Genomic DNA, 144,179 nt, shown 5'->3' on the forward strand with positions numbered 1-144,179 from the left:
CTCTCTCTCTCTTTCTCCTTCTACACCTTTCCCCCACTCATGCTCTTTCTGTCTCTAAAAAAAAATTAGAAAAAAAAAAGATTTAAACATTTTTATAAACATTTCAAATATACGAGTCAGTGTCCTGAGTAAGAGGTAAACATCCTCTGATTTTTCTGTGTGTCTTCAGCAGAATCAAAGTTCTCAACTACTTTAAAACATGTAGGACATCTAAGTACATATACCTTTTTTTTTTAATTTTTTTTTTAACGTTTATTCTGGAGACAGAGAGAGACAGAGCATGAACAGGGGAGGGGCAGAGAGAGAGGGAGACACAGAATCGGAAGCAGGCTCCAGGCTCTGAGACATCAGCCCAGAGCCTGACGCGGGGCTCAAACTCACAGACCGCGAGATCGTGACCCGGGCTGAAGTCGGACGCTCAACCGACTGAGCCACCCAGGCGCCCTAAGTACATATACCTTTAACTGTATTCCTTGAAATCTCATGGCCATAACTGGTATTTAGTCACTTACCAATGTACCAATCTATCTGCATATTACATGGGATTACAGATCGTAAAAAAGGAATAAAGTATACTTAAATTTCCATCGACCCCCTCCCCAGTCCCACACACAGAGACCCTATACATTTTGGAAAAACGGGAGATCCACAGATCAACAGGAAGAGAGAATAAAACATTGCAATTAGGAGAAACAATGTCTGAGGCATGAAGGTCACTGGTGGTCAGGGATACCACCTGGGTTACTTTAGTGAGGCCTGAAGATAGCAGCAATAGCTATAGTAATTAATAATGGCAATTGCATGCTGGAGGTGTCCAAAGAAAATAGTACAGCAAGGAGGCGTGGAGCTGCAGACGGTTGCTGAGAGAAGAGAAGCAACAAGGATTAGGATACGACCACTTGATACATAGGACTTTTGGAGGGAGAATGGAACGGAGCCTTTCCTAGAACATACTCTCGTATGTTAGTGGGGTCAAAAGATATAAAGCTTTTATGTGCTTTGAATTTAAGTCATAAGTCTGATTGGTTTTTCTTATATCTTCAAACAATCCTATTTCTTGAAATTATGCTAAAACCAGATCAGTGAAATCTAAATAAGGACAATCTAAATTTATAAATCAAATAGGCAATTCATAAATATGTTCACAAAATGTGTGCAGTATACAAGGCATAATTCTAGGTGCTATGGGAAATTCAAAGAAGAAATAACAACTAGCATTTGCTGAACACCTATTTTGTGTCAAGTTCTGTCTCTCTTTCTTTTTGGTGGTGGTGGTAGTGGTGGGGATATGTGAGTAAGTGAAGACATACATAGAGAAGTAAAGTAGAGAAAACGCTTGAGCTCAGTGATGCAGGTTTTGTGTTCATTGCCCTGATGCCACACTAAGCTCTCTCTTTGACTACATACCATTTATATCCATATCAAAAGATATCATAAACCACATTTATAAGGAAAAGTTTCTCCTCAACTAAGTTTATTCTATCCTGAAAATAGGGATGACTATACAATGAGTGATTTCCTTAAAGCATTTTTTCACATCCTGTTGAAAAGCAAATATCATATTAGTGGTAACAGAATATAATGTATTCACATCTGTAAGACAGGTAGGAGAAGACAGATATAAAGTATGGACATAGTCAAGGGAGAAAGGAATTAAAAACAGGAGGTGGGGCTGGTAGACTCAGCCATAAATATGGATCCTCAGTTCACTTGAACAACACTAATTACCCAATTTTACTACTCTCTTGTCTTTAATATATACATAACATTAAAATTAATCACAATAACAGTAAATCTTTCAAGCTATTTAAGTTATGTTTTGGTTTGCTATTACTATGTTGCAAATTACCACAAACTTAGCTTAAAACAACACTCATTCATTACCTTGTATTTTGGTAGTTCATTCTAAGTTCAGCTGGGGTCTGTGCTCAAGGTAAAAATCAAACTATTGGCAGGCAGGGCTCTTACCTAGAAGTTTCTAGAAAGAATCTGCCAGCAAGTCCATTCAAGTTTTTGACAGAATCAAGTTCCTTGCAGCGGTAGGACTGAGATCTTGCTGGCTGTCAGGGGCCTCTCTCTGTTCCTTATTGCGACTTGTGTGTTTTCTCATGTGACTTTCTCCATCTTCTAACAAGCAAGGGTACATAGAGTCCTTCTTAAATTTCCTGTCTGTCTGACATTTCCTTTTGCCACCAGCCAAAGAAAGCTCTCTGTTTTTCTGGATTCATGTGAATAAATAGGGATCACATAGATAATTCAGGACGATCTCCCGACTTTAAGGTCAATTATGCCATATAACACAACAATCATGCTCAGGTTCTAGGAATTATGATATCTTCACAAGGACATTCAAAATTCTGACTACCACAGTTATAAAATTGCATTCCAAGAAGTACAAAACACAATGACCAAGCAATACTGATTTATTTTTCCCTACTTAAAAAAAAAAAAAAAGGAACTTGAATCATGTGGTAGAATACAGGGGCTATCCATGTAGTTGTTGTTTTCTTCAGAAATGAAGAATGAAGACGTAATTGTGATTGTCTTGCTCTGGAACATCTTATGGCTGCCTTTGTGGGAGCATTACCAAGATCAATGACTCTTTCCTTCATGTCTTCCACATTCAGATTCATAATCCTTCTAAATTGCCACGATTTCTAATATGCTGCTTGGGTACATGGATTTAAACTTCCACATTTAATGGACTTAAGAGATCAATATAGAGATGTCCTGTGCTCATGGAGGGTTCATTTTACCCTGTAATTGCAGTTCTTTACTGAAATTGAGAGGCAGTCAGAAGGCTTTTGAAAATGAACTTACTAAAGGGACTCAGCCCAGTCCCTATGCCATACATTTCAAAATGTGATCTTCATACCCCTAGGAAAAAAACCTTTAAGAGATACAAAATGACGATAGGAACTTATGTTTTTAAAAAATAAAGTTTGCCAAGTGGACTCTTTAAAAATATGTTTATAGGGGCACCTAGGTGACTCAGTTGGTTGAGCGTCCACCTCTTGATTTTGGCTCAGGTCATGATCCCAGGATTGTGGGATCAACCCCATGTCTGGTTCTGCACTGAGTGTGGAGCCTGCTTAGGATTCTCTCACTCTCCGTCTATCCCTCTCCCCTGCTCAGGCATTCTCTCTCTTTCTCTTTCTCTCTCTCTCTCTCAAAATAAATAAATAAACATTTAAGTTTTTAAAAAGATAAAAATAAGGGGCTCCTGGGTGGCTCGGTTGGTTAAGCAGCCAATTTCGGCTCAGGTCATGATCTCACGGCTCATGAGTTCAAGCCCCGCATTGGGCTCTCTGCTGACAGCTCAGAGCCTGGAGCCTGCTTCAAATACTGTGTCTCCTCTCTCTCTGCCCCTCCCCTGCTTGTGCTCTGTCTTCTTTCTGTCAAAAACGTTAAGAAAAAAGAAATAAAAATAAAAACAGGTTTTTCATACATTCTTCCAGTGTTTTTATCTACCACTTAGAAAAATGCCTTGAGAAGGTACCATCATAAGACATAAAACTTCTCTTCCACTTTATATATCATTAATGTAACATATGCTCAAAGGAACACCACAGAACCTCCACTATGCAGCATTTCGGGTAGCTTAACAGAAACACAGAGCACATCTAGACACAAAATTGTGTGTGTGTCTATTCACATATATATGTTTGTATGTATATATTATATATACATTATTGTAACCATCACATTTTCTAATTTACCTTCCTAAACTTGCACTCAGAAATATTTAGGCAACCAATTATAGGTTCCCAAAAGATATTTAATTTTTCTGCCTGTGTATTTTAAAAATTCATTGTTTGGGGCACCTGGGTGGCTCAGTCGGTTGAACGTCCGACTTCAGCTCAGGTCACGATCTCGCGGTCGGTGAGTTCGAGCCCCGCGACGGGCTCTGGGCTGATGGCTCAGAGCCTGGAGCCTGTTTCCCATTCTGTGTCTCCCTCTCTCTCTCTGCCCCTCCTCCGTTCATGCTCTGTCTCTCTCTGTCTCAAAAATAAATAAAACGTTAAAAAAATAAAATAGATAAAAATTCATTGTTTGTAAACACGTGGCAATAGATATGGTAAATGGCATGTGCCTATCTCAAACAGATTATTACAAAATGACATGTTGTCAAAATAATTACATATTATTAAAAGTAATTTTCTGAAAGATAAAGATGTTACCTATAATTCCACTTCCACAACGTTTGCACGTTATCTTTTATCTATGTGTACTAGTATATAGAGTATAAGTTCATTTTTTTCAAATATTGTTCAAATAACATTATACTAATAGAGACAGCTCTTGTGTTTTCATAATTTCCAAAGATTACATGATTTTCATTAGTTCCCTCAGCGATGCCTTTTTCATTAGATATTTAGGTAATTTCCAGTTTGGGTGCATTTAGTGTGTGTGTGTGTGTGTGTGTGTGTGTGTGTGTGTTTCTTGTCTGCAACAGAAATAGAAAATAATTAAATTACAGCAAACTGAAAGAATTTCTTATACGTAACCTTGCCAAGTACATGCTTAGAATTGATATTTTCTATATTTCATATGTGTCTGTTTTACCTTTTTGGTTCTTCTCCTGTTTCTCTCTACTAGATCATTGGCCCAGCTGATTTTAGTAAACGCTTCTCACTTCTCGGACAGAGAAAAGCACACAGTTACTCGGACAGTGTTTCCCAAAGTGTTGTGCACGCACTCAGGTACTTGCTGAAATAGAAGAAACCCTGGCCCCACCACAGATCCATTCAATCAGAATCTCTATGGTGGTGGTGGGGGCTTCATAAGGAATATTTATTTTAAAACATTTCCCCAGGATTTCTCCCCTTTGCATGTTAGGAAAGCATTTTTTTCCACTTTGCTTCTTCTATCCATTCTAATTTATTGATAGAGTTTTTTTAGGAATTAATTTTAAAAAACAAACTAATCAAAGATTATTATCTATTGTTCGCTGCAGGGTACATTTTGTAAAATGATCTTTTATAAAATTGCTGTCTATATTTAGAACTATTATTTATAAAATCATTACACTGAAACCAGTCCACATTTTCCCTCTAATGCTGAGTTTGCTTGATAATTTTCTTTGTTTTTAAGTGCAAAACTGACTCACAAGGGGGCTTTTCTCAATGTCTCAACATCTGCTATAGTTGAATCTAGAATAGCATTTGAGATTCATTTGATTTCAAATTTATTAAGTTGTGCTACCTTCCACAACAGCATCTACAATCCTGTTTTTTTATTTGTTTCAAAAAGCCTACCTCTAAAAAAATACAAGGCACTTACAGTTTGTCTTAAAGGGGCCATCTCCACTAAACAGTTGTGCTAATCCAGACTCCTCCTCAGTGGAGAACTTAACTGCTGGAGCTAAAATTGTACAGTGAATGGGTTCAGGAAGCTTCCACAATCTCACTCAAGAACTCAAGGTTACTGCTTCATACTCCTAACATCACAATTATAACAATAAAAAGTAATAATACAAATACATATTTTGTCAGTCTAATTGCTTTTCAAATATTAACTCATAAGACTCAAAACAATGTTATGATAAATACTATTAACCTCATCATCCCCATGATTCAGGTGATGATAGTGAAATGCAGAAAGGTTAACTAAATTGCTCAAGGTCCCAGAGCTACTAGGCTTCATAGACGGGGTTTGATCTCTGCAGGAGATCTGCAGGGTTTGACCTCTGCTAGTCAGTTCCCTTAACCATTAGGATATGCAACAAATTCCTGCAAGAACTGGGTTCTGGTGGTGATTATAAATCTTTCCTGAGCCAGTATGTTTTCCTAAACATGATATGGGATTTTCTTAAATATTAAAATGCTTTGTTATTTATTCCACCTTCATTCCAAAAGTTAGTTGAATTTTGAAATTTAATGGAAACCAACAACAGTTGTATTCTGCTACCTTTGTCATTTGCAGGCAGTAATTAAAAAGAGATACTTAATTTACATTTTTGTTGATTTGCAATTCACATATAATTGTATGATCCTGGAGATAAGAACTATGAGTTATGCATTTTAACCTGTCACACAGTGACTAACCCAGTGTTTTGTTCATAGTAAGCGTTCAGGAAAAAATTTCACTCAGGAAAAAGTTACTAATTTTATCAAAATTTAGAATTTAGAGACATACACTCTAAAAGGCACATTTTGTGATTCTGGTCAAATAACTTAAAATTATATTCTTCCTATTAACAATTTTTATTTCAATTAAATTTTCTACGTCAAAGTAACTTGCACAAGGTTAAGCATTTACTGCAAAGAAAACATTTATACTATTATTGATGTCACATTTACTACACATATTCAATTAAAATTTTGTGAAAACTTTTCCTTTGTACAGAAAAAGGAATCTGTTTACTATAAAAATCTGTGCAAAATATAAAAGAATAAACAGAGAGGAATTATCCATAAAATAGCTATTCAAATTTAAATATCTTCAACACATCAGATTACTCATTTACATTCAAATTCTATAAGTCCAGCCTATTTATTTTAATACTTCTGTGGATAATCTCATTTTGTTTCATTTTCCTAAAGCAATGAGAATTGTAACAGTTTTTTTCAGAATTCTCTGAGGTTTTTTTTGTTCGTTTAGTTTTTCTGTCCTAATATCTCAATTATTCTTGGGTTTATAAGAAGTGTGTATGCTCTGTTGACAGCAGCAAAGCCAAATATAAATGTGCTAGTTATTTATTCATTTATGTTACATTATTTGAAATGAAAAAAAAACCTATTTTACTCATAACAACCAAAATACAGACGGTGTATGCTTATTCCAAATGAGAATGAATGTAAAAAATATAACATATAATAAATGTTATACTTATTACATATTTATAGTATATAAGTTTGCTACATAGTTAATGCATGATCTATAGTGAGTTGTAATATATATAAGATCTACTAAGATATAACCAAATTTACCACAGGTAAAATTTTGAATAAATGAGGAGACTAAATATAATAAATGCCATTTTTCTTCAAACTAATCTATAGTGTTTAGGTAGTCTCAGTGCTTTGCTTACTTGTTTATATTGTTTTATTTGACAGAGTAATTAAAAAATACCTCTGGGGATAATAAAAGGTGATAATCTCAAAGAAAATTCTGAAAAGATTTGAAAAGAGTAATAAAGAATTTGAAAGAAAATTTATTTTAAAGGTATAATGATTAAACTATGACACTGCAACAGAAATAGAACATACATGAAATGAAGAAAATGCAGCATCAATAAACACATTCCATCATATTAAAAATTCATATTTTATTTTCAAACTACCATTTCTGAAATATATATGGAAATAATTTTTGCTGTTTAATATTCCCAACTTCTAGTTATATTCCTTTTCTTTTTTCTTTTATTTTCCAGAATTTAACTGAATTTTTCCTATGCCTAATATATGATTTTTTTTATAACTTCATTTGTCCTGGAAACAGATTGTATTATCAGTAAGGTAAAACATCAAAATACAATAAATGCATATTTTCAGTTACTTTAACTTCCATTTTGCTCTTTGTCTTAATGTTTGAATTTCTGAGCTGGTAAAGCTAAGAGAATTTCATTAAAGTCGCAAATACATATTTATGTATTTTGGTGCCATGCTGTTCAGTACAAAATGATTTCTAACATTTATGTCTTTACCGTGAATTGTGTTTCTCAGAGATCTAAATCCCTTAGTCCCGTGCAGGTTGTTTTTAGTTGTTTGCTTGATTATTTTTCACTCTATGAATAGGAAGTTTAAGTCACCTTATATGACACTTGGTCATACGTTCAGGAGAATATGAAATAAGATTCCAGATGGCCTTTGACTAAATGTCCATTTTGGACAAAAGTAGGAGGTATGCTGCGTCCATTCACTCACGTTCACATTCATCTCCCCCCCTTGTCTCTCACACAATAGGGCAGCCTAGCAGAAAGAAGGGTCCTTGTCATGTTTTCCCTACTCAGGCTAATGTTTAAATAGTTTGTCAAAGATCTCTGATGGTCACTATATTTTTGATGCTCCTGATTGTATGTTTTTGCTCAAAGTTGAAGAGTGGTCTTGGTGTGGGAGGAAATATATTTTTGAATGTTAACTGAGCAGGAATTTAGTTGTGAGATTTTTATTCTCTAGTTGAGTTAATTTTCTTTTGGGTTATAATAGAGATTCTGACCTTTGCAGAAGGAACTATTATATATGTTGTAATGGAAATACTTGAAGATTTTTTGCCAAGTTTTTCTATGATTTCTGTTCCACATGCTTCCTTGTTTCCTTCGTTTCTATGGCAAACATGTTGCATTAGTGATAAATTGGGAAAGACCATATCAGAATTTGAAACTGGATTCTATTTTGAAATGAAAATACTTAACATTATTTTTCATATTATTACAAACATTAAAAGTGAAATTATTAACTATATTTTTATAAGAAAAAATATAATGTAATTAATTTCTCCCTTCCTCTATTTAATATTTCTGGAATAACAATGAATTTAGAAATTTGTAACCAAATGCTTATTGTTATTAAAATTTTAACTTTATGCATCTGCCACAATATTTTTGGTATTTGCATCGTTACTTTTGTGTTTAACTAGTTTCATGGCTCATCACTAGTCTTCCTACTTCGATTTCTCCAGACTTGGGAGTAAGATGTTTAGGTCAGACAGATACAGAATGGTAGTATGTGTGCTCTAATTACTGATGGTGTGACCTTCACTCTCTGAGATTAAATTCCTTTTCTTATAAAATGAGATTAAAAATAATTACCTCCTGGGTTGTTTTAAGATTACATTAGACAGTGAATCTAAAACATTCATCATACGCCTGAGACATAATCAATGGCACTTAACAAATGGTAGCTATTATAATTGTTTTTTATTTATACTCCTCTTTCTTTCTTTTGATTAAATATGTAAGTCATTTTTGCAAAGTTTCTAAGGCAAAGAGTCTCCAAAAATATTTCCTTTTATTGCCTTTGCCAATGCGTGATAACTTCTTGATATAGTTACTGATTTCCTATTGCTGTCATCACAAATTACCACAGATTTAGGGGTTTAAAACAACACAGATTTGTTAACTTACATTTTGTAGGTTAGAAGTCTGACACAGGTCTCAGTAGACTAAAATCAAAGTGTCTACAGGACTGTGCTCCTTTCTGGAGGCTCTAAGGAAGAATGTTTCCTTGAATTTTGCTGTTTGTAAAGGATAGCCACATCCCTGACTTGCAACCCCTTCCTCCATCTTCAAAGCCAGCAGTGACACATTTTTCTGACTTTTCTTCTGTTATAGCATCGCTCTCTGTCTCTGACTATAACCTAGAAAAGTTGTCTACTTTTAAAAACTCATGTGATTATATTGGTCCCATCTGAATAATCCATGTTAATCCCCTCCCAATATTAAAATCCATTATCTTAATCACATCTGCAAAGTCCCTTTTGTCATGTAAAGTAACATATTCACAGATTTCAGGGATCCATAATATGGACATCTTTGGGCCACCATTTTTCTGCTTTCAAAATAGTACTACTTACTCATAATATTTTATGTTCATAATTTTATAGCAGTATCTTTCATATCGTATCCTTACAGAGATGTTTGAGGTTAGTTTTTTTTGGTATTTGCAGTTACATTGATGATGATGAGGATGTTTTTCTTGTTTGTGTAGAAACATTTGGCTTTTCATGACATTTAGAACATTAAAAAATATTGCTTATGCATTATTTGTATTCTTTCCTTTCTAGTTCTTAATGTATAAATTGAATTCCTCATATCTGTGAAACTATGCATCCTTTTTGCTATAAATATTTGAATTTTTGCATTCTTTTCACATGATTCTCACTAACTTCTTTTCTCCATCATTCTTTTAAACACAGAGCTGGTAAAGGGACTGCATATGTCCTAGAAACTTACCCAGACCTGTCCACACAAGAAATTCCAGAAAAACTTGAAGCATAGTTTGAAGAGTGCTCAGGCATTGAGTATCCTGTTGACTCCACAAACCCCATCCTCCATGGGAAGAGGAGACACACAGTGGAGCTCCCTACAGTGTGGTAACTACTGTAATGGGCTCTATCACCCATATCTAAGCAAGCAGGTAGGATTTTCAAGCAATGAGAAAATAAATGATTTTGAGAACCAGGAGGTGACAGAGTGAATACTTGAGATAACTAATTGGTTCTCCCTTTCATTGGATGCTCAATTTTCAGTATCAGGAAGAAATGAAGTGTATGTCTTCATGGGAATAGGATTGGCAATTCCGAATAATTGGTGTCTTCAGTCTGACTTGTTCCCTGAAACTGCCTGCTACTCTTAAGTTTTGCAAGGTATGGAATTCAGATCCTTAGGTCCATGAAAAATAGAATGCCATTCTACCAGGTAAATGGGGACTAGGGTGAAAGGGGATGTAAGACAAGGGTTGATTGCATTTTCTCTAACAGTTGAGTAAGTAGCTGTCAAACAACAGTAATGGTTCTGTGTAAACCTGGAATCTATGCACCATTAGCCTTCCCTGCAATACTATAAACATAACCATTCCACTTGGTGTTATTCCTTCTCTGTTAAGTTTGATCCGGGAGCACAGAGAGGCAGCAAGCAGTCCTAGGTTACTAATTCCATATTGCCTCTAAATAGTATTAAATTCTAAGTATTTAAAAGTAGCCAGAAACCAAGATGATGTTCAACTAGTACTAGTTTGGTAAGGCATGAAGTTTTGTCCAACCTAGCACATTTGTTGGGCAATACGTCTCTAGGAATGCCAAATTTGTGTTTATTTATTGCTGCTGCAGATAGAACTCCATATAGAATGTAACAACTTATTAGCTTTTCCCCTTGATAGAGTTGTTTGGTTGATTTTTTTTTCTTATGCCTTGTGGGTAGACTATTAAATATTCCACTTTGGGCAACATGCGATCCTAATATGCCTCTTCAGAACAGTAAATTAGAAGTAGAAAGGGGCAGGTTGGTATATTTAGAACATTTAAAAATTCAATGAGCCAACAGGTCCTAGATAGCTCATCTTCCTTTAGGAATTATTTTGGCTAAACATAAAGACGACTAATAGCCTTGGGTGGTGGTGGTAATTACCCAGGGGGTAAATCCCACTTGCTACAAGACTACATTATTAACTTGATAAATTACAGCATTGCAAAAATAAAGTGGCTTACTATCATGTTAGCCTCGGGGGCCTCTAAAAGTTATAGCTTGACTTCTGATTTCAAAGTTCAATGATTCACAAAATTCTTGAGGCCAGAAGTTAAAACTTCAGAAGAAAAATCATTTCTAAAATGTTCATCAGGTTGTGTTTTCAATGATTTATCATTGTTTACACACATATTGGATCAGTTTATTTGTTATCCACAATTTGTCAGATCAATTTCTGAAACACAAATGCACTTGTTTTTAATAATGTAGCTGGCTTTGTATCAATGGCTGCCTTATTTTATTGTTGGGCACAGTAATCAATACTACATACTTTTATTTGAGCAGAGTAGAGAAAGCTCTCTACTGAAAAGTACCTTTCTCACTTGTTGCTAAAGTGATGAAATTCTACTGCTTAAGACTAATTTTGTTGGGTAGAGCAGTGCCCTTTCTAGTTATATTTCTTCAAATGAAAGTTTGCCTTACAGGCAAAGACATCAGGTCACTAACACTTTAGTGTTATGTGTTTCTCTCTTTTCTCCTCATGTTGGTAACAGAGCACTCAACATCATCAGAATCCTAAGCATGAACTTGAGGGAAAAGAAACTTAAAAACAAAAGCAAAAGCAAAGCAAAACAAAACAAAACAAAACAAAACCCTGAAAGGTAAGTGATAGGAAATTTTTAAAGAGGTTAAGTAGTTCCTTGAATATCTTTAAAGGTACATCTTCTGCAGCTATCAATGACACTAGGTCTCCTTAATCTCTCCTGCTGAAGAGTGGGTCACAACTCTTCCTAGAATTCCCCATAGCCCTGTTGATTGTAAGCTGTAACATTTCACCAAAATGTTACTTACCACTCTCACTTTATAGAGGAGTTAAGCACAGAAGCTAACCTCATAACCCTTATGGCTAGATATTCTGTATGCTCAGTAGCCTGTGGGCCCATCTCATCTTCCTGCATCTTAAAATCTTGAATGTGTTTATATTCTGGAGGTTATAAAATTTTAACATTCCTCTGTGTGACTATCACTGACTAGACAGTGAATGGGTAGAGAAATCTTGGATGTTATCATTTAGCTGAGTTATCAAGACCAGTATATTTGTTAAGCAGTCTTTAAGATAGTACTCTGTATCTTATATCTCTCTCTGTAGCAAAATTGAAATGAATAATTAAAGAAAATTACATATCATTAACACAGCTAACAGAAATGTACTCAGAGTCAAGGCAAATGTTATAGAAACAGAGATCAGGAAAGAAGATAGAAATACTCTGCAACAGTGGGTGTATTTTGCTCTTCTTGATATTGTAGTTTAATCATAGGTTTCTAAAATGAAAAACACACTTCTTTAAAGAGATTATAAAATTTTCATCCACCTAAACTTCAGTTCTCTGGATATGTGGGGACCAATGAAAGTCTGCTATTGTAACATGTGAAATATACAGATCTGTGGTGATTTCCAGTTTCCACCCTGGTATCAATTTTAAAATATCCATAAATAAAACAAGCAACTAAGTAAATATTATTTAAAGAAAGTTTCCCCTGCATTGGTTCTCTTTTGATTCTGTTTATTAAACTTTTGAAACCCTTGCCTTTTTTTTTTCTCCACTGAGCTTCTAACGACATTGTATTTCAGAGATTTCTGATCAGAGATATTTCTACCTGCTTTTAAAGAGTGAAGCAAACAATTCAGTGAATTGTGTAAATGCCTTGTGGCTCTCCTTATTCCTTCAAGTGCTTAAATGAAGCCACAGATGTGGAGCAGGAAGAAATGAATGAACTCATTCATTCTGGGATCAGGGTTCCAGCTGTGTTTGCTGCACTCTTGATATGTGAAGTGCCAATTTGACCTCACCAGTAAGGAGATCAAAGATTACTGATGCCATAAAAATGCATTTTTTTTTTTTTTGCTCAGCCAAAGCGATGCACTAACCCCTCCTTTTGTGATAAGTTTCTTCCTTCCTTGTCACTGATTTGTAATGCTAGCTAGTAGTTTTATATTTGATCGAAGGTCTAGATTTTGGCCAAAATAAAGTACGCATATATGGAATCCTACCTATTTTTTTCCACCTCCCCTTACCTGAATGTTTGGCTCCATCATTTCACATAATAAGTACCACCTACGTGGCTTCTATTATTGTGAGCTTTCTCCAGCATGATGCTACCACTGATTACGTATCCCAGGCCAGAGACTCTAGTGTTATCCTCAGTACTAGCGTTGGACAGTGAACTTCCAATACTAGTGTAACACATTATACCTAAATAAGTTCACACCAATTCTTATTCATTTTGGTAAACTGCTTGTTTTCTGTCCTTAACCTACCATCTCTCCCAGTCCTGCTGAACTCACTCTAATTGGACATTCAATCAAGTTAATTGCAATTATAAAATATCTAGTATTAATAATGTATAAAATAGGATATGCTAGGCTTTACATTTCTAAATGGAAAAAGTGAGACATGGAAAGTAAGTTTAGTAACATACAACATAATTATTGGATATGAAGAAGGAAAAAAAAGAAAGGAAGGAAGGAAGGAAGACTGCCATGCCATAAAAAGTTGGCTCCTGAGACACTTAATTGAAAAACTGGAGCAAATGTATTTTTATTTATTTATTTTTGGACAAATGTATTTTTAATAAAATTTAAACTCTTAAACCTTAGCTAAAAAAAAAAAAAAAGATACAGGGTTTGTTAGAAAAGATCTTTAAAATAGTTTGCTGATTTTCGGGAAAAGCCCATGACTTATTCTAACAGTTTTGTATTTGTTTGACTTAGAACTCTTAGTAATGGGGGCGCCTGGGTGGCTCAGTTAAGCTACTGACTCTTGGTTTTGGCTAAGGTCATGATCTCGTGGTTTTGTGAGTTGGAGCCCCACATCAGGCTCTGCACTGACAGCATGGAGACTGCTTAGGATTCTGTCTCCCTCTCCATCTGCCCCTTCCCACTCGTGCTGCCTCTGTCTCTCTCAAAATGAATAAACTTAAAATTAAAAAAAAAACTTAAAAAAAAAACTCTTCAGTAATGTCACCTTGTATTCCATCCCACAACTGACCACATTAAAGTTTGAAAAAGAGAAAAATAAGATTGAAAGAAAACACTGAGATGAAGAGTAGGCAATGAAAAATATCTACAAATCTATTAAATGGGAAAATATAGAATTTAGGGCCAAAAAGCAAATATTCAAGTCTCAGTGTCTTAGTTACTGATTGTATGATTATCAACTAGAAAAGCAATTTGCTTTGCTGAGCCTCAAATGTTTATCTGTAAAATTAGTATAATAATGAGACATATAACCATTCTTTCATAAATATTTTTTAATGTAAACCCTGTGCTAGGCTCTGTGTTTGGTCACTGGGATACAGAGTAGTCAAAAATGGTCAATTGCTCAGTACTCAAGGAATTTACAATAGAGTAAGGGAATAAATAATCACAATATTCTAATATTGCAATTGAGATATGTGCCAAAATAAAGGGTATGTCATGCTACAAATTTTATAGCAGGGCAATCACTTAGGGAAATCCAGGGCAATGATAGATTGAAGTGAGATTTGAAAGAGTGCAGGAATTAACTATACTTAATCTGTTTTGAAAGCATGTGCATTCCTAACAGAGGGAACATTGTTTTAAAGAATGTATCATGGAAAGGAGCATGTTTGTTCAAGCAATGGGAAATTTTTAAGCATGCTGTAAAAAAAGACGAAAGAGGGAAACAAGAGCCAAATTATCAATGGCCATTTACAATATATGCAGCATGGCTATAATGCCTGAGGTAACGTTAGTCTAAGTGTTTGGAATACATAAACTACTATATAAATGTTTGGTGTTTTTGCAATGCTAATCCAAGAAGTTAGTTTCACTCAAGCAAGAATGAGATTGCAATGTGGGAAAAACAGAAATTAATTTGACATTGATTAGTCTATGAGGCTGTAGATTGGGATAGCGTTCATTATGATATATGTCTTCAGCACATCCAAAACCAGATTTCATAGACATATTGAAAAAATAGACTTTCCCCATTGAAAAGTTCCACAAATGATACCCAAATCTGAGTTTGTACATTATGTTTAATGTACATAAAAGGAAAAGGAAAACAATAAACTCTGAAAAATATATGCAACAATAATAATGGATGTGTAATTTCTACTGTTTATAAAAGATATTTACAAATATTTTTTAAAAGATGGGCTTTCTAATAGAAAAATAGAATAAAAACATGTATAGGTTATCTCAAGAAGAAATATGAATAGCAAGTAATATGGAAAAGATTTGCACCTCACCAATTTTTAAAATAAGAAAATTAAAATATGTAAGGTAATATATGTAAATAACATATTATTAAAATTAGTTTATTGTAGTAATATACATTACATATTACATGTGTAATAATTATATAATATTATATTATATTATATGTTATTTATTATATATTATATATTGCTATATGTATATCATTTTAATTTTATTACCCATGAGTATATATTATATATTGTATATTGTATATCACATATTATAATACAATTAATTTAATGTATACTTTATATTACTTTATATGTATTGATTTTATTTAGTAAGTGATGACAAGATAGATGTGTGAGGGCCTGCTCACATACCCCTAGTACAAGTGTAAATTGCAAAAGTATTTCTTAAAGACAGTTTTGCAATATATATTAAAATAACATATTTCCTTTGTCTCAGAAATCACCCTTTTAGGAATATGTGTAAAGGAAATTATAGACAAGTAAGGAAAAATATATACTGATGCACACACATACATTCATATACAAATGTGTATGGATATATCATATGCATATGTATACATGTATAAAATGTTTATCATGGCAGTTTTTAAAATGCCAAAATCTTGGAAATGAGCTAAATATTCTACAATAAGGGATTGGCTAAATGAGTTGTATATTTGTACATTAGACAACGTGCAATCACTAAAGTTGATGATATGGGTGAACATTCTATGCAGTGCATATTATGGGATATTTCTTGAGTGATGAGGGACTTCTCTAATGTAATTTTGATAAATACTCCACCTTACCTCCCTTCTTGCAGGTTCACAATGCACATCAGCATGTGAACAGCTCCAAATCTCACCTATTTAATATAGTTTTATAAAAGTAATTTGATCATCAAAACCCCTTTATTACATAGCACCTACAGATCGCTGCTGGAGTTATGCCTGTCAGTTGCCACTTGCCTTGCTTTCTCTTTTAACCAAAATATTAAAAATAGATTTTCTCGTAGTTACAAAGAATTTAGAAAGAATTTAAGAATACTGTATAGAGAAATACATTTTGGATATGCAGGATTCATGGAAATATAAAAGTAAAACAGGGGCACCTGGGTGGCTCAGCCGGTTGAGCCTTGAACAACTGACTTTGCATCAGGTAATGATCTCATGGCTCATGAGTTCAATCCCTGCATTGGTCTCTGTGCTGACAGCTCAGAGCCTGGAGTCTGCTTTGCATTCTGTGTCTCCATCTCTCTCTACCCTTCCCCTGATCGTGCTCTGTTTCTGTCTGTCTCTGTCTCTCAAAAATGAACAAAGATTAAAATAAATAAATATTAAAAATTTAAAAAAATAAAACAAATTTGTAAGTATTGGAACAATATTTATGGGTAATATTAGTTCTTTATCCTAACATTCATCCATGGAAAAATAAATAACTTCACCTGTTAAACAGTGGTGAAAAAAATATCTTGAAGGTGTTTCTGAGAATTAAATGAGATAGTCTAAGTGGAACACCATGTGAATCCTGGCATGTAACAGACACTTAAATATTAATTGCCTCTTCTTCAACTGCCCCTATACCACACAGGGAACTTGTATGCTTGACTCAGAAACAGTGCCTTCTCTTGGCTTCTTCAAACAGGTCATTAAACATCCTTTTTTTTTTTTTTTTTTAGTTTCTCCCTTCTTTAAATCAACACTTCCAGGGGCAAACCAACTAATGGGAATAAATCAATGTTTTATTCCATGGGTGAATAGTTGATGTTTCAAGGCTCAAAAGACTAGAAAGTAGTCTACTCTGAAGGAGCACAGGGAAAATATTTTTGCCCTAGTTTGGTTTAATTTTTTTTTTCAACGTTTATTTATTTTTGGGACAGAGAGAGACGGAGCATGAACGGGGGAGGGGCAGAGAGAGAGGGAGACACAGAATGGGAAACAGGTTCCAGGCTCCGAGCCATCAGCCCAGAGCCCGACGCGGGGCTCGAACTCCTGGACCGCGAGATCGTGACCCGGCTAAAGTTGGACGCTTAACCGACTGCGCCACCCAGGCGCCTCACCCTAGTTTGGTTTAAAGGGGATGTTTATTTCTCATTTATCCTCAGTTTCAGAAAAGGGCAAAGTTTTGGTGGAAAGAGTCTTAAACTCATTAGATGAGTAATAACGTGGGTTGAGGATATTTTCACATTAACATTGTTGGAAAATGATTTAACTAGTTTAAACATCTTGTTTTATTAAAGACACCTGGTCAACAGGATAGAAGGAACTTGGCCAATTTCAAGTGTCAAAGAAATGCTTGAAAAAGAGCATTTAAAATTTAAAATTTTAGGATTGCCCGGGTGGCTCAATAGGTTAAACATCCAGTTCTTGACTACGGCTCAGGTCATGATCTCATGGTTTGTGGGTTCAAGCCGCATATCGGGCTCTGCACTGGTGGTGTGGAGCCTGCTTAAGATTCAATCCCTTTCCCTCTCTCTGTCCCTCCCCCACTTATGTGCTCTGTCTCTCTCTCCCTCTCAAAAACAAAATTAAAATTTTAAGTGCTTTATTTTAGAGTTCTTCATTGAAGTCAAGATATCCCTTGAAGAGAAATGTATTTTGAAGTTTAGTAGAAAAGAGACTGAGAAAGATGGCAATCAACCAAAGAAAAATATTGAATATGGACATTAGAGATAAAGGAAAGTGTATAGATGTTGCAATAATAGCTGAGGCAGAAAAAACAGAGAACTCAAAATAATGTGGAAATATTTGAAAGGGAGACCAACTGGTTAGACACTCAGGTCTTGAGTCTAGCTGATATCTTTGTGCCTGATACGCAGCCAGAAAGACCTTAAGAATCCATCATTCTAGCACCTCACTTCCGATCAAGTGTCCCCCGTTTTCCCCAGTAAAGACCCAATTGATTAGGCAGCCACTAGTTTCTGGATGTATGTCAAAAAGATAACCTGTTCAGAACATTCTCTTGCCCAAATGTTCCAGGTGCTCAAAATCCCTCAATGGCTTACCTTTGCCTACAGTATAAATCCAATTATTAAAGGTATCCAAACCCTTCTCAAATGAGATATTATCTTTTTTCATATATTCCATAGAGGGGAAATTTAAACTGATGAAGACAGGAGCGAGTTCAAGAAAATATAAAACCATTGAAAGGCTTCAAAGTGATTGCCTCAGTGCCCTGAGAGCAGTACACATTTGATAAATGTTTGCTAATTGAAGCTAATTGAGCATTATTTCTTAACTTTTTCCTGCCTAAATATTTAGTTGCTACATACGTTTCAGGATACTTTTCTTGCCCGCAGCCTTTGCTGTGAAACGGTCATTTTCTGTACCATGTTACTATTTCCCCACCCCACCAACCACTCCACGTGTGGAACCATCTGTGGAAATTTTTATCCAGAGGGGCCTCTCTGTATACTTTTCTCAAAAATCTAGTCACTGATATTCTAAAAAGGAAGATGTAGTAAACTCTGCCTAGATTGTACAAATTGAAAGGGAATAGGAATAAGGGAGATAAGCGAGTTAGTTCACGTAAAGGAGGAGAAGAAACAAGAAATACTATAGGTTGTGGCTGACTCTTCCTAAAGTCTTTAAAAATATATCAAATGCATTTATTGTTTAGTTAGATTACCTTCTTTCTGCAAAACCATTTTTATAACTCTGAATATAAGAAATTATGTATTCTCTGATTGGTTTGATTATTGTTTTTGTTTTGTTTTCGTTTTTGTTTCTGTTTTTTTTTCTTTTTATTACTTTTTTAGAGCAGTTTTAGGTTTATGACAAACTAAGAAGTACAGAGATTTCCCATATGTCATGTACCCCCATAAACAGCCTATCCCAATGTCAACATCAATCACAAGAGTGGTACATTTTAACAAAGGACAAATCTTACACTAACAGACCATAATCCCACAAAGTCCATAATTTACACTAGAGTTCATTCTTGGTGTTGTGCATTCTATGGGTTTGAAAAAATATACAATGACATATATCCATCATTAAAATATCATACAAAACATTTTCACTACCCTAAATATCCTTTGTGTTCTGCCTGTTCATCTCCCCAACCCCCATATCCAAGGACCTTTCAACTGTCTCCACAGTTTTGTCTTTTCCAGAGAGTCATATAGTTGAAATCATATAAGTATGTAGCCTTTTCAAATTGACTTCTTTCACTTAGTAAAATGTATTTAAATTTCATTCATGTCTTTCTAGGGCTTCATATCTCATTTCTTTTTAGTACTGAATAGTATTGCATTATCTGGATGTACCACAATTTATATATTCATTCACCTACTGAAGGGCATTGTGGTTGCTTACAAGATTTGGTAGTTATGAAAAAAGCTGCTGTAAACACCCATGTGCAGGTTTTTGTATGGATACAAGTGTTCACTTCCCTTGGATAAATACAGTAGAACACAATTTCTAGATTGTATGCTAAGAATATGTTTAGTTTTGTAAGAAACCACCAAACAGTCTTCTAAAGTGGCTGTACCATTTTGCATTCCCACTGGCAATGTGTGAGAGTGTGTTGCCCCACATACTTGCCAGCATTTGATACTATCAGTGTTCCAGACTTTGGCCCTGCTAGTAGATGTGTAATGTTATCTCCTCCTTTGATGACATACTATGTGGAGTATCTTTTCATATGCTTAGCTGCCATTTGTGTTCTTCTTTGGTGAGGTATCTTTAAGGTTTGGGCTCGTGTTTTTCATCAGGTTGTTTATTTTCTTACTGTTGACACTTGTTAAGAACAGAGTGTTCTCAGGGGCATCTGGGTGGCTCAGTCTGTTGAGTGTCTCACTATTGACTTTGGCTCAGGTCATGATCTCACTGTTCATGGAATCGAGCTCCGTGTCAGGGTCCATGCCAAGCTCATGCGCGCATATGCACTCTCTCTCTCTCTTTCTCTCAAAATAAATGAATAAACATTTAAAAAAAATAACAGAGGTCCCTGGATAATTTCAAAAAGGTGTCTTTTTCCCACCCCTTTCTGGAAGCACATAGGTATTTTCCCCCAGTATTTGCCGTGGGAATCCAGTCAAGTTTCTGGGTATAAATCTCACACTGTTGTGGGGTTCCCCCATTACTGGGTCTCCCTAGAATTTTTAACTGTTATAGTGGTCCACACTAAGACTCCAGCAATTTGCCAATTGCAGTTCAGGTCTTCCTCCCCGGCATTGGTTCACAGTGGTTCCACTTCCGAGTCTCCGTTTTGGTAAGCCACCACTCCCTGTATTCACTTGTATTTCTCTCCAGTCATGAGGACTGAGGTTTGCCCTGTGTTTTCCCCTCTCTTATGGATCCAAGAAGACTTGTTGATTTTTTAGTCTGTTCAATGATTTACTCGTTGTTAGGACCGAGTAGTGACCTCTAAACTTTTGTGTGGAACCCCAAACTGGAAAGTTCTTATTACAGTTCTTAAGATTTTAACACTACTGTTGTTATATAACAAAATTGTTGTCCTAGTTCTTAGTTAAGTCACACATCACACACACACACACACACACACACACGCACGCACACGCGCACGCACACACACACACACACACACATACAGAAATACTGAATTTACTTGATTGTGAAGAGGTATGTTTATACTGCTCAACAAGAATCTATAGATCTATAGTAGGGATGGGGTGCTTCATTTCACCTCACACAAATAAGCATGATACACTATGAAATGAGAGTAAGTTGGTCCTCATTGGTAGTGATGGAGAAGGACAGAAAAGAAAGAGCAATTTGAAGAAAGCTCACTGACAGAAGTGGCCTCATTTCTACATGGCCCCTAAAATAGAGGAAGTGAGCCTCTTGGGTGCTGAAGACCCCTGAACCTTAGTTTTCTTTCTCTTTTTCTGTATTTAATCGGCCTTTCTCCTTGAACCATAGACCTCTAATAAGATTATTTTGTCATTCCCCCTCAAATATTCAACATGCATTTCCATGTCTATTCATTTGTTGATGCCTTTTGTTGGTGTAAAGTTTCATTTCCCCTTCTTTCCAGCTATTACTTCAAGAATAAAATAAAGTATCACTTCTCCCAGGAAGCCTTCCTCAACCTCTGAAATCTTAAGTGACCAATCTCTCACTAAAGTCTGGTGGCACTTTTGTATGTACCATGTATGTACACTTTTGCATGTGTTCGGCACTTTATTTCTGCTACTTCAGTCTTGTCTGTGTACATCCATCCATCCATTACCTAATTGTAATTTCTTTTTTAAAAGTGTATTTATTTATTTTGAGAGAGAGAGAGCCAGTGAGGAAGGGGCAGAGAGAGAAGTGGACAGAGGGTCCAAAGTGGGCTCTGTGCTGACAACAGAGAGGCTGATGCGGAGTTTGAACTCACAAACTGCAAGATCATGACCTGAGCTGAAATCAGATGCTTAACTGACAGAGCCACCCAGGCACCCACCTAATTATAATTCCTCAATTGCCAAGTATTAATGTCAACTTCAGTGCTCTCAAACTTCTTGATGCTTCATAAAATTTAGTTGACTATGAAGATGATAAGGAGCGGTAGAAGACAGGAAGTCCTAAGCTTCTTAAGTGACTTTGTGAGAATGTTTCTCAAAGCGGATTTGCAGAGCACCTGAATTAATAACTCTAGAAAAGGTATTAAAGTGCAGATATTTTCCATAGACCTTTTAAAACAATATCTGGAGGAGTAGTGTGGGATCTACATTTTTAACAAGCTCCATATGTACTCACTACTTTACTGACCACTTAACCTACAACTGGAAAAAAGACATAAAGGTTACATATTGAACAAAAAGCAAGATAATAATGGTGAATGCTCATGCATTGTGTTAATGAGGTACAGGAGAACTAAAATTTGGTCATATGGGTCTTCCAGATATCTTACATCACTCTTTGTAGTGTCTTATTTCAACTCTATTAAGAAGCTGAAACGGCATATGCCATACAAAAAATTCAACGCCATAACTTACAATGGAGAGCCTACTGTTTTCAAACAACTTTCTACAAGGTGCTATAGAAGAATTTTGGAAAAGAGAAATAGATTGATTTCCAATATCACTGTGTTTTGTTTGCTAGGGACTTTTCAGAATTATTTCAAAGATTGGAAACATGTGAGAAGTCTACAATTTTTTAGGGAGTATAAGGCTTTAAAACCAACAACAACAAGAATTATTCGATTAGGCTCTTTACCAAACACAGCCCACAGAGCCACATGTTTTCACCTCAGAAACCTCATTTCAATTATTTTGCCTATTATTATGTGGTATTCTCATTCACCAGCTACAGATGAATCAACTGCTACAAGTAGAGATGGTGCTGTATATCAACTGACAAGGAACAAGATAAGGATTAAAATTTAAAAAAATACCCCCTAGCTGGAGAAAGTGGCAGATGATGGGTGCATAACAAAGCCCATTACACCTGGCCATTAAGTTGGACAATTAACCTGTACTGCTTAAATTTTCCATTTTCATATGAACCCAAGTAAACATGCACTGATCTCTCTCTCTAAATTGTCAAAGCAGATGTTGGTATAAAGCTAGCTTGACAGGTATAAAAATATGCTGAATTATCCATTAACTAATTGCAGGAGTTGGCTAGAGCAGAGGTCAGCTCCGAGTGGCCAGTCAGACAGTCACATAAACAGCCTATCATTTTCAAAGAAGAAAACAAAGGATGATATTGTCAACTGATTTAAAGGAAAAGTCCACTTTTCCTTTACACACAAAAACTAAATAAATTTAGTACACACAAAAACTAAATAAATTATAAAATGTAGATAATTTGCCACACTGACAGAAGCAAAATTAAGAGATTTAGTTTCTCACACCCATTTAATTCACTAATGTCCCTACTGAAACAATTAGCAGGGTGACATTTGCTGTAATTGTAATTTTTCCCCCTACATGTGCTTAATTTGCAGGAAGTTTAGCATCTGTGAGGCTGCTCATCTGACAGCCCTAGAGACTAAAGTCTGTTTATTGGCAGAGGAGAATGGCCGAGGCAGCCTTAAAGTCTGAGCTAATATTATCACCTTTGCCATGCTTGTTTTTCCTCAATCTGGAGGCTAGTGAGCTGGGAGAAAGAAGTCTGTGAGAACCATTAGACAATGATTAGTTTCATCTCCTGAAGTACGCATTTTGGGCTGGGCATGATGACATAAAACAAATTTTATATTAATTCCAAGACAAGATACTTTCTCCCAGAAAAGTCTTTTTAAAGATACAATATCCAGAAATCAAGAGTGTGCTTTCATTGCTAGAAAATGTTGAATTACACTTCCCGGGTCATATGACCAAAGTTTCATGATTTTCTGTTCGAAGTTTGCTTTTGCTAGAGAAGCAGTAAAGTTTGTACTGATCAAAGCCCAGGCTGTCATCAGTTCTCATGGTAGAACATTGTTTCCAGCGTTAACTATGATTTTGCCAAACTGTTTTCTGTTTCTGCATCTTACCTCCTTTTTCTCTAAACTAATGGATAATAACTAGTACTTATGTCATAAGATTAATGGGTTAATACACATATAGCACATAAACAGTGCTTGGTACAAGGAAGAAATAAATAGCTATTACTGCTATTTTCATGGGGCAAAAACAGTAGTTATCTTAACAGTTACTTTACCTTAGAATGAGTCTTTATTTTTTGTGACGTACATATGTAATTTCTCCATGGTCATCATGAATATTCAGGGAGAAGTGAATACATTCTTGTTCCTCTCTCTCTCGGTCTCTTTTCCTCATTTAAATCTTAATTAAAAACTATTTTTTTAAATGTCAAATTCTCAAGTTTTGAGTCTCTTTGGCCAACTTGCTTTCTCCTTCTAGGTGTTCATGAAGTACAAACAACTCCTTTATATCACTTTGTGAGTTCATAGAATGAACTCATTTGTGGCTGGGAGTGGTTCCACACGAATATTACTGAAGTTTTTAGGCTATATTTTACATCCACTGGGGCTGTGGACATTTTCTGTGCTTGCTGCTGATTATGCTGGTACCTGCATAGCATTGTTTCCTTTATCTTCACTTAGGCCTTGCTTACAAATGTGTCTGAATAATTGATTTTGGACAGACCCAGCTACATAATTTGTGGGGCCACGTGAAAAATGAGAATGTGGTTTCCTTGTTAAAAATTATTAAGAATTCAGGGGCACCTATGGCTCAGCTGGTTACGCGTCCTTTCAGCCTAGGTCATGATCTCACAGTTTCCGAGTTCGAGCCCTGCGTTGGGCTCTGTGCTGACAGCTAAGAGCCTGGAGGCTGTTTCAGATTCTGTGTCTCCCTCTCTCTGCCCCTCCCCTGTTCATGCTCTGTCTTTCTTTCTCTCTCAAAACTAAATAAAAATTAAAAAAATTTTTTTTTAATTATTAAGAATTCATTATAGCAGAGCTTAAACCAAGTACAGTTTCTTCTGAGTACAAGATCTTATATGACTGCCCAGGTCACATGGTCATGAAGTAGACCTTGATTTGAGATAATAGAACTTTTTATTCAGAATCTAAGCTAATCATCTGTTGGTACTTGCATTAGTGTTTTATCAGTAAAAGTTTTCGTTTTTGTTTTTTCCCGGTATGTGGACATAGACTCTTATTTATAGGTATTTGGACAGCCTTTAACTTGCAAAGTAAATATCCTTATTTTTTATAAGTTCTGATTTTCACTGACTTCCTAGAAGCTTCCCGGAATATTTTAGGACGAGAAAATACAAAAAAAAAAAAAAAAAGGAACATAGATTTCATACCCAAACATGAGCCCTTGATCTCCATTCTGAAAGGGAACTACTGGTTGATTGGTTGGGATAAGGAAAATTTACCAGAAAAAAATAAAAATAAAGAAAAAAAAAGAAACGGAAAACAAGTGATGTGTCTGAAAATCTACAAATTCTCCTCTTATCCAGTCTCCGTTTATATCACAAAAACATTTTTGTCAATTGATTTAATGCTTTCATTACTTAACACCATTTATTAATATGATGTCTTAATTCTTTTGATTCTAATGACAGAATGATCAAAATATTTTTATGTGGCATTTCCTTAATATTTCTGCAATTTTTCTCCTCTTTATTTTTATTGGGGAACTTTTACATAAAAACAGATTTTAAAAAGATAATATCATTCACTGTTTACCATTTTCAGTTGAAATGTTCAGCTTACAACATTATAATCATTTCCAAGAAAGCCAATTGAAAAACTGAAAAGTAGAACATTATGATGTGAAATAAGAAAACTAGAGAAAACTCTAATGGTAACCAAAATATAATACTAATGGACTTAGGTCTCTACATACCAATTCACCGAGCATTAGTCATACAAGTAAACCTATGGTTTTAATCGAAAGACATAGCTGCAACCTTTCTGGTATCACTGGTCTCTGGTATCACAGTAGTTAATTTATGCATATATCACCTTAAAGGTTGTAAAGGACTTTACATACATTTTGCATACATAGACAAAAGAGTCCTGTGAGGGCATAATTATTATGCCCCACTTTGTAGAAGATGAAGCTCTGAGAAGTTCAATGATATTCTCCAATGTCATACAGTTAATAGCAAAATGTCCTTTAAGATCTTGCGGGAATCAAAGAGCAGAAGTGACATAATTGCAGTGGTTTACTGTAAGTTACTTGGAGAGTTGGAGGGAATGCATGACTGGTAAACAAAACATAAAAGAAAGACACCACAAGTCTATTCACTGCTTCATTCGTGTTTGTACCCATTCACACATTTATTCAAACATTCTTTCCTTTAATAACCACAGACCGATGGAAGCCACAACCCATGCAGATGGTTGTCTTTGTCAACTGAGAGTAGTAACATGAATATATTCTTGACTTTTCTTGACAGTTTCGAATTCTGCCAAGGAGGAAAAGTTTTTATTGAGGTGGAAATGGTGGAAATCTTGTGACAAAAAGGAATTGAGCACCAAGCTTTACAGAAAGCAGATTTGAAAGGCTTTAAATATTTTTCCTCAGCCTTGGCTGCAAATTAGACTAATATGAGAATTTTTTAAATAATGTGTTCGTGGAAGCTTTCCTCAGAGGTTCTGCTTTAGTCTAGGGTGAGGCTCAGATGGGTGTGAGTGTATATATGTGCATGTGGTACGTGTTTGTAACTTTGTTTTGCAATAAGAAATTCAAGAAGGATAAACCAGAAACTGCAGAAAATAGTACCTAAGTGGGGAGAGTGGACGAGGGGAGAAGAAATAGGTCTGGGAAACAGGGTATGATCATAAAACAACTTGAGTTTTGAGTTTTGAAACATGTAAATATTTTATATATTTAAAACAATAAAATTACATTTAGAATACTGGGGGAAAAAACGGGGCACCTGGTGGCTCAGTTGATTCAGCATCCGACTCGATCTCAGCTCAGGTTTTAATCAGAGTCATGAATTCAAGCCTCATGTTGGACTCCATGCTGGGTATAAAGCCTACTTAAAAAATTACTGGAAAAAATCAAATATTAAAAGTAAAAGTAAACAAAAACTGGTGAGCACAGAATCTGAACTGTGTGGTTAGTAGGTTATAGAGTTTAAGAACAAAAAGAAATGCAAAGATATTACAACCCAATGTAACCTATGACCCTTGACTACCTCTTGGATAGGAAAAATTTTTTAAAGCTATAAAGGAAATTTGGATGATAAATAAAATAATTGGAATATAAAGTAAATGTCAGATTATACTATTTTATCAATGTTACATTTTTGGATGTGTTAAAGGCACTATGTTATGTAAAAAAATATCCTTGTTAGACACTTGCTGAAATATGTGGAGCTGAAAATACTAAAATTTCTTTTTGTGTTTGTGTGTGTGTATGTGTGTGTGTGTGTGTGTACAGGTTGATGGACACACAAAGAGAAAGAGAATAAATGTGGCAGAGTGTTTAAAATTGTTGAGTCTAGGCAAATGGTACACAAGTGTTCATTTTGCTATCATTTCAATTTTTCTGAAAGTATGAGAATATTCAAAAAGTGTTTTGAAAAATAAGATGAAACTGGTAGAAAAGAGAAAAGAAATTTAAGAAAATTTAAACCATCACACGTAAAATTTACAAATTAAAAACAAAGGGAGTGACCAAAAGTAACTTAAATAAAGGCCCTTAGTAATCAATCTGAAAAGATAAACATCCCCAAAGGAAAATAGCCTGCAAAAAAGAATAGAAATTTAATATAAAGAGCAATGTAATTTCTCATTTAATATAGAGAAATTCAACTTCACTAGTAATAAAAGAAACCGGCAGTTAATGTCATTTAATGCCTATCATTAAAGAGGTTCATTGAAACTGGTTTTCCTATAAAATCTTTCTGGAATAAAACTTGGTAAATACTTGTGTAAACCCTTAATAATACACTTTGTGTTTTGGTTTATACATGAACATGGAAATTTTATTTCCAGAATTAATCATAGGAAATTAAGGATACCTCTAAGAGGTAAGTACAAAGACATTCATGATAGCATTGTGTAAAATGGTGAGAAATTATAAATAGCCTAAGTGGAACAAATAAAGACTTGGTAGTCTGCACAATTGAATATGATATAGACATTAAAAGATATATAGTACAATTTTATTTATTGATATGAAAACAATGTTGCAATATGGAAGAAGAATAAAAGGTTATAAACCAGTTAGTCCAAGTCCCTTTTTATTTAAAAAAGAGAATATGCTCTTAATCCCTTTCAACTGTTTCACCCATTCCCTGTCCCCCTTCCACACACACAATTTTCCTCCCCTCTGGTAATGATCAGTTTATTTTGTATATTCTCTAAGGGTCTATTTTTTTGGTTTGTCTTTGCTGTTGTTGTTGTTCATTTGTTTCGTTTCTTAAATTCCACATATGAGTGAAATTATATGGTATACATCCTTCTTTGACTGACTTATTTCATTTAGCATAATACTCTCTAGACCTATCCATGTTGTTGCAAATGGCAAGATTTCATTTCTTTTTTTATGGCTGAGTAATATTCCATTGCATATATACACCACATTTTCTTTATCCAATCATGTATGGATGGACACTTGGGCTGCTTCTATAATTTGGCTATTGCAAATACTGCTGTAATAAACAGGGGTGCATATATCTTTTCAAATTAGTATTTTCATGATGAGCACTGAGTAATATATAGAATTATTGAATAAGAGTATTGCACACCTGAAACTAATATAAAAAAAAAGAAAAATGAAAGGAAAAAGAAAAAATGTATATGTAATATACATATATGCAAATAAACAAATGGAAGGAAATTTAATAATGTATTATGAATAGCTATCTTTGTAAGAATGTAGGTGGCTTTTTCTCATTTGTGTATTTTTATTTTATAATGATTTTTCAAAAATTAATTCATATTATCTATTTGAAAAAAATATCTTCAAAAAAGAGAAGCTTACAAAATAGTTGAGAGTGCTCTGAAGAGAGTTCTAAAAATAACACAGATTTTAAGGACTTTATTCAAATAAAGTAAAGGAGCATTTCCAAAAGCATCTCTAGATAGTGCTAAGGACAGTGGCAGAGCATCAAGGGCATGATGAGTTTAATGCAAAATAATAACAGTGAAAAGGGATGGTCTGTTGTTGTTGTTTAGAGCAGGGAGAAAGAGGAAGACAAGACAAAGGAACAGAAAAGGAAAAGGAAAGAATAGAAAATAAGAACCGCTTACTGCACTTTCCAATCAATAAAAGTGATCTTTAGACTATTAAGGGAAGAGCAAACTTTGCTAACAATCAATGGCCTCAATATGAAAATAAAAAAAATCATCAGAACCACGTAGACTCTAAACATGTTTGTTACTTGCCTCAGAAACATTATTCCTCAAGGAACTGAATATGACAGTTGATGAAAAACTGAGTCCAGTAAATATACTTTCAAGAAAACAGGAAGTCTTTGTGGAGGCTGCTTTGAGGCAACAGGCTTGAGCCATGGACACCAACGCAAGGCAGAAGGGCCCACACGAACCACGGAGCTGAATACAAAGAGGCTCATTAAGTGACCCACTTGGAAATAGCCATAGGCCCTGACTGACCAATGGGCTACTTACAACCAGGCACCGTTTCAAAGATGATCCCTTACTCTATCACTGTGGCCCCTCACCACCTCCTCACAGTAGACAATCTCTCCTTTGCTGTCCTGCCCCCTGCTTCCTTGCAGTGTGTTCAGTGCACTTCTTTCTCCTTCGTTCTGTCTTGAGTGCATTCTTTCACCACCTGCACTGCTGGTCCCCGCCCAATTGGAACGCCTCACGGTTTTGAAATTTTCAAGGTGTCTCTCACTTTGCCCGTTCACGAAAGTCAGTTCACCAAAACTTGACGTGCAGGATAGTGAACTCATGAAAATCTATTCGACAAATATTTTAACAGTATCTAGAACAATCTGCCAGCTGAATATCCACCTGAGGCAAAGGTGGTGGGCTGGGCTGAAAAGGCAGGAACAGTAGAGGACTGATAGATTCAATGCAAGGGGCAGAGGCAAAGATGGGGCTGAAGCAAGTAGGTACTTGGGCAGAGGTGGTGCTGGTAGCGGTAGGGTCAGGGAAGCTGCGATAGGCTCCATAGTTCTGCGGAAATAGAGAAAACAGGGGAGGCATTGTGGCAAAAGCCAACCTGTGGTAAGTGGGAATCCCAGGGGCCAAGGGCCAAATTTTGTATGAAGATTATTTTTGAGTTAAAATCAATAAAAACCCCCAGCAGATTCAGGAAAGGCTCTTAACCCCCCACCCCACAACTGCCTAAAATAATTTATATAGAGGACATGTTCCAAGAAGACAACTATCACCATAGACACCTACATTATGATATGGTAGACAGAGAGGAACCCAACAAGGCCTATTTGATCGAAATCTTCTATGTCCCATTGTTTCTCAGTGGCCCAGCAAACATTTGTTTACCATTTACTTTTTCATCCTCCTGTAAATTGTTTTCCATCCCTTTGAAGTCTGAGACCCTTACCCACTTCTTTTTAGTTCAGAATGACATATATACCTCATTTTGCCTGACCTGTCTTTGTAACTTGTATTTCTATGTGGATTTCCCATAAGTACAAAATTAAATTTGATTTTCTCCTGTTGATCCTTTCCATGCCAATTTGATTTTTAGTCCTACTAGAAGTACTTGAAGGGCAGGGGAAATTCACCCTCCCAAACAGCCCAAATAAACATAACTCACATTATTACAAGATTACCAATATGTTATGAATTATAGCATATAATATTATAGGTAATTTATAATGTATACTACCTTGAGATTATTCATAGTGAGCATCGGGGTGCCTGGGTGGTTCAGTCAGCTAAGCGTCCGGCTTTGGCTCAGGTCATGATCTCGTGGTCTGTGAGTTCAAGCCCTGCATCGGGCTCTGTGCTGACAGCTCAGAGCCTGGAGCCTGTTTCAGATTCTGTGTCTCCCTCTCTCTCTGACCCTTCCCCGTTCATGCTCTGTCTCTCTGTCTCAAAAATAAATAAACGGTTAAAAAATTTATTCATAGTGAGCATCTATTGAGTGTCCATTTATAGCTGACACCCAAGAAGTGTGTTTTGTTTATAGTATAACTGAATTTTCACAGCAACACTTTGAAGTATGTACAATTATGTTCTTCATTTTACAGATGAAAAATACTAAGTTTATTAGTCTAGTGAGTCCAGACATGAGCATAGATTGAAATGTCTCCAAAAATGGGTGCCCAGTTTCCATACCATTTTAACAATTGGTTTTATACCTTTATACTTTTTAATTTTGAGATATTGGAAATTTATGAAGATAACTGCCATTTTTCAGAGTTTTTAACTGCTTTGGAATTCTCTCTAAAAGGGACATAGGCATTATCTATATGTTTGGCAAAGTTATCTAGACTGTGGGAGAGAGTTCCATATCATTAAAGACTGCAGAGAAAGAAGTATTGCCAGGCTTCTCCCAGGTTCTACATTTCTCCCCTACACCCCGTTGTGGAGGGTAAACCATGACAGAGAACAATAAAGAGCTCACCAGCTCAGTGCTCGGAGATTTACCTTCGACAGCTTTGCCAGGAATTCAGGTTGAGTCTTGTTCTCTGATAGTGATAACTATGCATCAACTTCATCTCTCAGTTTTCTTAACTAGACTGAAAATTTTAGCACATAGACCGTTTTGCTCTTGTTAGCAAAACCAACTGTACTCCAGACTGAATTCTGGTTCCTAAATCTTATCCCAAAAGCAGACACTCCCTAGCAGCCTAGGGACTTCTCAGATTCAAATTTTCATCGACCGTATTTTTAAGTATTATCTGCCCCAGATCATTCAGTACTGTTCATTGACCCTTAATCTGACATTCCAGCACCACAAAGAACATTTTATTGTTGGTCTTATTAGTGTAAGTAAACAACCATGTATAGATTCCCAATTACATGCTAGCTACTGAGATGGTTTCAGGAGAGAATATAAAAATAATGTACTACCAATACTCAGCTGATTGTTTTTTCTTTTTAAAAAATATTTTATTTACTTATATTTATTTATTTATTTATTTATTTTAAATATGAAATTTATTGTCAAATTGGTTTCCATACAACACCCAGTGCTCATTCCAACAGGTGCCCTCCTCAGTGCCCATCACCCACCCTCCCCTCCCTCCCACCCCCCCGTCAACCCTCAGTTTGTTCTCAGTTTTTAAGAGTCTGTTATGTTTTGGCTCCCTCCCTCTCTAATGTTTTTTTTCCTTCCCCTTCAGCTGATTTATAAACTACATTAGCTTACCCTGGGCAGTCTCAAATTCAGGATTATATTCTGAGTATTTTGGTTATATTTACTTACCTTTCCTACTATATAGGAAAGGCCTCATCATATTATTCTAAGGATGATCAATATGCCATTGTTTGAAGGATCAGAATCTAATCCCTAGATACTTTTTAGATTGGTTCAAGCAAGGAACTTCTATTGGACTTCCAGAAAATTGGAACTTGTCAGGAGCCATCAGTTCTTTCTCATAATGGGCCCTGATTTGTCCTCAGGTATTCAGAAACTGTCCCAGTGTTCTTTCAGAGATCCCACTTAATGTGAGGAATTTTTTCATAGGATTTCCAAGGGCCTGAGCCCATCATTTTGAAACCAATTAAAAAAAGCAAGACCCAAATTCTAAGCATACTAAAACAAAATCAACCAACCAAACAGTAAACAAATAAAAATAAACAAACAAAAAAAATCAAAATCCATATTCTTTCTCACACTATATTTTGGCAAAAGCAATCTGAATCATTTGTGAGACTCCCTAAATGCCTCTCTTTCTTACAGATGATGGATATGATAAGGTATTTCAATTTCTTCATTGACTATTAACTTCATACTTTTTAACCTTTTTTGGGGGACGTGCTATAGTTCAAGAGTAATTATCTTTGGTGCATAACGTAAGATGATTTCATTTGTCCTGGCAGTTGACAAATGTTTTATTTCTATTTGCTTAGTTTCTTTATTCTTTTCCTTTTTTTTGTCTATTTACTCCCGCTCCATTGCATAACGTAATTTGATGCTCTGTTCTATTTGTTTTAGCTCACAAAAAGAAATGTGGGGTGGCTTTGTGAAATGAAAACATTATAAATGAAGCTTCCTGGGGAGAAAAGTGAGTTGGAGTCAGGCCCCTGAGTATCAGTCTACTCACAGGCCTGCAAATGACTTTCTTTAGTACATCTGGTTCAACCTGACAGCACATTTCTGGTGTCGCATGTACATTTGGATCCTCTGTAGAAAAACAACTTATATTATGATCTAACATTGTTGTAGGAATCAAACTGATTATAAACCAGTAAACATGCTGATATGAAGGCTACATGATTAATTTTTATCTTGTATATTCTCTCATAAGACAGTCTATCAGGAGATTTTCAGTCAATAGCAATAATTATGCCTCTTTTTCTAATAAAAATATTCAGTGAACCATTACTCTCTCTTGACTAAGAACTGGATAGGCAAAAGAGGAAGTATGTCTTTCAGTAAGTTGTTCTGACCTATAAGCTCAATACTGCCACCATGTATTAAACATTCAGTATCTTTGTTAAAATTAGAAAGTAAGCTTACTTGTACATTTTCTATATTACCTTTATTCACAGGTGATGTTTATAATTTTGACAGCTGACTTGAAGGAAGTGAGGTTTGCTTGATTTGCTCTTTTTTCAAGTGCTGCATTCTCTTTACCATTTCAGCTCAGGGTATATTTACTGGAATCTCATGCTTTGTTATTCAGCGCTAGATAAAAATGAATATTATCATGCAGCCTGAGTAGGAGGGCAGGTGGGGTAAGGGGTATAAGAGAATGCTCAAAGTACTATCCCAAGAGAAATCTTAACAGGGGAAAGTCCTACTTCAGACCTTTTTAACTTAAAATTCTTGGTACGGAGCCAGCGGCACCCTTGGAGAATCCTGCAAACTCTGGGCATTCTGCTGCTCTTATCCACTCAACATGATGTTTCACAGTGGGTAGATTTGAGGGGAAGTTTGCACAGCACTTGAAATAATTACAAGAATAATGATTGGTTTGGACAAAATAATGTATTGCCAAAGAATATTGAATAATGGATGCTATGAGTAATTTCCCGGTTTAAGCTATCTTCCACCCAGTGTCAGAATGATTGCTTTTTTTGTGGTACCTAAACTGCATACGAGCAACTATCCATTTACTTGCAGTGGCATTAAATCCTCTTTCCTACAAACCATAAAAGCTCCATTTTCCCAGCTTGCCAACTTTTATCCTACCCACCAACTATGCAGTCAGAAATAGTAAAAAAAAATGTGGGGCCAACAAACTGCTGAACTGTTCTATCAAACAATATGTTAAGGTCTAGGTCTTTACTGCCTTTTATGAAAAGTTACTACTTTTCTTGTGAGTGTTGATCATCCATAGTTCACACAGATAGCAGTTATGTGACTCTGGGTGCCCTCCATTCACTACCACCTTAAAAGACACACTGATATTTATGAACACATAAAATCACACGTGATCTATTTATCTAACCAGATAAGTTCCATTATAACATCAACTCAATTAACAGCCATGAATCTTTTTCTGAAAAGTTGCCAGAATATAAGCCTTCTCTAACAAACGTGCCAAGGGTAAGTAAGTGGTTGAAATTGCCACAATATATTCAGATTTGACAAGCAAGTGATAATGTCTTGAAATAAAAATTAAACCATGATCAGAATGTTGAAAATGTTTTTCTTTACAGGGAATTGGGAAAGATAGAAAATCATGAATTATTTACTTATTGTCATTCTATAACTTTATATGTGTAAGGCCCACACCTGATTTCACACACTAAAAATTAAAAAAACAAAAAAAAACAAAAAAAAACAAGGGAAAATATCTCATTAATAATTTTTACATTGATTATTTAAAATAATATTTCTGTTATGTTGTATATATTGGATTAAATAAAACATAAAATTAATTATTACTGTTTCATTTTACTTCTTTTAATGTGACACTAAGAAAAATTTAAATTATATATGAGCCTCTCAGATGTATCTTTTTTTTAAATTTTTTTTTACATTTATTTATTTTTGAGAAACCGAATGAGACAAAGCATGAGCAGGGGAGGGGCAGAGAGAGAAGGAGACACAAGAATCTGAAGCAGGCTGCAGGCTCTGAGCAAGCGGTCAGCACAGAGCCTGACGCAGGGCTCGAACCCATGAACTGTGAGATCATGACCTGAGCCGAAATCAGACACTCAACTGACTAAGCCACCCAGGTACCCCTCAGATGTATCTTTAAAAATTTTTTTTTTTAAGTTTATTCATTTATTATTTCTGAAAGAGAGAGAAGAAAGAGCAACCAGGAGCAGGGGAGGGGCAGAGAGAGGGAGACACAGAATCTGAAGCAGGCTCCAGGCTCTGAATTGTCAACACAGAGAACGATGCAGGGCTTGAGCTCACCAACTGCAAATCATGACCTGAGCTGATCAGAGGCTTAACTGACTGAGCCACCCAGGCACCCCTAAAATTATATAGTTTTAATATAGGACACATTCTGACAACATGGGGTGTGCTGTTTACATCATCAATTTAAAAATAATAATAAAGTTGGGGGTGCCTGGGTGGCTCAGTTGGTTAAAAATCCAACTTTGGCTCAGATCATGATCTCAGAGTTTGTGAGTTTGAGCCCTGCATCGGCTCTTGCTGACAGCTTGGAGCCTGGAGCCTGATTCAGATTCCGTGTCCCCCTTTCTCTCTGCCCCTCCCCCACTTGTGCTTTGTGCTCTGTCTCTCTCTCTCTCTCAAAAAATGAATAGACATTAGAATTTTTTAAATAAAAATAAAATAAAATAAATATGTGGATGGTGCAAATTCTCACTCTTGTTTTTTGTGTGTAATATGTTAGGTTTTTATAGGTAATGTTATAAAAATGTATGTGGAAAAGTCCAGAGATAGGAAGCCTTTAGAAAAGCATGTGTGTAATATACTACTATTTATAAGTAACTTTAAAATGGAAATTAAAAGCCTATAATGTAGGCTAATAAATGCTTTTCTTAATAGTTGAAACATGGACTATAGTTTGTAAAAAATAAAGTGTTTACTAAAAACAAAACAAAAAAGAAACAAGGATACATATTAAATAGAACACAGAAAAAGAATCATCATTATATGAGAAAATACTAAATACCAAAAAAAGAAGCCAGTTAACTAAAACTTGTCCTCATCCCCAAAAAAGGAAAATTGTAACAATACATACTGAAACAGTGCTAGTAGTGGATAGGGAAGTTTGGTTTCTACCTTTAACCTTGGGGTTAGGGGTAGGGGTAGGGGTAGGAGTAAGGGTAGGGGTAGTGTCTTTTTCTTGGTTCTACTCAAAGTAGAGCCTGAGACAAAGGCTTGCTTGTCAGTAGTTTGCCTAATTACCTGATCTGAGGGAGGAAGGCATGCAGCACAATGGGAGTAAAAGGGAAGAAAAGAAAAGCCAGTTCAAAAATGTCTTATCAAGTTGAACCTTGATTTTAGGGCCTTTTGTGGAATCTTATGAAATATGTTGCAGAACTGTCTGCAACAAGGTAAAAAGGGGGTGGGGCACATTTCCCATTGTCTGCCAACTCCATGGGTCAGGAATAGATGCACAGGCATTTAACACCATCGGACTTCATTCATCCATACCCTGGTAACATGGGTCTGCCTTGTGCTTGGCCCATACTGTGGTTCAGAAGAACCTGGAGACAAGAAGTGAAAAGTATGCTGAGTCCAAGACATGGGGTGATTCCATCTTCGTGAAGCCCATCAACATCCTTTTGGGACTGGTTGCTGTTGCTGCATCAGTGGCAAATAAAATGAAGCAATACGATTTTGGAATGAGGTGGGAGAAATGTGAAAACATTAAGTACCTACATGTTGCAGTTTTCCCACTCTGAAATGGGAATGATAATAGCACCTTCTACGTGCCATTGTTATGTTATGATTACAAAGTATTTAGCACACTGCTTGGTAGAATGCCCCTTCCCAGTAGGTCTAAATGCTTCGATTACTCAGGATCAGCTACATTATTAACAAATAATCTCAAATTTTAATGATTTAGGAAATAAATGTATGTGTGTATATAGTCCATTGTGCGTTGGCAGGAGGGATCTGATCATTGTGGTCACCCACAAATCAAGGCTGATGGAGTCACAATTGTGATGATAAGATTGATATAAAAAAAAAAGGAGGATGAAGAAGTAGGTAACATTTCAGAAGGACAGAATATAAACTTTTATATTTTACCTATGCAAGAAGCAGCTCAGAGAATGAAATGATATCTGCTTTCCAATGACCTTCTCTATGCTTATGTCCCAAAGACCCTGATTTTCAGTCTTGTCAAGGACATTAAAGACCGTGTAACCAAATTACATTGAATGTAATTGTATTAAAATCAAGATCATCAATGAGGAAAAATAGGGATAAATTACATATTCCACAGGTAGAAACTTGTGGTGGTTATTGAATAATACAAGGGTCAAACTGATGAGAGGTCAGAAAACAAGAAAGAGGTTGCATAGGAAAGAAGGGAAGTGCAGAGTTCCAAGGAGAACACAGCTGGGTCCTTTCTCTGTTATTCGAAAAAGGTAGAACAAACTCCAAGCCTTCTGCTGGCATCTTGTTTTCCAGAGCCCCCTCCTGCTGCGCTAATGAGGTGAAAAGTGACCTGGCTGTTCATTTTCTGGCTCCTTACTCAATAATGGTGCAACATGCTGCAAAGCTGACTGCATACGCTGTGTCAGAGATTAGATCATGCAATGCCTAACAGATGCTCTTAGGGTCTTTGAAATAGCAACTCTAAAGTTTCAAAACTGCATGTGTTTTTCATCTAAGATGCTGAAGGGGTAACAGTGCTCCTGCTAATTTCACACACTTTCGCATATGGTTCCTTCATTACAATGCGTCACAAGCTAGTTGCCTACAAATTACTCTATTTGCCATTCCAATCAATAATTATGAGCTATGAGGAGTCCTTGAGTGTCCAATTTCATTGGGATATATTTTGCACTCTGATCCTCCCGTAAGAAAGTATCTTTTGAATGCATTAATATCAACTTTTAAGGTTAGCCTTGCAAACTCCAGCCTCAAGGTGCTTTTTCTTTTGTTTTGTCACCAGATGAAGAGTGTCTTTTTGATTATGGCACTGAAGTTAATGTGGACAGAACATATGTGTGTCTAAGGGTCTGTGTTCACCTGCACAGGGTAGGGAGGAAGGGAGAGGAATTTACCTGGAAATGAGAACAGCATGCTTTGTAAATTATACTTCAAAAAGAATACAGGGAAATAGGTTAACATAAAACAAATGCCAGATTTGCCTAATCATACAGTAATAGAGCAGCATGAAAACAACCCTGACAAGCTCTCTCTCTTTGGTCAGTAGTGAAAGGGGTCATAGGTTGTTTTTTTTCCTCCCTGCATCAGAAAAGTAATGGCTTAACTAGGACTACTGAAAAAATGTGGTGTAAAGTCTGGGTCATTCAGTTTTCTAAACAAAAGAAAAGATTATCTTTATTGTGACAGAAGTCTTAGCAAGGGGAATACCACTAATCCCTTCAGGTAATGCAACCTCATAAATAGGAATGAAGAGAGTAGAGTCTGGAAAGATATGCCATTTACTAGTGAGAGATTCAGAGCAGCATTCTAGTGTTTACATAGAATAAAATTCTTGAAGAGATGGCATAAATTTAAGTTCAGAGAATAAAAGATTTGGTCTTGAGTGCAATATATATATATATATATATATATATATATACCTTCAGACTTCTTGAATGGGATGTTTTCCCTGCCTGTCCATTGCCATATTAAAAATATTTGAAATATAAACTCTTTCTATCATGTGGGAAAACAATATGAAATTCTTAAAGGGATAAGGTTATTTGGTTGTTTAGAGCCTGGATCTAATGCACCATCAAGTATTTTGTGAAGAAAAGGAAGAGTAAAGAGGGTTTACAGAGGAGGCAAAGGGAAGCAAATATATGAGCTTAGAAGACTTAGTGCTCAGAAAGAAGATTGTTCTCCCAGACCCAAAAGAAATAGCTGGAATGTGATCAAAGGAGAGAAAAGAAGACAAGAAACGAGGAAAAGAAAGGAGAGCAGGGTAGAAATACAAGATTATTTGCAACTTATCTAATGGAATCTTTCTAAACACCATAAACCTTTTACAAAGAAAAAAATTAGAAGGAAATTACTGGGAAGCTATTGTTCTTGTTATTGCAATTATTGACCTTACCTGTACAAGGTCTTCAAGATAGAGTTTGGTCTTGACACAAACATTTATCAAACTGTGGGTCCATAAGATGGAGTAATTATTTCAGGGCTCCCAGTCCTGAGACGTGTCCTCCTTCCCAACTCTTTGGTCACCTACTGGTGTCAGATTCTTTAACTTCCCCATCACATTTGGAAAATTGATAAACAACTTTCATTATAAAAGAATCTTTACTTTGATGCATCTGAATTCCAACGAAAAGACATGATGAAGGGACATCTACTACAAACTGTTATGGACTTGTGATCAACCAGCCTGTGCAAATCAAAGGGAGAAGAGAGAGGAACTAAGAAGCATGTCTTCCTTCTCCAAACCAACACTCACTCAGGAAAAAGATGTTTATTGTATCCCAATTCACACAACCCAAGCTTTACATCAAAGTAGCAATGGACCTCCTGAGGGTCATTGCTGGTTTGCTTTGGAATCAGAAGGGAGCTGAGTCTGCCACAGGATAGCTGACCTCTTACATACCACCCACTACCTAGAACCAAAGAAGACTAGCCAAACTTGATCAGAAGCCAGATTCTTTTAGCCCAATGTTTTGTAGGAGGCATGCCCAAGGGCCCAGTTCCTGTTTAGCTTGTCCCATTTAGATGTATCCCCTCACAACACTTCCAGGAAACCCATACGCCCAAGAAAAATATTTTTAAAAATTCCTGTGCCTACACTTTAGGAATGAGTTGGCAACTAATACACTTTGAGGTTCTCTGAGCTAGTAATGTGGTTAATGAAATACTTTTATACAAACATAAAAAAACCACTGTTGACATGAAAATAAAAATTCCTTTATTCACTTCATGTGACTATTCAGGACACCTGTAAGAAGTGGGATATCAAAAGGAGGACAGGTATTTGCTAGGTCAGAAGCCTGCAAACCTGTTACCTTCCTGGAGAGTATCTGCTTGCCACAGAAGCAAGGTAATAAAGGATTGGTAGGTGGTTAGGCAATTCTAGCCAAGAACCCCAAAGTAATCTGACAAAAATAAGTATGAATGGGTCATATTTTATTTTATGAATTTTGGAGGTTTTTAAAGAATTGAGGACGCATGCTTATTTTTGTAATCTTTTGAATTCAGAGTTTCGGTATTCCTTCTGCCCACATCTGCCCATATCTCCTGACCAGAGAGTTTTGCAGGGCCTTGATTCCAGTGGAGGTGGTGACAGGTCTCATTTCACGAGCAGACCAGGACACCCCTCAATGAAACTTATCACATTCAGGCCAGGGACCAAGCACTGCCCACAGCACACAAGGAGAGCCTCTGCTAGATGACTGGCCTGAAGGATAGAGCAACCAGAACACAACAGCAGAGTGCATGCAGCACACCCTGGAGAATCTCCCTGCAGTGCCAGGTCCAGGCACTAGCTGACCTCTTCTTGGTAAGGCCATTACATTCAGGAGCAGGAGATATAACTAGCTTTTTGATCACAGAAAAGCAGGAGGAGACTTAGACAAAATACAGAGGAATTTTTCCCAAATGAAGAATAAGATAAGGCAATGGCCAAAGATCTAAGAGAAACAGATATAAGTAACATGCCTGATTGAGAATATAAAGCAATGATCATAAGGAAACTCACTGGGCTTGAGAAAAGAATGAAAGACATCAGTGAGACCCTTGCCAACAGAGATAAAATAATTAAAAAAGAATGAAACAGAGATGAAGAGTGCAATAAAAAAGATTAGAAACACAAGTGATGCAATGAACAGCAGGCTAGAAGAAGCAGAGGAATGAATTTATCAAGATGGATAAAAACAAACAAACAAACAAAAACAAGCCAAACAAAAACAAAAACTTCCCTAAGCTGGGGAAGAAAACAGATATCCAGACCCAGGATGCACAGAGAATTCCCATCAAAATCAACAAAGGCAGACCCACATCAAGACATATTGTAATTAAACTGGGGAAATCTAGAGATAAGGAAAACAAAACTTAAAAGCAGCAATACAAAAGAAGACAGTTACTTATAAGGGAAAACCCATAAGGCTAGCAGCAGATTTTTTACCTTCTCCAAGCCAGAAGGTAGTGGCATGATATATTTAAAGTGCTGAATGAGAAAAATCTGCAGGCAAGAATATTCTATCCAGCAAGGTTAACATTTAAAATAGGAGAAATAAAGAGTTTTATAGACAAATAAAAATTAAAAGAGTTCATGAACACTAAACCAGCCCCACAAGAAATATTAAAGGGAACTCTGTGAGTAGAAAAGAAAGACAAAAAGTTACAGTTTGAAGTAGGAAATACAAAAGCAGTACAAATTGATATTTCTATAAAAAGTCAGTTAAGGAACTCACAAAATAAAAGGATGTAAAATATGATAACATATACCTAAAACATGGGGAGGACAGGAGTAAAGAATGGGTTCAAACTTAAGTGATCATCAACTTGACGTAGACTGCTATATGCAGAAGAGCTTATATACAAACCTAAGGTAAATAGCACTAATAATATCCAAAGAGTGAAGAAAAATAAATCCAAATATATATTAAAAACATCAACAAAACATGAAAGAGAAAAAAAGAAGATCAGAGACATCTCCAGAAACAACCATAAAACAAATAATACAATGGCAATAAGTACATATCTATCAATAATTACTTTGATTGTAAATGTACTAAACACTCCAAACAAAAGACATAGGGTATCAGAATGGATAAAAACAAACAAACAAACAAACAAAAAGCAAGCCAAACAAAAGCAAAAACAAAACAAAACAAAACAAAAAAAACAAGACCCATGTGTATGCTGCCTACAAGAGACTCATTTTATTTTTTTTAATTTTAAATGTTTATTTTTGAGAGAGAGAGAGAGAGAGAGTGCACACACATGCACAAGCTGTGGGGAGGAGGAGCAGAGAGAGAGGGAGAGGGAATACCAAGCAGGATCCACACTGTCAGTGCAGAGCTCGCTGCAGGGTTCAACCTCACCAACAGTGTGATCATGACCGGAGCCAGAATCAAGAGTCAGACACTCAACTGACTTAGCCACCCAGGAGCCCCAAAAGACTCATTTTAGACCTAAAGACACCTGCAGATTGAAAGTCAGGAGATGGAGAAATATTTATTATGCAAACAGATGTCAAAAGAAAGCCAGACAAGCAATACTTATATTGGACAGAATAGATGTTAAAACAGAAACTGTAACAAAAGATGAAGAGCACTATATAATAATAAAGAGAACAATCCAACAAGAAGGTATAACAATTGTAAATATGCATCCAACATGGGAACCCTCAAATAAATCATAAATAAATAAATAAAATAATAAACATAAGGAAACTAATCAAAAATAATAAAATAATAGTAGGAGAGTTCAACACCCTACATGCATCAATGGATAGATCATCTATGAAGAAAATCAACAAGGAAACAATGGCTTTGAATGAAACTGGAACACATGGACTTAACAGATATATTCAGAACATTCCATCCCCAAATAGCAGAGTACACATTCTTTTCAAGTGCACATGGAACGTTTTCCAGGATAGATTACATATTAGTCCACAAAACAAGTGGACTAATTCAACAAATTCAAAAAGAGCAAAGTCATATCATGTATCTTTTCTGACCACATGATATAAAACTAGAAATCAACCACAAGAAAAAATCTGGAAACACCACAGATACATGGAGGTTAAATAACAAGCTACTAAACAATGAATAGGCAGACCAGGAAATAAAAGAAGAAATAAAAAAGTACATGGAAACAAGTAAAAATGAAAACACAATGGTCCACAAGCTTTGGGATGCAGCAAATGCGGTTATAAGAGCAAAGTATACAGCAACACAGGCCTACCTTAGAAACAAGGTTATGTTGTTACATAACCTTACATCTAAAGGAGCTAGAAAGAAAAGAACAAATGAAGCCTAAAGCCAACAGAAGGAAGGAAATAATAAATATTAAAGCAGAAATAACATTTAGAAACGAAGAAAAAAACTAACAAAACAAACAGTAGATCAATGGAAACAGAAGCTGGGTCTTTGAAAAAATTAATACAATTGATAAACCTCTAGCCATATTTATCTAAAAGAAAAGAGAAAGGACATAAATAAATAAAATCACAAATGAGAGAGAAGAAATAACTAACATCACAGAATTACAAATAACTATAAGAAAATATTGCAAAAAAAACTATACACCAACAATTGGACGACCTCGAAAAAATGGATAAATTCCTAGAAACATACATTACCAAAACCAAAATAGGAAGAAATAGAAAATTTGAGCAGACCAATAACCAGCAAAGAAATTGAATCAGCAATCAAAAAACTCACAACAAAAGTCCATGGCCAGATGGCTTTATTGGCAAATTCTACCATTTAAAGAAGAGTTAACATCTATTCTTCTCAAACTATTACAAAAAATAGTAATGAAAGGAAAACTTCCAAGTTCATTCTATGAGGCCAACTTTATCCTGATACCAAAACCAGATAAAGACATCACAAAAAAAGAGACCTACAGGCCAAAATCTCTGATGAATATAGATGCAAAAATCCTGAACAAAACACTAGCAAACCTAATCCAACAATACATTTAAAAAAATCATTCACCACAATCAAGTGAGATTTATTCCTGAATTGCCAGTGTGATTTAATATTCACAAGTCAGTCAATGTGATACTTTACAGTAGTAAATGAAAGGATAAGAACAACATGATCATTTCAATAGATGCATAAAAAGCATTTGACAAAGTACAATATCCATTCATGATAAAAAAAAAAAACCCAACAAATTAGTTTTAGAGGGAATATACCTCAGCATAAGAAAGGCCATTTGTGAAAAACCCACAGTTAACATCATCCTAAGTGAGGAACAACTGAGAGCTTTTCCTCTACAGCCAGGAACAACGTAGGGATATCCACTCTCACTCGTGTATTCAACAAAGTACTGGAAGTCCTAGCCACAGCAATCAGACAACAACAACAAAAAAGGCAGCCAAATAAGCAACGTAGAAGTAAAACTTTCACTATGTGCAGATGACATGGTATGAGTTGATAATTATTGAAACTGAGTGATAAATTGATGGCTTTCCTATAATTTGTATATTTTTGAAACTTTACATAATAAAAGAGTAAAAAAAGAATTGGGGAATTGTACATTTTCTAAGTCTGATATTATACAATGTAAAAACAGAATTATCAAATACTAAGGACATAATTGGAACACAAAATTTGGAAGCAAACAATGCTCACAAACAAATGCAGTCCATCATGGCCTTTTCTTAAAAAATGTAAGAACTAGTATGCATTCCTACATATATATCACTATATAGCCAACTAAATCTGAATTGCAATCCAGAACAATATTTTTGGAATATTCCAGACTTTAAGGAATCTAATGATATTGCTATAATAAGACTATCTGTATATGATGTGTACACAGACACACATAGACACGTGCACACGCGTGCACACGCGCACACACACACACACAGCTGAAATCTCATTCGTTTTTTGTCTTAGTTTCATTATCTGCAACTTATCTAATGCAATCATCCTCAACAAAAAAGAAGAAAAAAAGAAGATGACTATCGGAAAACCTCAGTTCTTATTATTGCAGTGATTCAACTCACCTATATAATACTTTTAAGATGGGATTTGATCTTGTCACAGAAACTTACCAAACTGTGGTTCCGCAAGAAGGCACAATCATTTCAGGGGTCGTGAGAAATGCCCTCCTTCCATCTCTGTATTACCCACATGTCTCTTTAAACCACTTATCACATTTGGTAATACGATGAACAGCCTTTCTCAGTACAACAGAATCTTCCCCTTGATTGGTGGGGTTCAGGACATGCTACCCCACAATATGGCACTTTGGCATATTGAATATCTTAAGCTGCAAGAGTCTGAGAGAATGGCAGAAGCTGGAAGGTCTGACTCACCCCCACCCAGCCTTCTTCCCTGAAACTGGCCATAAAACTCTCAAATGGGAAGTGCACTCCCTGTAGGAACATCCTTCTCTCCGTAGACAAAAGGACACTTAGAGGAATCCTAACAAACAGGTCTTGCTAAATCTCCCCCACGTCACCATATTTACCTCATACTCTTTTAACCTGTCACATTCCTCCCCTGTACTCTTCATCAAACCTAGCATGAAATACTCAGGACTGTTTCTTTGGATCTTCATTTTCTTATAAAGGCTCTCTTGTCACATAAAACTTACATTAAATAAATTTGTATGCTTTTGTCCTGTTAGTCTGCTTTGTCAGTCTAGTTTTCAGAACCAGCGGGAGACCCTAAGAGGGTGGAGGAAACCTTTTTTCTCCCCTACAGATGATGTATCTGGCTTTCATGGAGAGGACATGATAAAGGAAAATGTACTGGAAATGTTCTGGTCTAGGCATTAACCACTCCTTTGCAAAGCAAAAGGACTAGAACAAGTAAAGACTAAAGTTTTTTACAGGTATAATATTCTTATTCGTTCCTTTAAATTTATATTTTAACAACTTACTAAACACACTCTACCTTCTCTTTAAAGTGGGAATTCCCATCCTTTGGGGGGAAGATTTTTATTTAAAGTTTATATTCTTCAGTTAAAAATATCACAACAGCATTACTTCTTTGTTTTAAATTTGTATCGAGTTTAGTTTCACTTTACAAAAGGCAATGATGCGCTGTATTAATTGAAGAATTCATAGAAAGAATTCAGGGAGAGTCATAAAGCCTAGAGTAGATTGATGTCATTTAACAAGTTTGGACTGAAAGGTTGGCTATCTAACAAATTGTTGGTTCAAGTTGTTCAACCAGACCAGATATTCAGGAAATTTTTCATCCATTGATACCTAAGTTGAACTCACAAAGTATGTTTCCTGAAAACATGAATTTGTTTATGTAAATGAATATTCTATATGCAAAATGCAGGCAGAAATTTCCATTTAGGCATGAAATTACCTTTTTTATGTGCATAGGAACATTTTGTGAGCACAGACATGGGAACTAAAGTTTGAGCATCTGAAAGCAGTAAAAACCTCACCAACTAGCTAACTGATAAAAAAAAAAACAAAAAACAAAAAAAACCATGCTACAATTTTAGGTGCATGTTCTAAGAAACTTTCAGATTGGTCCTGACTTTAGCTTTAAATGACAAAATCAAGACCTAAATCACTTATGAATGTCTTTAATTCCCCACTTAAATAGTCTCATATCTGTATCAAGCCTGATGTTAGGCAGGACAGGCTTTCCAATCTAGTCTCTTTTTCATTCTTTATGTAACTACAGCTAATATTCTTATTCCCTCCTTTGGTTCATTTGTAAATCATATAGGGTATACTTGGGAATTTAAATGGATCTTATTATTAAGTTTTTCCTTTTTCTGAGCCATAATCAATTTGATTTTGATGATTGAACTAATCTTGTCCAATGATTTTCATTATCTCTTTTGTTAGCTGCTGCACCATCAATAACTTCAGGTGTATCAACCTTTTGCTGGTACATTACGATCTTTCTTACTCAGAGCAATTTTTCTTAAAATAATATCCTTTATTCTAATAAGCACATTGTGTTTTTCAAATGTCTCCAAGTTTAGAAAAACAATGTTTTGCTAAAAAGGAACGAGGTCTATTTTCCACTGCATCTTAATAGATCTATAAGTTCATTTTCTATACATTGCCTAACATATGGTCATGTGCCTGATGAATAGCTAATATTTTACAGGTGACACTGGCTTTGTGAAAACCACATTAAAGAATATATTGCAATATTTGGGCAAAAAAGGATAAGTTTTACCGTTGCCAAAGCTGTGTTCCATTTCTATGCTAGATTACCATTTATGCATTTTATTATGCCTTAAGTAAAACTAAAACTAAAATACCTACATTAACGTTATTCTGAAATTCTCTATCAAAGAAAGAATCAAAACTAGAAGCATGCTCATATAAAAAAATATCAGAAAAATAAATGGAAAAAAACATAGGCTTGGTTTTATTTTTAATTTCTATGACCAAAACTTTTCAGAATTTTTTGGAGGGGGGTGCTGGGAGGAGTAACAAAGATATATAGTTACTTATGAGGACATAGAGCAAATCTGCATATAAAATATGTAGGTTTAATGTCTTAAATGAGCAAGTTTGTAATTTAAAAAATTCTCAAAATACTTCCTATGAACACTAGCTCATCAAAAACATTTTATTTTAGGCATATTTCTGGGAAAATCACAAAGAGATATCATTCTTTTGCAATCAGAAATAATTATGAGAAACCTTTTAATAAATGTATTTTTATAACACCACTGACTACATATAACTATTATTCTTAGAGTTAAAGTAATAGAATTAATCATTCCATGATCATAATACTGATCTTTTTATATAGTAATAAAACACTGATAATCAAATGCAAAGCAAACTAGTAATAGACCCCAGCAAATTATCCGTTATACATACATTTCAAGGCATCATGGCATACTTGCTTTAACTCAAAGGAAAAAAAATTGATAAGATTTTAGTTGTATTCTAATCAGCAGGCCCCTAACTCAAATCAAGTTAACCCTCCTATTCCGGATGCCAGTAGATAATATCCTGGGATTTGCCACAGCCTGGTGAGACTGCAAACCCTATTCATTAGCATGCAGCCCGGTGGAAGAACTCAAAAAGCCTGTGCATAAAGAAGTGGAGGGACTCCTAGTTCTGCATACTGATGCCCTTGGAGGAGTCTGTGAGCCCCAGCTATCCTGGGAGCAGATCAGAAATGCATGACATTCTGAGTCTCATCCTTTATCATTGGACAACATATTTAGTTCCATTGGAAAAATTGACAGAATTTTCCCCAACTTGTGATTTGCCTAATGGTTTACAATCATTTGCCCACATGAAGGAACAATTAAAATAATGTTGGCTTATGTCCAAAAACTTTGCATGAGAAAAAAAGTAACAGGAAGGTGGGGGAAGTGAATTTAAAGTTGTGTCCTTAACTATGAGGAATTAGATGTGTAGTAAAACATGATAAACATTTAGTTATACATGTATTAAAATGCAAACAATTTTCTGGCTGAAAAAGTACTTTCAAGTTTTCCACTTGCATTTCTCTGTACACTTAGATTGGTCAACAAACAAAAATCTTAGCCCTTCCCCTCCATTGCTGACTCACTAAGCATTCCCTTTTTTTTTTTTTATAAAAGGCAAAATCAGCTAGAAGCATTTAGATAAAACTGCCTTTAGAAACCTAAAATCCTCATTAGACAGAAAAAATAGAAAACATTGAGATGAAAGGTTAGCCTTTTTTTTTAACAATATAAGGAGAAATTTTTTTTGCAGATAATTTCTGCTGCATCTTATAAGCATATTTCCTCAGTTTGAACCCAGATGACAGTGGTGACATTTTCCTTACCCTGCTCCGGTTTAAGGAAAACCCCAAAATAGATCAGCACTGAACACAGAGGACTCTGCCAAATTCCAAATCTGCAGCCCCAACAACACTCAAAATATTTTCAACATTTTACGCACAAGTAGCATGGTTACCCACTGCTTTTCAGAGCCATTTTTAAAAGCTTAATAGAGGATTATTTTGGATGAGGTCCTGCTCTAACACATTTCTGCTTCTTAGGCAAAGTCATGCTCAGGGAAGTATTACTTTATACTCTGGAATTAGGCTTAAGAAAGAATTGGGATATGCTTGCCTAATACAATTTACTACATCCTCTGGTATCTGCATTCACTAGAGATCAGGGAAGGGAGGGAGTGAATCAACATTTTGCTCTAGTTTCTATTCAACTCCTGGTTACCCCCGCAAGAGTAATCTAGAACTCTATTTTTCTAACCTTGAATCATTTCACTGCTCATTAGAAAGGTGATAACATTTGGAAGGCAAACATTATTTTCTTCAACAAGTATTTTCTGAATGCTTTGTGAGCAAATGCATTATACTAAGCTTTGTTGTAGGGATTTTACATTTTGTGAAAATATTTAAACTGCTTCCACTTGAAAAACAGCTGAGTGGTTGGAAATAGAGTGAAGCTGGGGGAAACAGGAGGCACTCTTGACCACTATTATTACATGTGCTTTGTATCCTTTTCCTAGAGCCTTTCCTTCTCCTCTCCTTCTCCTTCCCTTGCCCTTCTCTATCTCTCCTCTCCTCCTCCTCTTGTTCCCTTCTTCCATTATAAACTAATAGAAAAGAATTAATTTCCAACACGTTAGGAAAATTTGGCTCAATTGAGTAGCATAGGATTCACTCACGTGAACTTTACTTTTACCAGTTATGTCTTAAATTTTGGCTAAAGCAATAACATTTCAAAATCACAAACTTGTAATTTTGAAATACATGGGTTGTTTAAAGTTTATAATTTCATTGCTTTCCCCCCCAGTTCTCTTACTGAGCAAGCCTGACTTTCAATGCACAGTTACTCTCAGTAGCTTCCTCTTCTATACCTATTAGTTAAGGGGGTTACACTGAGGCCTGCCCATAATATAATTTCTAGATGAATCTTATAATTTCTTCATTGTACTATTCCCTTTAGAAGTCATACCAATTATTTCTGATATTGTCTTTTACTTTTCTTGGCCATCTACCAAATTTTAAGCTCATTGCTAACTAATGTAATTAGTCAACACATGTTTTCTTTATTTTTCTTTCTGCTATCCTATTCTCCATAATGTCAGTTTCAGAGACTACAATCTGACTTTAAAGTTTCTTAACATGCTTCACTCCTATTAATTCCAGCTCCACTATTTTCCTTTTAAGTCATCTTATATCTTTTATCCTGTGTATTGGTCTAGGATTTTTCAGCTACAATTGGCATAAATCCAACTCAAATTTTATTAAAAGAAAATATTGGTTCATGGAATTGTGACGTTATCATGGCTGGATCCTGATCAACCAAGAACCTTAGAAATCTATCTTTTGTTTTCTTTTTCCCAATTTCTTGATTATGCTGTGCTCTGTGCTATTTTCAGGCATGAGCTCCTCATATAATGACAGAGATAATCATTTTTTTAATCTAGCTTTATAGGTCTTTTGTAGAAGATGCCCAAACAGAGATCTGTCATATATCTATCCTCTATATTCACACCAGTCAATGGAAAAAAATCAATTAGTCCTGTGTGTGTCACCAAACAAGACCACCAAACAAGATAAATAATTGAGAATTAGTTGGCCTGAAATAATTCCTTCAAAAAGGAAGGCACAGTATGTTGATGGGTATATTAGTTTTCTATAGCTCCTATGACAAGTATCACAAATTTAGCAGCTTAAAGTAATGTAAAATTATTCTCTTATAGTTTTGGAGGTCAGAAGTCTGAAATGGTTTTACTGGGCTAAAATCAAGGTGTTGGTAAGACAGTATTTCCCCTGGAGGCTCTAGGGGAGAGCTGTTTCCTTGCCTTTTTCCTCCATTCTTTCGCTCCTGGCTCCTTTTTCTATCTTCAAATCCACCAGCACACCATCTTCAGATCTATCTTCTCACTGAACTTTGCCTTCATCATCTCTTTCTCTGACTGATTCCCCCATCTCCTTTTTATATGGAAACCTTTTAATTACAATGGGCTCACCCACATAATCCAAGAAAATCTCCCCATTTCAAGATCCATAACTTAATTACACATGGAATAAATGTCCTTTTTGTTATGTAAAGCAGCATATGTATATGTTCCAGAAATTAGAACATGGGCCATGTTTTAGGACCTTTTTTTTTTTTTTTACCTACTACAATAAGCAAACCTAGAAACACCTTAAGCCTCCTAGCAGAAGAGCAATACTCTTTGAATGGCAGCCTCACAAATGGGGATATGATTGTGTCTCCCTCAAATACATATTTTGAAAGTCTAATCTTCAACTAGATGTATTAGTGAGTGAGCCTTTGAGAGGTGATTAGGTTTAGATGAGGTCAAGAGGATAGACCCCCTATGATGAGATTAGAGTGTCCTTGCCCGGAAAGAAAGGGACTAGGGCTCTTTTAGGCTGTCTCCATGTGAGAACACAGCAAGAAGATAGCTATCTACAACCCAGGAAGTGGGCTTTCACCAAAACCTGACCATGCTGGCATCTTGATTTTGGACTTCCAGCCTCCAGAACTGTGAAAAATAAATGTCTGTTGTTTAATATACCCAGCCTGAGGTATTTGTTACAGGACCCTGAACTGACTAAATTGGAATAGAACACATTCCTAAAGGGGTGCCTGGGTCTACTGTAGGTTAAGCCTCCAACTTTGGCTCAGGTCATGATCTCATGGTTCATGAGATTGAGCCCTTCATTGGACTCTGCACTGACAGTGTGAAGCCTGATTGGGATTCTCTCCCTCCCTCTCTCTCTCTCTCCCCCTCTCTTACTTGTACAGTGCTCTCTCTCTCTCTCTCTCTCAAAACAAATAAATAAACCTTAAAAGAAGAGAACACTTTTCTAAAGGAACAGAAGGATTTCCAGAAGAAACTCAGCCAGCTTCAGATATGTTTTTTATAATATTATTAGCCTTTAGTTGCCTGACATTATCTGGTATACTCAGTAAATAATCTGAAGGTCTCAACATTACTCATAAACTCTCACTCTTAATAGATGACTGTACTTTCTAAATCAAAGCTATATGCTATCAGAGCTTTATCAATATCAGTTGCTCTATTCATTTACCTTTATTTAAAAAAAATTAATGTTTATTTATTTTTGAGAGACAGAGCATGAGTGGAGGATGGGCAGAGAGAGAGGGAGACACAGAATCCTAAACAGGCTCCAGGATCCAAGCTGTCAGCACAGAGTCTGATGTGGGGCTCCACACTCACAAACTCCAAGATCATGCATGACCCGAGCCAAAGTTGGATGTTCAACCTACTGAGCCACCCAGGTGTCCCTCACTTCCAATTTTTTTTTGTTGCTGTCTACATTCATTTCTATTGTATCAACTGAAACTAATAAATAATTAATAAATGATTCCCAAATCTTTATCTCTTTCCCAGATCCCTCTACCATGCTTTACTTTCAATCTTTCTTTGATGGGCATTTTTGCCTGAATGTCTCACTGGGATCCTTAAATCTTCATTTCAACGTCAAATTCATTTTCTTTCTTCTCAACTCTTTCATTCATGGATTTTGCTATTAATGACACCATCCTCATCAAAGTTGGAACCCTGGAGTCATCTTTGTCTTCTCCCCTTTTTGTTTCATTTCTAATCAGTTGCTAAAATTCAATACAGTCTATCTCCTAACTGCATGAATCTGTTTTATTTCTCTTTATCTCTCATTTGAACCACTACAGCAAATTTGTTGCTTCCATGTTGTCTCCCTCAAAGTTTTCCCAATAAATATTTCTAAAATGAGTTTATGATATTTTTTAGCATCTCAAAATTTTTCAAGTGTTCCTCAGTGCATTGAGAATTAAGTAATGATCCTTTGCACTTGCATAATAAGGTTTTATAATTAACAAAGCACTTTGCATCCATTATCATGCTTTTTGTTACAAAAACAGGCTTGTAAAATATTTTAGTTTTTATTATGATCGAGGAAACTGAGATATGCAGAGGTGGAATTTTGTAATAGACTTATTTGGTAAGTAAGTGACATAGATTTATGTCATACCTATTGTACTCAAATCTACTCTTTTTTTTTGAGACAAAGAAACTCTTCTCATTTGGCCATTTAGTGTTTTCTATTGGAAAGACATAAGCACACCCTTTAATAAAATTCTACTACCTAAACCTCTCAATTTTGAGTCATTATAATGTTATTTCTTTGTTAAGTCTCCATCATTTCCCTTTTGTTAACCTATACGTTCCTCTAATTCTTCATGAAATCTAGATATTGATTCAAACTGATCTCTTTCTTGTGCTTTCTTTCTGTGTGTGTGTGTGTGTGTGTGTGTGTGTGTTTGTGTGTGTAGGTGTGTAGGTGTGTATTTTTATTTTGCCCTTAAGCATTTGAAGCAATGATTAGTACAGACAGGACCTTTTGTATGTGAACCACTTAGGACAGAATGTTAAAATATTTTATTCCTTTCTAGAACATGCTTAAAAGAGCATGAGAATTCCTATGTTGGTTTTGACTCCAGCTTTCTGTCTTTAGCAGAAGAAAGATAAGATGTATATTCTGACACTTGTTAAACACAGTAAAGAAAACTTTTTCAGGACTATTTGCAGTAGGTGTTTATCACAATAGGGGAGAGAGAAGGGCCTTAACTCCAAAAACAGAAAGATAGCTGGGGATTAATAGTCAATAAGAAGAATGAGGGGGTCAGTGGATGAAAAAATTGCCAAAAGGAGATGATACAGGTAGGGAGATTATTGCTAAATTGACCTAATAGGAGTCTTGCTGAAGACAGACGAAGATTGTCCAGATATCAAGAGTTGGGGATTTTCAATAAACTGACGTAGCAGGATTTTTGCTACAGCTAGATTAGGCAGACCAGTGACAGGGCCCAAGGATGAGGCAGTATTACAGAATGCTCAGAGGAGGCTGCCTAATGTTGGTCAAGGAGAGAGTCTTCTTCACATTGTAGGAAGCTTAGGAGAGAAACAATGGTTTTCTTCCCCTAAACAGTCATATTTCCCATTATAGATTCATAACTAATAATGTTTGCTGAACGTCTTACAGTCTGTTTATAGTTTTATTTCATCTTATTCTCAGGAGGTGTTAACAGTTTAATGAGAGACTACCTCTCAGAAGTTGTCAAGGGATAGAGATTAGATATCCTAGGCTTGGAAATGTGTTCTATGCATAGTGTCCATACTTTTCTTAATATTAACTACACTCCTTCTCCCAGAGTTTGCCTTTCACAACTGAGAAATAGTCACCTAATTTACCTCCATATTCCCTTTTGCTGCATTGTTTTTGCAACCTTTCTTTGGACTTTTTCTATTTCAATTTTAGCTATATCACACTGTGACAATTAAAGCTGTAAACATTTTTCCAGATGGCAAAGCATCAAAACAGTTTCAAAGTTTGAGATAATATCTTATATGTTCTTTTTAATATGACATATGCTAATGTTTGATATTTTAGTTGTGTTCTTGATCAAGTGAAATTTTAAGCTTTTAAGACTGAGGTGGTAGCTTGCAGCTGATACTTATAATACAGATTATTTTCTCATTCACTGCTTCCCCATACAAAAACTCATCAGCCACTTGTATGTGCACTCAAAATTTGGTGAAAATTTGGTCTAGCCTACTGTAGTAAATTAACACTAATTTTATTTACCCTTATTTTCAGATCACATGTCCTGATATTTTAGTCATCTGAAAGATTTTTGCCTTCTTAAAATTTCAGGGTGGTATAATTGAGAAGTTACTTTTGAACTTCTCTAATTAATACATTGTTTTAATTTAATTTATATTTTAAACCTCAAGCATATAGGGATGAACAGAGGCCAATGTTCATAATATTTAAACTCCATTAAAATAAAATGTTTAAATTTTGCCATTCTTTTAAGGAGTAAAACAGTATAGATTCAGTTCACATCTTTTTGTATTCTTCCTGAAATCTATTCTCCTCATCCCTTTCCCAGAAATAACCACTTTGTTAAAATTGTTTTCCATGGATTGCAGAAAGACAGTCTTGGGAATCTGACAAAATCCAGTTTCTCTGAGCCAGGTGATCATCTCTCTAGACCAGGTTTCTATATTTTTATCTTTACTAAGCTTCCCCATGGTTTTCCAGAAAGACAAATGAGCCTTTTGAAATTACGGACACATAATACTGTTTGATTTTCACGTGTCACATGATTTCACCTCTTGCTTCAGCTTTCACATTATAATTAACCAACCATCTCCAGGGTGTGCATATCTTCAAACAATGAAATGTCATTCTAGTGCAGCCTATGTGACAGCTGAAAGCTTACCTGTAAATTATAATCAAGAGCAGGTCACATGCTGAGAGCAAAAGCTGTGAGTATATTAGGTTGTCACCAGATTTATCCATTTTCATGCTAAATTAACTTCAGCAATAATCATTTAAAATATCAAAAATATCTTTAAAATGTGATTGATCTGACCCCCATCAAGAGTTACAGGTAAGGTAGTGATGAATTTTATAAGAAAAACACATTTAAAATTAAAATAAAAGAAAATGATATATCTTAATCTTTATTAATAGAAAAGATGAAATCTCCAAGTAAAAATAATATTTTCAAATCTTTAGAAATATAAGAATTAAAGTTAATCAATGTTTATTATCTTTTTTCTCTCAATAAAATTAATATTCTCAATAAAAAAAAAACCAGTGAAAATTAGAAATGCCAGGGGAAGACCACAGTTAGCAATTACCTCTATCCAGCCACAAATATCTACAATAGAACAGCTAATATTAGCCACTGCAACTTCTCAGGAACCATTATAAAATGGGATGGGTAATGTAACAGAGGCCAGAAAAACAAATCTGTGCATGCCAGGAGCTTATTATTATTAATTGATGATTATTAACAAATAACTATAACATTATTTTATACTCAAAAAATCAATCTACCAGAGCCCATCTAGAGTTTCTCCACTTTTATATCAACAAACACATATGCAATGTGTAAAATGTAAAATGTGAATATGACATCGAGTAATCCATATCTAATTCTGGCTTTTAAACATCATTTAGTTTTATAAACAAGTTTTCTTTGCAATAAAACTTTTTTTTTAAATTAGAGTGTATCCATTGCAAAGGGAAAACTACAATTTTTAAATTGTCAGGGTCACCCCTATACTCCATTAATGAATTTACAAAGAAAAAATCTTTTCCATCAGGCCTATAAGCTTTCCTTTATAATTTCACTTTTGGCTTCACCTGGGTGATAAGTAAAGTCTAGTAGTTAGCCAGGGGAAGCCAATAGAAGCTACTTACATAAGCTTTTAGGGTCAATGAAGTCCTAATTTGGACATTTTTCAACAAAATCACTCATCACGGTAGAAAAGACACAAGAATGAATAAGGGATATGCTATTCAAAAGTTAGAGAGAAAAAATGTATTTAAAACAAATAATAGCATTCCAATTTGTCAAAGGGCTTTAGCAGAGGAATATACTAAGTATAATGAAAACAAAAAATCTTGATGGTGTCCAGAAATCAGGTATATTTCAGTTTTATTTAATATATATGTGGGACTTTGGAATACAAAAGAAGGATATTCAAATAGAGCTAAAAAGGTTTAATAATCTCTATTAAATGGTGTTACTCATTTTAAGAGAGCTATGCTTTTGATTACATAAAGTCTTTGTAATCTTCTCAACAGCTCTATGAAAGAGTAACACATGTCAGATCATTTTGTTACAATCACCCACCTGAACTGTGGAACATGGTTCTTTTATTTAATCTATTTGAGGTTCCACAAATCTGTTACCTCTATTTTATTTATTGTTAGTAGTAGCCTTCATTTTATAAACTATCAGCATAATGCGAACTAATTTCAAACAGATTGGTGAGTCACTTGTGCATGTTTATTTTTCTAAATAGTGAAAAACATTCTTTTTTTAAAAATTTACTGTTTATTTATTTTTGACGGGGGTGGGGGGGGGAAGGGGCAGAGAGAGAGGGAGACACAGAATCTGAAACAGGCTCCAGGTTCTGAGCTGTAAGCACAGAGCTGGAAGTGGGGCTCGAACTCAGGAGCCAGGAGATCATGACCTGAGCTGAAGTCGGTTGCTCGACTGAGCCACCCAGGTGCCCCAAAGAAATTCTTAATCTACTCACTGTTTATAAAGTTGTAAAATTCTTTTATCTATGAATACCTTGGAAACAGTTGATGTTAATAATAATCAGACACTGGAAGGTAGGACTGAGGCTGAATACTTTTTGGAAATTAATGTGAGATTAAGAAAGTGGAGGGCTAAAAATTATTTATTTATTATCTTAAATAGCTGTCTCTCCTTATAGTTCCATAGACTTGATTTTTTAAATTATTACTCAAGGTTACCTTCCATTCATCATTGATACAAATTTTGTAGTTTTAAGTTGAAATGCAATATTACACATTTGTATCTAGAAAATATTGGACTGTTCTTTATTTTATTTTTATCTTTGATCTTTTTTTGCCAATCCAACAGGTGGTAAGACACATAAAGTAAAAAATACTACATAATGGAAAAGGGAAAACACCAATAAATTCAAATCAGTGAAGCAAGAAAATGGAAGTAGCATGGGGGTGAAGGAGAGGAAGGCAGAGGGGGGTTATTAAGAAAAAAATAGAAAAATTATTTATAAAAGTATTATAATTGATGAATTATGGTTACTTCACAATACATGTAAATTTTGCATCATTATATTTCTAAGAATGTACAATAAAACCTTGGTTTGCAAGCATATTCATTCTGGAAACATGCTTGTAATCCAAAGCACTTGTATATCGAAGCTAATTTCCCCATAAGAAATAATGGAAACTCAGATGATTCATTCCACAACCCAAAAATATTCATATAAAAATTATTATAATACTGTAGTATAATACAAAATAATAAAGAAAATAAAAAATATAAAGAAAAATAAACAAATTAATCTACACTTAGATTTGAAAACCTTCATGGCTGGTGTGAGGGAGACAAGAGAGAGGGGGATTATTGCGTAAGATGACTTACACTATCACTATTGGATGGTGACTATAGTACAATATTAATAAATTCTTGTCATATACTGTATTTAATGGAACTGGCAATAAGGCAGCAGAGGAAAGGGTCTATATCTGCAGGCAGCCTGACCTAGAATGAAGCAAAGCATTCTTAAGCTTACGCTTGTATGGAAAAGCAACGGACTGTCCATAGGTGCTTTGAAGTGACAAAAAATACACTGGTACCAGTTGTTACTTGTATTGTAAGACATTGCTCGTTCATCAAGTTAAAATTTATTAGAAATGTTTGCTCATCTTGCAGAACACTCACAGAACAAATTACTCATAATGCAAGGTTTTACTGTATTCTGAGGATATAATGGGACAAATGTATAAATATATATGAAAAGGATGTTCAAAAAGAAGTATTTTTATTACTGAAATATTGATGCAATCTGAATATAAGATATTAAGATATTGTTTCTAAAAATACATTTCAGTCATAAAAGGGGACAGAGGCAACATTTGAAAAGGAACTTTATCTTATTAACATGGAAAAATATTCATGGCGTATTTCTCAGGGTAAAAAGCAGGTTACAAAGCATAATGTACAGTAGATCTCCGATCTCATAAAAATAATTGTATACATTTATATTACATAGTGTATGCCTAGAAGAACATAAATAAAAATTTTAACAATCTTATCTCTTGTTCATTCAAATATATGAGATTTTCCCTTTTTGTTTTTGCTCACATGAGTTTTCTATTTTATTTTTTGCAATGAACATGTAAAACAAATTGTTCTTAAACCTGTCTTTGGACATTTGGGCTCAGTTAGATGAGTGTCCAACTTTTGATTTTGGCTAAGTCATGATCCCAGTGTCATGGGATGGAGCCTCATGCCGGGCTCCATGCTGAACATGGAGCCTGCTTAAGATTTTCTCTCTCTCTCTCTCTCTCTCTCTGCCCCACTCCCCCACTTGCACACTATCTCTCTAGAATGAAATGAAATGAATAGAATAAAACAAAATAAAATAATAAAATAACCTGTTCTTGATAGCACAGCTGGTGGAAAGAAAATGCTAATGTGGCACTGCGTCTTCTAAGATTTCAAATGAATTACAGATATAAAAATGTTAATGTATTAACTAAATACATCTCTATTAGATGTGCACTAACTAAAGCTGATCTGAACAGATAAAATGAGAAGCAGAGTTGAAAGTCTTAACTTCTTCAAATATGAAATAAATAAGCCACTGTTTCCATCTGTGAATGCAAGATCACACAGATATTGTCTGTGCAGTGATCTCTATAAACATTGGGTTTAGAACCTTATAGAGAAGGTTCCAGAAAAACTAAGGACTGAGGATGCAGTAACGAGTAGGTTCCCTCTCACACTCCTTATCAGTTAACAGCAACTTTCTATAATCTCCACACTGCAACTTCTATTTCTTTTAAAAGAAATTCTCCCTGGTAAGGTGAGAAAATACTGATGCCAGTAAGCTGTTTATTCAGAGGGAGTATCCAGCATTATAACAACTTGTCCCAGATCATGAATATACAGTGCTGTTGGGGTCCAGAATAAGCCAAGTATCAGAAAAATTATTTTGAGCTGAAAACTTTCTGAGAACAGATCCATGAACTCCTTTATCTGTCTAAAAGCAGAGACTCTCCAAAGACCTCAGTTGTCATAAATCCCCTTCCCCGGAGTTTCACAACCAGGGAGGTAGACTCTCACTGCTGGAGAAGTCAGCACCACACCTAAACCGCTAATCGCACAAACCTACCATATCTCCCATCTGTTCTCTTCTCTTTGGGGGCTCTTTTGTCTTTCCTAAAGGTCATTTGTTTTCCCATTAAGTTTCCCAGCTTCCTCATCTCTTGTTAGAAGTCTTTCATTTTCCCAGGAATGCCCTTTGCCTCCTTTCCTACACCCTAATATGTTACATAAACCCTAAACTCTAACCACCTCTTTGAATCACATGTTTCTATGAACTTCCATATGTACATTAATAAAAACACATAATTGAACTTTGGCTTTCATTTTCTTAATCTGTCTTCTGTCAGCTGAATTTGCAGTCACCTAAAAAAATGAACCTAAGAAGATAGGTGTAAAAGTTTTCCTTCCCCAAACTGCTTTTGCTGACATAGACAGAGATGTTTACTTAGAATGGTGCCAGTAAATTTTTAGCATATTTTAAATTTTAATTCCACTGTAGGTAACATACGGTGTTATATTAGTTTCAGATGTACAATATAGTGATTCAACAATTCTATACCTTAGTGCTTATCATGATAAGTGTACTCTTAATCCCCTTCACAATTTCACTCACACACCCCCCCCCACCTCCCCTCTGGTAACCATCAGTTTGTTCTCTATAGTTAAGGGTCTGTTTTTTTGTCTCTTTATTTCTTTGTTCATTTGTTTTATTTCTTGAATTCCACATATGAGTGTAATCATATGGTATTTGTCTTTCTCTGAGTGATTTATTTCATTTATCATTATACATCCTAGATGCATCCAAATTATTACAAATGGCAATATTTCATTCTTTTTATGGATGAATAATATTCCAATATATATATACCACATCTTCTTTATCCATTCATCTATTGATGGGCATTTGGGCTGCTTCCATAGTTTTTCTGTTGTAGATAATGCTGCAATAAACATAAGGGTACCTATATCTTTTCAAATTAATCTTTTCATATTCTTGGGGTAAATACCCAGTAGTGGAATTCATGGATCCCAAAGTGGTTCTATTTTTAATTTTTGGAGAAAACTTCATACTGTTTTCCACAGTGGCTGCACAAGTTTGTATTCTTATCAACAATACAAGCGGGTTCTTTTTTCTCCACACCCTTGCCAACACATTTTTCTTGTTTTTCGTTTATTTTAGCCATTCTGATAGTGTGAATGGATATCTCACTTTGATCTTTTTTTATTTTTATTTTTTTATTTTATTTATTTTTTTATTCTTTATTTTTTGCATATCTATTACAGGTTTTTTTAATTGTGGCTACCATTAGGTTTGTCTATAACATCCTCTGCATATAGCAGTCTGTATTAAGTTGATGTTCATTTAAGTTTGAACCTATTCTTTATTCTTCCTTCTCCTCCCATGTTTTAGGTATATTGTGTCATAATTTAGATTCATTTATTTCATGAATTCCTTTAACTTTTGTTTGGGAAATGTTTTATCATCCTTCATTCTGAATGGTAGCCTTGCTGATAGAGTATTCTTGGCTGCAGATTTTTTTGCTTTTAGCACTTTTAAAATACTCTGCCACTCCCTTCTGGCCTGCAAAAGCTTCCACTGAAAAATCAGCTGATAAACCAATAGGATTTCCCTTGTATGTATCTGTTTTCTTTTCTGTTGTGCCTTTAAAATTCTCTTTATCATTACTTTTTTGTCATTTTAATTACTTTTGTGTCTTGGTGTGGACCTCCTTGGGTTGCTTTACTGGGTTCATACTGGTCTGGATTTCTGTTTCCTTCCCCACATTTGGGAGGTTTTCAGCTATTATTTCTTCAAAGAAATTTTTTGCCCCCTTTTCTTTCTTCTCTTTCTGGGATCCCTATAATGTGAATATTATTATGCTTGACGGTGTCACTGAGTTACCTAAGTCTATTTTTATTTTTTCTCTCTCCTTTTCAGCTTGATTACTTTCAATACTCTGTCCTCCAGGTCACTGATCCATTCTTCTGCTTCCTCTAGTCTACTATTTATTCCACTATTGTATTTTTAGTTTTACTTACTGATTTCTTCATCACTGATTGGTTATTTTTTATTTTCTATCTCTTGTTAAGGGTCTTGCTGAGGTCCTCCACTCTTTTCTCCAGTCTTGAGTATCTTTATGACTATTACATGAAATTCTCTATCAGGCATATTACTTACCTCTGTTTCATTTAGATCTCTTGCTGTGATTTTAATTTTGTTAATTTTAGTACCTATTCTTCTATCTCCTCAATTTCCCAACTCTCTCTGTGTCTGTTTTTATGTGTGAGGAAAGTCAGCTATGTCTCCTGCTCTTGAAAGTAGTGGTCATGTGGTGCTCTGCAGTACACTGCTTCCTGTTCACCAGAGCTTGGCGCATCAGGGGTATCCCCAATATATGTTGCATGTGCTCTACTGTTGTGGCTGAACTATATTTGCCTTAAGTCCAGTCATGTGCAATGGCTTTTTTTGACTGTTGTGGGCAGGGTTTGGTTTCTGTGTTGTTAGTGGGCCAGTTTCAAGCCACCTTACCCTTGATTTGGGTCAGACCAGGCATTTACCAGAGTTGGGCTGAACTACAGGGTGATTTCTCTGTGTTGTCTCCTGAGAAGCTTTCATTGGGGGGTGGGTTCTGCAGTCAGACCAAGTGTCTGCCCTCAGCCCACCACTGGGGCTGCAGTGGGATTGGTGTGTGTGGTTATCTTCCCCTCTTCCCAGGGTAGGATTCACTTTGGAGTGGTGCTAGTCCTTGTCAGGTTCCTTGCACACTGCCAGGCTTATGGTAGGAAAGGTACCAGTAAATTTTGTCAAACTTTTGCAGAGTAAAGACCAAATGCACCCTTTTCTAGTGGATATATTTCACAATTAATACAAGTTGTTGCCATTGAATTTTAACTACAATTGATCTCAACTTAGAGCATAATCTAGTAAATAACATTTACTAAAGAAAGGAAGTAAGCTCGTCTATTCTAGTGAATTCTGCCAACTTTATGTTTAAATCAGATGACAAAAATCAATATCTCTTTTATGAACCTTAAAGTTGTTTTCTCATTAATGAATAAGTAGATGATGTAACATAAATGAATAATGTTAAAACTGAAATATATAGAAAAACATAAAGAAAAATAACAATTACCTACAGTAATTACACTGAAGAAGATGATGATGATCATAACCAATGATGACAAAAACACTGGCAATGGTGCTAATGAGAATAGGAGCTAGTGTATATTGTGTACTTACACAATGTTGGCACTCTGTGTAGTGTTTTATGTATTGATAATGTTCAGCAATTATCCTACTTTCCAAGTGAGAAAACTCAAGTTTAGAGGATTGATTTTTGAATCAGAAGAAGGTAAAAACATTGAAGTAGAGGAATAGAGACCTCCTGGACCAACTATTTTAACAGATGAAGGTACAGAATGCCAGACAGGTTTAAGAATTTAACTATAGTTGGAGCATTAGTTAGCTGCAGAGGTAAGATTATGCGCTTTCAGACTCAATTTTGAGTCCAATGTTTATTCGTATATATAATGTTTTTTTAAAAAGGTACGGTTTAAATCCCTATTTTAATCTCCAAATTATTTTATTATTATAATTTTAAATCAATGAAGCTCTGTACATTTTGCAAAGATTTTCCAGTTTATTTTCAAGAGCAATTGTTAGTGTATCTAAAAGCTATTCTTCACCTGCCTCCATCTTTCCAAGGAAAAAAATTATTCAAAATACATTAATAATAAAAAATATATGGCCTTTTTTTTTTTTTTTTTTTTACAAATTTAGCGTCTTCAGGGGTACCTGGGTGGTTTAGTCAGTTAAGCATCCGACCTTGGCTCAGGTCATAATATCACAATTCCTGAGTTTGATCCCTGCATCAGGCTCTGTGCTGTCAGCTTAGAGCCTGGAAACTGCTTCAGATTCTGTGTCTCCCTCTTTCTCTGTCCTTCCCCCCACTCATGCTCTGTCCCTTTCTCTTTTTCTCAAAAATAAATAAAAGCATTTAAACTATTAAAAAAACAAATTTAGCATCTTCTTTTCTCAGAGTTTTAAACAATTCATTTAAATGGTTTTACATCATCTGCAACAACGTCCAAGGAAATAAAAAGTAATGTGTGTTCAGAAAGTTGTGCTGCCTGTTGAAGTGTGAGAGAGGTGGTCAGGGTAAAGTTAATAAATTTGTTTTTGCTTTTCAATGGAGTATGCCAGGTGCTTAAATTGTTCCATGGTGACCTCCTGTCCTGACACCCCCATCTACTGTGATCCATTTTGTTTAAATGAAAAGACCAACTTTGTAATATAAAACACAGCTGAATCATTGACACTTCAATCAGCCATTATTATGCTGAAATCACAGTAGGATATCCCTTCTACCCAGAATGTACTGACACTAAAGTAGAATTGATTTCAGTCTGAAAATGAAAGGCAAGCACATCAATATTTGTCTATATCTGCATAATAATCTAGCATAGTTTTATTATAACTGTGTTCACCCAAGAGCAGTACTCATCATGAGATAGACCTGAATCTGGCTGTTTCTATTTACAGTTCTAGAAATAAGGGAAAAAAACGAGTTTGACAACTTTATTTATACAGGTTTAATAATTCCTATACTAGAAGAATATGTAGTGCGAAGAATGTCTTAAATTTGCAAATCACTTGGCTTTCTCTGACCTGGAGAGTTATTTATTGGCACAAATATTGAAGTTTACTGAAGGTTATTTTGACTTGTCAGATAGGTACAGACTTTACAGATGGCACAGCTAGAATAGTTCATCAGATAGGGGGTCATCAGTGTCAACGAAGAGAAAATTCACTGAAAATTAAGCGAATAGGCATTTACTTGGGCAATCAGCATTGCAATTTGGGAGACACAGATTCAGGTAGAAACTTGAAGTATGTTCCCAGGAAGACAAACAGGGGGCAGTTATACATGCAAAAGGCTACAAGTGTAGTTCTCATTCAGGTCCTCTATGCAAAACAAGGATTGAAAAGTAGGTAAACTGGGATTGGTTGAGTTAATATACAAGTGAGGGATTGAAACTTGTTATGAATTGCATTGGCTCCTTTGGAAGTGGAGAATGCAGATGATTCAGGTGTGTGGTAAGGAAGCTAATCCAGGCTGAGGGCTTACAGCTGGCTGGAAGGTCTTTTTAAAAGTTCCTGGTTTCTTCGATGAGCATGTGCATAAATTCTTCTTCCCTTATGGCCTCCCATCCCTATTTAAAAAAAAAAAAAAAGAATGGGGGCGCCTGGGTGGCTCAGTCGGTTAAATGTCCGACTTCAGCTCAGGTCACGATCTCGCGGTCCGTGAGTTAGAGCCCCGCGTCAGCTCTGGGCTGATGGCTCGGAGCCTGGAGCCTGCTTCCGATTCTGTGTCTCCCTCTCTCTCTGCCCTTGCCCCGTTCATGCTCTGTCTCTCTCTGTCTCAAAAATAAATAAAACGTTAAAAAAAATTAAAAAACATAATAATGTTTATTTATTTCAGGGACAGAGAGACAGGCACAAGCAGAGGAGGGGTAGAGAGAGCCAGAGACAGAATCTGAAACAGGCTGCAGGCTCTGACCTGTCAGTGTAGAGCCCCACATGGGGCTCAAACCCACAAACCCACAAACCGTGAGATCATGACCTGAGCTGAAGTTGGACACAACCGACTGAGCCACCCAGGCGCCCACTCCTAACCCTATTTTTAAAAAAGCCACTCTTAGCTAGGCTTGTTCACTCCATTTTAGAAATCTCAGGTCCCTTCAGTTAGGTAAAAGGAGATTCCAAACCTATTGCCAATAAAAGAGATGTGGGAACAAATATATATACATGTGTATACAATGTGTGTATATATATATATATATACACACATACCTGTATATATATGTGTGTGTGTGTATATATATATAATTTTTATATGCACACAATACACAGACTATGGCAGTAGAATCAAATTTAGATTTATATATCAGCATGGCTAAGCAAATAAAATATGAAATGAATTACTGTGATTAATTAATTTAATTGCCTATTGTCTGGAATCAAACCCCTGCTTTTCAGAGAGAAAGACCAGGAAAATGAGCAGCTTCCCAGAGTTTAAGTCTTGCATTGTGGCTCTTAACTGAACCAGCAAGATTTGATGTTTTTAAAGCATACTCAATATTCTGTTTGCTTAAATTGAATGCGGAATAAAATCCTAAGCAAGACTACAAGTTTGTGAGGAATGTGTTGGCTTTTGTCCACTAATAAAGTTGAAACAAATCATGTTGTTGCCTAAAATGTTTTCTGGGCCAGATGAAAACAGGGACTCCTACATAAGGCATATGTTCCATTAATTGCAGGAAAAGAAAAAAAATCACAACAATAACAAAAAACAAGCTGTAGTTTAGAGAGAGAACAGTACTCATAGCATAAAAAGGCCAGCATGAGCAAGAAAAATAAAAAAAGACTTACAAATGAGTATATTTACATGCAGAAAAAGAATTTAAATAACCAAAGCAGGTGAGCCCTTTTAACAGAGATCAGCACATTATTTAACAATAGGCATTACATCTAACTCCACAGTTAAATCCATCTTGCAAGGTGAAGTGAAATAAGAGCAGCAACCTGACATTGTCTACAATGGAAAGTACTCCTTATGCAGAGACATCAGATGTCATAAAACTTGAATCTATAACTTAAACACAAGGAGTCTTACTTTGAGAATGTGGATCTTGAAAAATCAATGAAAGATCCATCCAGAGTTCATGAAATTAGCTCAGATTTGCTAACTGTATATGAAGATGATGGGACAGAATTGTTAGATTGGTTTTAATTTTTGCAAAGCCTCAACTTCATCTATAAAACAGCAAAAGATGAACCAGCAGTATCCACGTGTTTGGCATAAATTAGTATATAAAGAGTTTTGGCACTTGGCAATATCTGATCAGAAAATTATATGAAGTCAAGTTACTAAGTATGGTAGAATCTGACTAATAAAGATACATAACAAACGTCCTTTTCATCAATAAAATAACTTAATTTTTTTAATTGAATATGTATTATTCAGAAACTGTAGGCTTTAGTATGCTAATTAAATGACATTGACTCTCCAGCTATTTACATGGCTTTCAGCTCTCCAAAGCCAGTGACCTAGTCAGATTAATGTTGGCCTCAACTTAAAAGTCATCTGTATAAATAAATAATTCACACCCTCTGCATACTTATTGCCTTAGCAGTTTCAGTGCAGAATTCTGCTGGAATTATGAAAAGTTCAGTAGGGATAAAACTGAGAATGCAAATAAAATATATTTTAGACCATAGTCTACATTGGAGCATGAAATTGTAAGGTCAAAGTTGTATTATAATAAAGAGTTACAACCAAAGATAAAGACTTCTTTTAGTTTTATCATCAGCCTAAGACTAAGTGCTTAAAATATATGAATATGGAAATTCAATGTAACAACTGCATCTATATGGCAAAGGTGATTTGGAGAATAGGATATTAAGAAAAAATGCAGGGGCGCCTGGGTGGCGCAGTCGGTTAAGCGTCCGACTTCAGCCAGGTCACGATCTCGCGCTCCGTGAGTTCGAGCCCCGCGTCAGGCTCTGGGCTGATGGCTCGGAGCCTGGAGCCTGTTTCCGGTTCTGTGTCTCCCTCTCTCTCTGCCCCTCCCCCGTTCATGCTCTGTCTCTGTCCCAAAAATAAATAAATGTTGAAAAAAAAAAAAATTAAAAAAAAAAAAAAGAAAAGAAAAGAAAAAATGCAGAATCCTGGATGGAAACTAAAAACATAGTTTGAAATATAAATTTGTGCCATATTTTGTTTTCTTTGTTTTGCATTTTTAGCTCTGTGTTAGAAAATGTATTAATCAAGGAGTGTCTGGGTGGCTCAGTTGGTTAAACGGTTAAGCGTCTGACTCTTGATTTCAGCTCAGGTCATGATTTCACAGGTTCCTGGGTTCGAGTCCTGCTTCAGGCTTTGTACTGACAGTGTGGATCCTGCTTGGGATTCTTTCTCTCTCCCTCTCTCACTGTCCCTCTCCTTGCTCATGCTCTCTCTACCTAAATAAACTTAAAAAACAAATTCTAAAATGGAAAAAGTCATTTAGATAATTTAAGCATTTGTATATGTGTATTTTATATTATCTACACAGATTAATCATTATTTCAAGCTGAGTTTCCTGAAAAAATGTTGGTTAACCATGATTAAGTTTGTTGGTTAACCATGATTTAGTTTGTTGTCATGTTCTATTTTAGTGACTAATTGTATTTTAATTCTCATGGGGACAGAATTTCAAAGCTGGCCAAAGGTCAAGATGCATTTAGCTTGATTCCTATTAAAAAAGCAAACATGGGGCACCTAGTTGGCTCAGTCAGTTAAGCATCTGACTCTTGATTTCATCTCAGATCATGATCTCATGGTTGGCGGGATGAAGCCCTGTGTACAGCTCTGCACTGACAGCATGGAACCTGCTTGGGATTCTCTCTCTCCCTCTCTCTCTGCCCCTCCTCCCACTCTCTCCCTTTCTCTCTTGAAATAAATAAATTAAAAAAAACTTGGGGTGCCTGGGTGGCTCAGTTGGTTAAGCATCTGACTTTGGCTCAGGTCATGATCTTGCAGTTTATGGGTTTGAGCCCTGCATCAGGTTCTGTGCTGATAGCTCAGAGCCTGGAGCCTGCTTCGGATTCTGTGTCTCCCCTTCTCCCTGCCACTCCTTTGCTCATACTCTGTCTCTCTGTGTCTTTGAAAAATAAATAAACACTAATTTTTTTGATTAAAAAAATAGAAAAATCTACACTAACTTAACAGTGTATGCCATTTTGTTCTTTGTGTAGTCCCTAATCTATTCATATGAAGGGAGTCCTAATTGCTTTATCAATTGCTTTAGCAAACTCTCTTATATACATATATTTTACATATACATATACATATACATATACATATACTACATACCATAATATTGAAAGAGGACTTCAGCTACCCCATTTTGACCTCCATCTCTACTTTGTAATTGATTAAATTCTTTCCAGCTTATCTCTTGACTCAGGTAAAAGACCCAGCTGGCAAAGCATCTCATGATGGGAACTGAAATTACTCCCTGCAAGCAATAACCACTGCCCTGATGCCAGCAAGACCCCACATGATTGACATCAACGCAATGATCAACCTGATATTTACTGCCCACATGCACGTACCCACCGACGTTCGTCCCACATTTTCCTTCTATAAACCTGTAAGTATTTTCAGTACTTTGAAACAGTCTTTGAGACATTAGTTGGCTATCTTCCCTTTATTGGTCTCACTGAGATAAATTCCTTTTGTGTTTCACCACCACTCATCTCTCTGCCTCTGGATTTTGTCAGTGGCTGAGCCTGGACTGTTTGGGACCTGGACAGCCAGGTTCTCTTGCACCCCTATATCCCGGTTACAACATTTATAGATTGATTCATAATTTGTCATAGATAGTAACATAATTTCTGAGATAATTTATTTCTGTCTGTCCAATATTAACAACACTGTTATTGATCAATATTAAAAATACTACTGTTTCTCAATATAACAATAACTAATGAAATGATAAGTGATCCTTATCAAATATTATTAAAATTATTGAAAGTATAAAGAGTTTTGCATGTAAATGTGTGTGTCTGTGTGTGTTTGAGGAAGTATCATAGTTGGGAAAACTTCAGCAATTTCAAGAATTAGAAATAAAAATAATTTAATATCAGGGCACCTGGGTGATTCAGTCAGTTAAGCGTCCGACTTCATCTCAGGTCATGATCTCACTGCTTGGGAGTTCTAGCCCCATGCTCTGCGCTGTGCCAACAACTCACAGCTCGTGCCTGGAGCCTGCTTCAGATTCTGTCTCTGTCTCTCTGACCCTCCCCCACTCATGCTCTGTCTCTATCTCTCTCCCAAAAATAAGTAAACATTTTTTAAAAACCTTATTTAAAAAATGTAGGTTTTAATGTAAACAGTTTATCCATTTGTTTCCCAACTTTAAACTTGTAGTATTTGATTTCCTGTATGGAATCCTGGTTTATGTGCCACAACAGAATTTGGTAACATGTGTTGTCTCATTGACTATTTGATTTGGGCCACTGGGTGCTATTTATGAAGATTAAAATTAGTTGCTTCTAGAAAACTTTGTCATTCAATAATTGTTAAGTTCTACCTCCTTCTGGGTCATATGATCAAGTTCAAGTTCTGTTGGTCAGGTATTTATTGAAAAATTCTAGGCTTCACATCACTGTACAAATTCTGAAAAGGAAATAAAATGAGACGTGATATTTTCCTTCAAGAATTTGCAGACAGGATGATGAGACAGCATTAATACTTAAAGATATAATTAAAAAAACAAAGATATAATTATATTACTTTAAAAACTTTGAAAGCAACAATAATGAAAGAGAGTGATGGTTAATTTTATGTGTCAATTTGACTGGACAATGGGGTCCCCAGACATGTGGTGAAACATTATTCTGGGTGGGTCCATGAGAGTATTTCATGATGAGATTAACTTTTAAATCAGTAGAATGAGTAGAGCAGATACCTCTTCTTAATGTGAGTGGGCCTCATCCAAACTATTGATGTTCTTAATAGAATGAAAAGGTCGAGTAGGAGGGAACTCCTCCTTCCTGATTGCTTGAACTGAGACATTGGTCTTTTCTGGCCTTCAGATTCAGACTAAAACATCAGCTCCTCTTGGGTATGGAGTCTGCTGACTTTCAAACTGGAACTGACTGTATCAGATGTTCCCGTGCTTAGGTCTTCAAACTAAGATTATAATACATTTCAGTTCTGATGGTCTCCAGCTTACTGTCTGTAAATCTTGACACTTGCTAGCTTCTATAATCATGTGAGTCAATTCCTTTAAATCAATCAGCCCACCCTTTGTGTTCTATTTGTCTGGAGAAGCCTGACAGACACAAGGCTAGCCACTGGGACTGTGCAGAAAGAAGAAACATTTTTCCCCAGAATGACTAAAATTATTTATTCACTTTTATGTTCTCCTTTCTCACCACCTCTCTACTGCTTCCCTCTACCCTTTCCAGGATCCAGAAATGTTTCATTGCTATAGTAGTAATAGAAGAGAATCTTGTCAGAAATGTGGGAGAAATCTGCTCCAAGTAGAAGATCCTGAGCATAGGGGAAGATATCTAGATATTCAATGTTTGAAAAATAATGAGAGTGGTACAGAGTCTTATGATAATAGTTTGGGGAATTATTGCATTAGGCCTCAAGTGCCACACTAAGAGATCTGCGACGCTGGATTATAATGAAAACTTTAATATTAGAAGCAGTGGTGGACTAGTAGCAATACGAGCTAGTATTTGAGTATGAGTAAGTACACTAAGCTTTCTTCTAAGTACTTTGTTTTAACTCACATAATCCTCCTATTCATTCTATTAAAATGTTTCTAATTTTGAAGTTTTACATATGAGGAAACTGAGACACAAATAAATTGAGCAACTTACCCAAGGTCATACAAGTTTAGTCACTGGTAAAGCTGGGATTTAAGTAGAAGACAAGGAGATATTAAAAGCAGAAAAAAAATTAATCAGAGTCTATTAAATGATGCAGAGGAGTTATGAGGTTTGAAATAAAATAATAATTATAGAAATGAAAAAGAAGTGCAAGGTGAAAAAATTATATGGTCAAATTATACAGCATTTGGCTGCATAAAATGGATATGAAGCTAACAATGTCCAAAATGGACACCAGAAAATAGGAAATAGAAGAAGGCAAATTTCATTTTGAACATTTTACATTTGAAAAGACATACTATTTATGTATTTAGGAATGTAATAAATTTTTCTAAATCACTGAGTTGACTATTCTTCATGTGGCTGAGATTATTACAGTAAACCAAATATCCCTTTTTTTATTTAAATTCCCCAGTGGCATTAATCCTGGTTGCATTATGTGATTAATTCTTACCAGCAAAAATAATGAGGTTCAGAAGTGGTGCTTCCTGTCCCTGCTCCCTCATCCACATGACTGGAAAGCAAGGATACCTCCATGGTGTTGTTGCAAGATAGAAGTAGACTCAATCACTGACTCAAACTTTGAAGGAGAGCCCCGATGAGAGAGGCTCATGACTCACATTGATTTGTCAAATGAGTGAAAAATCCAAATTTGATGTGTTCAGTCACTGGGATTTTAAAGTTTGGCTATTACTGAAGCATAGCATACATAACTTATCTTGACAAATATGTACAACAGTAAAAACGTCTAGCCCTAATACTACCTTTGAGATCTCTGACTTTGAGATGTCTTGTCGGATCTCTGACTCTTTCACTTTAAGCAACAGGGATAGAACAATTCCTAATTGGAATTGGAATGCTTAATTATTCCTAATATGGTTAAGAACAAACTAATAAGGTATTTAAATGTTTTGTAAATCAAAACCACTGTATAAATAAAAAAAGGATTCATATTCTGTTGTTGAATACCAGTCAAATGTTATCACAAGCAACAAAAATATTAGGGCTACCACAAATTTTTTTAAAAAGGAGTTTATTGGGCTCTCAAAATTCATTAGAACGTAGGAAAATGTCTTGAAAAACAGTAGGATCTATGGTAATTTTTGAACTCCAACAGTCTACTATCGAGGCCAAAGGCATCTGTAGCTATTGAACACTTAATATGTGGACAGTTTTAATTGAGATATACTCTAAGTGTAAAATATATATATAATTTTGAAGAATTAATATACAGGATGTAAAGTAACTTATTAATAATTATTACAGTAAGTATCTATTGAAATGAAGATATTTTGCTTACATTGGGTTGAATAGATTATGAAAGTGAATGCCCTGTTGTCTTTTACTTTTTAAAATGCTGCTACTAGAAAACTTAGAATTGTATAAGTGGCTCTTATTTGTAGCTTCTATCACCTTTCCAACGGAGAGCACTGACCTAGACCTTTCACCTTTCCCGGAATAAGCTGAAGGCTATCTCACACCAAATGGGGTGAGCTATCTCATAAAAGGATCTGCCAAATAGCCTCCAACTGGAAAAATATTTTTGAGGTAGAAGGTAAAGGGGGTAGAAAACAAAGGAAGAGTAATTGTCCCTATTCTGAAAATTGTTAAGAGATCACTTTTTTAAAAAAAGATAGTCATGATTCTTACACAAATACAGAACCAACACATGTCAGATTTTATCCAATTCATTATAATGTGAGAGCCAGTAAGATGCTGCAGCTGCTTCAAAGGAGAATTCCAAGGACCACATACAGAGAAAGAGGATAACAAATTCTGAAATTAATTTACAAAGAGATGCAAAATGGGTCTATCCATAGGACAATAATCACTTTCATTCCACTGGACACAACTAATTTGCATTTCTATGCACAAGAATATTTGGTATTATAATCAATGTTTTGTATTATAATCAACAATTTACATGTTCAATGTCAATGATAGAGACACACATATGGGTGAACCAGAGAGAACACACATTAAATTTTTCCCCCATTTCAGAATCTTTCAAAAACTTTCCTGGCAGGATGAAAAAATTAAGAAATGAGAATTTATAAAATTATTTTCTCAGCATGACAAGGGCAATCAATGGAAATTCTATAATCTAAATCATGACCTTTGAGTTGTAATATATTCTGTGCCAATGATGTATTTTTCACTGTTTTAGAAAATTTTCTCAGTGGTTTTGAAGAAATAGCTCAGAAATTGACAAATTTTATACCTTTTAAAAACATTTATTTAGAATTAAATGTTTTTCCTGAAGCTCCAGTCTGGTAGGTATAACACTCCCCCCAAACCCATCCATCACCAAAACCAAACAACCAACCAAACAAACACACAAACTATCTTCACCCTGATTCCTGGAACCTGGTACCTTATTTATCATTAATTCATGATTAATTAATTAATTAAAAGGGAGGCAGTTTGCAGATGAGATTGAGGCTGCAAACCATAAAACTGAGAGATTATCTGAGATCATCCAGGTGAGCCTGGTTTATAATCATATGAGCACGTAAAAACAGTAAAGTTTCTCCAGCCGGAAGCAGAACAGATTGCAACAAAAGAGGTCAACAATTCTCACTCTGGGCTGATTTTTAAGAGAAAAAAACCAACAGGTACTTTGTGAACAGCTGCTGGAGAAGGACAGCTTTTAGAAGCTTGAATGTGACCCTGAGTTGGCAGTCTGCAAGAACATGGGCGCTTTCACCCAACAACCACAAGGAAATGCATTCTGCCAATGACCAGGGAGCTTGGAAGAGACCCCCAGGCCTCATATGAGAATGGTGGCCTCAGACAAAAGCTGTATTTCAGCCTGTGGGACGTGATCAGCGGAACCAGCTAACTAGGACCCAGACTCCTGAGTTATGGAAACTGTGAGGTGATGAATTCGTCTTCTTTAAATTAGTAACTGTGTGATGATTTGTTATAGCAGCAAGAGAAAATGTAGATACCCACTCTTGTGCCAAGTTGCTCTTTTTTTTTGATTTGGAGTTTTGGTCACTAGTGTTTAGATTGCAATCTCTTTTATATTTGTGAATGATATGCCATCACCCATAAAATGAACTAAAAGTCTTGTCTGGCTTACTACTCTAAATACCGGATTTCTCAAAAATGCCTGAAACAACCAGACCGTAACATGAGAGCTGCCTGATGCAGTTTTCTTTTAGCTTATCTCAGGCAGAGCTTTGTTGTTCACTTTGAAAGAGGAAACCAACACTTTTGCTGGTTAGAGAGATAGGGCTACTTACTGGAAGCATTAAAGTGTTTAGTGCTCACATGATTATCAAGGATCATGTTACTTGATAATAACTTTGTACAAACTCTCCTCAGCTACAAAAAGGTTGGATGCAGGAGTCTTAAGAGGGATGCTGTCAGATAGGAGGAAGATCAGAAGTATTGAGTGATAAAGTATCTGGATATGAGGTAAGGTTAAAAGTGTTAACTATTAACAGATTGGTCAACTAAAATAGGAATGGGATTAAAAGCACATTATAAATTTCTAAAGTTTATTAAACAGCAAATTTAAGAGGTAATTGGGAAGAATATTGCAGCTGGATTTTAAGTTAGATCATAACAAGGTTAAGCATTAAATAAAAGAGGATATATCAGGCTAGAGAAACTGATACAACAAACAGCTTTCCAATCTCAGGGCCTTAATGCTTTCTAGCCTGCATCCATAGTTCACTGTGGGGGTGGGGTTGGGGGGTTGAAGGGAGGGGGAAGGAAGGATGCCTCCACATGAAGCCATTCCACAATTCAGACTTCTACTATGTGGCTCATCCACCATCTTCTTGAGGAAAAGTAAGAGAACTAGGACCCATGAACCAATTCCGGCCTCAAACCTGTTTTCACTCTTTGCTCATGACATGTGAGCAAAGAGTGGTTTTTACATTTTTAATGGATAGAAAAAAAGAACATGACAAGCACAAAATTTACTATCTGGCCTTTTCAGGAAAAAATATTGCCAACCACAGTTCTGGGGCCTTGGGAGCCCCAACCAGAGTCTCAGCATCTAGCTGGCATGTGAGAAAAAGGAGAGACAACAAAGGTTTGTGTAAGAGGTTTTAGAGGCCAGGTTTGGAAACGACAAATATACCACTACTCACATACTAATGATGATAAGTATTTAGTGGGGCCCTCCCTGCTCTCTGCAAAGCACAGTTGCAGGTACAGTCTAGCTCTCTGAATAGCTGCTAAAGTAACAGAAATTAAAGAATTATTGGACGTGTTTTACGGCCAGGGAAAGAGTTTTCATAATTTGCCATAAGACCAATTTCTGGTTAAGAAAACCTAAAATGTAAACATTTGAAAAATGTATAATAGAAAATAACTACTTTAAGAAATGTTAATTTGTAGGGGGGAGAAAACCCAGAAAGGTCTAAATTATCCAGATTATAAATTGGATGCCAAGTAATTGTGGTTCCTGGCATTTAAATATATATGTTAATATCATACAGTCATAAATTTGGCCTAACTCTTGAACACAAAACTTTTGGAAATATAAAGTATGTTGGTAGGCTTGTCGAAATGAAAATTAGACTTTGTCAGACAGCATGCCCAAAGCGGAATTAAGATTATTCTCTAATTTTCCTGTGAACTGTCCCAAACATAGGCTGAATAGAATTGCTAGATTCTTCTCGTTCCGTTAACTCTTGTTGCCTACACGTTATTCTTAATTCAAAACTTTATAAACATAATCATAAAATTAGTTCTAAATAACCAAACACACTGAGCAGTGAGCAGTGTTTTATAAACATTGAACATAAGCCTAAACATTCAGGAACAATATATAAAACTATAAACATCACTAAAGTATGATTCTTATGCTAACTGGAAGTCATTCTTCCTTGAGTTTGGTGGGAACCATTCGTGAGTGTCTGAGAAAACCCTTTGTCCCTATCTTGCCAAGATGTTATTCCTTTATTGTCACAATTGTGTTTCATCTGCTGTTATACACATTGGTTAATGCTGGACAACAGCAGACTGCTCGTTTTCTTAATTCAGAGCCAGTATATTAATTAAAAAATATCTTTCTTTCTGTCTGAAACTATTTAAAGATCAGCCTCTAAAGTAGTTGAAATAGGGGCGCCTGAGTGGCTCAGTCGGTTAAGCATCCAACTTTGGTTCAAGTCATGATCTTGCGGTTTGTGGATCTGTAGGGTTCGCGTAGGGCTCTGTACAGACAGCTCAGAGCCTGGAGCCTGCTTTGGATTCTGTGTCTCCCTCTCTCTCTGCCCTTCTCCCACTCCACATTCTGTCTCTCTCTCTCAAAAATAAATATAAAAAAAAGTGTTTAAAATCAATGAAATAGTTGATTACACAGATTTCACCAATCATTTCTCTTCTTCTGGCTACATCTATTATAATTTATATTGCTTACACCTGGGAAATGGCAAAGGTAGGGAAAGAAAACCTGTCAGTGTCTTTTCAGAAGACCTTTTCAATGGAATGCCTTCCACAAAGCACCCTCTGCAAGTTGTCTGCTTCATCTGTTGTGGGAATGAGTTTATTTGTTTCCTTCCTTCTTTGTGGGAAAATATCTTAGATGGTAAATGTTGCTTGCAACAATCACCTATATTTCTCATCTTCCTTTCCCTTTACAGTTGTTTCCTCCTTTGTTTATCAGGAAACACCAACCTCGTTCCACCACAACAGTTGTTGGGACTTCACCTTCTCTGTCTAATGTCTTCTAGGAGTTACTGTTAAAGTGTTTACTGCTCACTTGCATGTGGATTAAACACCGACAGGCCGTAGGTACATATCATCTGGTTGTCACCAGGCAGCCTCCCCAGCTGGCATCTAGGAAAAGCAGTGAGAAGGAAAAACTCAGGGAAGAGTATCTGACCAGGATGTTAAATCTGCCAATCCGGTTCTTTAAACCATGCCTCAGCAATGACTGTGGAAACACTCATTACAGGGTTTCTTTACTGAAGGAAAAAAAAATGATTCTGCGTCATAAAGCCCTTGACTTTCCCTCCTAAATCTTGCAAAGGAGACATTCTCCTTTGGCTGCCATCATCTCCTGTGGATTGCAATTTGCCACATTGCAAAAGTACATTTTGACTTCTTGAGAGGCTTGTGCTTTCCCATGCTGTTCTGTGAATGCGTTCTCAACCATCAACCTTGTGCGTGTGGTGATTTCACGCCACACACTACCAAAAACTTGTTACAAGTCACATCCTTAGGGACTTTGTGCAGTGTGTTTACAGAAGGCCTTATGGAGGAATATGATCAGCCGTTAAGTCAAAGAAAAGAAAGGCTATGGATATTTTCTTTGGTACAATGCTAGCTCTGTGTGAAAGTAATAGGCACAAGTATTTTATGAAATCTGGCTGGGTTACTGAGTTGAAAAGATTCGTTAGAGTTACTTTACCCTGTAAAACTTGTGGAGGCTTTTTAAGTAATGAAAACCTAAGATTGCCCCTCTTATATATTCTCACAATCTCAGTGAAGAAAACCAGCCAACTATTTCTGTTATCTGTTCCTGTCTAATAGTAAATATGGAATATATATATTTAATAGATTTCATATATATTGATATTATATAAATATAATACCAAATAATATAAAAATTATTATAAAATCACTATCTAAAATATATAATATAATATAATTTATAATATATACAAATAATATATAATTCACTACTTCTTTGAACTACCCTTGCTGTAGACATAATTGCAGTCTAGAAGCACTAAACCTACTCATACCAGAAAAAGACCTCAATATTCTCAATATTTTTACTTTACTTGAAGGGAAGTGGTGAATAATCAACTGATGAAAACTCATTTAACAAGTCATACCTTGGTCACTTTGCAACCCCTTCCATGAAGTGCGTGAATGTCCAGGTCACGTGGAATGTGCTCTCTCTATATTTTTGAAAGTTAAAGTGCAAGGCTGGAAATTATAACTATATTAAAGCATAAATCAAGTTATTATGAGTTTTCTGTAAGAGACAGCTTCTCTGAGTGTCACCTGGCAGGGCAGGAAAAAGTTTCACACAGTCAAACTATTTTTTAAGAAATGCTGTGAATCTGAAGTGACATCTCCTACCATAGGTTGTAGATCCTGAGAAAAACCAAGGAGAACACAGCATGATGAGGAGGGTAATGTGGGGCAGTATAGGAAGCAATGGAAGTTAAATCATGATGTAGGCATATGCCATGATAAAAAACCTGTTAGAAAGTAGCTTCCAGAAGAACATCAGGACAAGAGCAATGGACAAGATAAGTGGGGTCCCAAACTTCTCTGATTATATGAATAAAGGATAAAGAAAGGATCATTAGCCATCTACAATTGAAGACATGAAAGAAATCAAAATAATGAAGAATGAAAAAAGGATGGTAAGTGGATTGGGTGTTAAAATTACAAAATAAGAAGGAAAAAGAAAGAAAAAAAGGTGTTCTTATTTGCCAGGTTTCTTCCTTAAAAGGCCATGGGGATGAGGTTTGCAAAGAGGAGCAGAATTGAGTAAGTGATATAAAATCCTGATGGAAGAGAAGATCAGAAAGACATTGCCAGGGTCATTTTTACAAATATTAGTCATTTCCCCAGAAAGAAACAATGTACTGAGGCATAAATATTCAATTTTAATGAATTTGAAGGTGCTATAACTAAAACAATTCAATTGCTTAGGGGGCCACTGAAAGATTCATATTGAGAAACAAAAAAACAAATACAAATTTTTATCATTGAAAAAAAACTAGTTCAATATGGATGAGATTCAACTTAGTAGGTCAAAATAAAAAATTGTTTCTTTTTTATAATGAGCCAATGGACACAGGAGAGGTTGTGAAATAATTAAGGCAAATTGGGATAAATCAACAGTTATGGTTAAATTGGTACACAGTTTTGTGTCTTGGACTTGGTAGTAAGTTATAGAGTAATGGCAACGTAAGAATAAATTATCTACGTTATACGTAACTTTGCATGGAGTGAGGGGAAGGAACAATAATTAAACAACTGTGCACAAATAATGCTCGGTATGAGGCTTAGGACATTATTTGACGTGATGTTTATGACACAAAGAATAACTGCATATTAAAAATAAGAATTACTAATTAGAGCATTTATTTACTAAGTGTTAATAATGTGCCATACATTTACCTAAGTGTTCTCATAAATACCATTTCATTCACACATGCATATACACAAGTTATCATGTGTACTAATAATATTGCAAAGGAAAAACACAAGCTGAAAGAGGATACACGAATTTCCCTAAGGCCCCAACTCTAGAAGTGGGAAAATTGGGAGTACAGATGAAGTTTGAATCCAAAGCCGGTGCTCTTAATACTGTTTTAAACTGACTCTTAGTTCCTTCTCTCAAATTGGAAATGGCTGCAAACTTTGTGATTAAAAGGATATGGTTACTCAAATTCCCACAGAATATTTCCTAAGAAACCTGGGCGGGCAAAGTGTGTCTGGTTTCACCGACTCAAGGAAGAAAAACACACAATAAATTTCTCAGTTCGTATCATCACCAGAGGAGTCTTTGGGGGCTCTAGAAGATAAAGGAAATAAGAGAGGTTTTAAAAATAGATGTGAAAAATAAAGAAGATGGTTTTCACGTTGTGATGAGAAAAGATAAGAGGCACCATGTAAAAAGTAGCTGAGCCTAAACAAGAGCTACAGCAGGAAGAAGACAGCTCTTGTGGAGTAAGTGAGATGAAGCATATTTATTTTTGAGCAGTCAGCTTCGTGTGAAGTCTAAATATGAGGGAAACGGGAATGGAGAAGGAAGACATTAATACAAACGAAGGGAGGATAAGCCAAAGAAAATGAAATAGAAGTCAACCAGAGATCGAAGCCAAGTTTCTGATGCAGGATAAGAAACATAGCTCAGAAACCAGGTAATAGAAAATAGCCACATTTGGAGAGCTGCAGGTTAAAAAGAAGAGTCTGAAAAAACTACACAAAGCCACACACTTATAGGTCAAGTAGTTCCTGAAGTAGGATCATGTAACCCAAGCAGCATAAGCACAAAGGAGGCACAAAAATGCACTTTATGCTCCTCCAAAGAAAGGAAAAAAATAAAATGTCCATACAAGAAAAATTCATATGAAAGGAAAATACCATAGAAGAAGGAACTAATGTTGGACTTCCTAAAAAAATGGTTAGTAAAGGGACACACAAGTACAACAAAGGAAAAAAAGGCAATTCCAACTATTTATTCAATTAAATTTATCCCACAATATGAATCTATTAGAATGAGTATGCCCACAACTAGCATTAGTTTTCCCAATTAGATTGGTTTTCCCAATCATCCCCTTAAATTAATATTAAAGTGAAAATTTCTTAGAGTTGGTTATCTTTGTCCACCTGTATGAGATCTATGAATTGGGACATATTAAAAACAAATTTAAAAAATGACTGGACTAAAAATGACCTATGGAGAAATTATTTGATTTCAGTTCCATTATAAATAAGCCAATAATTTATATGGCTGTCCATTCATTTATTTGATATAATTTCAAATGTAATCTATATTCATTGTTAAAACTATAGAAACCCTCTCCACAGCAGCAATGCAAACCTACAGGTATGACATGGTGTTCTTTAGATCATCTGTGCAAGTATCTCTGTATATCCTTGCATATATTTTTCAGTAGCTTGTCACAATGGTGAGGATGACCTTTTGGGTCATCATTCTGGAGTGGTGAAGTAAATGCCTGTAGATCAATTTGCAGAAAATCCATTCACCAATAACCATTCATCACAAGACCAATTTGCTGCATGACCAATTTGACAAATTATTAACTCCCCCAAAATGTGTATCTACTCAATAGTTACAAAGCTGATAGCAATCCCTATTTCACCAAGACCAGTCAATTTTCAGTGTCAGTTTAGGTACTGCAATTTCTTTTGGACTTTGAATTTTAGGTAGAATATACCATTTGTGTCTAAGAATTTTAAAGCTATAGATTGGGTCTCTTGTAAAACGTTTTCTATCCAGTCTACAACAAATGAATGTAGAGACACTGTCTGGGGAATTGTGAATCTTTATGTTATGTTCTGATAGCCATAAGAACTTTAACCAGATTCGTATAAACCAAAACTGAATAAAAATAAATCACGACCCAAAAGGAAATATTTTATAAACATAAGGTTCTCAGGCTCTTTAAGACATAGGAAACTAATGTTGTATATATATTGTTATTCCTGCAACTAGAACTGTTTGCTTTACATAAATTTCCAAAAAATAAGAGTAACTGAGCTACATCAATGAATAGTTATTCTCAGCAATAATTGGCTACACAGAGAAAAGAAATAGGGACTGTACATTTCAAATTCTTTAGCACTCTTTAAATGCTTAGTGTTTTATATACATATGGGTAACTTTTCCTATAGCTGCAGTTTAGACTGACAAGGATATGTGAAATAGACAATCAGGTGAAACTTCCACTTGGTAGTTTAAAAAGCAGTTGGTCTCCATGTCCATCTTTCATATTGTGTATACAATCAAGCATGCACAAATAAGGCACAGTATTACTTGTTGGTTCAGTGGTATTAACAAATTGCTTTCATACACTGGATTTATTAGATCATCTATTTAGGGACTATTTTTAGAAAAATATAGACAAATTGACTATAGTTATTTAAAAGCTTGCAAACTTATAAGTAACTATCAGTATTGTGGAGGAAGAAGCAGAAATAAAGAGTAAGCACATAGTGTTTTTTTATCTTTCACAACTTTATAAAGTCTCAATGCACTCTATAATTTTTTTAAATTATAAAGATAACACAAAAACAAAAATTAGAATATTACATTGGTGAGAATAAATTGATGCAGCAACTATGGAGAAAAGTACAGAAGTTCCTCAAAAATTAAAAAAATAGAACTGCTATAGGCCCAGCAATTCTACTTTTGGGTATTTTTCCAAAGGAAACAGAATCACTATCTCAAAAAAGATATGTTCAGTTTCCTCCATGTGTCTCTCACACCACTTTCTATATTAAACAGTTTTAGTTTTATTCAGGAAATACCTATTGAATGTTTCTGGGGACAATAATTGGAATTTGTTTTTATGTTTATAGCTACATTATCTTTTTTCCTACAGTCCATCTCTTGGTTCATGTCGGGTCTTTGCTTTTATGCTGAGGGTTTTACTTCAAAGCCTGTGTCCTTGGTTATTCAGATGAATTTATTAACTAAGGATTATGTTAAAGTAGGTAGCTGGCAAAGGTTAATATTAAACCGGACACAGGAATGCTTTCCAAACTAACCTCTCTTTTGATAGAAAGTGAACTATTTGTTTATAACTGGAGCTGGTATTTCAACAAGCAGCGTTCACAAACTGGAATATGGGAGGAAAGCCGACAGGGTGAACATCGAATCTGACTGCCACATAAATGGGGTTTTACTCTGGAAAGATGAAGCAATTCAGTTTATTTTATTGCTCTGCCAAATTGTCTCCCTATTCTCCCACATATTGTTTCCTCCTTTTCTGTTGATGAGTTTCAGTTGATGTCTTACTCTGTTCACTACTTTATTAGGACGAAGCACCTTCCTAAATTCCCATCTCTCTGTGTAGCTATCAAGTCATTTAACAATAGGTCTCTCCAGCTCTGTGCTATGGGCAAAAGCTGCTGTATTTACAGAGTGTAAAACAAAAGTTGTCCTAATAGCCAAGTTATTTTAATACAGTTCTTTAATAAATTAATCTGATGCTTCCCCTCTCCACCACTCTTGATGTAAAAGCTCTCTGAGGCTTCCTTGAGAAGAGCCTCACTTAGCTCCAGTGACTCAGACCAGTATTTCCTCTGTTCTGAGTCTCCCCTAGTCATATTTACCTGCTATCAGTATTGCTGGAATCATGTAAAATTTCCCATGCAATCTTTCATATACTCTAACACCGTTAAAGCTGAAATAATTTTATAATTATTAAGTAAACCATTTCTATATAATTTCTATAATGATTTAGAAGGATTGAGAGAGATGTTCTTGCTTTACATCAGGAGCTAGAAATATGCAATGAAATTATTTTTAAGAGAAAAAAAGTCTAATATAAAAGGAAAGTCTCACTGATTCAATGACAAATATAATCCAAAATGTGCATTTTAAAAGTGGAATACTTTATTCAAAACATATTTAATCAAATAATTGGCTGAACAGTAAATTTTCATTGGTGTATTTTCTAACTGGTAATCTTCTTTCATCCTCTCATTCGTTGGTAGCAAATGAGGTCTGCTATAATCTGTACTTTTCCAATAGAGAGCAAATAGCTTTTAATACTGCCAAATAATATATTTAGGCAGAATTAATGGAGATGCGTAATATGGCCTTAATTCCCTAAGATTCTCAAGTTTGATGGCATAAGTTATGATTTAATTATAGAACTGGATTTGTTATACATCTAGAATGATGGAAATCATCTCTCCTATCTTAATGCCAGTATGCATATAACATACTTACATCTAAAAGTGTTTCTTTCAGAGCACTGCAAATCTGTAGTCAGCTAACTCTTTGGACAGAGAACCATGTATTTAATTTTTAATCAGATTCTTACAAAATTAAGTACTATTACGACTCTCTTTGGAAATGACCACTAAGATGTAGCATGCCCCTCTCTAATAAACTTGTAACAGATACAAAATTGCTCGTGGGAATTCTTCTTAGAATTCGACATCTAAACTGGACAGCTGGTAAGAAAACATGTCTTTGTTGTCTTAGAATAAATCATTTATTTTTCAGCCCTCAAGAGATTACACCTTTGGCAACCAAGCACTTTTTTGCCATCTGTAGCAGGTGGGAAACACAGATAGTTTGTGAAATTCTGGTTCATTTCAGTGGTCAAAGTAAATATTTATAGAAAGAATGTTTTTGATTTTATGATAGAAATTTCATATATTTTTAAGAAATGCTCCCCCTCCACTTCATCTCTATCAGGATGCTGTCCTTTTTTCTGAGGATGTTACTGCTTTCCTTCCCAGAGATGTTAAAGATGGTGCTAGGAATTAGCCATTTAATGTAGTCATAGATCATCCCAAGAGTTATTTAATAACCATATTTCAAAGTGTGATTTCTGTTTTAAGTTCCATTGTTATCATATCCAGAAGATGTTAATTTCAAATTTCAATCCTATTTCAAATTTCACCATTTTTTCAACCATCTCCCTGTTTTCTCACTCTCAAACCAATGTAAACATTGTACACTATACATACGAGCTAGCAGGGACTCCAAATTACCATACAGTTTGAATAGCAATAATTTTTATGGATTTTCTATTTCCTAAAGCTTTCTACACTTGAATGCTGCATTCAGGATTGTCTAAATCTCATAATTTAATCAAGTGTATGAACAAAACTCCTCACCAATTAATATTGTAATGCAAAAATATATATATATGTATATATAGTTATTATATATTCCTATGCATTTGTATTTATTATTTATATATTATATAATAAACTATATTATGGACTCTGAATAAGCACCTAATTACCTGCTCTCAAATGAATGAATAAATATTATTTCAATAAAAATCTAGTTAACCATACAAATCAAAGTATTCTCAAGCATGATAATTAAGGTTCCCCTTTACAACTGAGTCAATGCCCAAAACATTAAAGGAAAATAGAGGATTTTCAACAGTAATTTTCAAGCCATTCCTAAATTGACGCAGCTTTTTATTCAAGTGAAATATTGCTTGGAATTTCAGTATGTAAAATTGGAAAAAATCGAGTATTTCATTGAGCAGGATAAAACAAGAGGGCGTATGCCCAACCTTCTGTCCCTGTTATCTCTCTTTGTGACATGATTCACTACCTCTAATCTGGAATTATAGAGTCCAGTTTAAAACTCCTGTCTTATGGGAAAATTGATTAATGCTAATCATTGTGGTATATTGTTTATACTATATACAACTTGAGGAATTAAACTAAGACAATATATATTACCTTGAAATTTAAAATTTATTTTGTGTTTGATCTGGAAAATATAATTCAATATGGAATAATTTTGGAAAACAAAAATAACATAGCTAAAAATAGTTAAGATTTTCAAACATTTTAGTTTACATTCATTTTAGTTTATGAAAATGAAAAGTATGGAACTTATAAAATAAAATGGCAAAGGATATCAGCACACTAACTTCTTTATAGGGACCAGCTAGCTGAGCTAGTGATGGATCAAAGGAAACAACCTATTCCCAGTAAATGCTGGAAAGTGAGTACCCAATGAGTTAGTGAGCTCTAGAAATCCATTATCATTGAGGACATCTGCTTAACCCTGGCAGTCTGGAGACACCAGGGACTTTCATAAGCCTTTTGGCAAAGAGACTGGTAGCAAATCACAGAGACCAAGAGGAGGATAACTTTCCACCCACATAAAACCTGGACATAATTTAACACATAATTGCATAAGAAAAAATGAGAACAAAAGGCAAAATTTACCAGATATCAGAAGATTCTCAGAATCATAACTATTTATCTATTAAATCCTGCAATTTTGAAGCCAGAATTTCTACCTGAATGGGTGCAAAAACTTCAAGTCAAAAGGTTAAATAGTAATAAGTTGATGAAATTTTTAGGCAACTGATTGAAGCAAGCAGAAATTATTTCTAGAACAGTGTACTTCAATATAATCCTCAAATAATTCAAACAAATAGAGGTCAGAGGAATAAGCAGTTACCATTAAAAAAAATCAACACGGGTGCCTGGGTGGCTCAGTTGGTTAAGGGTCTGAATTCACCTCAGATCATGATCTCATGGCTAGTGAGTTTGAACGCTGCATTGGCCTCTGTGCTGACAGCTCAGAGCCTGGAGTCAGCTTCAGATTCTGTGTCTCCTTCTCTCTCTGCTCCTCCCCCACTCAAGCTCTGTTTCTGTCTATCAAAAATAAATAATATGTAAACAAACAAACAAACAAATGAAATCCACCATCATAAACTTCAGCAGAAAAACATCCATGCAAAATAAGTCCTTGGAGATCTCATATATTGAAATTGTAAGCAATACGGTATTAAATAAATGTATTTTACATAGTTAAAGACATTCTTTGAAAATAAATGGAACATTTAAATAGAAAATAATTGACCAAGCTTATTTTGGAAAACAAAATCTAATTTTTAGAAATTAAAAATACAATAATTGAAATTAAAAAAAAACAATAGATCAAACTGCAAACTGGGCTTAAATAAATAGGGACTTAGTGAGATGAGTAATGTATACATAAAGAAATTATATGAAGTAAGGCATAAAAAGATCTAGAGAAATAAATAGAAAGTAAAAATTAAGAGAGTAAGCCAAGAAAAACAGGTGGAAAATTAAATTTCTATCATTATAAAAGAGAAAACTGGAATGAGACAATTATCAAAGAGAAATAGCTAATAGTTTTCTAGAATCGAGAAAAGATAAAATCACAGATTCAGGTAGCTATACAAAGTACAAGAAAAACAAGTAAAAAATGTCCTTCAGGATCGAGTATGTGAAATGGCAGAACACCAAAGAGAAAGAGAAAATTTTATAAGCCGAGATCAGATGGATTACCTGCAACTGAATGACCATTAGTCCAACAGCTGCCTTCTATCATAATGGAAATACAAATACCGTGGATAATATATTCATAGTGATTAGAGAAAATACCATTGAATTAGAACTGTAGATCCATTAAATTGTCTTTCATGAAAGAGTCCAAAGTAAAAACATTTTCAAAATAACAAAAGTTTGTATTCACTATTTAAAAAAATATATCACTAAAATAATCTATAAAGCAGTGCTATCTAATGGAATTTTCTTCAATGATGGAAATATTCTACAACTGTCGTGCTCAATATAGTAAGCACAAGCTACATGTGACTTTGAGCTCTTGAGATGTCACTACTGTGACTGAGAAAGAGAATTTTAAATTTTAATTTTAATTGACTTAAATTTAAATAGCCATATGTATCTAATAGATATGTATTAGATAGCCAGTTCTAAAAATATGATTTAAGAAGGAATTATGTGCAAAAATAACAGTAAAATTATATATAAATATTAAATTATATAAAACAATAAAAATATTTTATTGTACTGTTAAGAAAATCAAGATATAAAACTGAAATCATAGCAATATGATCTGGGAAAGAGATAATTACAGTTAGAACATTTTAAAGTCCTTGTTTAGTGGAAAAGTAAAGTAATATTGAGCTTTGATAAGCTAAAATAGTTCTAGTGAATTCTAGGAAGACTAATAAAAGGAAAACACTAGCATATATAATTTTCAAACTAGGAGATATATGAAAAAGAGTGAGTGGAAGGGGCAACAAACTCAACGAAGGAGAAAAAACACCATATACAACACCATATTGTTGTATAATATGCAACAAATAAAGGGCAAAATAAGATGAGTAATTGCCATAAATCTAAATCTATTGGTGATAATATTAAATGTAAAAAAATATTTTTTTTCTACCAAAAAGATAAAGATTACCCAAGTGTGTTTTAAAAAGACCTAGCTATATGTAGTGAGTGTATAAGAATGTAAAATTATCATAAGACAAAGTAAAGAAAAATATATACCAGGTAAATATAAACCAGTAGAAAATTATTGTAGGTATATTAATATCAGAAAAAGGTAGCAGTTAGGGCAAAAATTTACTAAGGGTGGATATTTCTGTTAATAAAATGTTTAATTCGTAAGGATGGAGTTAAAATTTTTAGACTTATAAGCACGTAATAAAATAGTTTCAAATACATAATAAACCTGAAAATACTAATAAGAGAAATCCATAAAACTTGAATAATTATAGGAGATTTTTCACACATTTGGCCACCAAATTATAGATAAGAGAAAAAAAATAATGAAGACATGGCAGTTAAAACAACATAATTAACAAGAATGATCAAAGAAACACACAAATACTGTCATCAATGCAATCTCTTCATGCATACATGGAAGTTTTCATGAAAATCGACTACGGTCAAAGCCACCAAGCAAGTTATACCAAATTTCAAAAAAAGGATATCAACAGTGTTGTAGAGATTCTTAGGTGATCATCAAACCCATATCATCTTTTGAGAAAACAGCTGGATTACATTTCTCAAACTTAATTCCAGTTAACGAAAGAAAGTGCATGCAGTGTAAATTGCCACAGATGCTATTTTATTCAGTGAAATGTGAGCAGAAATGATGTATGTTTCTTCCAAGCTAGTACTATAAACATGTCCCAGGAATAATTCTCCATGCTTATTCCAATACCACCTTCATGATGCTGTGCAGAGATACAGAAGCCCTTTGCAAAGATACAATAGCCATGATTTGAATGGAATTTTGAAACACTGCGTAGAGAAGGGCTTCTTTCTAATCGAGAGAAGAGCTTCTTTCTAATCAAGACCATGTATGTTGGAGGCTTCCCATAAAGGAGAAATTAATTTATATTTTATTAACTCACACAGATTTTACAGTTTATCTCTTATAAAGCTAATGTTATTCTATCTAATACAGAACTTGGTATCAGAAATGGTATACTATGGTAGAAGAAACCTAAAATACAAATTATCTTAGTAATTCAGCATTCAGTGATGGTGACTTTCTTATTGAATATTAAAGAGATGGGAAGATATGGAATGGTTAACAAAACATTTGGAGACATGTGACCTATAATAATTTGAGAGGCAGACCATGTGTCTTCTGAGCCAGATACTTCAAGTAAATGGGTTGGAAAGAATCAGTGTAATAATGTATATCAGATTCTGATTTTGGTGATATCACAAGACAGATATGACTTCAAGTAAACATTTTCCATTTTTTGGCCAAAATAAAAAAAAATAATTAAAAAAAAACTGGCAGAGAAAATTCAGAAAAGTCAATAGTTGCTAGACCTCAAGCAGTAAGAGCTAATTCTAAACCTATGAAGATTCAAATCTGTAAAGATCAGTGTATTAGTTACCTAGTATTACATTACAAATTACCTTAGGTAGTGGACATAAAGAAATAAAACCTTAATCAATAGAATCCATGAATGTTACTTTATGTAATGTTTTTTTTTCCAGATGTGATTAAGAATTTTGATATGAGGAAATTATCTGGATTATCAGGTGGGTCCTAAACCCAATCAAATGTGTCCTTATAAGAGAGAGGCACAGGGAAATTACACAGAGGAGTAAGGCAATGTGAATACAAAGGCAGAGATTGGAGTATATACAGTTGCAAACCAATGAATACCATAGCCACCAGAAACTAGAAGAGGCAACAGATTCTCCCCCAAAGCCCCCAAAAGAATGGTTGATACCTTCAGTTTGACACAGTGAAATTGTTTTCAGATTTCTAAGACTCCAGAACTCTACAAAAATCACATTAAACTACCTAGTTTGTGGTAATTTGTTATAGCAGCCATAGGAAACTAATTATACCCTAAAACTTAGCAGCTAAAAAACCCAAATATTTGTTTTCTCATTGTTTCTCTCTGTCAGGAATCCAGGAGTGTCTCAGCTGAATTTTTCTGTTTCACAGTCTCTTCCAAGTCTGTGATCTAGGTGTCTGTAATCACCTCAAGTCTCAACTGGGGAAGATCCCTCTCCAACCTCACTCCTATGGCTCTTGGCAGGTCTCAGAAGATCTGCTTCTAAGCTCACTCATGCAGTGTTTTCCACATAGATGCATCAGTTCATGGCAGCTGGCTTCCCCAGAGAACAATCTGAGAGAGATCTAGAGAGAGCACCGAAATGGAAACCACAGTCTTTTTCTAACTTAATCTTGAAAGTGAAATCCCATTACATATTAGAAGTGAGTCAATAAATCCAGCCTATATTCAAGGGGAGCATATTGCACAAGAGCATCATAGAAGGGGGGGAGATCACTGGGGGCCATGTTAGAGGCTACCAACCACACAAACATAGATTTTATGAGTGAATACTTAAAAACACTGGAGAAAATCTTATCCTAAAAAGAGGCGGAGTTAAGAGGGGGGGATGTTTCTTATATTCTAGGTGTAATTCTGTATATTCTGAAAAAGAAGTAAAAGTATTAGAACAGAAACCAGATTATCAGTTGCCAGGGGTTGCAGGTGGGATGATAGACAATTGGCTATTGTCTTGGTGGGACGCTTAGTGGGACGCTTGGGTGGCTCAGTCGGTTTCTTGTCCGACTTCAGCTGGGGTCATGATCTCGCAGCTTGTGGGTGTGAGCCCCAGATTGGGCTCTGTGCTGACAACTCAGCACCTGTAGACTGCTTCAGATTCTGTGTCTCCCTCTCTCTTTGCCCTTTTGCACTCTGTCTCTCAAAATTAAATAAACATTAAAAAAAATAGTAGCTTGGTGGTGATGAAATTATTCTATATTTTGATTTTTTTTTCAACGTTTATTTATTTTTGGGACAGAGAGAGACAGAGCATGAACGGGGGAGGGGCAGAGGGAGAGGGAGACACAGAATCGGAAACAGGCTCCAGGCTCTGAGCCATCAGCCCAGAGCCTGACGCGGGGCTCGAACTCACGGACTGCGAGATCGTGACCTGGCTGAAGTCAGACGCTTAACCGACTGCGCCACCCAGGCGCCCCTAAATTATTCTATATTTTGACTGTGGTTGTAGTTACCTTTGCTCAGTGTGAACCAGTGACAACATTAAAGGAACAAATAAATCTAATCATATATAAGAATTTCTGGGGAAGAAAAATAAGAATACTCTTCAAATTATTTTATGATGTTAGAATAACCTGAGTCCCCAAATCAGAAAAGAACACTAAAGCATCAGAAAATAAGAGGCCTATTTCATTCATAAACATGGACATAAAGTTAATAAACAAAATATTTATAAAACAAATATTTTTAAATGTAAAAGAGATAATATATCATGACAGAGTTGGATATACCCAAGGAATGCAAAATTAGTTTCTCATTAAAAAAATCAATTAATATCTTTCATAAATATAATATTAATAAGTAATGAAAAGAATTCAATAAATGTCAATATCATTTACTTTTTAAAAAAAAAAAGTACTTCTCACAAAAATAGTAATAGGAAGAAATTTCCTTTCATGGATTTGAAAAGCTTGTAGTTACTCTTGCCAGTGTTTTGTAAGCAACAGCCGTCATGGATTTAAAAAGAAAAACAAAACATCTTCCCAAACTCAAAATAGTAAGGTACTAGTATGAATGAATTCCTTCATTTACCAATTTTTTTTTGGTTGCTTATTTATCGGGCTTTTTTTCTTGTTAGTAGAATCCACTTTTGTTCAGAGTTACATTGGTGTCCTTACCACATGTTGAGCAAGCAAAACCAGTCTAGGCTGTCATGATAATTTTGTATTCATTTGCCAGATGTGAATTTTCCAGTGTCCCACTGCAGCCAGTTATGGCCCTGTAAAACCTTTCTGGTGAATGGAATATAGCACATGACTACAATTTGATTGAAATCGCTTCTAGAAAAACTTATTTTCTATTCAAAAAGAAGCATACACATGACAGCACCTTTCTTGCCTTGACATAAATACAACATCTAAAACTGAGGCCAGTCATCTTACATCCATGACACAAAAAGTAACCTGCTGACAATGAAACACAGAAGGATGAAAAGAGCCTAGTTATTTCAAGATACTGTGAAGCCATTATACCAATAATGGGATTTTTAAAAATTAATTTATTTTTTCAGTAATCTCTGTAACCAACATGGAGTTTGACCTCACAACCCTTAGATCAAGAATCTCATGCTCTTTATGTCTAGACTTCTTATCAAGTAGCCTTATTAATGTCTTTGTTTTTTTAAGCGAATATAGGTAAAGAATTTTGTACTTGTAGCTGAAAGTATTCTAACAAATATTAGTAATCATCTTAATTTCTCATATATTTAAATTATTTTTATTTCTAACTCATGAGAATGAAGATGGAGTAATTGGTCCTTTTTCCTTGCAGCAAAATTATTTGTTCACATATCTTATATTGAAAATAATGTATATTCTCAAAGAACCCATGTTTCAGTTATAGTATTCCCTGTAACAAATTAATCCAAAATCTATTGGCTTAAAACAGTAATGAGTTATTATTTTTCATTATTTCTTATAATTTTGAATGTTGGCTGACCTAGTTGGAGTTTTCTCTGTGCCATGTAATGTTGGCTGAGGATACAAATGTTCACTTATTTGGTTGTCTTTGACTAGAGGCATGGCTGGGACAGCACATTCAAGATGATTGTATTCACACTCATGGCACCTCCACTGTGGTATCTGGAATGCCTGGGGTAGCTGGGGCTGTTTCTTACCACTCAGTAATCAATTGTATCCTAGCTTTTGTACTTTTGGCTGGATCCCAAGAGAATGCAATGGAAGCTGCCAAGCTCTAGAACTCACACAACATCACTTCTTCCTCATCCTCTTAGTTAAAACAAGTCAGAGAGCCAGTAAGGATTCAAGAGAAGGAAAATACCTTTGTATCTTCATGAAGGAGTTTGAAAGAATTGTTGGTGGCCAATAATTCTGTTGGTTAACTGGGTAGTCTACTTTTAGCCTGCTTGTAAATATCTTCCCCCAGTCCCATTATACGTTTATAACAACATGTGCCGTCTTACTGTAATACATAAAATAAAAGGTTATTCTATACAGTAAAGTATTGCTAAAAAAAGTGGAAGGTAGTGTATAGCTTCAAATACATATTGTTTAATACATATTGTTTAAATTCTATATTAATTCAAGCTAAGTCACGGTTTATTGCTACAGAAGAACTGGGAAGTAACCAAATGATTAATAGAGGAAAAGTGATAGTGCACTAAGATGCAACTATTTTTTCATGTTATATATTTTCTCTGCATTTCTCCTTCCAGACATTTGACTTTATTTTGGAAGGAAGATACAATATGGCATTATTTTGCATTTTTATCTTATGATGTAAAGTTTCTTTCATTCAAATATAAAAATTATTTTTTACATTTTCCATAAAAATATATAATATAGAGATGATTGGAGAACATTTTTCTATTACCCAAAAATAACTTAAAGAAGTAAAACTACAAGTTATAAGACAGAGTCCAAAAGTGCCAAGTATGATTACACATGCATAGGTTGCATTCATAAATTATTATATATTTCTTTTCTCTTTAAAAATCTGTTATTTTAAAGCTTATTAAGGACTTTTCTGTAGAACTGAAGTAATTTATTGTTTTGCTTTGTGTTTTTAAGAAAGGTGTATACACATATATATGTACATATATACATATATATTGTGTATATATATGTATATAAAGCTCCTTTATATATATATGTGTATATATATATATATATATATGCATACACGCACAATGGAATATTATTCCACCTTTGAAAAGAAGGAAAACCTGTCATTTGCAACAACATGGATAAGCACAAGGGTATTATGCTAAATAAAATAACCCAGACAGAGAAAGGAAAATACTGTAAATGCTACATGGTATCACTTATAAATAGAATCCAAAAAAGAAAAAGAAATGTCAAGCTCATAGAAAAAGAAAGTCAAACAGTGATTGTCAGGAACTAGGCAGTGGGGGAAATAGGAAAAGTTTGGCAAAAGGGTACAAACTTTCAGCTACAAGATGAATAAGGTCTGAAGCTATACTGTAAAATACAGCGATTACAGTTCATAACACCATATTCTATCACTGAAATTTTCTCAGAGAGTAGAACTTAAGTGGCCTCACAAAAAAAAAGTAAATAAGTGAAGTGATGGATGTGTTAATTATTTTGATGATGAGAATCCTTTCATGATGCATACATACATCAAATCATCATGTTGTACACTTTAAGTATCTTACAACCTACATTGTTAACTATACCTCAATAAAGCTGGGGGAGAAAGCATGGGAGAATTATCTAACGTATCATAGCTTGTAAATTCAAATATCTTTTTAAAGATATAACAAATAACTTTTAATTTTTTTAACGTTTATTTATTATTGAGAGACAGAGAGACACAGAGCCTGAGCAGGGGAGGGGAGAGAGAGGGGGAGACATAGAATTTGAAGCAGGTTCCAGGCTCTGAGCTGTCAGCACAGAGCCTGAGGCGGGGCTCAAACTCACAAACTGCAAGATCATGACCTGAGCCGAAGTGGGTCGCCTCACCAACTGAGCCATCCATGTGCCCCACAAATAACTTTTATATGTTATAGAATTTATTTTCTCCAGTCTAGTTAATCATGATTCTTTATTTTGTGACCTATTAAAAAAAAAGTAACTTTTAAAATCCAAATTATCAAAAATTAAAACCACTTAGAATAGCTGGGGCGCCTGAATGGCTCAGTCAGTTGAGCGTCTGACTTCAGCTCAGGTCATACTCTCACAGTTTGTGAGTTCGAGCTGAGCGTGGGGCTCTGTGCTGACAGCTCGGAGCCTGGAGCCTGCTTTGGATTCTGTGTCTCCATATCACTCTGCCCCTCCCCCACACTCTCTCTCTCTCTCTCTCTCTCTCAAAAATAAGTAAAAATTTAAAAATTAAAGTAAAAAAAACAGAACAGATAATATCGTATTACATTTTATTGATCAGTACAACATCCTTAGTCTCCTCTATACACATACCCATGCATGTACGTATATACATATTTATGTACATATATACATATATGTATATATAAATGCATGCATATATGCACTATAAATATATATAAAGAAAATTATAAGTAAATATATTTAAAAAGAACATTGAAAGACACTGGACTTAGAGAATTACTGTCATTACATCTAGTCAGAGAGTACAGCTGAATTGGTAATTAAACAGCCACATTCCCACAGACAGGTCTGCAGCTATGTAGCACTCATCCTGAGTATGAATGCATCGAGACTCATATTGAAAACCACCATCAAATAGACTTACTTCAGGCATGTTCAATCTCTCTGGTCATAAAGTGCAAATTATGAAATTGGGACTAAAAGGAGTCACGAAATACCCAATTTTTATCAAATGGTACATACAAGGACAGAAGCTGAAAGGAAATTGTATATTTTAATGCATTGACACCCCAAAATGGTGATATTTGATGTTATCTATTAATAACGTGCCAGATGTATTCTTGGCTCAACAGACGTAAGTTAGAGTCAATTCCCTCAATCATTTCTAGAAAAATTTAAACTAAAATTCAAAGCCACCCAAAATATTAAAATAGTACACAGACTGCTACTACCAATAAAAGAGCACTCCTTATAATCTCACTGAATTCTATGCAGTTTCCAATAATAGCAATTACATTATAGCTATTACAACATAGATTTGCATAGTGATTATTTGTCCAAAGAGCCCAATTTTATTTTATAGATGTTATTCTGCTCTACATAATACACTTATGGAAGTAGGAGAAAGTAGCATTCCTACTTGGAATGGAATATTATGCAAGGGGGCATAATTTTATACTTATCCAAGTTCAAAGAAAACTATATTTTGTGAAACAACAGACCTGAAACAGATGTCTCTTAAACTCCTGGCCAGTGCCTCTACTTTAACTATATCCTCACAAGCCACTCTTTATATTGAAGATTCCTGAAATATTTCTGCATGGTTTGCTGCCATTCTGTTCTACCAAGATAATGGGTAGCTGAAGGCCTGTGGTCATAGTGTGAGTTTAACATAGCCAACTGAGTAATGCAGAGCCAGAGAATGCATTACTAGTATGTCTGCCTTCGGCTGATTGGTTGATAATATCGTCTCCAAGTAATAATTTTGTTGCATGATTTGAACTATAGGTAGTTCTTCTTGGCCCTCTGACCTATGAAATGGAGGACAACAAAAGACAAATCATAGTGATACTTTACTCTATCACTTAAAATTCTTCCCTATTGACCTATTTACCTGTCTTTCTAGTTATAATCCTGTTGATATTTTGGCCTACATGGTCACTGATACAATAATGACAATTTTCCTCTTCTTTTTTCTCTAATAGCCTGATTTTGATCCATAGCCTTTCTCTGACTTGTGATTCTATATATCAGAACTCATATTCCATGTCTGAATCCAAGCACCACTTTGACAACAAGTTGTTCAAACTTCCTAGGCCAGACCACCGCGTCTGTCTCTTCTGCCTGGTCTTTCATTGGCCCTTTTAGCCTCAACCTTCAGCAATCTGTATTTGTAAGTGTCAGATCAAGCAGTCGGCATCTTGACCCTTTTCCTTCTCATCATGATTTCCTACGATAACATGTTTACCATCACTTTCCTTCCAGTGCAGCTTGAGTCTGTATAAACGTTTCAATAAGGTACCTTCCTCAAATCATGCTTTTGTTCTTGATCTAATGTACTCTCCATAGGCTGTATTTTCTATAATGAGGATTCAGTGCCATGGTTACTATTTGGATACATCTTATTTAGTTGGCACATTCACATTAATACAAAATCAAATTTGGGGAATAGTAGGAGGACCCTAGACTTGCCTCATCCTGTGAACACAGCTAGATAAATATCAAATCATTCTAAATACCCAAGAAATCGATCTAAGAACTGAGAGCACGAACTGCACAACTAGAGGGAGAGAAGAGGCCACATCATGGAAGGTAGGAGGTGAAGAGATATGATTTGGGGAAGAAAAGTATCATGGGTGCAGTGGAGGGAGCCCTGGTGACAGAGAGAGGCAGAAGAGAGACAGAGAAAGAGTGAGAGAGAGAGAGAGAGGGAGAGGAGCACAAGGGGGGATTGCACAAGGAAAACACTTCCCCAAAGCCATTGACGGGGAAAATAAGAAGGGCTTATTTTTGTGAGTTTTTACAACCAGTTGGGCTCAACAATGGAAGTTTTAGAGGTTGATGGCATAGCTGGCATGGAGCCTTGTGGGCGCTGCAGTGCTCCTGCAGAGAAGGATGGCAATAATCACCCAAAAAGGGATGGCACAACTGAGGATCCCCTGAGATGCACTGGGAGAGACGGTTCCTCCTTCTTGGAGTGCATCTGGAAAAGGTGGCATTGCCTCTCTGGGGACAAAAGAGTCAGCGGGCAACTGTTCGCTCCCCAAACTATCAGCGTAAACTAACTTTAGTAAATAGCACAGTGCCAACACTCGTGGCCTGAACTGCTTAAATCAAACCCCACATCTCTGTGCTCTGCAGATACTGCTTTTTTGAAAAAGTGAGTTTCAGAACCAGAGCGGCAAGTCCCTCCCCAAGAAGACCAGCACAAACCCCTGCGCACACCTTGCCTACTGACCATAAAGTTCTATAAAGCTTCAGCTCTGGTGGAAATAGCATCAGGTTTTTTTTAAACAAGTATACCAGGGTACAACTAGTGAAATCTCACCATACTCTAGCCAAGGGCCAGACACTCCCCAGGGCAGGCAAGGAGAAATTCTGCAGAAGACTGACCTGAGAGAAAGAGCAGTCAAAACACAGCAGGAGAGAATACACAGCATACAGCAGAGACACTTCCTGAAGTACCAGGCCCTGGACAGTATATGACCTTTTCTTTATAAAACCGTACTCTCAGGAGCAGGAAACACAACAGGCTTTCCTAATACACAGAGAAAGACAGAGACCTAGACCCAGACTTTGTGCCAAGACAGAGGAATTCATCCCAGAAGAAAAAATAAGAAAAGGTCATGGCCAGGGTTCTAATCAAAGCAGATATAAGTAATATCCCTAGTCCAGAATTTAAAACAATAATCATAAGGATACTAGGTGGGCTTGAGAAAAGCATAGAAGACAAGAGGGAGGCCCTTACCACAGAGATAAAATACCTAAAAAGTAGTCAGGCCAAAATAAAAAATTCTATAACCAAGATGTGAAAGTGACTGGATGTAATAATCACAAGGAAGGAAAAAGTAGAAAAATGAATAAATGATACACAAGATAAAATTACAGAAAATAATAATGGTGAAATGAAGCTCAAAAGAAAAATATTAGATCACAAATGTAGACTTGGGGAACTCAGTGACTCCATAAAGCATAATAACATTTGTAACATAGGAGTCTCAGAAGAAGAGGGGGAGAAAAGGGGGCCAAAGGTTTATTTAAGGAAATTATAAATGAAAACTTCCCTAATCTGGGAAAAGAAACAGACATCCAAATCCAGGAGGTACATAGAACTCCCATCAAAATCAACAAAAGCAGGTTGGGTCACCTGCATGGCTCAGTTGGTTAAGCATCGGACTTCAGCTCAGGTCATGATCTCGAGGTTCATGGGTTCATGGGATCTCATGGTTCAGGTCATGATCTCACAGTTCACAGAACCCACATTGGGTTCTGTGCTGACAGCACAGAGATGGAAGCCTGCTTTGATTCTGTGTCTCCCTCTCTCTCTGCCCCTCTCCTGCTCAAGCTCTGTCTCTCTCTGTCTCTCAACAATAAATAAGTGCTAAAAAAAATGAAAAAAACCCACAAAAAACAAAAGTCAAAAGCAGGCCAACACCATGACATATCATAGTTAAATTTGCAAAATATAAAAATAAAGAAAAACTAACAGCAGCAAGAAAAAAGAAGTCCCTAACTCCTAAAGGAAGACACATAAGTTTAGCAGAACACCTGTCCACAGAAACTTGGCAGGCCAGAAAAGTGGCATAGTATATTCAATGCGCTGAATGGGAAAAATCTGCAGCCAAGAATATTCTATCCAGCAAGGCTGTTATTCAAAATAAAAGGAGGAAAAAAAACAGTTTCCCATACAAACAAAACCTAAAGGATTTTGTGACCACTATATCAGCCCTGCAAAAAATATTAAAGGAGACTCTTTGAGTGGGAAAGAAAGACCAAAAGTGACAAAGACTAGAAAGAAACAGAAAAAATCTCCAGAATCAATGACAAAACAAGTAATAAAACGGTACTAAATTCATATATATCAATAATTACTCTGAACATAAATGAACTAAATGCTCCAATCAAAAAGACATACAGTGTCAGAATTGATTAAAAGAAAGAAAGAAAGAAAGAAAGAAAGAAAGAAAGAAAGAAAGAAAGAAAGAAAAAGAAACAAGACTCATCTATATTCTGCCTACAAGGGACTTATTTTAGACCTAAAGACACTGTGGATTGAAAGTGAGGGGAGCCATTTACCATGCAAATGGATGCCAAAAGAAAGCTGTAACAGCAATTCTTATATCAGACAAACTAGATTTTAAGCCAAGGATTGTAGCAAGGGATAAAAAAGTGCATTATATCATAATAAAGGCATCTATCCAACAATAAGACCTAACGATTATAAATATTTATGTCCCTAACTTTAAATACCCAAATATGTAAAACAATAACTAACAAACATAAAGGAACTCACTGATAATAATACAATAATAGTAGGGGACTTTAACACGCCACTTACAACAACAGATATATTCAGAAGATTCATTCTAAAGCAGCAGAATACACATTCTTTTCAAGTGCACATGGGATATTCTCTGGAATAGATCACATATTAGGTCACAAATCAGGCCTCAACAAGTATAAAAATATTGAAATCATACTATACATATTTTCCAACCATAAAGCCATGAAACATGAAGTCAACCACAAGAAAAAAATAGAAAGACAACAAATACATAGAGGCTAAAGAATATGTTACTAAAGAGTGAATAGGTCAACCAGGAAATTAAAGAAGAAATTTTTTTAAATGCATGGAAACAAATGAGAATAAAAACATGACGGTTCAAAACTTTGGAGATGTAGCAAAAGTGGTTATAAGAAGAAAGTATATAGCAACACAGGTCTATGTCAAGAAGCAAGAAAAATCTAAAATGAGCAAGCTAATCTTACACCTAAAGAAGTTAAAAAAAGAATAAATGAAGCCTAAAGCCAACAGAAGAAGGGAAGTAATTAAGATTGGACCAGAAATAAATGGTAGAGAGACAAAGAAACAAACAAAAAACACACAAAAGAACAGATCAATGAGACAAGGAGCTGGTTCTTTGAAAGAATTAATATGATTAATATTCCTCTATCCAGACTTATCAAAAAGAAAAGAGAATTGACCCAAATAAATAAATCAGGGATGAGAGAGAAGAGATCATAAACAACACCACAGAAATGCAAACGATTATAAGATAATATGAAAAATTATTTGCCAAACAAATTGGGCAATTTAGAAGAAATGGATAAATTCCTAGAAACATATAAACTACTAAAACTGAAACAGGAAAAAATAGAAAACTTCAACAGACCAAAAACTAGCAAAGGAATTGAATCAGTAATAAAAAAATCTCTCAAAAACAAAGTCCACAGCCAGAGGCTTCCCAGGGGAATTCTACAAAAACATTTTAAACTGTTCCAAAAAAAAAAAAATGAAATGGAAGGAAAACTTCCAAACCCATTCTATGAGGACAGCATTGCCTTGATTTCAAAACCAGACAAAGATCTCAGTGAAAAAGAGAATTACAGGCCAATATCCCTGATGAACATCGATGCAAAAACTCTCAACAAAATACTAGCAAATAGAATCCATTAGTACATTAAAAGAATCATTCACTGTGATCAAGTAGGATTTATTCCTGGGCTGCAGGGGTGGTTCAATGTTCATAAATCAATCATCATGATACAACATATTAACAAAAGAAAGGATAAGAACCATATGATACTCTGAATAGATGCATAAAAAGGCATTTGAAAAGTGCAGCATCCATTCTTGTTAAAAACCTTCAGCAAAATAGGGATAGAGGCCATATATCATCCTCAGTGGGGAAAAACTGAAAGCTTTTCCTCTATGGTAAGGAACAAGACAGGGATGTCCACTCTCACCATTGTTGTTTAACATGGTACTGAAAGTCTTAGCCTCAGCAATCAGACAACAAAAAGAAATAAAAAGCATCCAAATCAGCAAGGAAGAAGTAAAACTTTCACTATTCACGGATGACATGATACTCTATGTAGAAAACCCAAGGGGCACCCGGGTGGCTCAGTCAGTTATACCTCTGACTCTTGATTTCAGCTCATGTCATGATCTCAGGGTTTATGAAATCAAGCCCCACATCGGGTTCTGTGCTGGCAGTGTGGATTTGGCTTGGGATTCTCTGTCTCCCTCTCTATGCCCCTCTCCAGCTTGCATTCTCTCCCTCTCTCAAAATAAATAAATAAACATTAAAAAAAAAGACTCCACTGAAATATTGTGAGAACTGATACATGAATTCAGTAAAGTTACAGGATACAGAATCAACATACAGAAAACTGTTGCATTTCTATACACCAATAATGAAGCAGCAGAAAGAGAAATCAAGAAATCTTACAGGCAATCCCAAGATTAAGAAAGAAAGTAGAGCCACTCTGGTTGAGTAAGAAGTGGGAGGAACTGAGATTCTACAGCCTCTTGCCTGACACTCTAAACCACTAGAACCTTGCCACTTTCCCTGAGAAAAATGTGATTATCTCCAGTGTCTCTGCCTTTATTTTTGGTATTCACCAGTGCCTGGTACCAGCCTACTGCCATGATTTATATCGCACTTGCCTCACTTGGCTTCTTAAGTCATTCTGTAAGCCAGTTCTTACCTGGCCTATTTTGCATAACCAAAGTGCTAGCTAATAAATATGCTCTTTAACTGTCACCCACCTTTACCATGGGTTAGATTTAAGTCTAAATTCTTATCACAATGACTCCCAAAATTTAACTGAATGCTCTGTGTGTGTGTGTGTGTGTGTGTGTGTGTCTGTGTGTGTGTGTGATGGAAAGGAATCATTACAGTTGAAGGGAGATAAGAGATTAAATTTAAACATAATTGAGAGCATTTACACATTTACCCAATTCAGTTTGCTTTAGTTAGGTTCAAAGAGGTAAACAGTGTCTATCGTCAATAGCAAAATTTCCAGGTACCTCTGCTTGACTTTGCCACTAATGATTGTGGTTCTATGGTCCACTGATTTCCATATTTTCTCCTAACCCTTGCCACACAGAAATACACAACTACCTTGTGATGAGCTACTCAGAGTTCATCTATTCTCTCTTACTCCCATTTGGATTCTAAAAAATCTTGTCTTATCATCTTGACTTATTGTTCTCAAACGTCACAATGATTACCTAATTTTTAACCTCAGTAAATAAATATTATATCACTTACTGAGAATGTTCATGAGTTTTGTTAAGCATTCCCTTATTTCCCAAAATTCTGGTCTTTGTAAATTTTTCAACTTGCATGAATTTCTTCTACTGAAAAATAATCTCATAAGATTGTGGAATAGATTCAGGATTTCTCCAAAATCATTTTTCCTCCTTTTCATTTATTTATTTTGTTTTCTTTCTTTTAGCATAGGAACTCCTAATTTTCAAGTAGGCTCATAGCCTAAACTGGCAGTAAGGCTGACAAAATTTCGGAAAATAAAACGTGAGCTGAAATAATGTGATCACTTGCTAAGTCATGCTGCTAGAAGGAAGGGACATGCAATATCTTTTTTTATTTTTCTTTTTTTCATCTTCTTATTGATTTTATTCTTTACCTTTTTTGTATTTTGTCTTTTAAAAAATAAACATTTTAAAAATATTAGAACGGCTAGAGATTTACAGAAAAATTGTGCAGATAGTACACACAGCTTCTACTATTATTAATATCTTATATTGTGATACTTTTATCACAGTTAAGAAACTAATATTGATATATTTTGATTGACCAAAGGCTATTATTTGTTCATAAATCCTTAGTTTTTCCCTAATGTTCTTTTTTCTTTTCCAGGATTTCATCCCAGAAACCACATTACATTTATTAACCATGTGTAATTAGGTTCATTTTGGCTGTGAGGGTCTTATTTTTGGTGACCTTTAAAGTTTTGAAAAGGACTGGTTAGTTATTTTGTAGTATGTCTCTCAATCGGTATCTATCTGATCTTTCTTTCATGTTTAAAATGTGGCTGTATGTTTTAGGGGGAAGACAAAAGAGGTAAAGTGTCATTGTCACCATATTAGGAGTATATATTTTTAAAATTTTTCTTTTCAATCTTTATTTATTTTTGAGAGAGAGAGAGAGAGCACAAGCAGGGGAGGAACAGAGAGAGAGGGAGACACAGAATCTGAAGCAGGCTCCAAGCTCTGAGCTGTCAGCACAGAGCCCAACACGAGGCTCGAACTCACAAACCATGAGACCATTACCTGAGCTGAAGTCAGATGCTTAACCTACTGAGCCACCCAGGTGCCCCAGGAGTACATATTTTTAACATTAGTTATTAATGTTGATGTTACATTTAACCACCTGGCCATAGTAATGTTGATCAAGTTTCTCCACTGAGAAGTTGCTCTTAACAATGCGCTTTTTACCATATCCTTTTGCAAACTTTTTGGAAGGTTGTTACCTACTCTTAAGTGAGAATTAAGCTTAAACTTTTAAAAAGTGGAATATCTGCATAATTCTTAAAAAATCATCTACAGGGAATTTTATCTATTCTCCTCCATTTATTCATGCATTTAATCATTTATTTATATCAGTTTGGACTCAAAATATTTATTTTATAAAATGCTACATTATTTTGTTGCTAAGATTTTTCCAGCTTTGGAATTCTTTCCAAATTCCAATTAGGAATTCTTTCTGTTGGCTTCCATGCATTAGTGCAATAGCTAGAACTTCTAGTATAATGTTGAATTGGCATGGTGAAAGTGGACACTCTTGCCTTATTCCTGATCTTAGAAGAAATGTGTCCAAGAGCAATGTTAACTGTAGATTCTTTGGTAGACATTCTCTATAAGTTTGAGGAAGTTCTATTTGAGGACGTTCTCTATTCCTAGTTTGTTAAAAGCCTTATTATGAATGAATGGCCAAATTTGTCAAATTCTTCTGCATCAATGAATATGATCATATGATTTTTCATCTGTACCCTTTCAATATGGTAGACTCTGCTGATTGATTTTCTAATGTTGATCCAGCTTTGTGTACCTGGAATAAATCCCACTTGGTCTTTTTATGCACTGGAGGATTTGAATTTTTAATGCATGCTCACTAGAGATATTGTTTGTTAGCTATTCATGCTTATTACACCTTCATTTGATTTTGTTATAAGAGTAATGCTAACCTCAAAGAATAAGTTTAAAGTGTTACTTATGCTTCTATTTTCTGAAGATATTTTGGATAACTAGTATCATATTCTCCTTTAGGGTTTGGTAGACTTCCCCAGTAAAATAATCTGGGCCTAGTGGTTTGCTTGTTTGGGCAATTGTTGATAATTGACTCAATTCATTAAAGATAAAGGGCTATTCAAGTTATCTATTACTTCTGTGAGTTTCAGTAGTTTGTGCCTTTAAAGGAATTGATCCAGTTCATCTAAGTTATAAATTGGTGGGCATAGAGTTGTTTGTAATATTACTATATAATACTTTTTATGTCCATGAAATCAGTAGTGACTACTTCTCATTCGTTTATGATTGTATTAATTTGTATCTTCTTTTTTGCTTGGTTTACATGGTTAGAGGTTTGTAAATTTTATTTATCTTTTCAAAAAACTAGCCTTTGGTTTCACCTGTTTTTTCCTACTTATTTTCCTATTTTGAATTTCATTGATTTTTAGTCTTTTATTTTCATTGATTTTTACTCTTTTTTTTCCCTGCTTCCTTTAGATAGATGTAAGCTACTCTTGTTACTCTAGTTTCCTGACGTAGAAACTGAGGCTATTGATTTTTAGATCTTTTAGCCCATTATATACACATTTAATGCTATAAATACACATTTAATGTTATAAATTTTCCTCTAAGCCCTGCCTTTTCTATTTCCTACAATTTTTGATAGATTGTCTTTTAATTTGCATTTAATCTAAAACATTTATTAATTTCTAAGACATCTCCCTTAACTTGTGCATTATCTAGAAATGTATTGTTTAGTGTCCAAGTCTTTGGAAATTTTCCAGCTATGTTTCTGTTGTTGATTTCTCGTTCAATTCCAATGGGGTCTGAGAAGATACTTTTTATGACTTCAATGCTTTCCAACTGGTAAAGCTTTATTCGCTTACTGTGATAGTGTAATCGAAAGGCAAAAATAGATTCTGCCTCCCCAGTGTTCCAATTTTCCCCATGGAATAACACTGAGTGATGGTAAGATGATATGTAGCTCAGGTAGGAGGAATCTTCTCACTGCCAAGGAGCCCGGAACCTATACGCACAGCAGTGACGGGAACGTATTGATTCCAGCAGAAAAGTACTGATTTAGAGTGGTGAAAAAAGCGCCTCAGCCAAGATTTTGTGATAAGGAGGTGTTAGGGAAGGCACCTGAGAAGTGCATCCATGAAAACCCCAATACAGAAGCCTCCAAACAGAGGTGTTTAGGCTAGAAATGCAGGGGGTGAGTGAGTGTTCTAAGTGCTTGACTGCAACTCCTTTTAGAGAAATACAATTCACTGGCTGTGCACACATTCTGGTGTGGAGATAGCTGCCTCTTCTTCTCTAACCCAATGAACCTGCCAGGCAAAGCTTGTAATTGCCTGTGGCTGGGCCCAAGAGATCACACCTAGAATTCTGACCTGGATCCAGACACATCAATGCTTCATAATGTTTTTTCTTGAAAATCAGACAACTTCTTCTCAGTAATGGAAATTGAGCTAAGTAGACCTCTTATATAAGGGTTACATTAATTCAGTTAGGACCTGGGCTGTGTTTAATGTTTGCTCTAGCTATAGGTACCAAAGTCTTCAGATCTTTCCAATGTCCTTGCTTTTGTATCCCCTTTTGATTTGGGCTTTCTCTAAGTGCTTCTCAGAAAGATTTTGCCCTGTAGCTCTTTCAGCTGTAATCCACTACTATACTGGGGCTCTTGGTGTGACGACCAGTGAGCCATCTATGAAACATGTCTCTGTTAGTACTTCTGCTTCTCTGCTTCATACTGACATTGTGTCAGTTTAGACCCCAAAATGAAAGTCACTTTTGGAACTGGCAGTGCCCTTCAGGACATTCACCCTAAAGGGAAATGACTATGTGTGGAAGCCATCCAAATCCTAGTTCTTACTAGAATATGTGCGGGTTCTTCGGAGAGTGTGAAAAGGGTACTTCTTTCCTGATGTGGAAGAACTCCCCTCCACCACTTCTTACTGCCTGGATTCCTTCAGTCAGTAGGTATCCTTGAGATACCTACTGAGACAAATATTGAGAAGACAGAGCCCAACAGTATTCCATCCATTTATATGACTCAGGTCCTCATCTACACAAGTTTAAAGGACATGTGTGAGGAGGAGTGTAGGCTCCTTCACTCTTGACTCCACCAACTCTTTTCTAGTCCTTTTCCTCTGTTTAACTGACACAGGAGCAGGTCAGCATGTTTGCTGGTTAAATATATATGTTTCTTGAGGTCGTCTTCCTTGTTCTGTCACTTTTAATTCTGCATGCCTCAAAGGCTGTAGGCTCCTATCTCTCCGGGGGTCCTTTCATATTGATTTGGTTTTGGAGTGATGTTGAGGGTTGTTAGGCCAATTCTGATAACTCTTAAGGCCAAAAGGAAAAGGAGAAGTATTCGGTCCCAACTGTTATAGCCTCTCTGAAAGAAGAATATGGGGTACTTAGTGCCTTCAGTGTTCAGCTATGGTCCTTAATTGCATATCCAGGAGAAACAGAAGAATATAATAATCTTATTATGATTTTTAAACAAAGGGCTGTTCCTGTAGTTGATGTTTTCCACTTAAACAAATTTCTGATTCTTTAGACATATATAATAAAGGATAACCTTGAAAACAATTCCCAAATTCTTCTGAAATATGATTCGTCTTCCCAAATCAGAGTATCTATAATGTTATCTCCCCTTTTTCGTAGATAGCATTTACCTTTATCTTACTGATACTCACAAATTGAGAATTGATGTTTGTTAAAGGTCTGAAAACATTTAGCTTAATTTTAAAGACATTTTTTCTAAATCCTTTCAAATCTCAGAAGCCTTTCAATAGTAATTATTCACTGACAGATCAACATTCTGTAATCATCTCATTTAGAGCATGGAATGCAAATCCAGACTCAAGTGGGTGCAAAAATACTTAGTAATTTATGAACTGTGCAGAAAATAAACTATGGACATTCAGTCTGTCAGTGGTCTGGTTAAGAGAGTAGCCTAATGAACCATACACACTGCCTGGGGTTTTACCTTCTCTAATCAGTGAAGTGACCTTGTAGATATAATCTTCATATCCATCTATTTTCTCATATATCAAGTGACCAAATTCTACTGGAAAAGGAAGGGAGAACTATGCAGAAAATAATATGAAATCATTGAAATTCACCAAAATTTAAAGCCATGAAAAATCATAACTGAAAAGCAGAGTATAAAAAGTGAAGTTTTAAACATTTTTTACTATATTTTTTGTTGATCACTCTTTCTGTAAGAAAATCAAATTTCATATACATAGTATGTATTCATTAAAAAAAACAAGTTGTAAAAATGGCTATAAATTTGAGCCTTAAACATTTTGTGTAATTACCAAAAGCAAAATAAAGATAAGTTAGTTTTTTCAAAATAAGATAATTTAAGCATCAATTTTCACAATTACATTTAAAATTACTTTCTATTTTTCAATAGTTCATTACATATAAAGAAGGTTCATTTATATAGAATGTCTAAATCATAGAGAGAATCTGATACTTTCAGATCACTTAACAGAATCTCAACTCTCTCTTACAGTAAATGAAGTTCCATTTGTCCATTTAAAATGCTGAATTTTTAATATGTCCCTCTGCTCTTCCTCTGTCTCCTCTTCCTTCAGTCCAGAAAGCCCAGTTCACATCTTAAAAACCCATTAACTTCCACAACATGCCACAGGATAGGAGTGGTGTGGGAAAAAAAGGAGCTTCTTGCCTTACCACTAACCTTTATATCAAATGTAAAGATAACCTCACAATTTTTTTTCTTTGCTCATCGTGTACATTTGACGTGATGTAAGTTCATTAGTATGTTACCTTTACCATTTCCAAGTAAGATTTCAGTTTGACCTGAGTTGTCTGCCACAGACACAGACTTTCTTACAATAGTAATTTAGGGCAATTTAGGACAAGTATCTACCAACTAAAAACTTGAGGAAGACAGGGAGAATTGAGGAACTTGAATTCAAAGATAATATTGTTTTTAAAGAGAGATGTGAAGTAATTTCTTCACAGATTTTTAAAGTTAGTTATATAAAACTATCAATTTTTAATGGGTACTTTGAAACACATATTCTTTCATGTAATATTAAATTATGCATTTTCCCCAATAATGCATATAAAATATTATTTTAAAATAATTGAGAAGAGAATAACAAAGTGGGAAGAGTAATAATAGATATTATGTAATTAGTACTTACTACATGATGGTTCCTCCTAATATTTTACATATTTTATATGTCATTTTATCTTGAAATGACAGAAAATGGTACCATTGTCCTAATTTCTAAGTGTTTAAAAGGAAGGTTGAAAAGGCTGTTACCAGGTAATAGCAGATCAGTATTCCAACCTGGTTATGGTTAGCTCCAAAGGCTGTTCTCCTAACCACTCCCCTAATAGTTTGTAAATAATTGTGTCTTGCAAACAAATTTCAGGAGCAGCTCCAAAGGATGTTCTCGTAACCACTCCTCTAATATGTTTGTAAATAATTGTGGCTTACAAGCAAATTTCAGGAGCACAAATGTTTCACAAAGGAAGATTTAAAATTTTTAAATGCTCTCTTATAGACCTAAAACTTTAGTTAGTTATGCAAAATCAGAGTACTTTTCTAACATAATTTAGGTTGTATGATGTATCATTATTACAACATGCATTATTTCTTCTTCAAAGAGCAATCTCTTGGGACACCTGGATGGCTCAGTTGGTTAAGCGTCTATCCAACTTTGGTTCTGGTCATGATCTCATGGCTCGTGAGTTCAGGCCCCGTGTTGGGCTCTGTGCTGACAGCTCGGAGCCTGGAGCCTGCTTTGGATTCTGTGTCTCCATCTCTGCCCCTCCCCCACTCACACTCTGTCTCTCTTTCCCTCAAGAGTAAGAAAACATTGAAAAAAATTTAAAAAAAAAACCAGCAATCTCTAGCATCATTGATAATAGTAAATCAGCAAATTTGTCTTGGGAAAAAATAAAATATTTTAAGTCATCTAATGACTAATTCTTTTTCTCCTTTTGATCAGATTAATGAATTATATAAACATATGTGTCCAAAATAAGGTTTGTTTTAGACAAGACTTCAAAAATACTCTGCAGACTGACTTTCATCTTGTAGGGAGAATTCCACACTCTCAATTTCTCTTAATAGTTCTGATGTACCTTTTAAATATAGAAAACCTTTTTATTATTTCTATTGATACTGTCAAAGGTATATAGAAAATAACCTGATGTTAAGCTTGTTTTCCCCTATCCGATTTTGTAGCAAAAAGTCTACATTTTAAAAGACATAAACTTTCAGATGGAACTATAAAGGCTTACAAATGCATGCCCTTTCCCTACAAAATGGGTCACCACTCCTGCTTTTCTAAGTTTCTGTATCACAATGAGTGGATTTTTGCTCAAGGGACAAAACAGTCAATTTCTTTTCTCTATGACTGAAACTACATGGTGATCATCGAAATTCCATTTGACTATAACAAATAAATGACTCAAAAGAAAAAAAAAAAAGAAGTCACCTGCCAGATTCCAGAGGTAGCCTGGATTTTATATTAAATGACAATACTTCTGTTTCGTTTTTCCAAAACTTTTTAAAAATTTTTTAATGTTCATTATTTTTTTAACGTTTATCTATTTTTGAGACAGAGAGAGACAGAGCATGAACAGGGGAGGGTCAGAGAGAGGGAGACACAGAATCTGAAACAGGCTCCAGGCTCTGAGCTGTCAGCACAGAGCCCGACGCGGGGCTCGAACTCACAGACCGGGAGATCACGACCTGAGTTGAAGTCGGATGCTTAACCGACTGAGCCACCCAGGCGCCCCTTGATGTTTATTTATTTTTGAGAGAAAGAGAGACAGACAGACCACATGCAGGTGAGGGGCAGAGAGAGAGGGAGACACAGAATCCAAAGCAGTTTCCAGGCACTGAGTTGTCAGCACAGAGCCTGATGTGGGGCTTGAACTCACAAACAGTGAGATCATGAGCCGAACCGAAGTCTAACACTTAATTGCCTGAGCCACCCAGGCGCCTTTCATTTTCCAAAATTGTTAAAAACTACATAGAATATGCCTGTGAGAGAGAACACAGTGGGCAGGTTCAGTAGGGGCTAGATACAGTTTTTCAAGAACGAAGAATGTAGTGAATGCCAAGTTCTACCTCAAATAGAACCCCATTCTACTAGGACTAAGACAACTGATCCAAATCCTTCAAGAGAAGAAGCTCAGAGAAAAATAGCAGCAAAGTGAGAATAACAGTATATTGAGCAAGATTGATTTGTGATAAAATCAAACCAAATTACTTTTGTTTCCCAGTGTTCCTTTAAAATTTATTAGTGGAGATAATCATCCCCTGCCTCTGGGTTAAACATTAGAAAGTCCCATGACTTTAGGATTTGCCTCTTTTCTCTCAGGCAGTGGAATATGCAGATTTTATAGGGCCTAAAACTTACATATTTTGAAATTATTTCCTTACAGAAACAAACACAAAAATACAAATGATGTTAGAAATGAATATTTGTCCAGGAAGAAAAAATAAATCATAAGAATTTACACATTTTTTAAAGCGTTCAAATACCACAAACATCACAAATGTCCCTCTCAGCTTTTCCCCTAAGTTAGACACAGGACAGGGATATCTACTGTCACCACTTTTATTCAACATACTACTGGAAGTCCAAGCCACAACAATCAGACAACAGCAACAGCAACAACAAAAGAGTAAAAGGTATCCAAATCGGTAAGGAAGAAGTAAAAATTTCACTATTTGCAGATGACATGATACTATATATAGAAAATCCAAAAGACTCCATTAAAAAAAAACTGCCAGAACTGCTAAATGAATTCAGCAAAGTGGCAGGATACAAAATCAATGTACAGAAATCTGTTGCATATCTGTGCATCAATAATGAACAACAGAAAGAGAAATCAAGAAATTGATCCCATTTACAATTGCACCAAAAACAATAAGCTATCTGGGAATAAACCTAGCTGAAGAGGTAAAAGATCTGTACTCTGAAAACTAAAACACTAATGACATAAATTGAAGATGACACAAAGAAATTGAAAGGCATTCCATGCTCAGGGATTTGAAGAACAAACATGGTTAAAATATCTATACTACCCAAAGCAATCTACACACTTAATGCAATTTCTATCAAAATACCATCAGCATTTTTCATAGAGCTAGAACAAACATTCCTAAAATTTGTATGGAATCATAAAAGAACCCTAAATAGCCAAAGAAATCTTGAAAAAGAAATGCAAAGCTGGAGGCATCACAATTCCAGGCTTCAAGTTATACTACAAAGCTGCAGTAATCAAAACAGTATGACACTGGAAACAAAAATGGACACATAGATCAATAGAAGAGAAGAGAAAACTCAGAAATTAACCTACAATTATATGGTCAACTAATCTTTGACATATTAGGAAAGAATATCCACTGGAAAGAGAATCTCTTCAACAAATGGTGCTGGGAAATTGGACAGCTACATGCAAAAGAATGAAACTGTACCATTGTGTTACACCATAGACAAAAACAAATTCAAAATGGATTAAAGACCCAAATGTGAGACCTGAAACCATATAAATCCTAGAAGAGAACACAGGCAGTAACTTTTCTGACATCAACTTTAGCAACTTCCTTCTAGATATATCCCCTGAGGTAGGGAAAACAAAAGTAAAAATAAACTATCAGTAGTAGCATCAAAATAAAAAGCTTCTGAACAGCAGAGGAAACAATCATTAAAACTAAGAGACAACATATGGAATGGGAGAAGATATTTGCAAATGACATATCTGGTAAAGGGTTAGTATCCAAAATATATAAAAAACTTATATAACTCAACACTCAAAAAACAAATAATCCAATTGAAAAATGGGCAGAAGACATTTTTCCAAAGAAGGCATACAGATGGCCAACAGATGCATGAAAAGATGCTCAATATCACTTATCAGGGGAATACAAGTCAAAACTACAATGAAATATCACCTCACATCTGTCTGAATAGCTAAAATCAACAACACAAAAAACAACAGGTATTGGCGAGAATGTGGAAAAATAGGAACCCTCTTGCACTGTTGGTGGGAATGCAAATTGATGCAGCCACTCTGGAGAGCAATATGGAGTTTCCTCACAAATTAAAAGTAGCACTACCCTATGATCCAGCAATTGCACTACCACTTATTTACCCAAAGAACACAAAAATATAAATTCAAAGAGATACATGTACCTTGGTGTTTATAGTAATGTTAGCTACAATAGCCCAATTAATGAAACAGCCCAAGTGTCCACTGATTGCTGAATGAATAAAGAAGATGCGGTAGATATAAATAATGGAATATTACACAGCTATTAAAAAGAATGAAATCTTACTATTTGCAATGACATCGTGGAGCTAGAGAGTATTATGCTAAGCAAAATAAGTCAGTCAGAGAAAGACAAATACCATATGATTTCACTCATATGTGGTATTTAAGAAACAAACAAGCAAGCAAAGGAGAAAAAAGTCCCGGAAACAGGCTTTTATCTATAGAGAACAAACTGATGATTACCAGGAGGGAGACGGGTGGGGTGATGGGTCAAATGGGTGATAGGGATTTAAAAGTATACTTGTAATCACCATTGGGTGATGTATGGAAGTTTTGAATCACTATATTGTACACCCGAAATTAATATTATACTATATATTAACTGGAATTTTAAAAATCTTTTAAAAATATTCATCTCATGTAAACACTGTATTCATGAGTGTATTCATCTCATGAAAACACTGTTTACCTGCCTGAAACACCCATGTAATAGCTTTTTTGGTAAATTTTCAACAGTGTTCTTTGATTACGTTCACATTCCAACAATTTTGTAGTGACTTGTTTTTCATAGAAACATACATCAGTTTTTATCATGATTTAACAAAAAAAAAATATTTAGGAAGTTTCTTCAGCTTCACACCTGTTAAATTTTTAAGATCATTTTGAATTTGGGGAAACTCTCAGGTTTTCTTTACGTATGAGCCGTCAGATGTCAAAAGTTTTATCAAATTTCTGAGTCTGTATATTACAAACCTTACTTCTACTTCCACTAGTCACAGCACTAGTCACTACTTCTTGTGCTAGTAACAGCACGGAAACATTTAAGTTACAACGTGATGTGTGGCTCTGCACCTTTGTGTAGTGGTGCTCAAGGAGTCCATGCACTGGGTAGCAGGGGCATTGCTGGGACCACTGCTACACCAGCAATACCTTCACTATTCATGGAAGTGATTAAGAATGTAAATATATTCCACAGAACTCAAGTAAAGGATCCCCAACTCAACCTCTCTGAAGCTGGATCCTAAAAGCATCGAAGACAGCATTAAAGCCATGATTTGAAGGCAAGTGTGACACTGGGATGTCAGAGTGGAACAAAAACAGCTGTACTGATTGTGATTAAAATATAATTTGCAAAGTTTGCTAAAAACAATGACCATGTGACCACATTAGAGTGGATTCCAGGCTTGTGGCATTGAGGGCCCTGAAGCCTGATGTGTGTCTCAGTAAATCTGCCTCTGCTCTGTTTCGATAGTCCTACAAGTGGTCTTCTGGGGCCATTTTATAGGCTTGGGGGTGCAATTGTGCATTTCTATCCAACTCTGTTTTCAGTGACCTCATATTGAGAGATGGAAATTGGCCATGGTGGGAGAATTTACACCATAGAAAAGGGCAAATGCCACAAATAAAGGCCTTTATCAGGGGTGGGGGTGAGGGAGCTGCTCTTTATCAGCAGAGCACTTGTCCTGCTGTCACTTTAAGTAACACATTTAAAACATAGAATGAGAGTTCAAGATAATAATCAATATTCAAAACTTGAATTAACATTAAATTAACTTTAGCCTTTTTCATACTAGAAACCTGTCCTGGAAATAGGTTTAGAACTCAGGGTAGTTCTCTAGCAATTCTCCTTCCCCAGTTACCAACGGCTGTAGATTCTCTGTGACTAAGGAGTCGAAAGGCAGCAGAAAGATCTTCTGGTAGTTTTGCATTATTTAGGCTTAGATTTTCAACTGACCCTTTTTCCTACAGGTATTTTTAATTTTTGTCTTGTTTGTCTTTTGTTTGCATATTGCTATTGCTGATTTCTCTGCTTCAGTTCCTTTGATTTGGGCTGAAGAGTGCAATGCCTATTTCTAGAGAGCCGTTTTCAAGTTCTTTCACAACCCCTAGAAATCAGAGTTCATCTCCAGTCTTCTGCTGCTAGGGTCCTTCTATCTGCTAGGTGCTTTCTTGAATAGAACACCAAAAAACCTCATACTGTTTCTCTCTCCCATGTGGCCCATTTGCAGTTCACAGAAGATAAGCATAACTCCCTTTCCCAGATAATTTTTATACCTTAACTGCATAAGTCACGTAGTTTTCTGAGCCGTGAATCACCTATAAGCCCCCTGTGTCCATCTTCAACCTCAAGAACACGTTTTAAACATGCCAAGCAGGTTTGTGGAAGTCCCTCTCCTTTATCTGGAAGAGAATGTTACATCCTCCTACTACACTGTGCTTGACTGAGAGTTTGTCATAGGTTCAAGTCATATGTGGAATATATTCCCCCAAAATTCATATGTTGGGGCCCTAACCCCTACTACCTCAGAATATGACTCTATTTGGAGATAGGGGCTTTAAAGCAGTGATTAATTAAAAATGAAGCCCATAAGGATGGGCCTAATCCACTGACCGGCATCCTTACAAAAAGAAATTTGGATACACAGAGACACTAGATGTGTGAACACACAAAGTAAAGACCATATAGAGACACCACAAGAAGATGGCTTGTCTGTAAGCCAAGGAGAAGCCTCTGGAAAAATTAAACCTGCTGACACTGATCTTGGACTTCTAGCCTTCAGACCTGTGAGAACACAATCTGGAGATTAGGACATGAATATCTTGGGGAGGAGGTGGCATTATTCTGCCTACCACATAGACCATCATCATGCTCAATAATGTCCTAGTTAAGAGTCTGGTTTTCCGCTTACACGGATCTTTGTTTGAATTCCAGTTTGGTGACAAAACATTATTTATGATTTTGGGTAAATTGCTTAATCTCAGTATCCTTTGACTGAGAAACTAATAGTATCTACCAGGTAAGTTTGTTGGTGGAATTACATAAGGAAATATTTATGATGTTCTTAGGGTATGGCACATAGTACATGCTCAACAAAATTCAGCTATTATAATACTTATTATCAATAATTGAATAAAATGGATCCACCTCATATCTGCAACCATTTTATAATCAATTTTAATATCCCTAGACATCAATCTTCCCTGTGCACCAGAGTGGCCCATGTCATACTCCAGACTTTCTTTAAAGTATTCACATGCATATCCAACCTCTGTGGAGTTTCTGATTAGACATCTCACAACATAATGCATCTGTTCTAATTTATTCAGGTGATAAATGTTCTGTCAGAATTCTTAAACATTATAAAATGTCAACTATGATAGACAATAATATGAACTTCCTATCTATTTCTCATCTCAGCCAGATAGCCCTGCTAAGCAAATATCTTCAGAGGCAATTCTGGCTAAGCATCCTTTTAACCTTCTCTAGGATGAGGTCAGCCAAATGCCTTTGTCCATATGCTTTCTAACAGCATCTCAGAACTCCCTCCACATCTTTCTTATTTATCATTAATGAAGTCATTTATCCAATACTTTCCCCTAAAACACACACACACACACACACACACACACACACACACACACACTATGCTGCTCCTTAACCAGTCTTAACACCCATGATGCTCATTAATAGACTGTTGGAATAATGTGAACACACTTTGAATACTACATAGCAGTGTACATGTGTAAGGCATCACACTGCTGATGCTTATCTTGACAATGGAGACATCTAACATGTTCAAGTGGTTAAGAAACACCTCTTCTAAAACTTTGTTAGCTATTCTTACTTCAATGACTAAAAAGGACTATCTATTGTTCTCCTGGAAGAAGATTATCTTGGTCATTATTTGGAGTAAAATAAAAATTAAGAAAGTCTTTGAAATGATATTATGCTTAAGTCCAGGGCATTCCTCCTGTGACTATTGCCTCCATAGAAACCAAAAGAAATAGAGCAATAATGTATACTCTTTGGCCTATATATCTGTTGCCCCAATATTTCATTATTCATTCTTATTCAAAATTAAATGTCAACTAAATAGAGGTACTACTATTATCCACTAGTCCTTCATTTTAAAATGTCCCTCCCATATTTCTATCTTGTAAATACAACCAACATATATAATACCACCTTCATTGTGTGAAAGTTTGTCTGATTTCCTTGGGTAATGAGTTCAAAAAATATTTATATTCTGGTGCTACTGTGTTCCTGCCCTGGTAGAAAATTAAACAGATAATGTTTCCATAATGCTTACACATCAGCGTGGATATAAACAATGTAAGAATAAAGTTTGTGTGTGTATTATATATATATGTATGTACATGCATATATATATATATATATGTATCACTAAATATATCAACTCTACTTATACAAGTTTACTTGTATATATACAGTGATAAGCACTGCCAAAAAAATAAAAGGGTAAAATAAGGAGCTATAGTCCCAGACGGTATTAGGGAAGTATTCTCAATGATAGTGGTATTTGAGGATAGGCCTAAGGGAAGATTGGAAAGGGCCAAGTAATCAACTGAGGAAGACTATGCTGCAGGGGTGGGTGAGGAGAGGCAAATGCCCTCCTGTGAGCAGGGAATATATTCTGTATATATGACAGGTAGCAAGGAGGCCAGTGTTAAAAATTAATGAGGGCAAGAATGGTTGAAACTAAATTAAAGAAGTGGTCAAGGTTCAGATTATTTGGACTTGTATGCTGTGATAAGGATTTAGAGTTTCATTGTGAATACAACAGAATTCTGAATGGGCAGAATAACATGATCATACCTAAATTTTTAAAGAATCAGTGAGGCTGTGTTGTGTAAATAGCAACTGGTGAGGAGTGCAAAAGTTGAATTAAAGAAACCAGATAGAATTTTATTGTAAGAGTTCTGGTGAAAAATGATGTCAGCCTTGTCTTTCGTTTTAGCAAGTGGTAACATGTGGTCAGATTCTGTATTTATTTTAAAAATAGATGCAAGGCACCTGGGTGGCTCAGTCGGTTAAATGTCTGACTCTAGATTTCAGCTTAGGTCATGATCTCATGGTTCATGAATTTGAGCCCCATATCGGGCTCCACACTGCCAGTGTGGAGCCTACTTGGGATTCTCTCTCTTTTCCTTTCTATTCCCCTCCCCAGATCTGTCTCTCTCTCTCTCTCTCTCTCCCTTTTTTTTTTAAATTTTTTTTTCAACGTTTTTTATTTATTTTTGGGACAGAGAGAGACAGAGAATGAACGGGGGAGGGGCAGAGAGAGAGGGAGACACAGAATCGGAAACAGGCTCCAGGCTCTGAGCCATCAGCCCAGAGCCCGACGCGGGGCTCGAACTCACGGACCGTGAGATCATGACCTGGCTGAAGTCGGACGCTTAACCGACTGCGCCACCCAGGCACCCCTCTCCCTTTTTTAAAGTAAATAAATAAACTTAAAAAAATAGGTCCAAGAGTATGTGCTCTCAGATAAGAAATGAAGAATAAGAGAATATAAGGTGTCAAGGATAATTCCAAGGTTTTTGGTCTATAAAACTGAAATGGCAGAATTGCCATTTGCTGTGATAGAAGTCCACAGGAGATAGATGAATGGTTTCCTGAATTCGAATAAAGAATGAGTTAAGTTTGGAATAGATGGGCATTGCTTCAGACAGTCTGGAGTTGCCATTTACCAAGACGGGGAAGACTTCAGGGTAATCAGGAGTTTACTTTGGATACTAAAAACTTGGAATTCTAATAAATGCTCAGTTGGAGGCAACAATTAGGAGTTGATTAAATACACAGAACTGGATTTCAGGGGGGGAAAAATTCTGTGTTGGAATTATACATTTGAAAGTTGTCAGTGCAATTATAGTATTTAAAGCCATATGACTGTATGAAATCATCTAGGACACAAGTGTAAACAAAGAAGAGAAAATGTTCAAGGACTGAGCCAGTTTATTTTGATGAGTATATTGAAGCCCAGACTAATTAAGGGATTTCCTCTAGTTTAGCTAATGATCTCCAGGGCCAGGATTAGAAATACAATCTCCTTAATCTCTAGCCAGTTTTCTTTCCAATAAATTTGCCTCTACCTTGGGTTAAAATGTAAATATATATTTCCTGTGTGGCCACATATTAACACACCCAAAGATAAATAAATTTTAGGGGCGCCTGCGTGGCTCAGTCAGTTGAGTGTCCAACTTCAGCTCAGGTCATGATCTCACAGTTCGTGGGTTCAAGCCCCGCATCGGGCTCTGTGCTGACTGCTTGCTCAGAGCCTGGAGCCTGCTTTGGATTCTGTGTCTCCTTCTCTCTCTGCCCCTCCCCCACTGATGCTTTGTCTCACTCTCTCAAAAATAAATAAATGTAAAAAAAATTTTTAAAAGATAAATAAATTCTAACGTATCCTTGTAGCTTTGAATATATCCAAGTATGTGGATCCCAAAGGTACCCTTCGCCTCAGAGCATCATACAACCAAAAGTCATTGTGTAGAACAGATCAACACACTCTTAAGACAACATGCCTTCATATTGCAACTGCTGCCAAGACAAAAGTCCAGTCATCTACTACATCTCCAAAATAAAAATCCTGAAAAGAAAGGCAGAGTTTATTGCATAAAGAAAATAAAATAATCTTCTTTGTATCTCTTTCAATGGAATGATCACTTTCCCCTTGTATTACAGTGAAGGTTTTCTGAGTTAGAATAAAGAATGAGAGCAATATGAATTTGGAATGGAAACCGTATGGCTTCAAACAGTCTTTAGTGGAAAAAGTTTTACTGGCACTAATTTGTAAAATAATTATGCAAGTACAATTGCAGATAGTTCCCATCTTTGGAAAGATAATTTACTGAGAGTTTAATACAAACATATCACTTCTTGAGTAATTTACTGTGTGCTGAGGTTTCAGTTTAAGCTCCTCTCATGAAATAACTCATTTTATCCTTCACCAAATTCTATGAGATAGAATCTATTAACATCTCCAATTTAGATATAACTAACTGGGGCATAGAAGTAAGCCAAACTTTGAGCTGGAGTTCAGATGCCATGGTCTTAAACACAGAATAATGAGTAAGTGACCAAAGTTAAATAAATTTGTGTGTTCATATGTGTGTGAAGCCTTCTCTTTTCTTACCAGGACTGTGGTGACAAGAAAAAAAAAAAAAAAAAAGAAAGGGCTAAATCAAAAGCAGATCAAAGCTGGAAGACCATAAGACAAAAATAATGAAATGAGACAGCAGTATTCTGAAAAATGGAAAATTTCAGTAAGAAAAACATGCATAGTGATTTAAGAGATGAAAAATCCAAAAATATGTGGGGTCAACATATTTCACTTGGTTAAAACAATATCTTTGGTAAAGGGAATGTTTGGGAAAGAGTCTTATTTAAAATGATAATGGCCATTAAAATTCACAATATAGAAATTTTAATCAGGTTAGAAGTGAACCTCTTCCAGGATTATAAAGGAATATGTGTAAACTAGAAAATAACTCATTAAAGAATACTATATATTTTTTATGTCTTGGAATAGTTTGAGAGAAGGTCATTCACTCATTCATTCCTTTAATTTATTTAACACTTACATTTGTGCTTAGGATTGTGTAGTGGCAATTTAATCACGCAGTAGTTAGGAAATGAACATAGACAATTTTGGTTTGTTGACTTTAGATGGCACCTGTGTAACTTTATCAGTGGAGTGTTTTGGCTAAAGGAAAATTCTGTTGGTTGTCAAAATGGGAAAGTAGGGAGTTTCTACCATATTAGGTAAGAAAGAATGCTTACGAAAACAGCTCCTTTGGCTAGGCTCTAGAGACCTATGTCCAGTGGGTCTCTCTCACCTACTAGCTCATGACTTTGTGCAGATTGCTTATAGCCTCTACGGCCCCAGGTTCTTTCATCTGTAGAGAAGGAATTGATCTTTGAGGACCCTTCTGGCTCTACAGTCAATGAGTATCCAATATTAAGATTGCAGCCCTTATATAAAGAATATAATCATGACTCACTGATGATAAGGACTCCCTTCTTGACCAAATTTCACTAGGACTTGCCTTTGGCCCACTGAGCCCATTTTGTATAGAAATTCCATCTTTGATACCTAATCAAGTTCTTCATCTTTCCCGCCTTGATAATTAAGCAAGTTCCTTGTCATAATTTTCCATCTACTGCCTCACTCTGTACATTGACTATAAATCCACAGATGTCTTTGCTGTATAAGTTGAGTTCTGCTCTATACTGAAGTATGTGTCTCCTACCATAATAGCTCAATAAAATCTGACCTGCTCTTTTCAAAGATGCCCAGTGAAAATTCTCTATGACACTGAAGATATCAGAAACTGATCTTTACACCTATTGGATATAGAAATTTGAGATGAACACAAAGACGAAGAGAGAGAATACATGGAATCTGATTTCTTAATATTAATAAGCAAACTTAAAAATTAATACTGGTGTTGGGGGGTACTTGTGGATATGTGTAGACTGAGAGAGACAGAGACAAAGGGAAACAGAGAGAAGAGACATGCAGAAAGATTGATTTTAACAAAGAGCTATTATGCAGATCTTTTTGGAAAGAAGGTATGGTATTATCTGTCTTCCTGAAAGATTTTGTGTACTGGCCATTGCAGAGGGCTCCATTTTTCCTCTTTATTTAAAAATGAGATAAAATTGTGGCCCTGTTCTAGTTTCTTTTTTTAAAATTTCTTTAAATGTTTATTTCTTCTTGAGAGAGAGAGATCACATGAGAGCAGAGGTGGGGCAGAGAGAGAGGGAGACAGAGGATCTGAAGCAGGCTGTGCGCTGACAGCAAAGAGCTGGACACGGGGCTCAAACTCACATGGGACTTGGACTCAGGAACCGTGAGATCATCACCTGAGCAGAAGTCAGATGTCTAATCAACAGAGCCTTCTGAGCACCTCTATGTTCTAGTTTCTGATGGGCAAATGGGATGTTCATTTTCTATATTTGAAATTTTATACAAATTAGATGAAGGGTTGCACAGATTGTGGAGTCCTAGAGCATAGTTCTTTCTTTCTTTGTCATATCCATGTTTAGCCATTTAAATTAACATGAAAACAATACATATAAATTTAAACAGTATTTAGGCTAGCCCATCATACCATGTTTAAATAATGAATAAAAGGTAATCCCTAATAATGTTTAGCTCCCCTATCCCAAGTGGAAGAACCTGTTCAGGCTCCAGTGGGATTTTATGAATTATATTTATTGTAAAAAGATGTGTTTGAAAATAAGACAATTTGTGCTTTCATTTATGATCCTAGAAGAGATATTTATTGTTACTGAGAATGTTTTGAATCACATGCGTAGAAAATAAAGATTCACACCTAAAAATAGTTTGTGTTTAGAAACCATCTGAGAAAGGCTGCACATGCATGAAGACTATTTCACAGTATGTTGGTAAAAATTGTCATCGTGATTACAAAGGTCATAATTATGGAAGAAGGACTTTTACTTTCCATGAGCAGTTTCTCATACATTTATAATGGACAATACCTTACTTGAGATTATTAATTTTTTAAGTATTCTTATATAGGCCAATTATAATTTAGGGATTTAAGAACAGCAAAAAAACATTTTCTTGTATTAAGAATATTGACAAAAAATATGAATGTGCACTTCCTGAAACATCTGGAGCTCATCCAAGCTGTCACCTTGGTTAACTTATTCATGATTTAAAATGATATGGAGGGATAAATGGAAAGAAAATCTAATTCACATTGGGAAGGAAGACTAGAAATTCAAATGGCAACTAAAATAGATTTATCACAGGATATTCAGTAAGTGAAGAAACAAAAGAAATGCATATAAAATCATAAAGAAATATTTAGAATACAAAGTAGCATGCTTAAAATGTTTATATGTAGCACTTACATATTTAAAATTCATACATTCATTCTTTGATATTGAAATAACCTAAAAGAGTAACTTGTAGGAAAAAGGTACACATAAATATAGATAAAAGAGGACATATAAGAAAACATCAATGCTTAATAGGTGAACTCAACAACTACCAACAAGGTGACTTTCACTCATTTTAAAAGTACAGTGAAGATCATTAGTACTTTGGCTTTACTCAGTCCTGGGTCAAGTTTCAAAGTAGAACAGGTCTGAATTTGGTTGGCCAGCAGTTTCCTTTCAATAGTTTTTTTCTCTTTCTAATACTCATTCTTTTCCTAAGCAATCCTTTATTCTGCATCCTAAAAAGCCAGCTAGCCTGATTCTAGTTTGTTGTCAACATATCCCTGCTAAGCTTATTGTATCTCCTAGGAGAGTTGCAATTTTAATAAGATTTCATATTATAAAAAAATTGTGTCTCTTTACGCAAACTATTATTAAAACAATATAATAAAAGAGAAATTTGAAAGTAAAACCAACTAAATAATAATCCCAATACAATAGGCCAATAGTGGTTTTGTAATTTGTGCTACCTTTTAGTCTTTGACCATATACAAAATTAATGTTCATATAATTTTGAACTCTGCTTTTTTTTCTTATTTAATACTAAATTGTATGACTGTGAATCATTAAATGATTTTTCAGTGTTTTGGTATTTTTTTAATGCAAAACATCACATCTTAGAGATGAAAAGTTTTGTTTTGCTTCTGTATTTTTTTAACTGATTAAAAAATGAGTTTAAGAAATCAAGTGTAGAAACAATTTTCAAGGTCTCTAGAATAGTGATACTGCTTTTCAAAAGCTCTGTACCAATTTACAGTGCTACCAGTTAATGCATAAATGTACCAGTTTTACCCCAACCTCATTAGCATTGGGTATTATGTTCTTTAATTCAATAGGTTTTAAACGTACCTTTTCATTGTTTTAATTTGCAAGTTTTAATTACTAGAGAACTTATTCATGTTACCAGATGTTTATTTTCTACCTAGATTTTTTTTAAATCAATTATCTACTTGGGGCGCCTGCGTGGCTCAGTTGGTTAAGCGTCTGACTTCAGCTCAGGTCATGTTCTCACAGTTTGTGAGTTAGAGCTCCACATTGGGCTCTCTGCTATCAACCCACAGTCTGCTTTGGATCCTCTGGCCCCCCGGCCCCCCGCCCCTCCCCTGCTCTCTCTCTCTCAAAATAAATAAATAAACTTAAAAAAATAAAATAAATATCTACTCTTTTGAAGATCCACTTACCTACTGATATCTTGATATTTCGTAACTTTGAAAATGTACTCTGTACTTTCAACAGTATCCATTTTTAATGTTTAATGTATTTTTCATATACTTCTTGTTTTCTATATTGTTTAAATTTATTTGTGTAAATTTAGATGAGATTCCTAGTGGCTTTAAACTTTTTTTGACCATGGTAATATAGGCACTGGTATTTTGAAAGGCATCTTAATTGTTCTGGCACTGTTCAAAACATACAAAACCAGGGCGCCTGGGTGGCTCAGTCAGTTAAGCGTCCAACTTCGGCTCAGGTCACGATCTCACCGTCTGTGAGTTCGAGCCCCACATCGGGCTCTGTGCTGACAGCTCAGAGCCCGGAGCCTGTTTCAGATTCTGTGTCTCCCTCTTTCTGACCCTCCCCTGTTCATGCTCTGTCTCTCCTGTCTCAAAAATAAATAAAACGTTAAAAAAAAAAAAAAAAACATATGAAACAGGCATGCTTCATTAACACCTTTACCATCACAGATCCCGGTAATGAGCTCTTTTATGCAGGTCTATGGTACAAAAAGATTCCTGATAATGAAATGCATCTAATAGGAATATGTATTTAAATTAATAAAGGCACTGCGATAATGCAACAAAAATGGCTAGGCTAAAAGGATTGAGAAGGAAAGTCATGGTAAAGCTATAAAATGTATAGCTTCTCAAATTAGATAGGATCAGGGAAAGGCAAGTCATATTCTAATGCTTGGAGAATGTAAGCAAAATACAAAGGAATATAACTATAGTAATGAGATGACCTGACAAAAAATTAATCAAATATCATTTTTTTTTAGTCAGCTCCTATGTATTAGGTATACATACAACAACTATTACTGCAGTTTTGTTTGAGTCCTTTTCCAAACTTTTATGAATAGAGAGGAAAACTGAGATGTGTTAACTAACTTATTAAAGTTCACAGAGCAAGACAGTGACAAAATCAACACCTAGTTCACAAATGCATTACTTTTGTTTTTCTTTCAACCTGGGTTTCAGGACTTCCTCACATTGTATTATATTGGACAGATGCAGGGAGGCAGGGAGTTAATAACAACCAAATAAAAAGAAACAATAAACAGTGCGAAACATTCTTGCAGTGGTTTTGATGGTTTGGCTAATTAGAGAATTGAGTGTGGTGAAACCTGTTTCAGCACACCTGGCACATCCCACACAGAGCTCAAACCCTGTTGCCAAAAAAATCATGTTAGTTTTATTTCTTCATTGTCTTCATCTGATGTAGGATTCATCATGATAGCATCCAGATTTATTGTGAAATATTAATTAGTGAAATGGTACTAACTTCACTGATGTGAGGTTTTCATTTTTTCTAACACATTTATGTAAAGTTGCTATTAAACAAATACACTATTTGCAAGTTCTTGAAGAGCCACAAGACTTACTATGACATCTGACTAACCTATATTTAGCAGAATTCTGGGCTTAAACTGAATTGATTTCTGACTTACTTGGTAAAGATCTCTTCAACAATATTCGTAAGTTTTCTTTTTTCCTCTAAATTCTTCAATATTCTTTCACTGTATATATATATGTGTGTGTGTGTGTGTGTGTATATATATATATATATATATATATATATATATATTTAATTTCCTAGGAGCTTCAACTTTTCTGGTTGAATTTGTGCTAGTTACTCCCTGATAAAATTTCCAGCAGCCCAGAATATATTTTTGAAAAAAATATGCATTTTATATTTGATCTCTCCTCCAACCACTGCGAAGGGGACTCTACTCCAGATATCCAGAGCTGGTGGAGACAAGATTCAGAGAACCAAAACAGATGTGAGGAAGATCCAAAAGGAAATAAAAGGGAGTGGGTGAAAAAATGAAAAATGACTCTGGAGATCCTGTGAAGCCAGCAGAGAGATAGAGATAGGTACAGAGAGAAGAGAAGAAAGAGAGAGAGAGAGAGAGAGAGAGAGTTGGTACTTTTCAATTGCTAGACTCAATTCCTTATCCTCATATGCAAATTCCACAGAAATATTTTAGTCTCATCTTTATATTCTTTCCCAATTTTTTAAGGAATGTAATTGAAGACTACTCCTGCAAGCCTAAAGTAAATATGTCATTGTTTTTCGGACAAGAATATACTTATTTTGGAATGTACCAAAGTTTGGCAACTCCTATAGTCTCCCACAACAGATTCCAAAGTAGATACTCCTGTTGAAATTCTAGATCTTGAATCCTGAAGGATATAGTGTCAAGAAATGTTGGGTACCAATTTAAAATTAAAATAGATGGTACGCCTGGGTGGTTCAGTCTGTTAAACGTCGGTCTCTGGATTTCGGCTCAGGTCATAATCTCACACAGTTCATGGGTTCAAGCCTCACCCCTGGCTCCACAATGGCAGTTCAGAGCTTGCTTGGGATTCTCTCTATCCTTCTCTCTCTGCCCCACCCCTCCTTCAAAATAAATAAATAAGCTTTTATTTATTTATTTATTTATTTATTTATTTATTTTTTAATGTTTATTTTTCAGAGAGACAGTGTGAGTGGGGGAGGGGCAGAGACAGAGGGAGACACAGAATCTGAAGCAAGCTCTAGGCTCTGAGCGATTAGCACAGAGCCGGGCGGGGGGGGCTCAAACTCACAAACCGGTGAGATCATGACCTGGGCCGAAGTTGATCACTTAACCGACTAAGCCACCAAGGTGCCCCAATAAATGAACTGTTAAAAAAATTAAACTAAAATAGATACCTAAGAAAAGAGAAGCAAGTCAAACCTGGTTCAACAAATAACTGAAAATAGAAAAAAAAAACTAAGGTAAAATAATTTAAATAATAATAAAATTGAGGGAAGAAATTTATTCAGAAAGGAGATTAAAATTGGCTTAAAAAAGAAAGCAAACAAACCAGGAACCCCAAAGACACAAATATGTAAAGGTATAAACAGAAGCAGAATGATTTTCAAGTAACTGAGCATTACAACCCAAGAAAATTTAAGAAAATACTGGGAAGTAAAGGGATTTAATATACTTAAGCATTTGTTCTTTCACACACTAGGGAAATAAATTAAGAACACATCAAATAGTCCCCATGGGTTCTCTTTTCTTTGCAAGCAACTAATCATTTTCACTTTTGCCTACATAGCTGAAACCTCTGGAATGAATTTAGAGCAGATTATCAGTGACTGTTTTTGGTTGCCTGATTGAGTCAAAAGGGTGTAAGAAAATAGTTAATGGACAATTAAGATGTCTGCCTGTCCTGGGCCACAGATTCGTTTTTATTCTAATGTCTCTCAGCTACTGAAAATTCAGAACAAAACAGGCTTGATATATAGAGAGCAATTAGCACTTTTCATGCATACACAGATTAGGGGCAACCTTGATGTTAGCAAGAAATTGGATGGTGGTAAAAGTTACCTTGAAAGAATGGTAGAGATGCCAAACTTTCGTAGATTTGCTACACCACAGGTTTGACATGCTACCATCTAAGTCCATCCCAAAGCAGGAGTTACTAAACTCAAACTTACTATTGGAGCAATGCAAAGTCTTCCTGGATGGTTTAGAAACAAACAAACACACAAACCGAGGAACAAAACAAGAAAACAGAACTTAGGACTATCTTTTGAAATGAACTTGTAACAATCAGTGGAATTTCTGTGGGAAGAACAAAGCTAATTACAAGTAGCAATAATGATCCCAGTTCTAGGAAAATAAAATTCCACCAACATATCCCTCTGTAGTTCTCCAGAATTGTACTGAGTCCATAGAATCTCCCTTGACTCACCTAACAGTTGAAGGGTTTGGAGTGAAGATCTGAATTCCCATGATTCTGTAACTGAGGTTCTGAACATTTTTAGATAAACATTATTTTATCTTTTCACTGGAAAAACTTGGACTATAAAATTACCAAATATTTAATACTCAATTCAAGTTAAAGACCACGTAGGCTAGTGTATTCCATGGCACTTATGAGACATTTAAGAATAAGAATGTTGAACAGTAAATCCAACTATATTCCCAACTTAAAGGACATTTTGGAATGATTTCTGTTTCTTTTGATGTGTAAATACACTTGTCTGACTATAGTAAATAGACACATTTTTATTAAAAAAATTTTTTTAATGTTGATTTATTTTCAAGATTGAGAGAAAGAGAGAGAGAGAGAGAGAAGAGTGCGAGCGGCGGAGGGCAAAGAAAGACAGGGAGACACAGAATCCGAAGCAGGCTCCAGGCTCTGAGTTGTCAGCACACAGCCCGATGCAGGGCTCAAATTCATGAACCATGACATCATGACCTGAGCCGAAGTTGGACACTTAACCGACTGAGCCAACCAAGCACCTCAGAGGTTTTTATTTTAAAATGTAGTAAAATATTGGGGTCCCTGGGTGATTCAGTTGGTTAAGTGTCCACCTCTCAATCTTGGCTCAGGTGAATGATCTCACAGTTTATAGAATCCCCCCCAGCATTGGGTTCTGGGCTGATGGCGTGGAGCCTGCATGGAATTCTGTCTCTCCCTCTTTCTCTGTCCCTCCTTGGCTTGCACGCATGCTTTCTCTCTCTCAAAATAAATAAATAAACTTAATAAAAAAAGTAAAATGTAGTAAAATATCTTTATAATACGGCATCAGAAAAGCAGATTAAGATCACGTGTGTTTTTCCTGACTGGTTCTAGATATAATAATTTATGATACAATAATAATTCAGATCTGACAATCTATGTAGCATACCAACTGAGCATAATAATAGCCATACAGTGACTTTTTATACCTTATTATAAACTCATTTAATTATTAACCCATTCATGTTATTGATTTCTTGGGTACTTACTAGGGGCCAACAACCATGCAAGGTATGGGGTGGGGCTTCTCAACTGCAAAGACTCTTATTCTTGACTTCAATAATGTTAATATGTAACTAATGTTAGTATATAAAATATAAATCTTTCAGAGAAAACTCCATCGTTTTAGCTTTATTCTCCCAATAATAGACTGATTTCTTTCTTTATAAACAATAGAAGTGGGGATACTGCTTCCACTAAGTTGTTTCCACCACTCATTCTCTCAGCAATCTGTGTCAGGCCAATGTTATCATCAAAATTCATATATCAACCAAAGTTAATGTTATTTTGACTGAGGAGAAACCACATATCCTTCACCTTTTATTGATCAGTTTTTAAGAGAGGAAATGCTGGTAAGTTACACATAATAAAAATAACACATAATACATTTTAATTTGTGAACAAAAGACACTGGCATGGACATGTAAAAGAAAGAAATACATAAGATAGATATAAAAATTCAGAGAAAGCATCTCCCTGAGAAGTTAGAAAAATAGAAAGCAGAGAATAAAATACAACACAAAATAAGGGCCATATTAAAAAATAATAAATATATAACATAGCATAACATGGACCCTACTTCTATTGGAAAGATGCCAAAAACCTACTCTTGTGTCTCTGAGTAGCAACAGATGAAGTAGTTTGATGAATGATGCTCTGGGCCCTAGCTTTATCCACAGAGGTCACTGAGGCTTATTGATGATCCAGAATAGATAAAAGCGTTGGGAAGAAGAATTACAGCACCACGAGTGACAGACTCAATCTGATTACAGAGTGCAAGTCTCTGTCATTCTCTGGATTAATATTGAGTTGTAGTTATAATGATCTTACTTAATATCATGGAGTTATTAATTAATTGTATAGGAAAAAAAAATAACAAAAGAAAATAAAGTACCTATAGTTTTGAAAGATGTAGAAAGGGGAATCAGTAAGTAGAATTTTCTTTTCTTTGACAGAGGCTGTCCGGAAGCCAGAAGCTCCGAGGCAGCTTTTTCAAGACTTGAAAAAGCTTGATCACAAGTGTCTTAGAAAGTTCAGAGGAACTAATGGAGGTCCATGTATCCCAATAGAGTGACAGGCAATACTTGTACATGGGGAATGGCAGGACCAGACCTTTGAGTTTCTCTGGAATCTTCACGTCTTCATTAGTTTGGTTTTCCATGAGCTTTATGGGTTATTCATAGTTGCTTCAGCTAGTGAGTGTAAGCAATAAAAAAGTAAGCATGAATTTTAATAACATTAATTTTGACCAGTATAAGTGGCACTAAGCAATACAGATGCATTTTTTTAATGAAAAGGATGTTGTTATTTGATAGACTTCTTCAAGCAGCAGTGACATTTTTTTTTTCCAAAACATCTCTTACCTTGCTTTTTTATCTGTATTTCATACCTTTCTAAGCTTCAATTTACTAGTTAAGGTTACCAAAAGTCATTAAACCAGGAGAAAAGATGTATAAAAATTAGATAGCTTTATCCATATAATATTAACATTGCCACCATTTACATTTTTTGAGCTATTTTCAGCAACTGTACCAATAAAACTAAACTATAACATCAGGAAAGTGAAAATTACATTATATAAAGTTATGAAAATTACAGCAGAGGGAATATAGTCAATCATACTGTAAAGAAAAAAATTGTAATTTTAAATACTGTGTCAAATCTGTATTTGCATGATCTCAAAGCGTGAAGTATGGGCAATCTTAATTCAGTATTAATTGTAGAGTGGGAAGGGGCTATAGACATCATACATTTCAGGTTCCCATTTTATTCTTCAATATCTCTAGACAATGAACATCAAGCTAATATTAGCTTCTAGTGTGGACAATATTAATAGTGTTTAACAACCTAGGCTCCGGACTAAGGCTTTGTGGTGAGTCCTGCCATTGCCATCTTGAGCAACACACTAAATCTACTTTTGCAATATTGGACAAACTACTCAATTTTTGTGGCCTGCCATTTCTTTGCTTTAAAAACATAGATAATAATAGTACCTACCTCATTGGGTCAGCAAGGGCAGTGATGAGTAAATCACTGAAAACAGTGCCTGACTCATAGTGAAATCTGTAGAATCTTCAGCCATTATTAGGAGTAGACCCTGTGATTGCCTTATCCTTTGTTGGATAATTTTTAATATATAAAATTATTCCATATATTGAATCAAAACTACCTGCCTGAAACTTGGTCCCATTTATATTTCCAAAGGAAGAAATTTAGTGTTTCTTTTACTTAACAGTTATTCATAATTAGAAAGCAGTGCACATGTTCCTTCCTTTCTCCCTTCTTTCCTTTTGTTCTTTGTTCTTTTGGGATGAAACACACCTAGTTGTTTCTAAACATTTTTGTAACATTTTTCTAAACTCTTTGCCATCTAGCTTCCCTCCCCTTAGATCTCCAATTCATTAAAGTCATTCTTCAAACATAATATTTAAGAAATTATATGAAAATCTAGTTACATACACACTTACGACTTCTCATTAGAAATCTTGTTTCCTTCCAACTAATTCAGTTTCATATTGCATTATTTTAAATCTAGAGCATCACAATTTTGTTGAATGAGCATTCAATTTACTCATAAAATGATAGAACACGTAGAATATCAGACTTAGAAAAGAATTTAAAAATTAAATAGTCTAAATTCCTTTTTCACAAATGAGGAAATTATAACTGAAGACTGGAGAGGGAAAACAATTTTACTAACGTCCCAAGGCTTATTTTCCTAATATCAGTGAAATCATACCCAGGCCCAGAATCCAAGACCTATACGTCAATATTTTAAATTCAGCATCAACTCTAATCGATTGCTATTTGTCCTAATGGGGAAAATCTCAAATTTTAGCCTGGCTCCAAGGGAAAGAGTGCTGACTATCAGAAATGTTTGCCTTAGCAAAGAAATGGGAAATGGTACACTCTTACTACACATTTCCTAGTTTTAATCTAGAATCCTCTTAATCCAGGGTTGCCTGTGTGGCTCAGTCAGTTTAGGGTCCAGCTCTTGATTTCAACTCAGGTCATGATCTCCTGGGCATGAGATCAAGCCCAGCATCATCCCTTTCCATACTGGGCATGGATCCTGCTTAAGATTCTCTTTCTCCTTCTCCCTCTGCCCCTCTCCTGATTGTAAGTACATACCCCCTCTCTCTCAAAAATAAAATTTAAAAAATCCTCTTAATCCATATCATTCCAATACTGATTAAGCAATTGTTTTTTCTGAATCAAGGTGAGAAATTTCACATTTATATTTATCAAAGTATTAATTAGTGTTTTGAGCCCATTCTAGTCTGTTAACCTATTCTTAAATCTTGATTCTGATATGAAATATATTTGCTATTCTTTATATTTGTAAGATACACCAATTTGAAAAGCACAGCAACTATATCTTTATCAAAATCATTCATTAAAGTATAGAACAAGGATATCTTTAATAATTTTATAATATCTATCTCACATATTTCCTAAGCTGGAACAGAAAGCAAACATTCCATCTGCCTAGGGTATATCTAAGAACAATCAAGGAACAGGTCATATTTCAGCTATTCCAATTTCCTTTTCAATATGATTTCATGGCAATATGTGTGTGAGGAGAATAATTACATGTACTTACTTTAAAATACTATTATTTACTGAAAATAAAGGAGTAAAAGAAAGAAGAAGTAAACGGTTTAGGAGAGGGGGTACATAGGAAAAAAATGCTAAGGACAGACAGCTGCAGGGAGAAGAGGTGATATATTTCCAAGCTAACCATTTAAAAACTCAAATTAAAAAAAAATTAGTGTAAGTATTTTATAGATCCAGGCAAGAACATCAGCTAGACCAGACAACTGAATTGCGACTCTGAAAAGGACTTCCCGTATTCCTTCACCACGAGGTAGGACAATGCCTAGAGCATTCACGCAGCATCTAGTTCTGAAGTGGAGCAGGTCACCGCAAGCCCCCAGTGCTTACTGGCCAGTTCAAAACATTTCACTCCTGGGACCATTAAAGGAGTAAGTTGTGGATATTGAAGCACTAGCCAGCATGACACCTGGCTGCCCAGGAAACATTTCATTTGCTATGCCTTAAAGGCAGCTTGCTTATGGGCCTTTAAAAATCTGTACTGGCTTCTCGCTGCTATTAGAGAACACTAATAAGCAAACGAAATTAAATTCCAGCTTCTTTCTCCAGTTACCACAGATTCAAATACTGGGACTCTTTTTACTATATCTGTATTATGAACCGGGTCCCTACTTTTCCCTCTCTGCCTGTCCCAAAGCTAAAAAAACACATAAAGAAAAACCAAGAAAGCAAAACAAAACGTAAGTAATCAAGAATACACTTCATGCTATAGGAGGAATTGTGACAGCAGCCAGCACCTGGGTGTGTGTGTGTGTGTGTGTGTGTATGTATATATATATATACACACACACACAAGGAGCCATTGCAGTTGTGTGTATTTCTACTGCTCAGTCAAGGCAAACAGCAACCAGCTGGCTGTGACTAGCTCTGACTAATAACAATAAAATCAACATAGGCTGATCCAGGCTGACTATCAGCATCTGTTGGGCCATTGTCTCTGCTGCTATGTCAGAGCAGAAGGAAGATCCAAACAGACAGCCTGCTATGAGGCAGAACACAAGATGAGGAGCCCCTAACCACCTGCCAAGTTTTTCGGTGGAGTAGCAATGGTAGAAAGGAGAGGTAGTGAAACCCACACAGAAGGTGCTTCATCCAGCCTATAAACTCCGTGCCTTCTCCGTGCCTTCCCCTGGTGCACCGCATTTAGCCAGTTTTAAACAAAGGTAGTGAAAAAAGAGCCATCGATGGGTCAGGAATTAGGATTAAAGATCAGGATATGTAAAATCATTTCGTGCTTTATTACTCTTATCAGAGAGAGCCAGATGAACAAACAAGGCAGACCATGTATCACTGCAACAAACTGTGAGTTTTCCTCTGATCTGGAGAAGTAATATTGAAAAATAAGCCATTTATTCTTATATCACATATGGGGAATAATTTACTTTTCACCTATTGTTTCCTCATTCTGCTGGGATTTCTGCCCCTAGCTCAGCTCTTTCCCTGGGCATATCTGCCACTTCCTGTGACCTCAGAAGCACTCAGGACCTTACCATTATGCTCAGAGTCTCCCAATGCTTGATCAGTCTACAAAGCAAACTTTTCATCTCTCCTGGCAGGATGGCCTCTTAAACCATAATTTAAAGGCCAAGGCAGAAAACTGATGACAAGACAAAAAGTGCTATTCTTTCCAGTTTCTCTTGTCTAGTGTGCCAGATAGGAGGCTTGAAAATAATTATTTCCTTTTACTATTCCTCAAATAAAAATAAACTGAAAACCACTTGACATTTTCTAATAGGGTAAGAACCTCAGATTTCTGAAGAACACTTCCTAAAATGGAAGAGTATGGGTGTGGAAGCTTAGTGTGTTGTGTTTTAAAAGCTAGAGAGATGTATGTGATTGGTATTGAAAGGGGGCAGAATGTGCCACTCCAAAATATACCGCTTTGTTATATTAATTATTTTGAGCAACAGGATCTTCATAAGCAGCAAATGTGGGAAGGCTTCTCTGAACTCCCCTTATCTACCTAAAGACAAAGCTGCCAAAATGAGCTCAGTTGTCATAAATCCCCTCTTCAGGGGTTCAATCAACCAGGAAGGACCAACTCATCACAGGAGAAGAAAACAGAAATGGATGTCACACCCAACAACCTTTGTCACAAACTATCATACTTCTTACCTCTTCTTCTTCTTCTAAGAGCCCATTCATCTTTCTTAAAAATCACTGACTCTCCCCTATGAGGCCAACATCTTCCCTCACCTTTTTTCTCATAAGATGCTATTTAATCCTAAATTCTAACCCACCTCAAGGAGTTAGTCATTTTTTTTTCACTGGGTGTCTCCCATGAATACAAGAGGTATACATGTTAATACACTTCTGTTTGTTTTTCTCTTATTAACCTGTGCTTTATTACAAGGGTCTCAGTTTAGAACTCAGGGGGTAGAGGGGATATTACTTTTCCTCCCTGGTAGTATGCAAACATTCAAACATTTGTGTGGTGGCTAAAGAACACACGTTATGAGTCTTTTAAAAAGAAAACCGAGAAAAACTGCTGTCTTAGTTCACAAGAAGACATTAAAGATAAGAGCGAGGAGAAGCAGAAGAGATCAGAGACATAGAATTTGTACTATGTAGTATAAATGCAAAAAAAGGGGGGTGGTTTTTGAACAAAATGTGATGATTTATAAACTGTGAATCACTCTGGGAGAGAAAAAAGAGATTGATGTTGCAAATTGGCTTGGCATTTTTATGTTTTCTAATTTTTCAGAAAGCCAAGTAGAGCACATTAAAAAAATCAGAAACTTGTAGATCAATGCTTTTCCATTTTCTCTGTGCATCAAAATTAGCTGGCAGAAGAAAAAAAATAACTTTATACCCCTTCTTCTGCTTACCCTATAGTTTAAGTATAATTTAGGGGATGGAGCCAAGGGAAATGGGGAAAAGAGAGTTTGGGCACCATATAAAGTCACCTTTACAGGATTTCAGAAATCATATATGTGTGGTTTGGGGAAGTTTCGACTAGATGATAACAGAGAGCAAAGACTCCAGTCTCTTCGGTTACTGGAACTTGATATACCAAGCTTTTATAAGACCAAATAAAAAGTAAAGCTATATCGGTTCAGTTGCCACACTCAAGGTTTAGGGATGGATCCATAGAGAGAAGTGACTTTATTTATTACCTGCGAGGAACTATATCTCAGGATGGAGGTCTGATATCCTCTTTTCAGTGCCTATCCTTCTCTATCCGTAGCTAAAATAAGAAAACAATCAATTCTGGAAATGTCATTATGAGTCTAGAGAACCCTTATCTTGAAGTGTGGGTCTCAAGTGAATTTGGAGAAGTTGACAGAGCAGAGGAGAGGAGCAGAGGAGAAGGAGACAGGGGTCACTTGAAAGTCTAGTTAACTCAGAACCAAAGTGCTCATTTAGCTTAGAAAGTTGAGTGAGACAACTGGGTATTCATATATAAGAAAAGAAATAAAATATTTATAAAGATAAATTATAAAATATAAATTATAGATTTATAAAAATAAATTATGGTTGTCTGAAAAAGACTCAAAAGTGAAAAGATAAATTACAATAATTTTAGAACAAAAGATAGCACATATTTAGGGCCTCAGGATAAAGGTTCTTAAGTCAATCACAAAAGTCACAGATCATAAATTAAATAAAATGTAAATGTGACTATAACACACACACACACACACACACACACAATGAACGTTACCATTAAAAAACTGAAAATTCAAGATGTAGGCTGGAAAATACTTCAGTAATACATAACAGGGACAGAATTAGCGTACAGAATATACAAATACAATTTATATGTTAAAAAATAAATATAAAAAATAGGCAAATTTATAATTCACAGAAAAGGAAATTCTAATAACCAATAAACATTTTAAAGTATATTCAACCTTCCTAAGGAAATGTAAATTAAAACAACCAGAAAATACCTTTAGCATGCCCCAGATTTGCAAGATAAATAATATTTGACAATTTCAGATATTGACAAAGGTAGAAAAACATTAACTTTGAAGCACCTCTATGTGGAGTATAAATTGCTCCAACCCTTCTCAGGAGTAACATGGTAATATCTAGCAGGTGTACAAAGAAAAGACCAGAAGTCTCACATGAAGGTATGTGAAAGGTACATATATATATATATCTCCTTATCTTGAAGTGTGGGTATATATATAAGAGTCCTTTATGAAACTCTCAAAAGCACACAAAATAAATTATTCACTAAAGTACTTTTTATTAGCAAAACAAAATGTAAACAATCAAAATATTCAACATGAGACTCAGAAGGTAAATTGTGGTATATTTTATATTGGAATTTTGTATAGCTGTTAAAATAAACAGACAAAGCCATATGCATTGGCATGTATATTGTATATTTGAAAGTTACTAAGAGTAGATCTTCAAAGTTTTCATCACAAGAAAAAAAAATTGTAACTGGTGACGGATGCTAACTAGACTTATGATAGTGATCATTTTACAATCTATGCAAATGTTGAACCATTATGTCATACACCTGAAACTACTGTAATGTTATATGCCAATTATATCTGAATTTTTAAAATATAATTTATTGGCAAATTGGCTTCCATACAACATCCAGTGCTCACCCCAACAAATGCCCTTCTCAATGCCCATCACCTACTTTCCCTTCTCCTCCACCCCTCATCAACCCTTAGTTTGTTCTCTGTATTTAAGAGTCTCTAATGACTTGCCTCCTTCCCTCTGTTTGTAACATTTTTTCCCCTCCCCTCTTGTCTTCTGTTAAGTTTCTCAAGATCCACATATGCTAAGTGAAATAAGTCCGTCAGAGAAAGACGCATACCATATTATCTGAATTTAAAAAAAAACTACATAAGGTTAGATGAAGAAAGGCAAGAGGCAGTAAAAAAGACAGAGAAGAGAGAAAGTTCATTGTTGTTGGCTAAACAACTTTCAGAATTAGTGGAAAAACACTGAAAGAGGTACTGTAGTAAATTAGTTTAATAGCCTGGCCTTTGAAGTCAAGCGGATCTGCACTCAAAATATTTATCTGTTATTTTCAATATGATAGTAGAAAAATGCCTTATCTCTATAAACCTATTGTGATTATGTCTTATATAAGAATAATAAAGTCTAACTTATGAAATTGTTTCAAGCATTAAATTAGGCAAGGAAATATTTAAAACTTTTCCTTGCTTAAGGAGATTGTTGAATTAAACAAAAGAAATGGATTACAATGATACTGTTTTCATCTTCTTTGCTTTTTGTCACATATTGTGCTAAATGCTAAAAACAATATGGTATTGTAACAATAATACCATCTCTACCTCTACAAGGCATATTTGACCTTTATGAACTAGACCTTAATGACAAAGTCACATCAACTGCATCAGAATCTCAAGTATGGAACCTCTAACCTCCATGTGTTTTCATTCAACCAACTGAACAATCAAAGGACCTAAAACAATCCCTCAAACCAGACAATCCATGATCATCAAGAACATCTCACTCTTTGGAAATGGATGCTGCCGTTATTGGAAAGGTCACTTCTTCAGACAAGCTTTAGATGAGGAGTCTTTTAGAGAAAGTAACATATTGGACTAATCCTGGCAGGATTCTATGATTATATTACATTATCAAGCTAGGCATATATTACATGCTTTAACTATGGGCTAAATGAGGTAATGTGTCCCACTTTTAATTGGTCTATATTTATTGACACATCATGGACCAAAAGCCATTTCAGAGCATTAGGTTCATAAATAAGTGAATACATTTTCTTGCAGCATCTAACTACCAGATTTAAGATTTGAGTTCTCACCCACTAGTAGCCAGTATCCAAGAAAAAATATACAAGTTGAGAAAGAAGTTTATGTATGTGCTGCTGTTGTCCTCAAGGTCTCTATCTGTTTCTCTCATTCGAAACTTCAATAACAGTGCTTTACGACAGCGCAACATAGAGTAAATTTTACGAGAAGTTGTACGGAACAGAATAGATTGTTTTACTTATACACATAGGAGTCATGGTTGTACTTCAATAGTATGCTTGTATATTGCAAAACAAAAATAAACTTTTAGAAGGTCAGAAACTGTGTTAGCTGACACTAACAACAATAGTAAAAACCTCACACTTTCCTCCCTATGCAATAAAGACTAGTTCTATAAGATTTTAACTTCTGAAATGATCCAAAATTGAACAAACAATAAGCTTCTAGTAATACTATATAAAGTGGTTTTGAAAAGCTGTTTGATTTGAGTAGGTCCTTTGTTAATATATTTAAACAAAACAAAGAAGATAGAAACAAAGGAAAAAAAATAAAAACAAAATAAAGAAGGGAGAAATAAATGGTACATTAGATAAAGCAGCATTAAAATAAATGTAGAATATTTACTTCAAGAGAACTTGTTCCAATTACTTAGGTCAAAGTTTTGCAAAGGTAACTTGAGCATTTTGTTAGAAATGGTAAAACTAATTTTCAGTGAATCAAAAATATGTTCAATCTCTGAGAATGTATTCATTAGATAAATATTTATAGAACACATTCATCAGATACAAAGATGAAAAAAACAGTCATAACTTTCAAATAACCTACACTTTATTATATAAAGAAAACAACATGCACAATAAGAGGAAATGCATTAGCAGAAATCTTTTCAGATGTGGTTTTTAATCAAGTTTTGAAGGATGAATACAAGAGGATTAAGGAAGATGGCAGGGTATCTCATCCTAGAGAAACGAAAAAGCACAACTGTAAAAAGATATAAAACTGCAGCTTGTACTTGAGTAAAAATAAGTATTGTATGCAGTCTCCTCATGGCAGTAACACTAATCTTCCAATGGCAGCCTGGTTTCTCAATCTCACCGTCCACTTGAAGGGAAATGTCATTCTTTTCTGTCACAACATCTCTCCCAGATCAACATATGCATCGTGAAATATGGCCACTTTGGCTCTACATTCTGGTCTCCCAGAGAGAGGTTAATGTTTCAACTTAATGTTTATAGCAAAGATTACACAGAAAATTTCAACCAATTTCAAGTGGCCGAGAGGGGAAAAAACTTGTTTTTGTAATTGCACTTTTGTTCTCTCTCTGCATCTTCTCCCACTCATCTACATATTCTCAGCTCCATATGACCTAAGGAAAAAAAAAAAAACAATGCCACTAAACTCCATGTGACCTGCCAGCTGTGACTTATGGTTAGTTTTTTTTTCAAAAAATTTTAAAATTTATTTATTTTGGAAGAGCACGAGCTTGAATGGAGGAGGGGGAGGTAGAGGGAGAGAGAAAGAACCCCAAGCAGGCTCTGTATTTTTAATTTACAGTTTAAAAACAGGTTACTCATTCTATTTTACATTTTCCCAAGTGAAGTATTAGAAGTTATTAGAATGTTGTTAGTGTTGACTTTGAATGATGTTCTCATGAACCATGATGAACAACAAATTATTTCATAGCTCCACAATGTTTAAATGTAACAACAAGTTCTTGTCTGTGCTTCATGGTTTGGGAAGAAGTTGTGCTATGTCCCTCTTTATTATACTAGATTTCTGAGTTTTGCAAAGAGGGAATCTTTCTTCTCTTCGTTTTACTATCTCAAAGCTGTTTAACGGTCAAATGTAGTGAAACTCTTCTGTCAATCAAAAGATTGATAGAACACTGTGTTAAAGTTGGGGTCTACAAATGACTACTAGATTACATATGGTTTTGAACTTTACAAGAAATGTAAGAAGGCAGCCCATGATTAATTTTTCATTGGTTCTGTGAGTTCAATGGAGGATGAGATCATAGCAGATAATTTTTAAACGATGAAATGTAATGAAGTGATGTGAATTTTACAGAGGTAAAGTGAATTCAGAAGCTCTTGCTAGGTAGTTTGGATCAACAGTAACTTTATGTTTCTTCCTGTCTCTGAAATAGAAGTAACTCACTAGCAAATTTAAGAATTGGAGCCACTCATATATCTATGAGCTATTTTTAGGAGGAAGAAAATATTGGAAGAAAGTGTCACGTTTTCATACCTATACCCTGCTAGTAAGCTTTTCAGGGTTAAAAGTCAATTTCTAAGCAGGACCAACTTCATTCAGGAAGAAACTTATCTAATCTAATCATTGTGATTCAAGACAAGTTCTGGATAATATATTTTTTAAACCTACCACCTGTCATTCTACAAACAGACCCATACTTCTTGATCTTAAAGGCTTTTATTTTCAAGAATTTCCTATTATAATGCAAATTGTACTTAACTGACCCTTTAGGCTCACAAAATTTTTTTCACAATTAGTTGGCAGTGTGGTTTGAGTAAGAATGATGGAAATGAAGCTCAGAATAATTGTTGAGTTCTGGAGAGTTAGACCTTCGGGGAGAGGGAAGAGTTTGAGGTTGTTAAACTAGTCTGAACAGAAAAGGCATCCAATGGTCAAACAGAAAAAGCCCAAAATGTTTTGGCCAGAAAGATCAGTTATTAGAGAAAACACAGGGAAATCCTTAAATAGATAGATGATTGTAGCCTAGCGGGAAGCCTTTTTCAGTCCAAAATCTCATTACTTACTGACAAAGCGTAATAAAGCTTCAGCCTACCTGTCCTGACAGAGCAGATCATATAGCATTCAGGAACCAGTCAATTCCATAATGGATGACAGTAGCTGGCATAACTCGTGGGCTAAACTCCTGATTTTTCAGACCATCTGGATTCCAATTTTTGCTCTATTACTACCAAGCTAGGTGGCCTTAGGCAAATTACTTAATCTCTCCAATTGTCAATGTAAACGTGGGATGTTGCTAGGGAGTCAGAGGGGAAACAAACCCGTAATAAATATAATGACTGCTTTGATGGGAATGGAAATGGTAGTGTAGAAAAAGAAGCAGAAGCAGCTTAGTTTGCCTAGGGGAGTTAGAGAAGGCTTCTCAGAAGAGGTAAATTGAGCTAAGATCTAAATCATGTTTAGGAATTTGCTAAATTTGAGCTGTGACTTTCATGCAACAAAAACATTATGCAAAGACAAGAAGGTATGAGAGAGCATGGAGCCAACAAGGAATTTAATATGGCTGGAGTCTAAAAAGCAAGAGTAACATAATATAAACAAGGAGGCAATGGGGAACCACAAATTATTCAGAGCAGGAGAGTAACACTATTAGATTTTCTTGCTCGAAAGGTTACTCTGGTGACACTCTGAATTAAGTCAAAATAATATTACAAAATTTCAGCTGAGCATTGATGAGAACCTGAATTAGGGCAGAAGATAGAAAACAACGCACAGATAGGGGAAATATTTAGAAAATGTAAACAATAAAGCTCAAAAATTAATAGGGTGGAAGAGAGGAAGAAGGAAGCATCCTGGAATGATCTGTTTCAGTGGGAGCTTCTGGGTGGGTGGTGTTGAGCGTCACTGAATTAAAGACCACAGATGTGATGCTGGGGCGCCTGGGTGGCTCAGTCGGTTAAGTGGCCGACTTCAACTCAGGTCATGATCTCGCAGTTTGTGGGTTCAAGCTCCGTGTCAGGCTCCATGCTGACAGCTCAGAGCCTAGAGCTTGCTTTGGATTCTGTCTCCCTCTCTGTCTGACCCTCCCCTGCTTGCATTCTGTCTCTCTCCAAAATAAATAAACATTAAAAAAAAAATTTTTGAAAGACCCCAGATGTGATGCAGAAGGTAAAGAGACAGACCCCTGCAAAAGCCAAGAGGAAACAGGACTGAAAAATGCTTCCCTTCTTAAGACCATGAGCAACTATATGAAGCATTTCTGTAAGAAAACACTAAAAGAAAGCAAATCTCTAGTAAATAAATTTAAAAAAAAGTAAATCTCCAATAATGAAAAATTAGTACCTAACAAGTAGCAACAGAGTTAGAATTATACAAATACAGCTGTACTGATGTAGGCATTTTGAACAGTTGTAGAGCAAAAGTTTCACATTTCTGTAATCAATTTGAATGTGGATAGATAGAAAGCCATTAACCTCAGGAACTGAAGATGGCCAGGCAAAGAAAGGAATGTAGCTACCATGAAGACAGAGATAATCCCCTCAGCTCCAGCAAATTAAAAATTTTAATTCATGGTAGAGGGATGAAGAACTGACAGCAGCCCAATTCTTAGGGCTCTTCGTAGCATGCTACTCACAACAGAACTCAGTTTATTGTTCAGTCAAATCCACATAGTCATGATTCAGTAGTGTAGTTTAAAATATTCTCAACAAAATTTTCTTTTTTATAAAAAAAAAAAAAGCCCTACATTAAACATTTCAGAAATATAGAAGACAGTTATGTGGCTGGGATTTCAACTGACAATTTGTCTCCCGCCTAGAGAGACCAGGGCAGTAACTCCTCCCAACAACTTTAAAAGCCATTCAAAGTAAGGATATTTCTTCCTTGGTAGGCTAAGGTGGAGGTGGGAAGTTACCAAAAATAAGATTTTTTTTAAATCCCAATACCTGCCCTAGGACTGGTCCTGTTCTTTCAATATAAAACTAGGGTGTTTTTCTGCAGATCTGTGGACAACAGCCAGAAGTCCAGTATTAGCTTGATAGTGACCAGAATCTTTTTTTTTTTTTTTAACCAGAGAATAACCAAATGGAGAGCTGAGCTTGACAGGATAAAATTTTCAGTTAGTTGTAGGAGCTGTAGGATTACATGTGTAGGTTTCAAGAGAGGGTCCTTAGTAGCTCTATGTCTCAAAGTCTCCAACTACAACATTGTGTATAACACATGTCTGAATGTCTTGTAAGAGAAAGTAGAAGTAAGTGTGCATCAGACGTAGTGCTATCCCTTCTCTGGCATTAACACAGCAGTGCAAGTCCGACTAGTTAAGACCTGTATAATCTATTCTTAGACTAAAATCTCCTGATCATAGAGTACATTTCTAGTAGGTCTGCTTTTTTGAACTAATGCCAAAGGACGTCAGACAAATCCAGTAAGTAACAAGCAAGGCAATTAATTGCCTTTACCTTTGCAGTTGCTCATTTCACTTTATGTCCTTGTAGTGGCTACACATTTACTAAACCACAGACTTGAATGTACTGAAATTTATGTTTTACAACTAAACTAAAATGTCTATTTTAAGCCACCATTTTGTCTGATACAGAAAACTTATTCTAGATGCTTACAGAAAACCCTCTCAAGTTCAGGATTTATAAGTTATCTCAGTCAGGTTAAAACTCAGTCATTTTTCTGGTATGTTCTTCTCTTTGCTAGAGCTGGTTCTAAATACCCTTGCTAATTCAGTGGAGTAATCGCCAAATCACTATCTCTCTGCTAGCCAACGTCCACATTCCATTCCAAAGGAGCAAGAGGACATACAGATGTTCTCCCATGTTACAATAAAGTACTGGAGAAGTCAGAGAGTTTGGGGAGATCTTTCATACTTAGACAAGTCTCAAGGGACTCTCCACAAGGCCTGTCATTACCTTCCATGTCATCCAAGAATCAAGTATAGGTGAATAATACCACTATGAACATGGGTACACACTATTTCTTTGAGATCCTTCAATTCTTTTGAGTATATACCCAGAAGTGGAATTGCTGGATTATATAGTATTCTTCTTTTCAATTTTTTCAGGAACCTTCCAAAGCAGCTCTCATTTTAAATTCCTACCAATGGTGCACAAACTTCCAATTTCTCCACATCCTTGTCAACACTCATAATTTTCTGTTTGTTTTCATACTAGATATCTTCATAGATATAAAGAGATGTTTCATTGTAGTTTTTATTTGCATCTCCCCAATGATTGGTGATGTTTAATAACTTTTCATGAGACTTTATTGGTCATTTGTGTATCTTCTTTGGAGAAATATCTATTTAAATTCCTTGCTCATTTTTTTAAGTCAAGCTGTTTGTTTTCCTATTGTTGAGTTTTAGGGGTTCTTCATGCATTTTGGATATTAATCCCTTATCAGGAATATGATTTGGAAATATTTTCTCCTTCTCTGTGTATTGCCTATTCTGTCGATAGTGTCATTTGATGCACAAAATTTAAAAATTTTCATGAAGTCCAGTTTTTCTATTTTTTCCCAGCACCATTTGTTGAAAAGACTGTCCTTTTTCCCACCGAATGGTCTTTGTACTCTTATTAAAAACCACTTGGCCATATACATGAAGGTTTACCTATGGACTTTGTTCTATTACATTGGTCTATATGTTTTTCTTTAGGTCAAACACATTGCTTTCTTACTTTAGCTTTGTAGTAAGTTTTGAAATAAAAAGTGTGTGTCTTTCAGCTTTGTTCTTATTTTTTCAGGATTATTTTTTTCTCTTCAGTGTCACATGAAATTCCATGTGAATTTGAGGATGGGTGTTTCTATTTCTGCAAAAACAAAGTTATTGATATTTTTACAGAGATTGCATTAAATCTGTTGATCATTTTGGATAGTACTGACATCTTAGCAATGTGAAAGTCTTTCAGTCCATGAACAATTAATGTCTTTCCATTTATTTGTGTCTCTTTTAATTTCTTTTTTTTTAAATTTTTTTTTAACATTTATTTATTTTTGAGACAGAGAGAGACAGAGCATGAACAGGGGAGGGGCAGAGAGAGAGGGAGACACAGAATCTGAAACAGGCTCCAGGCTCCGAGCTGTCAGCACAGAGCCCGACGCGGGGCTCAAACTCACGGACTGTGAGATCATGACCTGAGCCGAAGTCGGACGCTTAACCGACCAAGCCACCCAGGCGCCCCTCTTTTAATTTCTTTAGAAATGTTCTGTAACTTTTATTGTACAGCCTTTTACCTCTTTGGTTAAGTTAATTCCTAAGTTTGTTATTATTTTTGATGATATTTAAAATTTTTTTTAGATTATTCATTGTTACTGTATATAAATGCAACTGATTTGCATGTGTTGGTTTTGTACCCTGATACTTTACTGAATTCACTATTAATTACAACATTTTTTCTGCATATTGTAGAGTTTCTCACATGTAAGATCATATGATCTATGTACACAGGTCATTTAATTCTTCCTTTCCAATTTGAATGTCTTTATTTCTTTTCCTTGACTGCTCTGACTAGGACTTCCGATACTACTTAAAAAAAATTTTTTTAATGTTTTATTTATTCTTGAGAGAGAGAGACAGAAC

Source organism: Prionailurus bengalensis, chromosome C2 (genome assembly GCF_016509475.1).
Source record: "Prionailurus bengalensis isolate Pbe53 chromosome C2, Fcat_Pben_1.1_paternal_pri, whole genome shotgun sequence".
Classification (NCBI taxonomy): domain Eukaryota; kingdom Metazoa; phylum Chordata; class Mammalia; order Carnivora; family Felidae; genus Prionailurus; species Prionailurus bengalensis.